We start from the raw sequence: 139,565 nt of genomic DNA on the forward strand, positions 1-139,565 counted from the left end.
TCTGCCCAGAAATAAATTATTAATGAGCCCTGACCCCTGTAATAATCAGATATGTTGGTTTAGCTTGTCAGTTTGAGGGAAATTGTATTATTTACTTGGTATTTTTAACCGGTTTAAAAGTGAAACGAAACCTGACTCCTCCCTTTAATCTCGGTTATTGCAACTAGGGGCGCAATTTTTCTCAGATAATGTAAGTCTATGGGTAATGTAATTTGACATTTAAAAATTAATTAAAAAAAAACTTTAAGTCTGATCAGTCTGAAAAGATATAGCAACCAGCACCGCTCTATCCCACAGGTTTCTGCCAAGTTTGGGGCTTGTGGCTTTAAAGCCCTAGGAGGAGTAGCGTACAGAATTTCTGTCAGAAAAATAATAATAAGAAAAAAAAGAAGAAGTTTAAATAGCATAACAGTATGTTGGCTTGTTGCCAAGCCAACATAACTAGATAGTAAAGTTTGTTTTCAAACTTTAAGTTGGCTTGAAAAAGCCTGGCCAGAAAGTTAGAAAAATGTAGAAAGTTTGAAAAGCTTAAAAAGTTTTAAAAATGTAAAAGTTTGAAAAGTTAAGAAGTTTAAAAAAGAAAGTGATTAACATATTACTAGCATTATAAGCAAGTGACTACCATGTCATTAGCATGATTAGCAAAGTTGTTAACATGTTTCTAGCATGTTGAGAGCATGATTTTAGCATGATTAGCATTTTGCTAGCATGTTTCTAGCATGTGACTAGCATGTTTCTAGCATGATTAGCATGTTGCTAGCATGTCGCTAACATTTTGCTAGCATGATTAGCATGTTGCTAGCATGTTTGTAGCATGATTAGCATGTTGCTAACATGTTTCTAGCATGATTAGCATGTGGCTAGCATGTTGTTAGCATGTTTCGAGCATGATTAGCATGTTGCTAGTATGTCGCTAACATTTTGCTAGCATGATTAGCATGTTGCTAGCATGTTTGTAGCATGATTAGCATGTTGTTAACATTTTAGTAGCATGATTAGCATGTGGCTAACATGTTTCTAGCATGATTTTCATGTTGCTAGCATTTTATTAACATGATTAGCAAATGACTAGCATGTCGTTAGCATGTTTGTAGCATGATTAGCATTTTGCTAGCATTTTGCTAGCATGATTAGCATGTTGCTAGCATTCCACTAGCATGTTTGTAGTATGATTAGCATTTTGCTAGCATTTTGTTAGCATGATTAGCATGTTGCTAATATGTTTGTAGCATGATTAGCATGTTGCTAGCATGTCGCTAGCATGTTTGTAGCATTATTAGCATTTTGCTAACATGTTTCTAGTATGATTAACATGTTGCTAGCATGTTGCTAGCATTTTTGTAGCATGATTAGCATGTTGTTAGCATGTAACTAACATTTTGCTAGCATGATTAGCATGTTGCTAGCATGTTTCTAGCATGATTAGCATGTTGCTAGCATGTTTCTAGCATGATTAGCATGTGACTAGCATGTTGTTAGCATGTTTCTAGCATGATTAACATGTTGCTAGCATGTTTGTAGCATGATTAGCATGTTGCTAACATGTTTCTAGCATGATTAGCATGTGGCTAGCATGTCTCTAGCATGTTGTTAGCATGTTTCTAGCATGATTAGCATGTTGCTAGCATGTCGCTAACATTTTGCTAGCATGATTAGCATGTTGCTAGCATGTTTGTAGCATGATTAGCATGTTGTTAACATTTTAGTAGCATGATTAGCATGTGGCTAGCATGTCTCTAGCATGTTGTTAGCATGTTTCTAGCATGATTAGCATGTTGCTAGCATGTCGCTAACATTTTGCTAGCATGATTAGCATTTTGCTAGCATGTTTGTAGCATGATTAGCATGTTGTTAACATGTTTCTAGCATGATTAGCATGTGGCTAGCATGTCTCTAGCATGTTGTTAGCATGTTTCTAGCATGATTAGCATGTTGCTAGCATGTCGCTAACATTTTGCTAGCATGATTAGCATGTTGCTAGCATGTTTGTAGCATGATTAGCATGTTGCTAGCATGTCTCTAGCATGATTTTCATGTTGCTAGCATTTTATTAACATGATTAGCAAGTGACTAGCATGTCGTTAGCATGTTTGTAGCATGATTAGCATGTTGCTAGTATGTCTTTAGCATATTTTTAGAATGATTAGTATACAACTAGCATGTTGCTAGCATGATTAAAATGTGACTAGCATGTGGCTAGCATGGCTAGCAAGTGACTAACATGTTTCTATGCTAATCCAGGTAAAACCAGTTGATTCAGTTAGAAACCAGCTAAGACCAGCGTGACAGTGGCCAAAACTACTTTAAAACCATGTTAAAAGCATGTTTTTGACATGATTATCAAGTTACTAACATGTTGTTAACATGTTTCTATGATAATCGAGCTAAAACCAGTTGATTCAGTTAGAAACCAGCTAAGACCAGCTTGACAGTGGCCAAAACCACTTTAAACCATGTTAGAAGTATGTTTCTAGTCTGATTAGCAAGTAACTTGCATGTTATTAACATGTTTCTATGATAATCTAGTTAAAACCAGTTGATTCAGTAAAGAAAACCACCTAAAACCAGCTAAGACCAGCTAAAGCCAGCTTGACAGTGGCCAAAACCACTTTAAACCATGTTAGAAGTATGTTTCTAGTCTGATTATCAAGTTACTAACATGTTGTTAACATGTTTCTATGATAATCTAGCTAAAACCAGTTGATTCAGTAAAGAAAACCACCTAAAACCAGCTAAGACCAGCTAAAGCCAGCTTGACAGTGGCCAAAACCACTTTAAACCATGTTAGAAGTATGTTTCTAGACTGATTAGCAAATTACTAACATGTTGTTAATATGTTTTTATGATAATCTAGCTAAAACCAGTTGATTCATTAAAGAAAACCACCTTAAACCAGCTAAGACCAGCTAAAGCCAGCTTGACAGTGGCCAAAACCACTTTAAACCATGTTAGAAGTATGTTTCTAGTCTGATTAGCAAGTTACTAACATGGTATTAACATGTTTATATGATAATCTAGCTAAAACCAGTTGATTCAGTAAAGAAAACCACCTAAAACCAGCTAAGACCAGCTAAGGCCAGCGTGACAGTGGCCAAAACCACTTTAAAACTTGTTAGAAGTATGTTTCTAGTCTGATTAGTGAGTAACTAGCATGTTGTTAGCATGTTTCTATGCGAATCTGGCAAAAACCAGCTAAAAACAGTGGATTCAGTAAAAACCAGCTAAAAACCAGCTAAGACCAGCGTGAGAGTGGTCAAAACCACTTAAAAACCAGTTTGGGAGACTAGCCAAAACAACTGATCAGCTTAGGCTGGTTTTAGCTGTATTCTCAGTAGAGAGTTTTTAAGGTTTGCCCTGGTAGTAGACAGCTTAAATATATTATAAGCCTTATTTTTCAAAAGTTTGTACCCCCGTAATGAAAGTCTATGGGATTTAAGGTGGTTTTGGTAGTCTGGTTTACGAAAACCATAAGCCGAATCAGTTAGAAAAGATATAGCAACCCGAGTCAGACCAGTCTGAAGGTCTGACCCGAGTTTGGTGGTTCTAGCTTGAAAGCTCTAGGAGGAGATAGTGTTTAAAATTTGGCTCAGAAGAATAATAATAACTAGAATTAAAAGTTAGTGAACTAACTTTGATGTTGGCTTGGCCATCTTGGCCATGGGGCAAAAGAGCCACAGTACTTGTGTGCCCAACATTCTTGAGTTGCCCGGCTGCAAAAAAATAAAAATAATAATACCATAAAAAAATACACCTGCAACAGTCTTTTTCCATGGTCCCTTGCTGTTTTCTTTTTTTAATAAAAAGCCTAGGCTATGATAACAGCTACGACAGGGTTGTCTAGCAGAATGCGAAATAAGTCATGCAAAAACCATAATCTCCTAAATACCATTCAATGTAATCTTATTTTAATAGTACTGACAACATATTTTAAGTTATCACACATTACTGAAAAATTAAAGAAGGGACACTATATATAGAATACTTTGGCGAGTCAAGAGCTAAACAAAAAGTCCTGTTTCATTACAAAATACTGTAACTTTTATAAACTTTATACTATCACCACAAAATTTTAATTAATATTTATTATAAAATAAATATTTCATAAAACTGAAACTTAAATATATTATTTCTATAGGCTATACTAAACAGAAAAGAAAAAAGACTAAATAATAAGGCTGAATAAGCTGATCTATAGCATGTTAAATGGTGGTTGCCTGTCTATGAATGGTACACCCTTTCACGTGAAATACATGTTAAATACCCGCTGATTTTTCACGTGTAAACAACACGTATTTAACCGTTAAACAATATTGGATATAATATCGGAGTAATATAGTATTTTAAGAAGCTATTTAAAAAATATATAAATGACTTTACCATGTTGAGCAGCGCCGATAAATAAATAATATTAAATACGTGTTGTCTACGCATGAAATACACGTATTTAACGTGTTGTTGACGCGTTAAAATTCACGTGTATTTGACCCTCTTGGCCTTCCATACACATTAAACGTGAAAAAAGGACATCGCGTTGTTTTGATATGGATTACTTTATCACAGAATATCTGTTTTCGGCGGTTTAGTTTAAAAGTAGACATGTCAAGTTTTCTATAGATATATCTCTCATGTCTCTTCGTTGAGTATTCATGGAGTTACAGTTCATTTTAATGACGTGTTTGTAAATGAAGATCAGTGCAGACCAATGCTGCAGACAGCACACCTTGTTTGTTATCTTTATTTTATAAGTGCCCAAAGTTTTGTTGTTACTATGTTTGTATCCAAAAAAAGTAGACCCTTTACAGAGACACGTTAAAATTCACGTGTATTTGACCCTCTTGGCCTTCCATACACATTAGACGTGAAAAAAGGACATCGCGTTGTTTTGATATGGATTACTTTATCACAGAATATTTGTTCGGCAGCACTTGTTTGGTTTAAAAGTAGACATGTCAAGCTTTCTATAGATATATCTCTCATGTCTCTTCGTTGAGTATTCATGGAGTTACAGTTCATTTTAATGACGTGTTTGTAAATGAAGATCAGCGCAGACCAAGGCTGCACTTTGTTTGTTATCTTTATTTTATAAGTGCACAAAGTTTTGTTTTTATTATGTTTGTATCCAAAAAAAAGTAGACCCTTTACAGATTCGATTGATGTATTGCTCTTATCTGTATGATTAAAACTGAAAGTGTAATTTAAGTAAATTTCGGGGTTATCAGGAGAAAATGACTCAAAACGTGTATATGCGTTAATTGACTCCAGAGTTAAAAGGCTGTCGTGACTTTTTTTCCTTCCAGTATTCATAAGCTGTATCACTCTGTCAAATTACATTTCATTTTGCACACATAAACAGTTCAAAAACACCTGAATTCTGCTCTTGTTGTGTTCACATTAGTGAAATTCGCTGTGATATTATTTTTGGAAGCGCTCATTTCTCTCTTGTCTTTCTCTCTGTTCTTTGGCCAGAGACATAATTTATAAATGAGATCTGACCCGGTAATAATAACATATGTTGGTTTAGCTTGTCAGTGTGAATGAAATGTGTAGCCTATTTATTTGTCCGATCTCGCCCCGAAACGCGGCTGTCATGTGGACTTCAAGTGTTCAGAGAAATCGCGAGCTCGCGGACATTTGGCTGCCGCGAATATATCATGTTATTACTTTAAACAGTTCAGAAACATCTGAATTTAGCTCTTGGTGTGCTCTAACGTGTGGATTGCGTGCAATCGCCGTTTTAAAAGGTCTTAAATAAGAATAAATTCGCTCGTTGTGAGCTCCGTAAGAGACAATGCCTCCAGCAGCTGACCGGCCGTGATTCTTCTCTCGTCTGACTGGTCTCTGCCCAGAAATAAATTATTAATGAGCCCTGACCCCTGTAATAATCAGATATGTTGGTTTAGCTTGTCAGTTTGAGGGAAATTGTATTATTTACTTGTATTTTTAACCAATGTAAAAGTGAAAGTAAACAAAACTCCGGGTATTGCAACCAGTAGGGGCGCGATTTTTCTCAGACAATGGAAGTCTATGGGTAATGACTTTTTACATTTAAAAATTAATTAAAAAAAAACTTTAAGTCTGATCAGTCTGAAAAGATATAGCAACCTGCACCGCTCTATCCCGCAGGTGTCTGCCGAGTTTGGGGCTTGTGGCTTTAAAGCCCTAGGAGGAGTAGCGTTTAGAATTTCTGTGTCAGAAAAATAATAATAAGAAAAAGAAGAAGTTTAAATAGCAGAACAGTATGTTGGCTTGTTGCCAAGCCAACATAACTAGAAGGTACATTTCCTGAAGAAAATGTGAGTGGTGCTTGCAGTGGCAAAACTCGCCCCTCTGTTGCTAGGGTGTTGCAATGAGGTTGCGAGGGTACATGGGGTGGTTGCTAGGGCGGTTGCTAGGGTCCCCATGATGGTTGCTAGGGCCGTTGCTAAGGTACCCAGGGTGGTTGCTAGGGTAATCAGGATGGTTGCCAGGGTGTTGCTATGTGGTTGCTAGGGTACCCGGGGTGGTTGCTAGGGCGGTTGCTAGGGTCCCCATGATGGTTGCTAGGGTACCCAGGGTGGTTGCTAAGGTAATCGGGGCGGTTGCTAGGGTGTTGCTATGTGGTTGCTAGGGTACCCGGGGTGGTTGCTAGGGCGGTTGCTAGGGTCCCCATGATGGTTGCTAGGGCCGTTGCTAGGGTACTCAGGGTGGTTGCTAGGGTAATCGAGGCGGTTGCTAGGGTGTTGCTATGTGGTTGCTAGGGTACCCGGGGTGGTTGCTAGGGCGGTTGCTATGGTCCCCATGATGGTTGCTAGGGCCGTTGCTAGGGTACCCAGGGTGGTTGCTAGGGTAATTGGGGCGGTTGCTAGGGTGTTGCTATGTGGTTGCTAGGGTACCCGGGGTGGTTGCTAGGGCGGTTGCTAGGGTCCCCATGATGGTTGCTAGGGCCGTTGCTAGGGTACCCAGGGTGGTTGCTAGGGTAATTGGGGCGGTTGCTAGGGTGTTGCTATGTGGTTGCTAGGGTACCCGGAGTGGTTGCTAGGCAGTTGCTATGGTAACCAGGGTGGTTGTTATGATGTTACTAGGTGGTTGGTAGTTGTCACAGATGGTCACTATGTAGTTATTATAGAGTTCTTAGCCCATTTGAGCACTTAGCTAATCACTATTAGCATGTAGCTAAACACTGCTAGCATGACTAGCATGTCGGAAGTCCAGTTTGCTAGCACGAGGCAAAAAATCCAACCGCCATGTCTGTACGATGTTCTGATGCAGAGATATAGGTCATGCAAAACGGTTGCTAGGGTACTCCATTTGGTTGCTATGGAGTGGCTTGGCAGCTGCCAATGGTGATACTCCAAAGGCTGCTCGCCAATATAAACCAACCCCCATGCCTCTACGATGATCTGATGCAGAGATATAGATCTTGCAAAACGGTTGCTAGGGTACTGTGTTTGGTTGCTAGGGAGTGGCCTGGCAGCTGCCAATGATGATACTCCAATGGTCGCTTGCTAATATAAACCAACCCCCATGCTTCTATGTCTTTCAGATGTTAAGATATCTCTCTATACTTTGGGTTGCTAGGTAGCTCTTAATGGTTGCTAGGGCGTGGCTAGGTTGTCTTGAAGGAGATACATGATTGGCCGTTTGCTGCCCAAGTCAAACGAGCCCACCCTCATGTTTCTATGACACTTCTATCCAAAGTTATTCATTTGATCTTTTTCAATGGAAGTCTATGGGGCTTGTTGCTATGGTGCTCTATATGGTTGCTAGGGCGTGGCTTGATAGATTCACAGTGATCCTGAGAGACTGATTGGTTGCCTGATTCAAATGAGCCCACCCCCTTGTCTCTATGACACTGTGATGCCAAGTTATGTTCAATACAAAATCCCTATGTAATGTCCCATAGCAGGAAAAGTCCTCCCTATACTTTGTATTAGGGCCAATTTTGGGGGGCTCTTGCGCCCCAGGGGTACAACTTATACCCCACTGCGGGGTATGTTCTCGCACAGCCTGATAGCCTCTCCAAATGTGGAGATTCACGTGTTTCTGCGAAATTCTCTCTCGGAGCTACGATCCGTCAAAGTTGGCCGCAATGCATTGTCTATGCGATTTTTCGCCCGTTTTTTCGCCCGGTGTACGAACATCGTACGCCCGATCGCTTATAAAAGTCATAGCACACCATTCCCGATTAGGCCGCACGATTTGACGCCTGTTTCGTTGGTGTGTGACAAAAACTGCGGGACTAGTTACGCGCCGAAATTTGTACGGATCTAGAAGAAGAAGAATAATAAGTATGTGAGATAATAATAGTGATGCTTTGCCTCCGGCAAGCACCACTAATAATAATAATAAGATTAAATAGTAGATCAGTAAGTTGGCTTTTTCAAGCCAACTTAATAATAATAATAAGATTAAATAGTAGATCAGTAAGTTGGCTTTTTCAAGCCAACTTAATAAGATTAAATAGTAGATCAGTAAGTTGGCTTTTTCAAGCCAACTTAATAATATACCAGTGTCAGATGACTTTGTGCACTGCCTCTAGATTTTACAAAGACACATATTGGAGGAATGAGCCACATTTTTTTTACCCACAGTAGAAAAATGTGTGTATTGAACCGGTTTAAATAACTAAAGATGAAGCATGATTTTACAGTAAAAATATGTTATGCATTGCTTCTCACTACTTCAGGCACTGGTTGTAGTCATAATTTCCATACAAGTGATGTCATAAGGATCTTCCTGTTAACCACGCAACTGTTTTAAATGGACACTTTCAATATTCGTTTCCCATTAAGAATGTACATGACACACTGTCAGTGTCCCCTCATGTGTAACCTGTAGTCCTGTCACAGTCAGCAGATGTAGTTTTGATAGGCAGAAAATGTTGCATCAAACTAAACATTGTGAAAGAGAACATAGAAGGTAGGAAATCACTTTAATTTGATTGAAACTGCGTCCAATTTCAGAGCATTCACGCGTTTACCAAAGCAGAACTTGTATCATCTGTACTAAACTTGAACATATTAGAAATGTATATGGTTACATGTGCAATTATACTAATTTTAAGAGGCAAAAGGTTTGTCAAGAGAAGCCAAACACACTAAAAATATTTTGTTAGGAATTTGTTGTCAAACAAGCTATAAATGAGACTCTCTTCTGTTCCTAATTACCTTTATAGTAAGTTAAAGTGGGAGGCAAACCTACCAGTTTTTCCAGAAATACCAAGCAAGCTGCTTACAAATGAGTTGCACACCCTTCTCATGTAATGCAACTTTTGTTTCTTCCTGTAACATGTATTGAAACTCCCAGCTGCAAGTTAAGACCTGAACCTCATATTTGACCTCTACTGAATGTAGGCATAAAATTAGGTCCATAAAATTGACATGGGCAGGAGTTATTTTTCCCAGCTACCACAGAAAAGGCTTTTTTAACAAAGTGAATGGTCTTATCAGGTTATTCTGTTAATCCAATAAACATGGGATGCACTAAAATCCTGATTGTACTGAATAAGAACAAGCACGTCAGCTGATAGCATTGCATTATAATATACAGTGCAGTGCAGAGCTGTTCATCCAGGGCTGTCATACTGTTGTCAGTTTGATTGACAGTGCTGAATTTTTGGCCTTTCCTTCTAGTCATCAGCCCACATAATGGTGACATCCAGGAGTTTTATTATTTATGTTGTATATCCTACTATTGTCTGTCAGTGGAGGCATCAAAGTACATCTTCCAGACTTGCGTGAGCCCTTGGGTGGGTGTCCATCATGTGACACGCACCTTATAAAGTTTTAAAGCTCTTTGACACATGACTTCTTTCTGACCTCCTCATCTTCCTTCATGTTTCTCCTTTTCCCTTCTGGCCTGACGTCTGACTCTACATGATTTCTAAATCTGAACCAGTCATTCTCACCACTGAGCTAATAGCACTTACATTCAGAATAACAGTTCAACTAAATATAAACTTGATGCTAAAATGTATATCACAAATATATCACATGTATATTGTTTACAGAACTTCTAAAAGGCATCACTAGAAAAAAGTAAATTTCTGTCTCAGAATTAAAAAAATGAATGCGAATTTGTTGCTTTTATACAACTTTTTACTTGTTATTCTAACTTTTTCATCCAACGTTATTTGAGTTTCTGGTAAATAAAACTTTTGTCTCTTAATTGTAATTGTATCTCTCTCCGTGTGATTTTATTTCCCATAATGTGAGACTTCTACTCATGGAGAGGGTGGGTAATATGACATATACTGCAGCCAGCCACCAGGGGGCAATCACAATGTTTTGGGTTTAACTTTCAGGAAGTGTGGTACACTTGGTTCAAGCCTGCAACCTTTTCTTAGACTAGCTATTTTATTGGCTTTCTAAATCAACTTAAAATGTTTTTCACCCCAAGCTTGTGTGTGTTCTTTTAATGTAGGGCCCAAGAGTCCAGACTTCATCCCAGAAGTAGGCGAAGATGCAGTGAATGCAGTGCCCAGTTCGCCCTTCACAGCCCTAACTGAGGAAGAGCAAGCAGAGCTTCACAGTGAGCTAGCAAAGGTCTGCATATTTCAGTCTTGTTATATTTCAGATTCCAGCCAAAAATGCTTCATTCAATGGATGAGATTGTCTTGGAAGCAAATATGGTTTATTCTCAAGGCTGAACTCATTTTGCAGTGCCTTTTTCTTTACTCTTTCAACATATGCCGTATCTTCTGACTGGAGCTCATGGATAAACCCATCAGTCCACTGGATTTTGTTTTTCTTAATGAGTGTCACCACACTCAGCTATTTTTTCCGTGTCAGGTGAATTCTTCTATCCTGTTTCCTTACAGGTGGAAGATGAGATCCAGACTCTTTCTCAGGTGCTGGCGGCCAAAGAGAAGCAGGTGGCAGACATCAAGCGGAAATTGGGCATCACTCCACTCAACGAGTTCAAACAGAACTTGAGCAAAGGCTGGCATGAAGTCACCACCTCTACTGCGTACGTGCCCTCACTCGCCTCGGGCAGCTGCGTGCCGCCCGCTGCCTCTCGTACTGCTGCGGAGGAGCGGCTCCATCTGTCAATGCTTCTGCTGTGCAATTCACACTTGCCATTTGGCTGAATTGCATTAAAGACATGCAGTTGTGAATGTGCTTGATTTAACTAGCTCACTCCAGCTGTTAGAATAACATGATCTTGTGTTTTACGGTTATGTTGTATTCATTTTCTGTACACATCTGTCCCCCGTCTGTGCTGACAGGTATAAGAAGACCTCAGAGACCCTGTCCCAAGTGGGTCAGAAGGCGACGACGGCGTTCTCCAGCGTGGGCTCAGCCATTACTAGAAAGCTAGAGGACGTGAGGTGAGATGGGAAATTGAACCCTTGTCCAAATTCTCATCCTTTGATCAAACTATCCTTTGTACCCTTTTGACCTAGTAACACCTGAATAAGTGAATACTTACTAATACCTATTAATGCTCTCGGTTCCAAACCACTCTGGCTACATTCACACAGAGGCAGATTTGTCCAACCTTTATATTACCAGGAAAATAGAAACTTAATAGACTTAAAATCTATTTTACCAGGGTGGCTGTGCCAAGCAGAGGTAATGACATAATGAAATACATGAATAAAACACAGTTTAACATCACAGTCAACTCAAGCAGCAGCTGTAATTGTTGCTCATAACATTTCTAATCATGTAAACCAGATTGCAGAATTTTAATGAGCCAAAAAGAATGCACGTCACACCTCTGTTTATCAATTTGCACTGAAAACCGATAGATGCTTGCATAAAATTAAGGTGTTAATGTTTGCCTACAGAACCACCACTGGCTCTGCTACCCATTTACCTAAATTCATTACTTCAGACTTGTGTGCCCTCTGGAAGCTTGCGTTCTGCAAGTGAATGTTGCTTGATTGTGCCATCACAAAGAAGCACTAAATCACTTTTATGGACTTAAACTTAAATGAACTGTTCCCTTCTGGTGGAATGACCTGCCCAACTCAATCCCAGCCCTTTAGCAGTCTTCAAGAATTTGAGTCCTAGACCTTAGCTATCTTCAAAACTCTCTAATTCCGTTCTCAAAAAAAAAAAAAAAATAACTTATGTCTGAGGCTTTATTAAAAATATCTTCATTTGTGTTCCAAAGATGAGGATCTTACTGTTTTGGAACAACATTAGGGTGAATAAACATTGAATTTAAAGACACAACTGAACATTTTGATATTTGCCATTATTCTATCACTATGTTGATTATTTGACGCTGATACACAGGACATTTTGAGAGTCAAATAGATTCGTTGATCCCAAACAGACTGTGTGAATGTAGCCTTGTGTGATCACCACTTACACATACGTGTGCCTTTAGCATAACACTACTGGACAAAATGGCAAAGGACTGAATTGTACACCCACGCACAATGGAATTACCAAATTTGAGATAGAATAAAACCATTAACCACAGACACCCACATCATACTCTGAAGTCTAAGCAACTGACATTTGCTCAATTTCACCATCTTACGACACTCTTGCTGCAACGCTGGCAACAGCAGTTAACTGTTTTCGCTAATGACACCTCTGCCATTTACAGATTACAGTCATTTTCCAATTCTTTTGGGTAAGACTGTTTACAGTGGCTTCAAACAAAAGCTGGTTATTTTGGCTGCTACACCTCTCAGTAGTGTGATGAATGGTTTTATAGTGTGGCATGTACTTAGAGGTAGTGCAGTTCTCCCATTTTTTTTTTTTTTTTCAAAGCATGCAAACCTTTCTTTCTTAAACCTCTGCTTTAGTGCGTGAATGTACAAGTTGAATGGGTATTTGCAATTCAGAGTTTTAGATTTTTTTAAAAGATAAATAGCTCACCTGAAAAAAAACAACTGTCATCATTTACTCCAAACTTGTTTTCCATTGAATTTTTTGTCCATACAATAAAAGTCAGTGGAGTCCAAAATGACATTGGATCATATTGACGTAAATGATGACAACTTTTGGGTGAAATATACCTGTAACTTAAAAGCATTGTGCAAATGATTTTGTCATTTTGAGTTAATAAGATAATTTCCCATCAGTCTTATGCTAGGTTTTCTGATTTTCCTCCTGCTTTCTGTCTAAAAAGCAGTATCATTTCTCATCATTTCTCAGCATTCCTCATAGATAGTATGTGTGCTTGTGTCCCACACAAAACTATCGATCTTCTGGCTGTCGCTCTGCTGAACATATCATCCCCTCTGACAGTGATACAGACGTGCTTAAACCCTGTTTATTCCCTGCTAATTCTCTCACACACCCTATTCATCCGAATTGGGCGTCCCAGCTGTGTTGTGAATCCGTGTCAGTGATACCGGTAATAAAGTCTTAAACCCCTGATGGATTAAAGCCTTATACTCTTACTCCGTTTCACACTGCATGAAGAGCTGAGGTGTTATTTCATGCTTATTATGAACTCATAGATGTGTGTAGGTGCATGGCTTTATTTCCCCTCTTATAATTCGTCTGATACTCACGGCTTTGGCTAACTCCTGTCTGCTCCTCTTTACTGCTGACGGATAGTATACGCTCCATACAGCATTCGGCTAGCATGCCGGTGATGAGGTAAGAATTAGTTCTGATAGACCCACATAAGCCTCTATATTTTTCAGGAATACTTGATTTCGATTGGTCAGTTGACTGATGCAAGTTTTTTGTCTCTCTTTTGACTCCTTGTTCTTTTTTTTTCTCATATTTTAAAATAAATACATCTTGCACCAGTATTTAAAGGAATAGTTCATTGTTGATTGTTGATTTATTCAATAAGAGATTCATCAATGTCTACAGTTCATTGTAATAGTCTTGTGTTTAGCATGTTGCTAAGCTAACTATTCAAACAAGCATTTCCATGAAAGTAAAACATTCATTTGACAAATATTTCTAGCTTTAGTAATGATTAAAATATATTTGTAAGTCACTTTGGATGAAAGCATCTGCTAAATGATTAAATATAAATATTTATAAATTAACATTTGCTAGCTTGCTAGGTTTTGGAGCACAGCTATAGCAGATGAATTAGCAAATCATTTGATATACCGACACCCTTTTTAGCACCATATGGATTGTGAGGTGTGAAGATTCAGTCTGTTTTACATCGTTATCATGTCTCTTGCAGAAACACGCCCACTTTCAAGTCATTTGAGGAGAAAGTGGAAACCTTAAAGGTAAAGCGACACTGATTATATCAACACTGCTTGTGAGGTAAATAAAAACTCCAACCTCGTCTCTGACTTTACAGACCAAGATAAGCCCGACGCCATCGACAGGCGATGCTGAAGAGGTTTCAGAATCCACACCTGATGGAGAGCCAGTGGCTGAACACCCCGAGGGAACTTGTCCTCCAGATCAAAAACCACACTGAGGATCCTCCTTCTAACGCTCCCATTCTTTCTCCTCATGACCTCCTATCCCTCTTCTTCTACTCCACAGCAGCACTTCTTCATAGTCACAGTGTGCTTTGTTCTGTGGCTAGTTTTCCACTGGAGTCTGGGTCATTTCCAGACGGGACGTGGTAGTCCTACACTGGAACAGATGTGTCAGAATGTGAGATGCATGTTTGCTCATGCACTGTCAGAGCATGATATCCTCTGACCCCTAACTTCAGGCTGGCCTACATGAGAGGTCCCGGCTGTCCTTTAGAAGTCCCTAAATGTTTCTTTTTACAGAAAATATCCCAAAGTCTTTATATATCATTTAAATGTAATTGAATTTGACTTTTTTTGTTTGTGTACATTCTCTGTAACACATCCCGCTACTTAAAATTGCCAGCCAAATTAACCAAAATTCTCTGTGTATTTAGTTCCTTTTGCCATTTTTAAAACAAATGCCAAAAACTCAGAAAATGAGTTCTGTCTCTAAGTGTATACGTTAAACTAAAAGATTTTTTGCATTTAAAGTATATCGAGTGGATTATTAGCATTAATATCAAATATGATCAAACAGTAGTGATGTTACACTATTACTCTTTTTCTCTATTTTGGATTCTTGATTTAGCTTTAGAGAGTTTGTGTCATATAATGAGCAGATTTGAGTGTATGTGCTTTGTAACTTAATTTCTCTTTATTTTGTAGCGTTAGTATAGTCACACCACTGAGATCCCAGTGCCTTCTGTTGCTAAAACTGGGGAGGTTTAATCTCACTTTAAAGGTGTTTCTGATGGCTTTGTAATTCGACCACTGCTGCATTTTATTGTACACCTATAAAACAGGACAAACTATGAGAGGGACAGCTGTCTTAGTCTTCTAGACTACATGACACTTCTTTCCTGTTGTTTTAAACTCTAACACAGCACAAAAAGCAAAAAGTGTCAATGTTAAACAGTTAGCCTTAGATCCAGTGCAACTCTAAGCACTAATTCTAGTATTGTTTGTCTGGTTCATGGAGCCGCTTGCACTGTAGTACCTGCTGTTGTGGCATCTTCAAGACTGCACAAGTAAAAAATAATATTTTTATTGACAATGTAAAAAAAAAAAAACGTAGATAAAATCTAATAAAATTTCTGATAGGGTAGAGGTTGCTAAAGGCTTTGGAGCGCAGGGGCAATGGTACTTAACTGTTAGATCTGTTCTCATATGGTAATATTTCATTATTGCTTCATAAATTGAGTGTGCTTTTCCTTTTTTTTTTGTGTTTTGCTTTGATATACAGAGATAAGCAAATGTTTTATGCTTGCTGCAAAAAAATAAATAAAAAAATTCAGTATAAAGACATTTTCAGATGTTTAAGTTCAGCATGTCTGATCAGTTGCTCTAGATCTAGTGTTGACATCTAAAATAAAATAATACTAATATGGAATATTGTTAGGAGGTATCTGTTTAAAACAAAGTTTTATGTGTTTTGTGTTGTGACATACTAAATGGAGGGTGGAAATCTCTAGTGGGACCAAAAATGTTTCGGTTTATCCCTGTTCTGCCTCACTCCAGTCATACTGTAGCTAAGGTGTTGTTTCTTCTTTCCTTGCATCATTTTTTGAATATGAATGTTACTTTATACTGAATGTCTCTAGTGGGCTTTTGTCCTGGGTTACTAGTGTAGTAGTCGAATCTGCTGTCATGTTCCTTTATAATTAGCATCCTGAAAGACTGAAACTACTTTGAGCAAAAAATACGAACATTTGTTCCTTTGTATGTCTGATGCCTAATAAAACGCAATACAACCTGTCTTTGTCCATCAGTCGTTATTTGAAATTTTGCAGGAAGTCAATACAACTGTATAACCGCTACAGGACACTAGATGGCACCCTAATATTTACTTTCTCAAGATAACTTTATATGTCAACATAACTGTTTAATGGTGGCATTGTAAAAAGAAAAAAAAAAGAAAAATTGGCTTTAGAAACAGTATGTTAGTTATTTTCAAGCCAATTTCTGGCCCACAGTCCTCAGGAATATATTCAGTTATGGTCATAAGCAGGACGTGTCAATGTATTATGTTTTACAGTATGTGGGGGTTACATTTTTAATAAACGTATGGACAAATAATAACTAAGAGATCTATTATTGTTTCGCGCAAACCGTTTCCCATACGCTATGTCCACAGTTATATTCATACATAATATCCTAAAGGATATTTTAATTAGTCTTTCACTTAAGAGAGAAAAAAAGTCTACCATAGGGTCTGCAAACACTTGAAAGCCTTGTCTGCTTTTCTTTTCTGTGTTACTAAACACAGTATGACCCAAGGCTGCTAATTAGCTCTTAACAATTCAGTCTGCAACCTATTATAATCAAGCCCAGTTTCTGAAATAAGCACATTACCCCATGTTATAATTAAATTAATAAATACACACCAGTAGACACTGTATAGTAAACAGCTGCCGAAAAAATCGTCTTTATTTTTCCATGACCATTAACCAGAAGCTCGTATGAACACGGGCACATTTGAAAGGTCTTTACACCAAAGAAAACAACAACAGCGGCACTGACGAGCACCACAACATTGTCACCGTAGCACAATTACATTGGCAGTTTCTATTTACACACAGCTCAGAGTAAAAACTAGTACAGCCAGCAAGTGAGATAGATAGATAATAATAACAGTCACCAAGTGTTTTCTCCCTCAGGAGAAAGGAGATTAAAATCTATTGAACGTTGGGGAGACGAGGAGGAACAAAACGGTGCAATTAGATAAACAGTATAAGACATTGTACATAAAGCAAGTGCTTTCAGTTAATGTATTGCGATATTTTATATCAAGTCCAGATAATGAAATACCATCAGCTCCCTCTATCCAGACTAGTGCGAGTAAATGCGAGCGATGTAAAAAATAATTTATTTCCGTCTGTTATGAGTTATATTTGTCAGGTGTTGCCGTGTAAACCTGTGCACTATAGCATAAAATTGCATAATTGTATCCGAGTGAACACAGACTAGACACTAACAATGACAAAATATAGTGGCACGAAGCCTTAAAAATATCCTCTAATTAAGGCCCTCTTCTCTGCTGATACGTGACACCGTTAAACAACAGGGCTACATTTGTTTTCATTCCATTAAGTTAATTGTTACAGCCTTCAGCAGCACTCGCCGTCATCAAGAAAACCCTCTGAACCTCTTAATCCTGCACCTCGCATCTTTCTGAAATGCATTATGATGGGTTCACATGGATGAAAAGCTCGAGGAAGCCCGTGAGGTCAAAGCCCCGCTGGGATTATGCACGTGAGCCTGAGGACGAACGGCGGGAAACGTCACTCCGACGCACTCGGCTTGAGCTGGCACGCGACGTCTGTGTTAAACCCGGGATGAATGTAATTAATGTTATTCATGTTGAGAAAGGTCGCTCATTTATCTCATAACCTCAAATACAGGTCCTTGTGTGTCAGGCGACATCTACATCGCATATAGAGGCGGATAAACAACACTTTCGAGTTTTAATAAGGGGATGTTCACAGCGAACGCAGTTCTGCATTTGAAACCGCGCGGGAAGCGGCGGAGGAATAGGGAAGAAATGGAATTTTCAATCTTTATGTGCGCTACTTTTGATTTGCCCGTTACGCAGCGTTTCAAAACTCTGTTCTTTTACATTTCGTTGGGCCTTTTCTTTTCTGTGTGAACGACCCTTAAATGTGCAGTCACTTCGAGCTTTGTAGATGAATTTCTGGAGGCAAAATGCAGCCATGTCACTAGCAATCCAAGCATTTAGGAATATAGTGCGGGGGATTCGTCAGGTGAAAAATGTTCCCTCGCGAATTTTACATCAGATTCTAGTTTGTTGACCCGTTAACACAGAAATTTCATGTGTTTACCAATATAAAGCTGCTTGGTTTGGAAGTGACCTCTGAGATAATGGCACTACTGATAACTGCCTAACATTACTTTGCCCGCAAAAATTCACCAAAGTTTCACATTTGTCATTTTACGTTAATTTTAAGTGACATTTGCACAGAGTATTTGCTATTTGCTGTGATGTATTACGTCTAATTTCAGGAATAATCTTTGGGTTTCTTGAATTTGAACCTTGGTAACAAATGCGACTGTAGGCCTAATCCTCAGTTCGTTAGTGCTAATGTCACAAAGTTATATGCATAATATGGTTTTCTTTCTTCTTTTTAACCTGCCAAATTCAAGGGTGTCCTTCTTCAGGAAAACTATATTATCTTTTATAAGCATATAAATATACCATCCATTTATTCATAGCTACATTCATAGCTATTGCATCTACAATAAAATCTGTCCCCCATCAATAACTTTATCCTTCACATTGGCATAGAGATATCAAGTACCTTCTTCAATGAACATCTTCAGTATACATATAGTCAGTGTGCAATGATGGATAAAACACAGTTATTGAATACAGTCTAGACATTGCTTACTGGTCAAAATAATAATTTTGGTAAATGGCATGGGTCACCCAAACACACCTCTTTTCCTTTATGGCTTTACAACTGCTGCATTTTTTTCTGCTAGCAGCAGCATGAAAGATGAAGACATCCTGAGTTTTCCTCTTTTTTTTCTCTTTACACAGTATACTTCCATCAAGTGCACAAGGCATCAGATGCCCGTTCTTAACATCAAACAATACTTGTAAAATCAGGAATGTCAAAAGAACAGACAATGGGACAGAAATGTGTGAACCAAAAATAAAAAAGCACAGTTTGGGCTGACCAAATTGGTCCTTGAGATGAACTGGTCCTCTCCTTTAGATAATTTCGAAGTGCTTATTTATAGTATCCATCAGGCATTTGTTATTATCGCCTGTGCTACGATGATCAGAAGCTGGTTCTTTTATCATCAGCATCTGTTTGTTTTTATGGCAGCAATATGACCCCCCATATGACTTTCTTTTTACTTGGTACACAATAAGAGATGTTTTCCAAACAAAACAGCTTATAGCAGTGGTTCTTATCATTTAAGGCCCTGTTATCCATATTATTTTTTGGGGGGTTGAACGGTCCCTTTTAAAAATGTGCCCTTTGTTTCAGAACGTAGCATGTAAATGAGCGACTATGAAAAGACACTGAAATCACATAATGAAAATGAGTACATTTTCAGAGGAAGTGGATTTTGCATGTCATTCCTATAGTAACAGCAGCCTGCCTGCCCTGTGCCTGTTTTTACAGATAAAACATCACAAACAACATTCATAAATTCAGATCATATTTTTTGTATGATTTCTTCGGCATGCACATGCAGTATTAAAAAATACAGTTAGATCAGCAAATACTTGAAAAAGTGTAAAAATCCAGTGCGACAGTCTTTGAGTTCTTGAGGTTAGCATGGTTCTTGATTGACGAAGGTCAGCAGTGAGATAATCCATTCAGAGAACTGAGCCTACATTCCCATGGGGTCTTTTGGCATCTTATTTTCAAGATGTAAAGCGACTTGTTTATGATTTTTGGATGGGATATGTTTTTTTTTTTCTCACAACAAAAAGGCTTGAGACAAACATGTTAACATTATGTCCTGCTTATTCTCTGAGATCTTTTGAGATAGGGCTGCATGATTAATCAAAATTAAAACCCAAATCATGAAATGGCTTAATGCAATAATCAAATCACAAAGGCTGCGATTTCATTTAATAAATATATACAAAGCGTGTTTCAGACAGAAGTGCAGCACTGTGTTCGTTTACACATGAGCAGCTCATAATCTGGGGTTGTCAGTGTCACAGTAAACGCTGCTCCACATAAACATCTCTGTATCTACTCGGAGTTTGAGTTGTTTATGATGTGCATTTGTTAAATCAATATGCAGCTAACATCATCTTGTAATGACAGAAATCTTTTCCTCCACATCATGCAGCCCTTCTTGAGAGACATGATGGAAACATAAATCGGTATCTGGATCAAACCAGGCTTGCGATTCATAACGCTAAGATCTTCTGTGCATGGTCCTATCTGATAGGCTGGAGTTTTAGTCTCTGACAATAATGGATGATCTCACTGTTTAAGCATCTTATAAGAAAAACGCACCCCAGTTTTTAAAACACAGCCGTATTTAACTAAACCCTGTCTGAAATGTTGATTAAACATTTCCTGCTGCGTTTTCAAAATGGGAGATGAAAACAACGAGACAAAAACAACTACGATATTGTAGCTAAAAATCATTTACAAAGCACAACCGGGAAAAGACACCCCCCCCCCCACCCCTCAAGCTTCAAATTCATCAAAAGACTCTTTGAGCAGAAAAAAGCAAGAGCTAGTTCTCAAATCACTAGAAAAAGGGCCTCCACTCCCACACTTTAAAATCCAGACAAATTGATGAACTCAGACCAGCCGACACCAGAAACATTCCTTTGCTTTTCTGTGCATCTCCATGCACAATCTCAGACCTCACCAAGGCACAGTCAGACTCCTATATATTCTCATACAAATACATTCCTGAAAGTGGTCAGAGGGACTGGCCCCCTCCACGGAAAACAAAAACGAAACCTCTCAGGGCCCCTCTCCATGCAGGATAGACATGACCTTATCATAAACCATGGAAACCCAGCAGCTATTTATTGGTAGCATGCATTGCAGGATGCCAATATTGTCCAATGATGGCAGAGATTATAAGCCCTCTAAAAGAGAGTAAGTTCCATCCTGATGATGCTGTTTCATAACAAAAAGATTTAAATGTGCAGTCTGGAATGTTCCTCTCGACTACAGCCTCTTTTTTTTTTTTTTTGCAGACTCAGTCCCATCAGCGGTCTCTACTCCTTGTTTGTGGCTCGACACAAACACACAAGTTATGTAAGTAGACTACTTAGTGGCCCATCTGCCATCCGGCTATAGCTGAGTGGCGGTTTGGAGTTACACAAACGATTCAGTCTATGCAAAGACAGTCAGATTGGGTCAGTCTGACATGGGATAAGCACACCCACTCAAAACATCTGCACAGATCCAACACTAATACCAACCAAAGACATATGGGTATTCGATTAACATCGCACTACATCGATGCATGGGAAAAGAGATGGCGAGACTTTTCTGCATCTTTTAAAGCAGCTAAACTAGCGTGTTAAACTCTGGACCTGGTGAAAGTTAAGAACGGGAAGTATCTTAATCTGTTCCCTAGGATCTGCACACCAGTGTGTTAAAAGTAGCTTAGAATATTGATCAAAACAGTTACACATTTTGAGTAATATAATAGCATTATTAGTTATTGTTTTTAATTACCTATATGGTATGTTTACACAGAACCAGAGAAGACTACTTAGGCTAAAGACAGCTAACACCTCAGCATCCTTCTGGATCTGAGCAATAAAAGCTTTGTACTGCATTATTATGAGACATGGACCCAAGTAGGTATTCATGAGCAGCACTAGTCCTAAATACTGTTTACCAGGTAGCTTATATAAGTATTGTAGGTAAATTTATAAACAGTTTAACCTGTGTACGAAGTTGGCGATAAAGTAAATAGTGAAAACACACCATACTCATGTTGCAGCTTGATATGTGTGTTAAATTACATGTTGTACAACAAAACAAAGGCCTGTGCACAAGAACACTAGCACCCCCAATGAACACGAGTAATGCGCCATGGCCTAGCTAACAAAACTGCAGCCAATACATAAGCACCATGGTGACAGGTGTGTGAAACATCATTAGAAACCAAATGCACCCTGATCTTAACTTCATATAACAGCTTATCCGAGGCAAGAGCATATTTTTAGGTAACATTTTCAAATATATTCCCACTTCCTATAAGTCTCATTTGTAGAAACGTGATGGAAAGAGTTTCCCCAATATATACTGAATGTAAACAGCTGTAGACATCAGCTTGCCCTCTTACATAAAATGCCTGTGAGATCTCTTAGACCATTTGGTCTAAAATAGCACCAGGAAGGGAATGGAGGGACAAGCAGCAGCCTCTGAGATGTTCCTCACACCAGCGGAGGGGCCAAAATATGCAGCTATTAATTATTGAAACTCAACTTCATCTCTGGCACAAGATCACAAAAAGTTTCAATAGGCATTTGAGTAGAATTGGAGTGCTAGAGCCCATGGGTGCTTGTGTTGCTTCAGTATAGCTGTGCTTTCACAAACAGGTTGCCTCCAGTCATACAGAAAGACGCAAGGCCCTGTAGACCTTTTCCTTGCAAGATTTGTTGAATTGTGTCAACAGAAAGTGAGAAAAAGGAAGGAAAATTATAGATCAAAATGCAGAAACAGTCATGAACTCATGGTCGTTTCTGGATTTTCTTTTTTTCTATTTAGACACTAAACCAGTACCAGTTTTAAAGTGTTTTCTGTTCGTGTAGTATCTGGCTCTATTCACATATGCAGAAAAATTCAGATTTGCATTTTTTTTTTGGTCAATCTATTGAGTTTTATTTATTTTTTAAGACCACATGGGGAAAAAAAAACAGATCCAAACCACATCCATTTTTGGTGTGAAATTACATTAAATTAAAGGCCATTTTTTGGCATATCAAGTTTTGTATTCTGAACTGCAGAAGACCACATGATATCTGATGTTTATGAACCAGATCCAAACCACATCCATACCAGGTGATAATCAGATCATATTTCTTTAATGCATTTTGGTGTGAATTGGAATCAGATTCCAATAACTGTCCTTTTAGATGTTTATGAGTCTCTTTTAATAACTTGTCAGCATGATGGTTATAGTATATGTAAATAATCCATGTGGAGACATAGGATATTGACTACATTGTACGTACAAATGGATCGAATAATTGAAATCGGATTTGAAACCAAATCTGATTTATGTGCAGTGTGAACAAAGCCATTCTACCAATAAAACCCAAGTGTTACACTAGGCATAAAAAACATTTTGTTTGTGGGGTTTAATACTATATACCTTACCTATATACACATAAACAGTAACTGAAAGGAAAACAGTGTGATGAACAAAACAGATACAGACAATGAGTTGATCACAATAAGCATTGTTTGCAGGTTTATAATGAGTTAACTAGCTTGTGTTGATGTTACGTAGACGATATCATATTGGACTGTATCGGAGCCACCAAAACAGTTCCAGTTTACAAATGCCAACCGAGCTGCCATATTCCTTAAGAGCCAAACCAAGTGTTGACATCTTGGGACAATTTTTCTGGTCATCCTTTTCAAAGAAGACCATCATAAAGAGACGTCCATCCTCCTGTGACCAGTGTTCTGCCGTGTTACACAATACTGTACCAACTACAGAAGAATAACACCACCACACCTGAGTGCTTCCAGCTCCTGTGCTGGGGTAGATGTGGCATTTGCTTTTTATTACTTCCTACTTGAACCTGTGAGGTCAGGAAAAAGGTGAGAGGTAAAGAGCTCCTCACCTTCCAGAGGTAAAATTAACCACTTTGCAGAGTTTTCTTTACTTGGGCATGTTGGTTGAACCTCTCTAGGCAACAGACTGTGGCGTGAAACCACCATGGTTCTCATATGGCTCTAATATGAATGCAGTTCGTTCCTGCAGATGGAGTCCGTTGGGAAGGAGAGGTTGCCTGAATGGCTGGTCCTTGCGATCGCTTATTTTGATACGAGTCTGTGCCATTGGGTTTTAATGATCGCAGTATTTGTACTTCATTCTGTTGAAGTCCGTTACACACAAAGCAAAAAAAAAGAAAAAATGGCACATAAAAAAAACCTTTTTGGTAGCAAGAAGGTATTCCTGTGACAAAAAGCACTGAGTTCTTTGCTGTTAAATCTAACTGCTGGTTTAGCTTTTACTGATCGCATCCCTGAAAGAAATGTCCTATTGGTAAACGCAAATATAAAACCAGAAATATAAAATTCGTCCTTCGTAGGTGCAATTGCTTGTGTCAGCATGACTGAAAGGGGGAGCTGAAAGTCCTTCTCTTCCCATATTTATTTGTATTATTTTCTATTTTTTTGCATTGAGGAATTTCCATTCAGGGGAGCGGTTCAGTCAACATCCCAAAACAAACCCCTGTGGTAGTACATTCTTGAGAAGACAGGGTTTTCTGGCTGTCCAACCCTTAACCTTTAGTAAAATGGGCAGGAGAAGTGTGAAAATGTGCCCATGGAAAAAGAAACACTTTCTCCAGTTGGGTTTTATAGCACTTACACAGTCTGAAAGAGAGCTTTCTTCTCTTTTAAAAAGAGCATGGCCAGAGGCTGGTCCTGCCCTGACTGGTCCTTTAGGAACTGACAAGAATGTTTTTAAGCAGTATACTGAACACAAACAAAAAGATGGATCCCAAGTCTTTTTTTTTTTTTTTTTTGCAGTGTAAAGCAATTCGCCTCAAAGGGTGAGTTGGAAATCTGCAAAGATTGGGAGTGCATCTGTTGGTTTAGGAGGGAATGCATAAGGGTTTGACCCTCAAAGTCCATGTGGGTTTAAGGTGAAACAAGGTGGGGCTGTCGTCAATAAGAAAGAGAAGGGACGTATTTCACTAAGCTATGCATGCAAAGGAAGCCCACCCTGTTTTTGTGTATAAGTTGTCGCAGCGGTTTCAGTCAACAAATCTCTGGCAGGCTTTCTTCCAGCGGCAGGCCGTGCACCACATGTCTCGGTTTTCCATGCCGTACACCTTACGACACTTCTTTCCCTCGCCTCGTGACTTCCTACTGCACAGCATATGACAGAAAACAAAAAATGGTCTCACAAAACAATTTTCAACATACAAAAGTAAACATTTTAGACAAAAAAAATGATACTTCCAGAATTAAAACTGGATTAAATAATTAGTTGATACTGGATCATATTGTGCCTGGAGCTCTAAATCTATATGTAAAAATAGAAATAAATAAGCATTCATAATTAAATATACAATAACAATCAAAAATTATCTAATATCTGATAACCAATATGGTACCTTTCAGTGTCTAAATATGATCCTACAGTATATTATAGGGCATTATGATTTCCACGATGTGGACAACGTGGACAGAATCGTGGAATCCAGTCAAAATATGAAATTTACTGTAAATGCAGGAGTTTACCAAATGTTGGATGGAAAAACATCTAAAGTAGGTCAGTAGTACACTTAAACCAAACACACCAAAATACTATTTAAATATGAATCCTGCCTATTCTTCATAATTCTGATTATTAAAATGTAATGAAAACTTAAAATGGAATCCAGAAAATTAAATGAAAACAGAATGTGGTACAAATGAAATCGAATTTGAAAGAAAAAAAGAACATTTCATAGAGCCTTAAAAAAACTTTTAATACACTGCTGTTAATTATGGTACATTTAAATATTGTAATTTCAATTAAGTATTCTTAAATTTTGATTCATGCAATTTTATTTAACCATTAAAACAGAGTCTATTAAAATAAAAACAGAAAAAATTTAATTCTGGATAATTCAAATGGGAAAAAATTAATCCTGACAAATTAAAAAAAATTTGGTTAAAAAAAAAAACGGATTTCATATAGTGCCCTACTATTAACACAAGACCACATGCTTCTGGCATCATACCAAGCAGAGAGTAGAACTTGCTTAAAGAGTTTATGATGTGCGACTAGATTCTGGACACCCATAAAATGTGTAAAAATGTCCCTCACAGGAGCCACACCTCCAGCTTTGATCAAGTCTAACCATTTTACACAGCCATTGCTTTACTATGCTCATTTCTTCTGATGTGAAACTCTTAAATTAAGACTGAAAGTAAGTGTAGTTAAGACTGTACCTGAGTGAGCCTGCAGCTCTGGGGGGAGACGAGAGCACTGCGATGGTCTGAGAGCGCTGCTCCCCAAAGCCCTGCGTCCGGCTGTGAGTTGGAGAAGCCTGTAGTCAGTCAGACAGAGAGAGAGAGAGAGAGTTAACATCCCTCACACAGGGCCAAAGACATCATTCATCCATCCATTTCCTGTCATAAAAATCTCAACGCACAATTTATAGAGACACTGAGCATAAAATTCAGTCTGCTCAGCTTGTTTTGTGATCATGTGTGTATTCGGTTATGTATCAGTGTTGACTTACTGTTTGCACATTTGAGTTACCTGACATCAAATGAGAGGCCTAACTGTGGTAGAGCAGTAGACGATTATGAAACACAATCGGCCAGGACTCTACTGTGTGTGTGTATATAAAGGGACAGTCTATTGCAAGGCACACTGTGGTTCAGTGTGTGAATGTGTGTGATGGGCAAAGGAATATATGTGTGTGTGTGTGTGTACTCACAGAGGTGCCAGTAAAAGTGACGGGTGGGGACTGCCAGGAGATACTGAAACTGCTGCTGGAGGGGGTGAAGCCAGTGGAGCTGGTGGAGGGGATGGTGACAGGGGCTGTGGCCTGTGAAGTGACAGTCACACTGATATACTGTAGTCTCTACGGGCCTTTGATTATGACCGCGCTGTATGGATATATGTATTAACCAATTTGACAGCATCTAAAAGTACTCAAAAAATAGGCTTTCCTTCATTGGTCACCCTTGCTATTGGCCAATTCAAAGCTATGTGACAGTTCAGTATAGGTTTTACAAACATTGACAGGGTTATTATTATACAAGTGATTTATTTCAGATTTTATTATTTTGTTTTTGTGCTTTATTTCTCAAATATAATAAAGACATTTATAATGTTACAAAAGATTTCCATTTCAAATAAACGCTGTTCTTTTTAAACTTCCTATTCATCAAAGACTCAACGATCATGGCTTCCACAAAAAAGTAAAACAGCTGTTATGGGAATGTTTCTTGGGCAGCAAATCAGAATGATTTCTGAAGGATCATGTGACACTGAAGACTGGAGTAATGATGCTGGAAATTCAGCTTTGACATCCCAGGAATAAATTATATTTTAAAATGTATTAAAATAGAAAACAATTATTTTAAAATGTAATATTATTTCACAGTATTACTATTTCTAATGTATTTTTATTAAATAAATGTAGCCTTGGTAAGCATAAAGACACTTCTTTCAAAAACATAAAAAAATCCTACTGACCAAAAATTTCTGAATGATATTGTATGTGATCCCATTAATAGGAACATAATCTTATCATAATTCTCCTCACGTGTGACCTTTTCATGCTTTATATTGTGACTGAAGGGTGTCTTTATGCACAGCTTGACCTTCATATCGAGATGACTTTCTGATATTAAATGTTCAGCTTGCTTTCTGAAATTACATTGAAATGCTAAGTCATATCCGTATTGTATTTGTCTAGTAGTTGCGTTCTGAAAGCATCAGATTGAAACTCAAAGTCTGAAGTGATGTAATGTTATGTAAATGTATAGCCCATCGTGATTGGTTGGGCTGTACCTGGTAGGCGTGGTCTGTGTGCACTAGGTAGAGTGCACTGGGAGCAGAGCGGCTGAGAGGGGTGTTGGTGCTGTTCTCGCTCTTTGCTCCGTTAGTGCCATCCGGCTGTCTCTGGTCCAAACCCGGCGGGGGGGACAGCACAGACGGGGACACAGGAGACAGACTGCTCAAACCGTCCGCCACAGAGTCAGTGTTCAGCTTGATCTCAGTGTAGTAGAAATCCTCCTCTCCGTCACTGCATTCTGAGTCACAGTTCCTCCTGAAGAGAGACAAACCAAAGAAACATTTTAATACTGACACCGATTTGCTTTCATTTAGTGCACACAACTATTATAATTTATTTACAGTTCTGCACTATACTATACAGTAACAATACAGGACTATACTTTTTTTTATGAGTGTAAAATATGACAGTTAAGTTAAATCACTGTATTTCAACACAATACTGAGAAAACTGACTATTTTCAACATTGAATAATTATTCATTTAATACAATTTAATAAACAGCCAAACCTGCTATAGTCTGAGACTGATTTCATAACTCAATTTGGACACTACCATAGTAAGATTTTGTTCAACATTACACTTCACATACCATGATTGGACATATCATACTTGATAGGTTACTTAATACATAACTGTTAGTTTCTCATGTCCTTCTACTGAACCATGTTTCTGAAAGATGAGATCTTCTCAGAAATCCTCCCATTATCTTCCAGCAGAACTGACACTTGTGCGGTTTAATTAGACATCAGCTGAGAGAAACATAAACCTTCCTTCACAATCGTCTGTCATTACTTTGTGCCCAGCAGTAATAGTGTGAGTGTGGTGATAATCCTGCTGGAATTAGTCTCATGTTTTGACATTGAATCAGGAGCAGGCTTCAGTCTCTTATCTCTCACTATAGGCTATCCAGAGTTCACTGTGATGGATGTCAGCCAAGAGATGGTGTAACACCATACAAATGTGAATGGGTTCCTGTCTGATGAAAAATGTACTTTGGAAAAGGTTTTTTTTTTTTTTTTTTTTTTGTAATAAATGTGAATGTTAAAGAAATCTTTAAGTCTTTTTTTTTTGTTTGCACATGCTGATGTATTGGGTTTATTGGGTGCAAGCATGACTATAAAAATATCTGTGTGGATACACAAAGTAGTACACTAAACATGACAAAAAAACTGCCATACTTTCACTATTTTCACACACTTCATGGAGTTAATTTTATATACTGGTGTACAGTATATATACTACATTTTAACATTTTGGGTTGGTAATATTTTTTAAATATTTCAGGAAAAAAGTCTTTATTTATTTGATCATAAATACAGTAAAAACTAATGTTGTTAAATATTATTAAAATTTAAAGTAACTTGTTTCTATTATATTTTCAAATGTAATTTATTCCTGTGATGCAAAGCAGAAAATTCATCTTCATTACTCCATATTTCAGTGTCACGTGATTCTACAGAAATCATTCTAATAAGCCGATCTGCTGCTCAAGAAACACTATTGACAACAGTTGCGCTACTAAATATTTTTGTGGAAACCAAATTCTTTTTTGCTTTTCAGAATTCTTTGATGAATTGATAGTTCATCAGAAAAAAATAATAATATTATAAATGTCTTTACTGGTACTTTTGATCAAATTAATGCATCTTTGCTGAAAAAGATACTGACCCAAACATGTGAAGGGTACTGTAACAAACACCCCTCTCATCAACAGTTTGTATTAGTGTTAATGTACAAGGCAAAAATAAAATAATAAGGTAAAAATGTATTGTATTGCTAGTGAATAAGTAGTGAATAAAAAAAAAAAAAAGTATTTAGAATTTATTTTTTTATACCACAGGTGCCTTACCCCAGGTGAATGGTTCGAATGTGCCTTTGGATCCCGGCAGCTGTGCTCAAGACCTTCCCACAGTTCTTCCACAGACACTTGAACATCACCTTCATGGAGTTCTGTCAGGGACACAGGTGCGCAGTGAGTACACTAATCCACATCAATCAGCAGACCTCTTGTCCCCTGTATTCAGACACTCACAAAGGCCTGACACGGGGGATGCAAGGGGTGTGAGCAGAGCCCAGAGCCTCAAAAGGACGCTCACCTTAGACGTCTCCCTTGCTTTATTCTGAGGCTGGTAATTGGTCTACATTGAGAGTGACACTATAGCACAATCTTTCAAAGCTCATGTCATCTTTTACGCAGTGTGTCTGCACAAATTACACAATTGTCATTTGAGAACTGCAGCTCCCGTGTCAAAACTGCAGTCGGGTTGAAAGCACAAGTGAACATAAGTGAAGCTGAAAGTCTTAATACTTTCGATCTCTCGACATATTCTATTATGCCAGTGGCATGTGGTACATTTGTTTACCATTGATATGATGCTAATTTAATTTTCTCTAGATGGCCATTGTGTTGGTCTGGCAAACAAAGCAGCTCCTTCCCGCTTAATCGGTTCGTCATGTTCCTGAATGACAATAGCGCCACAATTCCCAGTGCTATAAACCAGCTCCTAATTAATAACATAGTTCGAACTGGCTGGTGTCCTCATGTTGAAGTCGACGCTCTAGAAGGCAGCTGAAGGTCAAAGCAGAAAGCTTTGCCATTTTTCTTCTTTTAGGAAGGGCCCTTTAGAAGACGCTGCCAGGAAAGACACTGAGATATGACTGATTGATGGGTTGGGAGGCAGCTAATGGTTCCACAGCAATTCCTAGAAATTATTCTAAAAGGAACGGCACTTATTCATCAACAGCATTATTAATTATATATATATGCGATATACTGGTAGACACAGTAGAGATTTTGGGTTATTGTCTCTATTTTGGCTACATACGTGATGTTGCTGTGCAACTTGTTAATGAAAAGCGTATCGTTTGCATGTGTTTTTACGCATTTCTGTTTAAAAACAAGTGATTTTAAGCCACTGAAATTCAATGAGCAGTAAAAGTGAATTTTCACTATATGTGCACGCTGTCCATGCTTTATAGGTCTTGATCGGTTAAATACACACACTCGTAGGTTTCAAAATGCCCATCTTGGCAAGTATCCTAATAAACACAGTAATTGAGGTCTTAAGTGAAAGCAAATGGCTGAAGAAGCAGCTCTTAAAGTGACAGCAGTCTAATATTCCTGCTGTCTGTCATTCATGTCAATCAAACAACAAAAGAGAAAATCTCTCACTGCTCTTGACTAAATCACTTTTGTAACTTTAATAAGTAATACATATTTGATTTACACAGTGAAGAATATGCAGTGTTTTTATACATTTGATTACTTTATAGCCTACAATGTACTGTATGTACCGTAGCACTTCTTATTAAACCGTTGTACTGTATTTTTTATTTTTTTTGTCCTGTTGCTTTTAATTCGTTTCTTACACATATTTAATTGATGATTGTTTACTTGTCTTATCTTTTACATATTACCATCACTGTACCATACAACTGTCAGAGTAATTTTTGTAAGGGGTGTAAGTACTATGGTACATGAATATGGTAAATAGTCAGTATACAATGAACTACCAGTTTTGAAAGTTTTTAACGGTAACACCATGGCTTTGTGGTTAATACCACAGAACCGTCATGCTTTTTTTGAAGTAACTTGGAGTGACTATGTACATATTGTACATATATGAAATATATATATATATATATATATATATATATATGAAAACAACAGTTCAGTGCTACAAAAAAAAAAAAAACTGCAGTTTCACCATCTCATAACCATGGTACCATCAAAGTATGTTTTGTTAGGGCTTTGATTTATGGCTGGGCATTATATCTAACGATATGATCATGTGGACCTATTCAGTAAATCCGGTTCCGTGAAATCGCTAAATCATGAGATATCACCCAGCCCTCCTTTGATTACATATTTAGATTTTCCAATTTTTTTATTTTTTTATTAACATAATGAAATTGCTTAATTATTTCTGTATAATATGTCTATACGATGCATATTCTGCATTATAGTAGTGAAAATGAAAACAGGGCACTGACAAACACTGGCACTGTTGTTGTCCTGGAATCCTAAGCTGGAGAGACAATAACAGAGATAAAGGAGGTCTATTCATTCTCACAAATGAGGGAAGACTGACAGAATCTGGGATGCAACTGACAAACTGGAAGATAAAGTAGATTGGTGCCTGTGAGCAGCCTACTGCATTGGTAACTTATCTTCCTAAAGACAAGTAAATTGCCTCTCTACACAGCATCATCATGTCTAGTAACGACACCCCCAAATGAGCCACATCCTAGAGAGGATAGTATGTTATTAAAAGTGAAGAAATATGTGCCCACGGCTTCTCAAATAATTTGTCTGCAAGGCTAATATAAGACCACATATAAATCACTTTTACACATCTTTCTCTAAATTCAGGAAATATTAATGTCACATACAGGAATAAAATACAAATTATAATGGCTGTCAAAAAAAAATTTAATAATCTAATCGTGATTCAGGTCTCAAACTGCATATTTCTTCTACTGCATTGAAACAGGTAAAATGACCTGAACAAAGAGGTTTTTGCACTGGTTTGTGGCTGCAGTTCTTTGATTAGGGTTGGAAGGTCGTTGTATCATGTCTGTTAAATAAATGCATATTTTGAGTCCTGAAGATTCAGTGTATAACTTATATTGTAAATAAATTGGAATTAATCAAATCACTTGAATCATATACATTGACTTTAGCACCCTTAAAAAATACATATATGTACAATTGCCATACATTTCCAGGGTTGAAAGGCCTAGAAGTCAGTGTTGAACATTCTGTCATCAATTACTCACCCTCATGTCATTCCAAAGTTGTAAGACCTTTGTCCATCTTTAGAACACAAATTATGATATTTTTAATGAAATCCAAGAGATTTCTGACCCTGCATAGGTAAAGCCCAGAAAGATAGTAAGGACTAGGGCTTGCATAGACTAGTCGAGTAGTCAAGTGATCGACTACTTCAACCACTAGTCGGCGCTGTCGGAAACAATCGACTACTCAAGCATGCATTAACCATAATGCGTACAAAGAGTTTGCAAGTATGATGTGAATTTTAGGATTACAATATTGCGTGTAGCTGTTACTTTCTATGACCTTATCTATGTTGCATGTAAAATTTATATATGTAAATAGGGGTGTGCCTGAAGCCGAATACCTTATTCCGAATGGCATGGATAATGGCTTCAAAAATTAATAACAGACAAGGAATAATTCTGCCTGAATACTCAGCTGAAGCTGGCACAGTCCGGAGTTTGCTACATAACAGGTGAGCCATGCAATCAGAGCAATATAATACCTTTAAAATCACGAGTGTGAAGTGAATCAATGTAAACTTTATGAGTGAAAAGTGCGCAAATCAAACACAGCATTGCTGTTGTCTCTCCGTGCATCTCTCAGAAATCAGAGCTTGGCAAAAATAATATCACCTATAATAATACATCGTACATGTTTTATTGTATATATTTAAAAGGCAATGCTTTAAACCTTAGGCTACAATATGAAATATTCTTTCAGAAATTAATAATTATTTTAGTTTAACACTGCATACTTGTTCAGTGATAGCTATGAAAAAAAAAGATAGCCATAACGGTCTTATCAAGTACTGTACGACGTTGTATCCGAATGCAGATATGATTTTTTTTTAATTGTTAGACACAAATACCAATACTGGCTGTTTCATGAAAATGTTAATATGTAATGTCATAATAGTTTTGACAATTATATATGTAATTGTTGCATAAGGCTATGAATTAATAAGCGTTTATTGATAAAATAGTTTTTTAATTATTTTCATTTACAGTAGCATGAACCACGAGTAGTCGAGTAACTCGAGTATTTTTTAAATAAAAAATCGACTAGTAGAAATCAGTAGTCGTGCAACCCCTAGTAAGGACATTGATAAAATCAGTGGTTCAACCGTAATATTATGACTTTATGACTACCTTTCTTGGCCTTGAATGTGTCAGTTGTATTTCTGTCTATGCAGAGAGCTCTCAGACTTAATCAAAAATATCTTAATTGTTTTCCAAAGGTCTTACGGGTTTGGAACGACATGAGGGCGAGTAATTAATGACAATTTTCATTTTTGGGTGAACTATCCCTTTAACTCAACTGATGCTAGATTTTGCAGACACCCATAACCTGATACCCATAACCCAAATCTGATTGGTCTCATTTGAATCAGCCAATCATTTTAAAATGAATATACTGAATATATCGAAAAATGTAGAAAGCTGTTTTTAGAGCAGATGCATATGCAAATCAGCCCTCTAGTATTCAGCACTCAAATACAAGTCTTTGTCTCACTTTAAATTACATTTAAATTTCACTTCAAGGATCACAAACCCTGCCAGAAACGTGCTGCAGGATGGCTGCGGATTTGTGTGCCGCTTGTCATAAATATATTATCCCCCTTTATCCATTATTCCTATAGTAACATTTAACTAAGTTACGCCCGATGAAATCTCCATAAGTGAAGGTGAGATGACAGCCGCTCACCTTGCGTTTGCGTGGGATGGGTTCGTCGAACAGCAAGCTGTTCCCATCATGCTCATCGATGTTGTCATCTGGTGGGCCGCTGAGGCTGGGCATCCGAAAGGGTTTGAAGCTGTCAGCAGACAGGGGTGGGGACGGCGTGGATGGGTTGGACTGGTCACTGGGCGCACTCCAACTCCAATATCCACTGCTGTTGTAGCTGGATGGAGTAAAGCCTCCGTCTTTCCATGAGCCGTTCAGACCCTCTGTATGGAGAGACACAGTGAAGGTATAAAGACACATTAAGTGCAGTAATTACCATCATCCTGACATATATATACTGCTTTATAATACACTAAACTTTCAATTAAGTGTAATGAGGAGTGAATAAATGTCTTGTTAGCTTATGAAACTCTCAGTGTGCAGCAGTGCTGTAACACACTGTAATAACAGAAAGTTAAAGTCCTAATTATATTACATAAAAGCCACAATTATAGTACTCTATTAAAGCCATACAGAAGTTATAACACATCCTCATCAAGGTCTCAAAGGGGCCACATGACATACAACATGAATGACAACATTTTACTTCTTTGCCTTGGACTTTTTTGTTTCTTTATGCGATTTTTTTTTTTATTTCATTATGACTCTTGAATCTACTTAAAATAATGATTTTTGCTGTGAAAACATACTGTCATAAATATAGAAGTCTTAGAAAATTGTGGGAAGTCAGATAGAGAATAAGAATGGCCCTTGAAACTAAAAGATGCCTTTACTAACATTTAAAGGTACCTAAGGGAATAAAATGCTACAGGAAGTGTAGAATATGACCCCTTTAAGTTATTAGTAGATGACAAGAGAGCAAAAGTCAGCCTCATGACAGCTGAACTAGTACACTACTGTCTCATGTGATAGTTGTTCATGCACATGTGACTGTGAAAACAGGAAATAGCTGAGTGTAGAGCAAGCCGTTTCTGCAGCTCAAAGCAGACAGTGTGAAAATGATTTTATGAGGGCTGAGATCATGGTGTGGTGTGATCTAAAATGACTTACCACTAACTTTTACAGGAGGGCTGCGCACCAGAGGACTAGTGGACAGGCTGGTCAACACCATGGCAGCTGTCACTTTATCCATGTCCACCTCCTCCTCTGATTTCCTGTAAAAGCAAGAAACGGTACTTAAAATCACCATGAATTAAAAAATTTAAATTCCTGTTCTTATAATCTGTTCCATCGAACACCTGACAATCACGAGACCACAACAACTTGTAAATGATCCAAAGAATCCTGATAGACAAAAATAAGTTTGAGATGACGTTTCACTCATATATACGTCACAATAGGGAGAGACTTTAGATTTTTGCATTTTTTCAAAGCTCTAAATATTTTGCAAGGGATTAAAAAAAAAAAAGTATTAATTGAATATTTGGGCAGGAAATAGGCTAACAAGCTAATCAGCTGTCCGTGTGCTAAGTCGGTGTAAAAAAAAAAAAACGTTCACAATTTTATAATTTACTTTTATACAGAATTAAAAATACACGTTTCTAATCAGTCACTAAATAGAGGATCGATTAGAAGTTCTTTCAACCAGTCAAATCCAATGACAACTGTTAATGCCACCAGGGCTCCTGAGATGAACGCAAATTCTACTGTTAACTCTCCTCAGGTATTACAGACTTCCTTGATTCACATGATTACAAACATGTTGCTCTGAGCTTCCATGCCAGCTGCTGCGTTCTTTGTTGTGGGATCTCCAAAGCTGCACCGCACAGCATTCCTGTGATGGACAGAACAGGAACATCTGTGCTGACAGATGACTCCCATCACTCACCGATGAAGTGTACACATCTCTTTATGATAGCATGATGGCGTATGATGATATCTCAACGCCACCCGTTTCAGCAATGGGAACGAAGCGGCTGATCTTGGAGCGTTTACAGTTTTGTAAACAACAAAAGAAGGCTGTGTGAAAGACACAGTGTTTTTATATAGCAAAGGACATCTGTAAAATCTCAAACGGGTATTTTGTGCCTGTGATTGAAGGATGGACGATGAATGCGTTGATGTGTGGAAGGAGTAATAAATCTTCTCATCTGTCAGCTCATTCTCTCCTGGGAGAACCTGAGCCGCCCTGCCAAAGGCGCGGCATGAAATCTCATAAGAGAGAGAGAGAGATGGAGAAAGCGAGAGACCTCTGGCTGACAGAGAAACCTGGGACCTCCATTAGAGATAGGCCTAATTTATGTTTCTCATGCGGTGAGAATGATGTAATTACGGCTTTTGGTTAAATCAAGTTAGGCTGCCATTCTCTTCTGATGCAGCTTTTCCCAAGACCCTACTTTTATAGGTACTTTCTGGTCACCTTGGGAGAGCACATTGGGCTTGACAGAGTTTTCCAGATAATGCCATGCTGGTGCTCCTGGACGGCGGCTAATTAAGAGCTTTAATATCTCTCATTCAATGGAATATTGTACATTTCAAGAAACCCATTAGATCCTATGTAATTAAAATGTAATATATTGCCACTCTTGAACGAAAAGGACTTCTGAAGTCCCAAATCACATGAGTTATTACTGTCCTTATCAAGCCATGGGAGTGAAACTAGGTGCACATTTATGAATGGTAATTAAACGAGAAGGTAAGCGATACATACAACTGCAAAACTCCAATTTGACCGGAGACAAAGTGGTGTCTTTAGTAATTTTCCCACTATGAACTGTTCTACATACACTCTTAATGAGGGTTGCTTCATATTTCAGAAGTAAGATTTTTGACAAATGACAAAATAACATATGCATTGTTGCTTGGGATGGGTTAGGATGATCAACCGGTCATCCATCAGCTAATTACTAGATTAGCCACTGGGGGCAGAGGACCGTTGAGAGGCCACAAGGGGGTGCTTGGTGGTCCACCCAAAATGTGGGCCACCAAGCAGAGAAAAAAAAAACACTACAGGTTGCATCTTTTGTCTTATAAATGCAAAAATACTACTTTGACGTGTAAATTATTTTAAATAATATTTGATTATTTGTTAATTTTGCTTTCTAAAGACCATAAGATTTATCACAATGATTTTATACCATTGACAGTGCAGGCATTCAAATAACAATATAATAAAATATTACTTGACAAATTTTGTTGCATTTTGTAGGTTAATACATGCATAATTAATAATTGGTAGAAAGAGATACACTGTCAACTCCATATAAATTAATATTTATTCACAACAGCATTTATAATTATTAATATTTTAATAACTTTTTAATATTAAAAGTAAAAAAAAAGCCTTAGTACAGTGACTACAATAAAGCAGATTATTATGTATTTTTAGATTAATTTTGCAGCATGTCCTATATGTGAACGCCCTTAAGAAATATGTCTGATCAGTCTGTGGTGGTCAGGACCATAAACCAGCTTAATTACACAGGGCTTCAGACTAGTCGATTATGAAAAGATGTAATTTTGCACATCTCTAATCATGGCCTCTTCCCATCATCACTGGAATATCTCCAATTGTGAAGCTGGAAAAACACATTATGCGAGTTACTGTTCTCAAATAGAGAAGAACAGAACTAACAGATGCTCAGCTGTGACCCAAGCCAGTTCTGCATCTCATTAGCTGTTGGCTCACTCTCATCTCTCATCTCATTTGACATCTTTGGTTTTCTCAATGGGAGCGGGACAATATAATCATGGTCTTTCTGCACATTTACAATCAGGCAGGTATAAATAAATGACCATGTTACAGAATGGAGCTTGGGTATGAATTACAGAGATCTAAGAGCCATTAATGCCTAGTAATTCTCCCCATGGCCACCCTCATTTCCAGAAAGCCAAACATCATTGGGGTTTTTTTTATCATGGGGGGTAAAATGGGTGAGATGGCCGCCAGCCAGAAGGGGGAGGCAGTTCACAGACATCTGTTGTGATTCAACGGACAGATGTGCCCACTTTTTGTAGCCATCCAATCTCGCAAGACAAATGAGAGAGCGGGTGGCTTGAGGAAGGCTACCCTACGTACCTTCAGACATCTGGACCTTTTTGTTTAATGGGTCCATCGAGGAGGCCTGCGCCCACATTGGCAGAAAACTGAAAAGATGTTTCCAGTTTCTAAAAGAACAGTGGTTTGGGGGGGTAAAATGGCAACTAATTGGATTACAGTCTTTTTCCAAACCCAATGTCAGTTTAATGTGGGCTCATTCTGACCTTGCAACCGTGGCACAAATACCGTTTGGAAAAATAAAAGTGTCACTTTAACTTACCGAAACGATCGAAAACCAGTTGTACTCCATTCAGAATTCAGAGAGCATTTCAGTGTCAGTAAACACTGATAACTCTGAAATAACACAGGGGAAGTCAGGGGAATTCCCCGAAAAACCCGAGCACGCAGCTCCTCCCCTGCTGCCCTCCCCTTCCCGTTTGGTTTTGAATGAGAGCAGTAGGGAGTGGAGAAATGCCTTTGAAGTTGGTTCGAGCTGGGCCGTCCATCGTTTATTACAGTCACTAGTGTATGACGCTCATTTCCTTCTGAATTACGGGCGATAAATCAGATGCCTCAAGTCTCCCGGCATGAGCTCCTGTGTTCAGTTATCACTGCCATCCACGTAAAAATCTGTATGCAACACGGGACAGATATGCATGAGAGACGCAGAGCCATTATAAACTTTAACCTGCTGTAAACATGTAGCATTGTGACTGCGACCTCTGACTGTCAGATACTAATCGGATGCGGTCACAGACCAAGCCCTCCGCGTTTATCTACAGCCTTGAGCAGATCCAATCAGCGTAACATACTGTTAAAAGATAAAATAGTGGCAGCATATATGGACTGCTTTCTTTCAATTTCCTGTGTAATATCATTACAGTGCAGAGTTGGGTGTTTTGAATGTATATATCGACGGTACAAATGTGATGTGCTGTACAGTTTATACTTGCAGAGTGATTTAAAAAAAAATACACCAAGCAGAAAACTGTAGCTTGCAAACTGTGTTCCTAATGGCATCCAATGTAGACAGCTTCATTGACTATAATAGTGCGATTTAGGTTTCGTTCATGGTTACTTAGCAATGATGCAACTTGGTGCATCAAAATAGAACTGATGTGTGTGTGTAGCCACATAGTCACAAGTACATCTACGTATTAACGTATAACTGCCTCTGTCCTCCTATGTAATGTATTACTGCCTCCTTTTTACTTGTGCAATGTGAAGCTGTTTTTATACTAATGTGTTATTAATAATCTTACTGTTTGGGATACCTTTATTAAAAATGTACAGGTGCATCCAAAAAAATCAGAATATAAAAAAAAAAATCATGAGATATTTCAGTTTGTGTACAATGACTCTAGAATATAAGAAAGTTTGCTTTTTTCAATTAAATTACAGAAATATATATATATATATATATATATATATATATATATAAAAAAGACCTTTTCTATGATATTTTCATTTTTTTAGATGCACCTGTATGTTTTAAATCACTAGATTGCAGAAAAATAGATATTTCATGCTTCTAATATATAAAGTTTATAGATCCAGCAAAGAAATAAAATGTGATGTATTCCTGTGATGGCGAAGCTTAATTTTCAGCATCATTACATTCCAGTTTTCAGTGTCACGTGATCCTTTAGGTCACTGTAAACCATTCTGATCATTCTCAATGTTGAAAACAGTTGTGCTACCGGTACTTAAATGCTGTACTTTTGAAATTTATATACAAAGAAAAATATTATTTTATTAACAGCATATTTTGTATGTCTTTACTGCCACTTTTGACCATTCTTATGTCAATCTACATAACTAAATAAGAGTCACTGTGCTTCTGAGGAGGAAATATCTTCAAAAACGAATTTGAGTTGACTATTTCAAAGATAGTAAGTAAATAAAGTGAATAAAGTATTTGCTTATGTATCGTTTTTTTTCTTACATACTAGAAGAAAAAAAAGTTATTTAAGAACTATTCACAAAATTAACCTCCTTTTGGACTCCTACTTGTCAATCCTAGAAACTTCAGAAAAGCTCTCGTTTCTGCCTTGCCCAGAAGACCAGGCCAGAAATGTTTCCAGTTTTGACAATAACCGTTTCTACTGCACACTCTACCATTCAACTCTTCTGGAAATCTTTCTCTCTCATTGGAAGGGCAAACTTGCAAAGCGCTCTGGAGAGCGAGACATTAACCTTGGCAACCTGAGACAGCTACACACACATTATCTCTTTTTAATTTGATTAAAGCAAAGATGAATCCATTCATCATCTATTACTTTATATCATTACAGGTCGAGCGTGCCGTCGACACAGAGGCTCGCACGTTCTTTGTTCTCGATGCCACGCTCATTTCATCTCGCCCCCTCCACCTCAGCTCTCCTCAAGCCTGCAGGCTGAGCGCTAGCGTGGGATACGCTGAATGTGTGGGCTGCGCCGGGGCTCAGGGGCCCGAGGGGGGTACTGTCGGTCAACACAGGGATGCTCGAGGCACTCCAGAAATCACAGTGGTTGGCATCGAACCAAAGCCAGCCTCCTCTTACCTCACACACATGACCCAGCTCCCTGTAGTATGGATAAACACTGTGCCTGTGAAGACCAGAAGCAAAGCTTGAGTTGTACAATGATTTCCCTTAATACTGGACAGCCTTGTTTACTGCAAACAGGCAAAATACAGCACAGTGTTTCGGTTACACTGGCCACTCTTATGCCATTTATAGCCTCCCCTGCCCCCACCTCATGCTCATGGGTCGAGTTTTTACAGTTCCCCGCAGTGTTCACGAGCGTTCCTCGATGTGAGGAGGGTAAACACACTCACAAAGACAGAGATTTCCACATTCCTGGTAAACATGGGCTGTGTAAGAGCTGAGGCATTTATGGTCAACATCGACCTCAGGATAGCGTTGTTTCCACCAGTAGGACCAGATCATGTTTGTCAAGGAAAAGAGAAAAGAAAAAAGAAGGCTTTATCTGACTCCGTCAAACAGTGCCACTGTAAGAGAGCCCACATGAAAGAAAGAATAGGAGAAAAATCCCAGTCATTTATGCTGTCGGGTAAAAATATGACAAGTATGCTTGACATGACAAGCTTCTTAGAAGCATTTCAATGAAAAATGCCAGACTGCAGCTGCAGGTGTACATCTTTGTTCTGAACTGTGTCCCAACCTTTTTGTCTTATGTGCCCTCACAGCCCAAATACCCAATTCAGACATTAACTGCTAAGGTTTAATAAAATATAATTTAGCATTATCATTAGTTATGGCTGTCACAATCAGGAAACTTTCCAATGTAATTTAAACACATATATATATTTTCACATTACACACACACACACACACACACACACACACACACTCTCTCTCTCTCTTTCTCTATCATTGCACAGGGGTTAAAGAAGGGTAGTGGTTAGGCATAATGTTTTATATATATATTTTACATTTATTAGTCTTGCATTTTATAATTATAAGCAACAAATATTACTAATAATAATAATACATTTTAATAATTAAATTACAACAAATAATAATTACAAATCAAAAAATGTTTTTGATATAAATAAAAAATATTGTCAATGACATTTAAAGATGGTGCAACCTGTAATCGCCAAAAACATATGCTATTATGCGATTTTATAACATTTTATTCAAAATATTAGAATACTTAATCATAATAATGATAATAATAAATTCATTTTCATTCCTCATTTAAAATGGTCCAACATGTAGGCTAATACCCAAACATTCAAACTATTAAAACATTTACAATTCGCCTATTGTTTATAAAATATTATTATTATTATTATTTTTATATATTATTATTATTAGATAAAAATATTTGCTATTATGCATAAAAATACTAAACAGGAATGTTAAATTTCAAAGCAAAATCCAAGCAAAATGTATTCACAGCGCACATAAGCTTTGCTTATATACAAACTGCAAACGGTGCACACACACTTCAGAGATGTTCACACTTTCATCATGAAATTATAATAGTGATTAGATCAAATTGTAATTAGGAGATTATGTAATAATCATATCAGGCCTATCATTAATAACATAAGTCACTTGAATTCAATATTGAAGTATGGATCACAATATCACAAGTACTTTTTTTTAATCACTTAAATTTTCCTGTTATTATAGTTTAAACAAAACAAAAGCTAAACTGTTCCAAGTACCCCCTGGAAACTCCTTAGTTGAGGAATCAGTGATGTTTATTAACCTATATACTTCAAGTCTCAAACATCGTCCCACCTCAGGAGAAATGAATGTGAAATATGGTCGTGTACATCAATGAGATGTGGCATCGGCGCCCTACTTTTCAGTCTACATCCCACAGTATAGTTCATGCAAAGATATGACCCACAAAAGCAACTGGCAAAAGACCCACTGTAGACTTTGCGTCACCTCCCCCAGCTGAGAGGCGCCATGACGGAGTACCTGCTGCATTCACAAAGCCAGCGCTGGGATGTTTAAGAGCCGCGTCGTGCGGCAGGCATAGCAACTGCTTTGATGGACTCAAGAGAATTGATGTCTCTGTCTGACCTAATGAGCGATGAGAATACAGAGCTTGTTGCTGCTGCAAGCAATTCATTTAGCCACCCCTTTTGTCAAGAAAAAAGCAAGAAGGTGAAAGGAGGCGGCATCCATGTGAGAAAAAAAAAAAAAAAAACAGTCTTTATAAAGTCTACGGTGGCAACAATGACTTGTTCTAAACCCTGAATACTGAACTCACAACAATGCCTGTGTGTTCCTGCTGGCTACCTGCCAGATTCAGATGTTGTCTTAAAGTCACGTCGGAATGCTTATATTTATGAGATGGGACACTATTAACCATCTGGAACCTCAGGGGTTTTTTTTTTTCTTTTTTTTAAAGGATAAAAATTCTGCCATCATTTACTCACCTTCATGTCATGTTTTTGTTCCTTTAATGAAAGTCAAAGGAGTCAAACCTTCTTCAAAATATCTGGCTTTGTTCTTCAGGAAAGAAAAGTCATAGAGGGTTGAGGTGACCGGATGGAGAGTAAATGATGACAACTGTTTTAGGTGAACTGTCCCTTTAGTTATCTTTTGGGTTGAGGGGGTGTCAATTAGAGAATCATGATGGGAAGTAATTGGCATGATGGGAGGTAATTAGTATTGATTATGGATGCACCCTTTCACAATACATACAGAATCATTTCAAAACAGATTTACAGAAAACTGTGCCTTAGTCCCCCTAGTGATAGAGACATAATGATATAATAAGCCATAATAACTGTGAGGGCCAAACTCACTAAACCGTTACACCACTTTAGTCCAACTTCTGTTGATTTTCCACCAAGATAATCTAATCTAGCTAGCTAAAATAGTAACCATTTTTTAAACAATTACTTCTTTTAGTGTTGGAAACATCAGTAAGAACGTGTTGAAAGCTGCAAACCTTTCATTTTCTGCATTGCACAAGATTGTTTATGAATATGAAGTTGCATTATAGCTATCTATTTATGCAGATAACATGGAAAAACAATGTTTTATAGAAAAACTTGACATTTAATGAAAAGCAAGTATGAGAAAATCTCAAATCCATACTCTACTATTTAAAATAATTTTTTCGAAAGAAGTCTCAATTTCTCACCAAGGCCGCATTTATTTGATTGAAAATACTGTTAAAATATGTAAAATAGTTTTCATTTAAACTGTTCCTACTTTAATATTTGTGACCCTAGACCACAAAACCAGTTTTAAGTCGCTGGGGTATATTTTTATCAATAGCCAAAAAAAACATTGTATGGACCAAAATTATTGATTTTTCTTTTATGCCAAAAATCATTAGGATATTAAGTAAAGATCATGTTCCATGAAGATAAGAAGAAAAGAAAAGAAAAAGAAAAAAAACTTGCTGACCATAAACCCTTAAATGGTACTGCAGCTAAAAATAAATATGGATTTTTTTTAATTGTTTTATTTTTTTTGGTGAACAGTAGTAGTAATAGACCGGCCATCAGGAAAAAAAAAAATAATTATAATAAAAAATTGTTTTTATTAAAAACCTTACTAAAAACAGATACTAAATATGAAAGAGTAAAATAGAAACTGCTCAAACTCATCCACTGTGTTTACCAAAATCCTAAACCTTATGAGCAACATCTAAATTCATAAGTAGTAACTTCCCTGGAGGAAGGCAGCTGTCTTTGCTAACAATAGTGCTACGCACAAAGCTGAGGTCAATAGTACAAATGTCACAATAGGAATTCACTAGTGAATATGTGATTATTATTGAGTGCAAGCCCTCAAAGCACCGGTGAGAGGCATACTTTGTTCCTTCCACATTATGTTGATTTAAAACAACAGAATGGATGCCGGCTGCCAAGAAAACTTTGATTAATGGCTAATAATGTATGTTTTAAGTCTATGTGTCAAAGCCACAGTGTCTCTGTCTCTCGTAGATCGCCATGCCCACCATCCCTCACACCGGCACGTGACCCCGTCCATCCCCCCCGCCAACGTCACCCGTGTTCCCCAGGGAGCCATCACTACGACAGAGACGCTCCCAATTACACAGTGTGGGGGGTATTGGAGTGCCTCATAAAACTCCATACTTCATGAGATAGGGTTGATGGGTAAGAGTGCGTGTGGGGTGAGGGTGAGGTGGGGGCAGTCGTCTTCCCCTGAACATCATGTCCTAACTGCCTCAGGCCAGGACAAAGACCCTGTCACTTGCGAGCGGGTTATGGGCACTTATTAGGCGAGTTATGGTGGTTTCCACTGGTTTAATACCTTGGTGGACTCCACACAAAGCTGCCTAAGGGCCGTAATAAAAATGGCAGGTGTGTGGTTAAGAGAAAGAAGTTGACTGGTTAGAAGCTCAAAGGAACACCGCTTCCATTAATATGTGATCCGTTTACCAACATCATGCATAGAGAGATAAGAAACCCTCAACCTTCTGCTGCCTGTAGAACAATATATGAACAACACAAAGGCATGCTTGAAATATATTAAATGAGACATTATGCCCCCCTTTGTTATAATATGTAAAATTAGTTTTAGGTGTCCCCAGAATATGTCTGTGAATTTTCAGCTCAAAGTGCCCCACAGATCATTTATTGTATCATTTTGAAAACGCCTATTTTGAGTGGAATCAGAAACACACTGTTTTTCAGGCCTGTCTCTTTAAATGCAAAATGTGCAAAGTGGAATCTTACAGATTGAGGGGCGGTAGTATTATAATGAGATCCCTTCACAGTCAGACGATTGCAGAAGTTCTTTTTAAAATGTCCTTGTTTGGTAGAAGCACCGGGGGACCTGATTATGGCACTTAAAACCTGGAAAAGTCTGATTTTCATGATATGTCACCTTTGAGTGATGTTTGCCAAGGCAGCATCAATATTACCATTGCTCATATGTGTAGTTAGATTAGAGATTTGAACAAAGCTGTAGCAATAAGTATTAAACAGTGAGAACATTTTATATTAGTATTGTTATTATTATCTTGTTTATGAATATTTTAAATAAGCTTTTGTTTTTATATTTTGTATATTTTTGTTATTTTATTAAGTGTTGGCTAAAATATTTTTTACTTTTTATTTCAGTTAAGGTTCAGTTAACATTTTATTTAATCTGTTAATTAACCAAGAATATTTTTTATATTTTTAGTGAACAATAACTTCCTTGTGAAAAGATAACAATATTTATTAATAATGATAATAATAATCAGCAATTCAACTTAACAATTTTTTGTGATTGCATTTAACAGTGTTGTTAAAATATTTGTGTTTAATTTTGAGTGATGATAGAACAAATAGAAGTAATTAATAAACACAAATATCCAATTTTAAATAAACAAACAAACATAAAATCTCTAATATGGGCCAATATTTGATGTGGTACAAAAATATTGTGTGTCCCTGAAATCATTCTGAAGACTGCATAAGCCATGGCAACTTCTTCATTTACATTCTTCAATGTAAAAATCTGTCGCTCTGTATATTGCTTATTTTTTCTTGATTTATACATGACAGTCACGTTGTGATTTAGTGCGTAATTGAAACAGGTGCATCTCCAAAACGGTAAACAAGAGTGTAACAGCATGTAAACTAATTGTCCTTTGTTTTGGCGGTGGCTGCTGATTCTGTGCACGCACTCTTGGTAAACAGCAGCAGATGCCCTGGTTAAGGTAGAGCCGGCGCCAGGCTACTGTTCTTTATGTAAATGTGAAAGCAAGAGGAGGTGTAACTCAATGCCCTGCACAGCGGTGGACGAGCGCAGAACAACACGAGCCACAGAGACAAAGGGGGAGAGCGAGGAGTGAGAGAGCAAGAGTACAGACTGAAAAGAGAAGGTGAGAGAGCAAGAGAGCAAGACAGCGTCACAGCGAGATGGAGGGTTCTTGACCACTCAGCACCTGAGAGTGAGGGAAGAACGCAGGGAGGAAGGGGACGAGAGGGACGCTGCTGTATTTATGATACGTGACGTAGCTCACTAACCTCGCCGGGAATGACAGCGAGCCGCTGAAAGGGGGGTTAAGTTAACCACTGGCGTCTCAAGAGGGCTTCAGCCTCATTTTATCACCGGTGAAACGCATTACAGCGGCTTTTTATGCCAGTGGGCTTTTTAGAGTTAATATTCAGTGAAAATCTAGAAAATACAACAAGAAAGAGAAAAAGAAATGGTGAAAAACAAAGGTGATATCGAGGTCAATGAAAAAAAAATTTGTAGCCAAAGCAGTGATTACTTCACAGACTATTGTTAGTTTTGTAATAAAGTTTACTGGTATTGAATTTTGGCAATACCAATATTAAAGTATATTGTTTATTATATTATAAATATAATATTAATCCGATATTCATGAACATGTCATTATTGTTAGTTTTGTAACAAAGTTCAACACAATTTTACATTTGAGTGGGTAGTTTTTATTCTTTATTTTATAAAGAATTTATATTATAAAATCTTCCCACTCAAATGTAAAATAGTGCAGAACTGTATTACAAAACCAACAATAATGACATGTTTATGAAAATCTTGTAATTATAAAACATGTAATAATGAAATAACAGTTTCATCACTACTAAGACACTGATACTTAAGAAATAAGTTATATATATATATATATATATATATATATATATATATATATATATATATATCATGCATTGTACAGTACATATTAATTATTTTAATAAAAATGAAATTGAAAACATCATATTGGAATATACCTCAATAATAGCTTTTAGAGAGGCATAGTGAAATATTTTAATTGTATATTTTGCTTATAAATAAAAAGCAACTGTAATTTAACTTATTTTATATATTACAGAGAAATAAACTACTCAAAGACTAGCTGATTTAAAAAGCTAATTTAAATATGCAGACAGCTGTGAATTAAACAAGCAACAGGGTACAGTATTGTTCAAAATAATAGCAGTACAATGTGACTAACCAGAATAATCAAGGTTTTTAGTATATTTTTTATTGCTACGTGGCAAACAAGTTACCAGTAGGTTCAGTAGATTCTCAGAAAACAAATGAGACCCAGCATTCATGATATGCACGCTCTTAAGGCTGTGCAAGTGGGCAATTAGTTGAAAGGGGTGTGTTCAAAAAAATAGCAGTGTCTACCTTTGACTGTACAAACTCAAAACTATTTTGTACAAACATTTTTTTTTTCTGGGATTTAGCAATCCTGTGAATCACTAAACTAATATTTAGTTGTATGACCACAGTTTTTTAAAACTGCTTGACATCTGTGTGGCATGGAGTCAACCAACTTGTGGCACCTCTCAGCTGTTATTCCACTCCATGATTCTTTAACAACATTCCACAATTCATTCACATTTCTTGGTTTTGCTTCAGAAACAGCATTTTTGATATCACCCCACAAGTTCTCAATTGGATTAAGGTCTGGAGATTGGGCTGGCCACTCCATAACATTAATTTTGTTGGTTTGGAACCAAGACTTTGCCCGTTTACTAGTGTGTTTTGGGTCATTGTCTTGTTGAAACAACCATTTCAAGGGCATGTCCTCTTCAGCATAGGGCAACATGACCTCTTCAAGTATTTTAACATATGCAAACTGATCCATGATCCCTGGTATGCGATAAATAGGCCCAACACCATAGTAGGAGAAACATGCCCATATCATGATGCTTGCACCTCCATGCTTCACTGTCTTCACTGTGTACTGTGGCTTGAATTCAGAGTTTGGGGGTCGTCTCACAAACTGCCTGTGGCCCTTGGACCCAAAAAGAACAATTTTACTCTCATCAGTCCACAAAATGTTCCTCCATTTCTCTTTAGGCCAGTTGATGTGTTCTTTGGCAAATTGTAACCTCTTCTGCACATGCCTTTTTTTTAACAGAGGGACTTTGCGGGGGATTCTTGAAAATAGATTAGCTTCACACAGACGTCTTCTAACTGTCACAGTACTTACAGGTAACTCCAGACTGTCTTTGATCATCCTGGAGGTGATCATTGGCTGAGCCTTTGCCATTCTGGTTATTCTTCTATCCATTTTGATGGTTGTCTTCCGTTTTCTTCCACGTCTCTCTGGTTTTGCTCTCCATTTTAAGGCATTGGAGATCATTTTAGCTGAACAGCCTATCATTTTTTGCACCTCTTTATAGGTTTTCCCCTCTCTAATCAACTTTTTAATCAAAGTACGCTGTTCTTCTGAACAATGTCTTGAACGACCCATTTTCCTGAGCTTTCAAATGCATGTTCAACAAGTGTTGGCTTCATCCTTAAATAGGGGCCACCTGATTCACACCTGTTTCTTCACAAAATTGATGACCTCAGTGATTGAATGCCACACTGCTATTTTTTTTGAACACACCCCTTTCAACTAATTCAACTAATTGCCCAATTGCACAGCCTTAAGAGCGTGCATATCATGAATGCTGGGTCTCATTTGTTTTCTGAGAATCTACTGAACCTACTGGTAACTTGTTTGCCACGTAGCAATAAAAAATATACTAAAAACCTTGATTATTCTGGTTAGTCACATTGTACTGCTATTATTTTGAACAATACTGTATGTGTAAATATCGACTGAGACAAAGTGAGAAAGAGATAGGGGCACTTGGCCGAGTCATTTGTGCAGTGTTTCCTGTCATACGTGCTGTGAGGTAGTGCCAAAACCCAAACCCCTCACTTTCACAGTTCCTCGAGTTACACAAGAGATTTCAACACACACACACACACACACACACAGGCCCCCGAGCACAGAGAGGAGGAGCAGCCTCGTGGGTTCCAAACAGAGCAAAGTTCAGCGCCTGTAAGAGGAGCGCAGCCGCTTCCACAGACGCTGCAGAGCCACCGCTGCTGCCCCTCACGTGACCGCCTCATTGTTTACTCCAGCCACAGGCATTCAGAGGAGACCGGGAAGAAAAACACAACGTGGCCCACATGTGCCTTGAAGTGGGGGTTGAGGGGAGACTTTACCTGTTGTCACAGCCACAAAGAGAAAAAAGGGCTCCAAGCTGTTCTGCTCACATGCTTCTCAGAGCACAAAAAGAAGAGCTCAGAATCATAATATTTCACTCATATGGAAGTACTGCTTGCAGAGCATTGTTTTAAGGCCTGGCAAATGTACTTTGGCAACAAGTCGATACTAAAACTTAAAAAATGTTACTGAGATACCGATTTGCTACCCTGACTGACAGACTTCTGCTTTGAGTGCTCATAACTGGATGTGTGCACAAACTCTGTGAAGATCTCTTTATCATTTGAGTAATGAGGCTGTGCATGCCAATTATGTCTTAAGTGAATGTAAACAGATTGGAAAACAAATCTATGTATTAGGTCTTGTGGTTTAAACATAGCTTAATTAAACCTGCTTTTATCTACTCTCATTAGTTAATCTACAATTTCAAGAAAAATAGAAAAACACTGACTGCTCTTATTTCATTGTCCATTTTATTGAACCGTTTACCTGATTAATTGTATGAAAACTTGGAATGATTTGATTGACTTAGAAATACTTGAAAGCACATGTTTTTTTATTATTATTAATATTTACACTACTGTTGACAAGTCTGGGGCCAGTACGATAAAAAAAAAAAAAAAAAAAAAAAAATACTTTTATCCAGCAAGGATGCGTTAAAAAGATCAAGATTGACAGTAAAGTCATTTATGTTATAAAAGATTGAGATTTCCAATAAATGCTTTAAATGACAGAATAATAATATTAAAGTTCCAAATACATTCTTTAGAATTTTTATAATCATATTTTGTTTCCACAAAATTATTAAGCAGCGCAACTGTTTTTAACATTGTTAATAATCAGAAATGTTTCTCGAGCAGCAAATCAGTATGTTGTAATGATTTCTGGAGGATCATGTGACACTAAAGATTGAATTGATGCATAAAATTTAGCTTTACTGTCACAGAAATAAAGTACATTTTTAAATATTAAAATGGAAAACCGTCATTTTAAATTGTAATAATATTACACAATATTATTTTATTTACTGTATTTTTGATCAAACAATTGCAGCATTTGGAAAGCGTAAAATATTTATTAAAAAAATTCTTACAGACCTCAAACAATTATTGTGTACATTCATTTATCTAATAGAAATGTGTTTATTTATTTATTTTTGGTGTGGTACAAAATTAGTATTGATATTGGTATCAACTGTCATCCTTATTTGAAAACAATCACATCAAGAGCAGAAGTGGATAAAGAGCAAAACGTGAGAACAACAGTATAGTACTCTAAAAATTATGAGCTTCAAATTATGCATAATAACAGGAAGAGTTTGACAGTAATTGTCTTGAAATGTATTGTTGAAGCTGAATAATTTGTCAAAAAGTGCTGCTGTGATAAATGCGGCGGCGGTGGGGGAGATGAATTTAGAGATGCTTCTCAGAGAGGGTTTTAACAAGCTGACAGTCAACAGTTATTGTTAGTATTTTAAAGCACCTCTCGGAGAAGTTCTACATTTATTTACTTTTTAAGCTTAAAAATATGTAGATAACCTCAGTAACTGATAATCCTAAAACATCCCTACAAAAACTGACTTCAGTTGCTCTTGGAAGTCATAACACAAAATGTAATAAATGAATTTTCATAATGTTGATCAGGGGAAAAGTTTATATTAACTAGTGCACATGGAAAGTTGCAGTGCCACTGTGCAACAGGCATGTTATGAAGCTACCGAGTCTGAATGATGAATCTAAGAGCTGGCAATAACAATGATACTCCACCCCTTGGGCAATATAACGAAACCTCAGTGCAAAGGCTCTGCAACATCTAATACATGTGGTGTTTCAGCAGACATTGTTTAAACATCTGGAACATTCCCTCTCTAGTGCACTGCACTGTTGAAAGATCAGCAAGAGACCAAGAATAGTATGAGCTAACCTCAAGTGGTTAGTCTTTGCCCAATCTGATGTCTGTGGTCACTAAAGACCTTCCATATGAAAACGTGTTATGTAAGGGTGAGAATTAGGAAACGGTATCACAGCATGCAGGAACAAATCAAAGTTACAGTCATAACATCTAATCCATACAGTGTTGTTTTGGTTTACACTAATATAATATTGGCTTTATAACCTGAACCTGTGGGAGAGGGGTATAGATTTTGCAAACAACCTTTGTAAATCACATTAATCATATACAGTATAATTACAAAGCAGCAGTTATGTTTTTTTCTTTCTCTGTTGTACGAAAAGGATCAATTCATTCCCTTTCCTTTTATATACAAAATAAATAAACAATATTATATATATATATATATATATATATATATATATATATATATATACATACATACATACACACACACACACATATATATATATACATATATACTGTATATCTATCTCTGGGTATAAATGTAAAAATCAAACCTTAGAGGACACATTAATGTTTACAGTGTTAAAAACAACAACAACAACTCTAGTTGTTATTTTAAGATTATTTATATACTATTATTTATTAATATTTTGAATAAGTCTTTATTTCAATATTTTGATTAGAAATTTTATAGTAATTTTAGTTCAAATTAAAATTTTCTTTCTCCATCTAATAATTATATTTTATTTTAATTCTGCTTTATTTCAATTACTTCAAATATATATTGTTATATCAAAAAAAAAATTTTAAGGGTAAATTTAAGTGAACTCTAAGGTCTGTCATCATGGCCCGGTCACACACCGTTTAGTAAAACAGGAAGCACCGTCTCAAACCCATGCCATTAGTTGTGCTAAAATTGAAAAGTCAAACCTTAAAACCAGAGCAATGATTTGAAATCACCACAGAGCCACATTGTTTATGCTCTTCCAGGAAGTCAACCTAAGAATGGCTTACTGTCTGCACATTCAACTTGAATCAGAGAAAGTCATGTATTTTAACAGTGGAAAAAATAATCTGTCCTTCTGCTCTGTTCTATTACTCCTTGCTCATCGTCACATTGGTGAGTACCACCTAAATTAGATTGGGGACAATTATGACACCCCCATGCAGAGAGCTTAATTAGTACATTTCCATTTTAATTAATAAAGTCTTTCAGCTCGACAGAGATCAATAATTTACGTTACCAACTACACTGTCAAAACTGATAGGTATAATTAGAAATGCATAATATGTTACGCAGGTTTATTTTAATAGGACACACGTGAGTAACTCGACATCATGATGCCTCCTGCCAGAGAATCTTTGCCCAAACCACAGCTCAAACTGAATGAGTTCCTCTCAGCAGCCATAAGAGGAGACGCATTAAAGACTAGACCACATTTACCTTCCCAAACAGAGCAAGAGACAGTTATATCCGGATTCTAACCAACGCTTTTTGTCAGATTAACTAATATCGTTTACTTGTAGTGAAGCATTGTGCTTTATTAATAAATAAAATTAGTATTTTCACCAAGTAAAATATTTCCATTATTATGTATTTTCTTAATACAATGTAATTATAAAATTAGAATTATTCTTTTCAGTCTTTAAAAATGTGGTAACTTCAAAAATACATAATATAATTAGAATTAAAAAGTTGTTTATGATCTTTAATAATACTTCACAATAAAAGATTCAACTGTTAAGATAATCAACAATGGAAAAATACTAACAATTAAAAAATTTATTAGTTAAATGTTAAGCTCAACTTGTAAAGTCAACATTTACGAATACATTATTAAAATAAACAAAATAATTAACTAATAACAAATATATTGCCAATTTTTGGCACTTCTTTTAAAATCTCACAAACCTCTTTGTAATGTCATTGTGAATCCCTGTTTATGAATAAACAATAAACACCATATCTGGGTAGTTTAAAATCAAATCTTAGAGAAGTCGCAGTATTAAAAAAAATAGTATTTTAGTACTATTTATATACGGTTATATTATTTACTAATATTTTGAATTTGATAAAAAAAAAAATATTTGTAGAATCTCTGTTTGTGAACACTGAATTAGTCAATTTTCAAAAGAAAAAAAAACTAAACTGTGATGTTGAAGTCATTTTGATAATTGCCTCTACAGCACATAATATATCAATTCACGCATGCGATCGATTCATCCTTTCACGCTCATCAGCGTTGCAGCCTCTTAAAATAATGAGACAACCCATTCCAGAGCCTCCGACGATGATTCAAGCACAGAAGCACTGCATATGATCTCAGTATTGATGTGATATTTTTTCTTGATCATACTGCTGAGAATGCCACAGGCACTCTTAACACACCTGCAAATTGGCGGCACGCAATGAGAAGCTATGCTGCAATTACATTTAAAGTAGTCCCTTCACTGCTGACTGATTTACATTGTCATTTAAAGTAAAGTGACTGTCAGAGTAACACAGCCGGAACATTTGTTTCTACTCCCATGACTGCAGTATAGAAGTGTTAAACTCATAAAACGAGGCAATACTTCATTATTTACAACATTAATAAATGTAAATAGACTTGTTTTGACAGCTTTAAATTGACGGGCTGGCAACACGTCAGGGATTGTCAAAACTGAATGCTTTGATCTTTTAAACAAATGACTCTCTTCAGACAGGCATCTTCAGGGAGGATGGATGTTAATGGGAAGCCATTTCTGATCTGGTGTGTTTGGTATCGAGCTGCGGCAAACATAAGAGCTCTTCTTGTTGGTAACTTCAATCATCTTTTGGAGGACAACCCAAGCCGCTTGTATTATTGCTTTGAAAAGACATAATCCACTCTTGGCCACTCCCCCTTTCTGATATTCAGGGGTTTTTAATGAAACAACTAAATAGCATAAAAATTCCAGCACATTTCATTCCAAACCATCACAGGTGGTCCAATTTCCAAAGCCTTGACATGCAAGCGGCCAGTGATTTAAAGCTTCTAATGGAAAATGCTATTATTGCTTAGCAATGAAAGAGAAACTAGATGACTGTTTTTAGAGTTTGGGCTTAACAACATAGCCCCAACATAAAATTTTTTTTTTAATTAATTAATTAATTTAGACACAATTCTTTCATTTTTAAACAGAAAACAAAATAATAATGTAGTTTTAGTGGCTTGAGCGACTAGGGGTGAAATTGTTGCACTATATTCACAAAGGTTTTTGAGGTAAAAAAAAACAAAACAAACTGTGCTACTCATTGACCACCTGCTACTGCGTTTAACTAGGTGCATTTAAAGAGGGTAGTCATTGTCACTTTTTGAGCATAATAAACAGCCTTTTATACAGTATGTAAATTATGCAAACTGTAACAAAAACTGATTGCATCATCACAACCAGATCAAACTTGCAAGATAGAGGACTGGAAACAGCATCATCAATTTTGTGTTGCTGCTTTATTAATGTCTAAAACAATGAAATAAAGTACTTCAAAACTGAACAGTTCCCGCAAAAAAAATGTTTAACGCTGTAAAGCCTGATTTATGGAATTATTTTTTTTCTTCTTTATTTTAAATAAAAAATAAAAAAGGTTTGCATGTTTTTGTTCATTAGTTTTAACGCATATAGGAGAATATGGAGCTAAAAAAAAATGCCCTTTCTGTCTACATGTTATGTCATTCTATTTTTATTGCATGCTTCTAGGAACAGCGAGTTTATACCCTTCTTTCACTGACTCCTAAAACAACCACATCCCATTTTAACACAGTGGATTCTTTCATTCTTTTGGGATGGCACACATTCAGGCATTTATTTTGTAGTTTACTGCAGGTCGAGCCAATCAAGTAGGAATGGAACTATTGTTTGAATCATCCTGAAGTTCATGGAAGTCTGAAAAAAGGAAAACAACACTCTGTCCAGACTGATAAGACAGTCAGGACCAACACCAGGCGTGGTGTTGTTTGCTGTGAGAGTGCTGGAAAAAATCCAGCATTGCAGAACTCCAGCTTTTGCAAAGAGTGGCGCTTTTCAGATGGTAATCACATGCTCTCTAAAGTTGCAGGCCAACCACCATCCGCTTCTGAGGGAACTTGTTTTCTTTGGCAGCCAGTAAAGCTGCTCTACTGAGAAAGCATACTGTTTAACCAGATCAGCCCCCTCCTCGGTTTATCCACCCACCACTTTGATACAGCACACCGCGACACTGAATCAACAGGGGGGGGGGACTTGTTAAAGAAAAAAAAAGCTATAACAAAGGTTACACCCATATTTCAAGCAATATGGCTATATGAGATGTTATAAGAAACTTAGTAATTTGGTTGCATTCATCAGGGGATTGAGCTCTCAGAGCAATAGGTTTATTTGGAGAATCCTCCAATGTGGTTTCCTGACCACTGTCTCTCTTGCAGTCTCCCACAGGTGAATATAACCTATATTTCAAGATTCATAAACAATGATTCACGATTACAAATCTCTTATTTTCAATGTTCAAACATGTAACCTTGATAACACACTTAAAAAAACACCAAAAATTAAAATTAACCCATGATTTACTCACTCTAAAGCCACCCTAGGTGTGTATCACTTTCTTCTTTCAGATGAATACAATCAGAGTTATGTTAAAAAAATGTCCTTGCTCTTCCAAGCTTTATAATTGCAGTGAATTGTGCTCGAGATTTTGAAGCCAGAAAAAGTGCATCCAGCCATCAGAAAAAGTGCACCAAGTGGCTCTGGGTGGTTTTCTGAAGAGAATCAATGTGTTTGTGTAAGAAACGTGTAGGAAAGTCTAATTTTAAATAATTATTTTGTTGTTTTCCAGCCCAGCGTGTCCAAAATTTTCATTTTGGTGCATGACTACTGGAAAATAGTGATTATTAGTGATAATTAAGTAATATTGTCTATAATCTTTCTCTTTTTTTTTTTTTGGCTGAACTATTATTCTAAAGCAACTAATGTTGCTTTTACACAATTCTACACACACACACATACTTGCATTTGTGGTTTACAGGCCCTTTCCATAGGCATAATGCTTTTTAAACTGGACAAACTGTATTTTCTATCGCCCCACACCAACCCTAAACCTAAACCTACCCCTCACAGAAAACTACTGCCAATTTTCTAATTCCATAAGACACAGTTTTGTATGTTTTTTAAGCCTTGTGTTTTATGGGGACACAGGAAGTTTCCTCATAAACCATGTTTACATTGTAGTACCCATGTAATTATACACATTTGTGTCCTCATAAACCAAATATACCAGTACACACACCATTATTCATTTCCTGCTCACAATTAGTCTGATGGAGGCCTGCAACATTAAAAGTCAAACTGTTCTTGTTCAAATAGGTTATTTCCTGCCATAGAAAAAATATAAAGCTGCTGTAGATTTATGTTGTAAACTAATAGAAAGAGGAACCAAAATGGTTTCCACATACAGCATTTCTCAATCTTTTAATAAACCACTCTTTCAGCAAAGCTGGTGGGGGAAAGAGAGGTCAGTAATCATGTTGGGTCAACTAATATACAAGTCACAGAATGCTTGTGGTGGAACTCTGTAAACAAATATGATGAACTAAGCTATTCACCATCCAATAATGAATGCTGAAACAGCTGACGTGAGATGGGAAACGTGTGGCCCCCTTCACCCCCCCTGGACCTGCAGGTCACCAAACAAACCCCAGCACACACTCTATTGTACACTGATTGAACACAAACCAAGTGGCTACTTACAAGCTCCAGTCCTGTGATATTAAAGTGTTACTGCATCTAGGTCACTGCTGTTTGCAATCACAACTTCAAGAGCATGCAACCTGGTCTCCAATCACAATCAAGTATCTGGATCACCTTCCTCACAACAGTTTAGTCTTAATTGTTCCATTCTCTTCCTTATGTGTCACCATTTCCCATTTAGGCAGACCAGTGACAATCAATCACAATTTCAGAGTAAGGACGCCCATACTTCCTCCTGAATTTAAACACAAGGTAGTCGAACCTATATCTAACCTTTTTTTGGTCTAAGTGTCTTCTTTTTGTTAATGTGATTAAGTGCATGGCGCTCATGTGATTTCATACAATAGACTCTTGGCCTATGGAATCTAATGGTCTTCTCTGGCGCTTTCTAAAAATCATTCATCGCAAGACTCTATATATTGATTTTGACATGTTGGAAACACTATACACAATAACAGTGAAGCTAATTCTCCAGCTAGTTTGCCACAATGGATTGATCAACTATCCTGGAGCTGAGAAATGCAGAAGAAACTAAAGCACACGATCCAGAACTTTGTCTGTGTTTGTCTAAACTGACTGGCCCTGCCAACAGAAAGGCACCATAATTATTTTGAGATATTTAAACTTGTGGCTGCTTCATGTCCAGAATCGTGATTAATAATATACCTCAGAGCTCAGCGTACACGTTTTGAGGTTTGAGTTGTCCAAAAGAAACACAGAAAAGAAAATATATGAGCAAACATGGTTACACGCACTGTGAGATTGAATTAACTCATGCACACAAATCTAAAAATGGGTTCAATCATGATGAATTGCTCTGCCTAGAGCAATTCATAAATTTACTAAATTCACTAAATTCACTAAATTTATGTAAAAACAATAATACTATGAAATTTGTATTACATTTACAATAACTTACATGGTAATATATTTTAAAGTGTAATTTATTCCTGTGATGCAAAGCTGAATTTTCAGCAGCCCTTTATCTAGTCTTTAGTGTGACATGATCCAAGAATATGAAATTTTTCTTTTTATATATAAATTGGAAGTTGATGTTATTTTGTGTCATGTTAATATTAATAATCTGTTCCAAAAACTAATTGTATAGCACCACAGCACAGCCAGCAGTGCAATCTCTCAATATGTAGAGGTAGAGGGACAAACATAATTTGTTGTACATGTAGGATTAATCGCCTTTTTCTATTAGCATTAAAAATAATGAGCTTCATAAATGGAGCACCACTGAGGGGATCAATACAACACCTAGGGACATCGGTAGTCAACCTATAGCAAATCAAACGTGCAAGGCCAATTAACGCAGACGGAAATCACAAACATCTTTCTCAGCCATAAAATAAATTCATTGCTCAATGAGATTTTTTTTCCCCCTGATGGATGAATAGAATAGAAATTGAGATCAATAATTCATCAACAAATAAATATTGAGTCGATATCAGGCCTCAGTGTTGTAATAGAGCTATCAGACAGCAGATGCTTCATGTCAATTGAATTGCCAATTGATTTTTAGGATCTAAAAAGTCACACTAAAAAGACTATGTTTGTGTATCAAAACATGCCTCAAATTACTTTGGACAAACAAAGGAAAACAGCTTTCTCAATGTTTTTGTAGTTCTGCATGATAGAGGTGTCAGAAAAAAAAGTGCAAATGCTATAAAGCGTTTAGACCACAGGATTCACAAACCACAAACAAGCTTGTGTCAATATACTGGTGGTCTTCGTTTCACTTAAGTGCATTATGTAATGAATATATAACAGTAAATTACAATAACATTTTCAAATTAAAATAACAAATACAATTAAAGTATAATTAATGCTGAAAATTCAGCTTGGTCATCACAATAATTAATTGCATTTTAAAATATATAAAAACAGAGAACATTTATTTTAAATTGTAATAATATTCCACATTATAATAATATTTTTGATCAACTAAATGCATCCTTGGTGAGCATAAGAAACTTATTTAAAAAAACATTACAATTTTACTGACCCCAAACATTTAAACAGTGGAATATATACTACAATTAGTTTCACATAACCAGACCTTCAGACTAACGGCAGAAGGTTTGGGAACCTTGACCGCCATATGACTCACAGTTAATCTTTTTTATACTTTTAATATGCATAGGGGAAAATATTTCATTCAATTCTGAAAAAGCAAACATAATCAAAACCAACATCTTACCTGCACTACAGTCTAGTTCTTATTTATTAAAATAATGAAAAATGAAATAAACAATAACACATCATTCCTTCAGTTCTCATCTGTGCCTGTAGGGGGCGCTCATCCTTACCTGGCTTGTGGTACGTCGATGCTGGAAGAGACCACCTTGCGTTTTTGTTCCAGCAGAGAAACCGAGCGGGTGTGATCTTTCTCTGGCTCTAGCACTCGGCCCGATCGCTTGTGCTCCAGCACCCTTGGCTCCTCTGTGCTCTCCGGGCTGAGGGAGGGCAACTCTCCTCTTTGCACGCCCCCATTCTGGCCCTGTGTGGGCCCATCCCGCTGGCCACCATTACAGGTGCTCTGCAGAAAAAAAAAACCAGTTTCTTCAGTCTTAACTGTGTTAATAGTCTCTCCACGTGGCTCCTGTCAATGCAGCCCTATTTACACCTACGGGCCTTTAATGTTATAGACCCCTGTCGTGAGGCTTGTTTGCTTGCATTCATGGAACATTAGGCTGTATTTAAGCTGTTGGTAATTAATGCACCGGTCAATACAAACACCTGAACAATGTTTTGGATAGAGAAATACTATTCGCTCATCTGCAGGCTCGTTTGTTTATAAGATATCTGTGTTGCTGACAAAAGAAAAATAAATCCCCCTCGCTCTGCCATTTCCCCCCTTAGCGCAACAAGCCACCATCCGTGACCACACTAATGCAAAGACGAGCAGCTTTTCCTCTTGCACGTCTCATCTGCACAGCAGCCGTAGACTTTTCTATTGCACTGTGACTAAAGCTGCGGTACACTAAACCGCATGCTACAGAAAGGGCAAACAGGGGCCAAGACGACGTACATCACTGTATGCACCAACGGAGAGCGTGATCTAACAGTGAGCGGCGTGCAATCCAGATCATTATCTTACCGTAACACGATTAGTTGGACTGAGGAGAGAGTAAACACCCATCATGCTGGGCTTTGAGTAGCTGTGACTTTACAAGCTATAATGAAGTTAAAATAAAAATGGATGGCTACCTAGATACCTGCCTCAATACTGGTCCAAGAAACTCAGCTGATAACTGCTAAAATGGTAAATAAAACAACATCCTAAACTGAATTTTACCTCACTAGTAGTGAAGTGTGGTATTTTAATAGAGTTTATTTTTATTTATGTGCATACTGTCATTATTTACTAATTTTCATGTTATTCCAAACCCGTATGACTTTCTTTCTTCTGTGGATGCAAAAGAAGAAATTTTGGAAAATGTGCTCGCTGCTCTTTTCCATGCAATAACAATAAATGATGATTATGCTTTTAAGCTTTAAAATTAATACTAAAATGTATCCCAAACATGGTCTATATTACTTGTGCATGATATTCCTCTGCAGCCAAACAATAAGCTCTGGGTGAAAAGCTAGGAACGCACAATAGGTTTTCAGCCAATATTAGAGATTTTTTTATATGTATTAGATATTCATATTATTGATTATAACATTGGATATGTAATTATGAATATATTTTTTCTTGGTTTTCAAGTTGGTGTTATCTAACACTCACTTAAAACTTTACATTTAATAAAACTGTAAAATTAAATATAGCAAATCTCAAAATAAATATCCATTATAATGTAGTGATGTCTAAATTCACTTCAGGCATTTAAAATGTATGATTTAAGTGTGCTTTTTTTAATTTATTTTTTTATGCGTAATGTAGAAATGCAATATCTGAAATTCATCACCTTAGTATCTGTATCAGGCACAGTTTTACTAATGGTGCTTCATTGAAAAACAGAATAAAAGAGTGAATGCTGCTGACAGAATATTCATTTTTTGGGGTTAACTCTTTCTTTAAACCTCCCTTATGGCAGGAATAATGCTATTTCCTGAACAAGGTGAATGCCAGGCTTTGGCATATTTTCATGAGATGAACAGATTTGTTAAAGCGGTATCATGTTGTGCAAGACTTTCAAGCGTCAAATCAAAACTGCACAGCTGACAAGTTCAAATTTAAATTTCACACACTATTAAGTCTTTCTCTCTCAAGATAAAAACACACACCCTTGCTTTGTGTGCTTGTTTTTTTTTAACGACCACAGCTTTCTCACCTCATGTGGAGCACACTCCAAACTGATCAAATATGGGTCACAATTCATGTGCCAGTCAAACTATTCAAATGAGATCTTATTTTTGCTAAGAGGAGTAAGAGGATTTTAATCGATTTAAACAGATCTTGACTGATCTAATAACAGCATTAATTAGATTTGAGAGCCGGATGCACACAGATGAGCACTCGAAATTAATTATCTACAAATTATTTATTTATTTTTGAATATTCACGAGAAAAACCAACACACAATGTTCACATGTGAGATGCAGCACTTTAAGGTTTGAGAGATCCCCTGTTAAAAGAATTATGATGCATTTCGTTAAATCATAACAAAAATGTTTAAAGCTTGCATCTATTATGACCAAATAATCAACCATTTCATGTGAATAAAATGTAAACCAGCAACAAAGCCTTGGTGCATAAAGAGTTAAACTGTTAGACAGTCCTTGTGTGTTAATTAAATTTTGATATTAAGCAGTGGAAACAACAGGGGAACAAAAACAATCCAGTCCGCCTTTGTCTGGAAATGCCACACTGTAACGCACTTAACGCAAGCCCCTCCTTACTACGAAGTCAACAAGTGGCATTCCCCCAAGCCGAATGGCACTCGTTTGGGAATCCAGGCGCCTTGCCAAAGCCCCAGATTCTATGAGCATGACCCTCTGTAGAGCTCCGTTTTGCTTGCCTTTATGGAGCAGCTGCTCCGGGACCATTAGCCCTCACTTTAGTTTCACATCCCTCCTTGCTTGCATTGCTTACATCTTAACTTTTTCCCCATCATATGTTAACATAGAACATGACGTATATAATAGCTGCTCGAATAAATAGTGGCACTGAATAAAAATTAAATGGATGTCTGATTGGTAGTGCAGATTACAAAAACACTGAAGCATATCAGTTGCCATACTTGCCAAAAACAAGCACATACAAACACTGAATGTAGACCAGTAAACAAATAAAACGTGTATGCAAATAAAGCATGCAGATTTTAGGTATTATGTATTAGGTTATTTATTCTAATTAATTTTAATTATTTCCATGCAAAACCTACAAATCAAAGTCTTGCAGCTCTTACTGTAAAATAATGAAATAGAGCTGGTGCCGTTCTTGTCATTTTGACCCTCTTTGTTTTGATATGGCACCTCAGGCTGTTTAACTTGATGACTGCAATTAGGTCATTATATAAAACCCTTTGTATTTTGCAATTACGTGCAAGCAACGCACTCAACCTTGTGTGCAATCATGCGGAGTCCAGTGAATAAAATGAGCTTGAGCTGAGCATTAACTAAAAATCAAACAAGACATAGTCATACAAACACGATGAATGTACTAGCAATGAATGTCGAAAACACACTAAAACAGCACTGAGAATGAGCCGGTTGCAGAGGAGAGATGGAGGCTGTTGTACGCGCGCGCGCACAGATGCTTCTGTTGGCGCGTGAATGCTGCAGAGCGTGTTTGTTTGCCACGGTTATCCACCCACTGAACTCAGATAAACAGTGGCTTACACAGCCCTGCATAGCTACAGACCTCGACTAAAACGGCCACAAATGAAACAAAACAAGTCTTATTTACGACAATAATTTTAATCTACTAGGTCGGGGAAACTTTGTTTGTCTATATGTGGTTTAGACACATTTCATCACGCGATTGTGCGATAGTTTAATTACATCAGTTTACAGTGTTTCCAGCACCGCTATTTTGCATCTTTCTGTTCGCTGAATGCAATGAACACCGCGCGAGATGACCGACTCTCGAAAAAGTGACTCCTATGAACCGGTTCTTTTTAGCAAAAAGATTCACGAAGCAGAAGAGTTGAGCTCACGAGCGATTTGAGTAATATAGTGAATCATTCAGAGCCGTCACTGGGTTCACAAATGACTCCCTCGAACGCGAGTCATTAATAAATAAAAAATCAGTATGTTACAAGAAAAATAAGATTTAAGGCTAAGGTTAAGGTAAATCTGATGACACCCCACACACACACACCTAAATATTTCCAAAAAAAATACCGTGATATTTATATTACATAAATACAGATAGAAGTGACATTTCAAACATGGTTATACTAAATAAACCTAATATATATATATATATATATATATATATATATATATATATATATATATATATATATATATATATACATACACACACACACAAATCATTTTAGCATTTTTTGGGACCAAAGCACCATTTTCTTTTTGTTAGACCCTTCACCACAGCACAGTAAACGTTAGAAAGTTAAAAAGTATAGATATGCAAAGTACATTTTAAATTCATATGCACTTCACAGTCTTTTGCACATTTGTTCCAGCCCAACAATGGAGAGACCAAAAGTGTAAGGGTTTAATGCACTAGATGGTGAGCATGGAAACCGGCGATTCTGAACGAACATTTGTATCAAGCAAGTGTAGAATTTTGCAACTAAAAAATAAATTTGACCCCAAAATGATTCATTTGAGGTGCCAACGGCTCCCCAGTAGCATCAGCATCATTACTGCAATATAGAGCCAATTCTCACACGTTCAAAACAAACAATCTCTCGATGCACTGTAAACAAAACTGTAAACAACAACAAGCCCAGCTGACCACACACACACACCTTCAAGCTCGACTTCAGCGGCGCTTTCGCAGTCATCTGTGCGATTTCTTCCTCGGAGTAGTCTTTCAGGCTCCCGTCTTGCATGAGCACCGTGTACACGTTGCGCCGATGGCCGGTCGAAGCATCTCTGTTGTCTTGTTTGACAGCCTGGATCACTCCCGTGAGCGGAGCCGCGTCTCCCGTTAAACCCGGTGCGTACACGCGGCTGCCAATGACCGAGCGCTTCACCAGCCGCCGCGTATGCATAGTTGATTATAGCAATGAAACGCGCAAATAAAAAATACTTATATCTTTGCACGACAATGTCGCTTTAACAACTAGAAATGTCACACTGACAAAACCCAAACGGACTGACCGTCATAACGGGCCGAACATGCGAATAATACGACAACATTACCACAGATCTGCACCGCATCCACATATTTCACCGGCGCGAGCAGTGAACCGTCACAAAATGCAAATGAGCTACGCTTGATAAGCTCTCTGTCCGTCTGACCGAAACACCGACCGGCAACCGATATCTTTCTTCTGTCGACCTGTTTGTTTTGCTTGCCGTTCCCTTAAAGCTGACGGGTTGTGGTAAAACACGGCGCGGCACGTATTTTTGGATCGATAAACACGATGTATTTTTCACAATACACACAGCGGGAATTTATGTGATAAATCGCCGAGGAACAGACTAACATAAATTTAATTGATATTATAGTATAAATGAGCGTCTTCAGTGCCGAGGGTGCTGTTTTAATATCTAGTTTTGACCCCGTATCGCCGTAAATCCGGTTTTGTGTGAGAAAGACTCCATTCCGAGAAATCCATCCGGGTTTTTTAGAGCCACTGGCTCTACCGGCGGAATGTCGCCTGTAAACATGTGCGCTCGCGCAGCCAGTGTGCGTTCTGATTGGCTGGCGGCACACACTCCTCCAGTCGCTCGAGCTCGTTCTCTCCTGCAGATTCCCTCCAAACACAAGCGACGGGCGCTGCTGCGATTAAAACAGTGACGCACGGATGGCAAGAGGAAAGTCTTTGAGTAGTTATTAATTAGGAAGGCCGGTCAATGTTCATAATATTAATAAGTAATAACAGTGATGATAATATCCCGGGAAAGCAGGGTCACAGGCGTCTGTGTGTGACCCGTCTAGAATGATTGACAGGCGGCAGGGATTCCCCCCAAGGGACCTCTGTGGAGGGACCTGTCAGTAACGTTAGTAGAATAACTTTAGGGAAAATCACTCAAATACTCGTCACATATCAAAACATAATCTTGTCCGACTCTGACCTTAATGCAAATATTTAAACGTTATTTGTTATTTTGAGGAAGGAAGTGCTGTTGACATGTTTCTATTTTTGACGTCTTAAAGGGGTAGTTCACCCAAATAGGATCTTATCATCTGTTAGTCATCCTCGTGTTGTTCCAAACCTGTCTTTCTTCCTTCCATAGAACACAAGATAACAGCCTGTCTCACTACTAACATATTGATTATTTCTGGCTGCACTATACATTCAAAGCATGCTTAAATGATTTTAAATGTACTAGCGGCCTTTTTAGAAAATTATACTTTATATATACCTTATTCTTCAATACGTACGTAAGCCGTTTTTTGTTAGTTTGCGAGATTTACGGTTCATTAGCTGCCGTTGGGAAATAACGAGAAGAATATCAAAGTTCAGTAAACAGTAAACTGTTTGGACTACAAATTTGTTCATAATTAAGATTATACATTTAAATAAAATGAAGAGACAAACCAATTTGCAACATAAAGCAGCAAAAAGAGCTGTTTTGCACAGCTAAAAATAGCTGGATGTAGTTGAGACTGGAAGTCAGACAAATGGTCTTACGGTAAAAATAAATAAAGTGTATAGTGTAAATGTGTGTATTATGTTATCTATACTTTCTACATGTTGTCACCGCTTCACTGCCTTTCACAACTCCTCTCCACTGAAAATTTGTGTTGCTGTTGCTTTGACCACAGATTCAATCAATACCTGGCTGGACAGTGAAATATGTTCTTAATTCCCCTAAAATTTATCATCACATGATAAAATTATGAAATTACTAGTAATAAATACGTAGATTTTGTTTTTCATTTAAAACATGCAGTAATAAATATATTTTTTCTGTTGCTGATAAAAGTTTAGTTTTTTAGTCAAAGTAGTAGAAATAATAGCAGTAGATGAAGCATAGTGATTTAGAGATTATGTTATTACAGTTTTAAGTGTGTAATTTGCATCAATTACATTTTAAAGTAATCCACATACTTGTGTGCATTATATAAAATATTTACCTCTGTGAATGGTTAAGCACAAACATGTGCATGTTGTATATGCTTGTCAGGGTGAGTTCTGAATTGATTGTAGCATTGATTAAAGAACCGCACTTCTCGCAGCCTCTTAAAGTATAATATAATTACTGTGTGCTTGTGGGCATGATTTGCTTGTAACAAACTGTCTATAGGAATAACCCCTCAAGGCATGGCTGAAAATATTTAATCTTTTAACAAACATATGATCTTTATAAAGTAAAAAAAAAAAAATAAATAATAATAAATTCAATGTCCTTGATTGCTGCCGCTCCCTTATGGAGTACTTGCATTGAAAATTTGTGTTGCAATCAATAAAGTGAAAGTGAAAGTGAAGTGACATTCAGCCAAGTATGGTGACCCATACTCAGAATTTGTGCTCTGCATTTAACCCATCCGAAATGCACACACACAGAGCAGTGAACACACACACACACACTGTGAGCACACACCCGGAGCAGTGGGCAGCCATTTATTCTGCGGCGCAATACCTGGCTGGACAGTGAAATATGTTCTTAAGTCCCCTAATACCAGTGCACTGACATGATAATAAAACCGCCTTATCAAAGGTTGTTTTTCTACACTTCAGAACTTAGTTTATCAGGATTTATTTGGCAGATTAAATATCAAGAGACTATTGTGCTTTTGTGCACTAAGCCTGTAGAAATGTAATTCCTTGTTTTAAGATTGCCCTGATGCAATGATGCTATTACCGGTGTGTGTGTGTATATATATATATATATATAAAATAAATAAACATGTACACACATTATATCATTAGTCCAGCATGACTATATTGTTTATTTAAGCAAATACCACAATATGATTATGATGAAATAAATGTCAAATTCAATCTTATTTACAACTTAATACACAAAATTTGGTTAGAGGGAGAAACCAAATGTTCAATGTTTCACCATGATATTAAATAAAACAAGAATATTCTTGCAAGTATGTGGAACCTGTACCAACACGACGTACCATTACAAGCAAACACAGACAACATTTTGACTCCATCCACAGTCCTTAATTAAACCTCAGATTTTAAATAGTGCTAAAGAACTCCAAAGAAATACAAATTCCTGTTATTACCCTTTTAAATGTTAATAAACCTCCATTAAACTTTCTTTACTTAAAAATGTATCTAGAAAACAGCATATATTCCAATGACTCTTAAAGTTTAATTAGTTCCTCAATACAAACAAACTATAAAAGTCCAACGTGCTGTCATTTGAGAGCTGCTGCCAATTATTACAGAACTATTCTTAAACATTGACATAATTTAATAGATCATAATAGTTTTTTAATATTTACAAGTGTCTCTTGGCATGAAGTTGCCCCATGCAGCGTCTGGATGTGCTATGCTTTTTTGATTATACTGCTACATGTTTGTAAAAGCAGCTAAATGCATACCTGATAATAAAGCACATAAGCTGCCAGGCAAAGCTGCAGTGTGGCAGTACCATGTCTCTTTTCTCCTGTGCTTTTCAGTCTTTTGAAATGTTGCGTACCTATTACATGTAAAAACCAAACAATATCTGAAATATATAATATATCTGATACTCAATCAATACATCTGTGTAAATAAAAAAAACACACACACATACATATTGATAACATAGCTCAATTACATCACAAATGGCAATAAGTGAACAACTGAAAGGATGTGAATTCACACCAGCAATAAATAGCCAACTTTTCATTAAAACCCTTTTAGTACACTCATAAATGAGTGTGCTTAACTTTGCGTACCTAAAAGGTCACTTCCTCACCAGAGCCTGCGATTTGACACTAAATATAAAACATTTTAAATGGCTCAGAATGATGGCAACATTTAAACGATCTTCTTTTATATTTTGATATGCCTTATGTGAACATCGCTTGCTTACTACTTGTGAAAGTAAATGCGCCAGCTGTTCTGAATGATTAAAATGAGTGTAGTTCCTTAATAGACTGAGCTGAGAGGTCTACTGTTGACTCGATCTGATTGGTTCTCTTCTTGGGGTTATATAAGGACACAGCTCTGTCAGTTGCTCTACTAGTATCACGTGAAAACAGGCAGGCAGAGTGGAGGTCACAGCAGGTGCAGCGTGCAAACACAAGGAAACTACTAGTACACATTATGAATAAAATATTTCTCATAAGAGCACAGCCATTGGCGTCACTTTGTTTTAAAAAGTGGGGAAAACTTGGGAAGGGGGTTACACAGCTGCTTATTATGTCACAAAACGGCGAAGGCTTCGCTCGTGTATATTAATTAGGATATGCAAACATAATTAAACATGATCTTTTGCTATTCTGATAAGTGATGTACAGTTCCCGTGTGAAGTAGCATATTTTATATAAAATCTGAAATAACATTAGCATTATACGTTATCATTTAAACTAATTTCAGTCACATTTGTGTTGCTATGTTCGCAATGCAGCAGTTATTCTTGCTTAATATTTATACATGTGTAAATGTTTAATCTTTGGTCTAGCAAAAAGTATTCCTTTGTGTATAAGTGGTTTCAGGCTCCAATTCGCCCTAATGTAACTCTTTATTTTAATAAACCTTAATTACAGCTGTACATTAGTGGATATCAGTAGTGGGGACACATTTGTTAGCATTTTGTTTTGTGGTTTCACTAGAACGGGAACAAGCCGTGGAAAGTGATTAGAGCCGGCGTGTGTATTAGAGAGCAACAGTCATCGTTGCCCACATCAACTGCCCAGAAAACATTAAAAATAACAAATGCACTGAAAACTCCAGCTCAACAAATCTATTAGATGCATCCCTACTGCAAGCTATTTCATAATGTGTGTGGACAAAATTGGCAAAGTGGTGGGAACATATCCATCATAAATAATGCCTAATGAGGGACACCTAAGGGCCAACTTGGGTTTGTGGCACCCAAATATAGATGAATAGCACAACAAACCCTCTTCTGAGAAACTCTAGAGTGTTTCATTTCCTGTGCTGGCTCACGGGTCTGAATGAACTCTTTCATTTGTAATATTCGAAAACAATGCGCTGCATAAATGCTATGTTCAAAAACATTCAAGGTTAAGTGCATTATACACACGATACCACCCCAACTTCCACTTCTGAACCTCAGAGAAGTCATCTCTCAGTGTCCACAGTCCATTAGTTGAGTGGTCAGAGACGGGAGATCTCCCCATTGAGACCCAGTTCCCCCACACTCTCGTAGTCAGGTTCCACTATCCCATTGCCCTGATGAGCCTCTTCAGATGCTTTGGAGATCTTGATGGTCTCGTACCCAGGGTCTGTATTCTCTGTAAGGCCCTCTGGAGGCTGGGAGCAAAAAGCTATTGGGTATTCATCCCCAACCGTGGCGTAAAGATCACTGGAAGTCGACTCCGGCACCATTCCCTTGATGTCTCCAATGCTGCTGTAGTCATTTTCAGCTTCCTTTATAGAATTCTTCACTACCTTGGAGTACATATCTGATAACTGGAATTGGAAATGCATCAGAGAATAAGACATCTTTACTCCACAGACTTGGTTCAGCGCAATATTAATATGCAAATATGATTAATTATATCAAAAAGACTCCAAGTTGGTCTTTACAAGATGCTTATGCTGAGCCTACCTCACTGTCCGGAGACACGCTGTCCTGAAGCTCTGGAGTTGTCAGTGGTGATTGTAACTGTTGGAAAATGATTAAAACAAGACCATTAGTTTAAAACGCTTCATATAGGAAATGGCTCACTTTAGCTGACACATGCTAGTGTCAAAAACTGATTGATGCAATCAGAAGCCGCTCATTCATTACTTAAAGAGTTACTGATTGAAAATCAAATGTACAGTTCCTCTCCTAGCAAGAGAGGTTATATATTTACAAAGAGAATCAATAACTGAGGCATTAATTAACAAAGTAAATCCTACAGAAGATCAATAGCAGACACCTTGGCTGTTGGAGAAGAATATCAATCCCTGTCACAGTCACCTCACTGACAGACAGATTACAGTTAAGCAGGAAATACGCTATAAGCCATTCAAGATTAATCCTTAGATGTTTTTATGCCAAAATTTCAAGCCTGTTTTGATGAAGTCATCTCACCCTGTGAACTTGAGGTGTGCTTTGCTTTGATATGATTGCGCAGAATGTGCATCAGGGACTCGCCAGATGTGCTTTGATATTGGTTTAATTAGCAAAGCAATTAATTTAATAGCCCATACGTGTGGCTCCGCGAAAACACCCCTGACCTCATCACAACTAACAAATGTCTCTTACAATAGGGCTCATCTGCTAATTCACTCTTGCCTTTGTCTCTATCCAGCCCTCTATATTAATTAAAGTGTCTCGTCCATTGATTTGCCCATATAAGAAATGAATAATCATCGGAAGCATTTAAAACACACTGCAATGTCACACAGACTCAGGTTTTTGTGTGATGACATCATTACAGACACATACACTACATACACTATATATATATATATATATATTAAATAACATTTATTCTTAGTGAAATAAATTACAATTTATTGATAATATTTCATATGAAAATAAATGTATACAATTTAACATTTACTTAACTGTTACATTACAGTTGCATCTCATGCCCTGTCAAAACTTCAAAAAAAAAAATAAAGTCATTGCATCATAGCAATTATTGTTAGAAGCTCCAGTTCCCATAAAAACAATCTGCACAGGACTGCACATGCACATTTGCTATATATTGCTTTGTAACACTATTTGAGCATAAGAAACAAAACTTATGGGACAGTTCATGTCAGTTTTTATTGCTGATTTGAAATCGCAAGCTTAGAATTTGATCTTGCATTTCCAAAATAGCTTCCTAGAGGCATTGCAAATTTGGCCGAAGAGTGAACTGACTTTCCTTAAAAGGGACTTTGACTACACCCAAAAAGAAATGTCATTTATTTTCGCCAAATTTTGCGTAGTACTAAGGTGGAATGCAATGACTGGTGGGTCCGTTTGCAGTGCCCTTCTTACTGAACACATACATTCCCCAAAGGCTGAACACCCATTAGTTCACATTAGATCATACTCTGACACTGACAGGATGCTGACAGCATGGCCCGGGTGTGAAGCGACGGCCTGTAGCGCTGCTCTCAGTGGCGTCGATTAGTATTTGCCTTTACACAGCTGTCAGCATGTGCCCACGCATCTTGTGACAAGGCATCAGTGCTAACAATAAAAGTCCTTCCCTTCAGCAGGAGACTTCTGAGTGTTGATGTGCTGAAATCACAGTTTATCAAAGACAGCTGCCCTCAGTCCATCACGCTAGCATAGTGACAGTGGCACCAATGCATAATGACACACATGGCACTCTGCGCAAGCCAGGCTTGCATCCTTCATCAAATAACCAAACATACAGTGCAGTCCACACAGTCCCAACTAATGAGGCAATGTGTCCAATGTGCGTGCATGTGTTACAACATGCGCTTGTCAGTTAGGGCATCCCAGCTTTAAGTGAATGATTCTCTTGATCAAACACAGACTGATTTACCTGTAAACACATGCTCTGCCATCTCATTCATCATGAGTGTGAGCTGTCAGACAGCTGGAACGCTCTGATCCTTATGCGCACATGTGACCGATAAGATGAATCACTGCAGCCCCATTACACGTCTACATCAGGCCACAGCGAATGGGATTTGGATTGATTGAGGTGTCAAGTTTAAACCAATGGTGTTGTAGGAGACACTTTAACCCAAAGGGTGCCACCCTTAAGCGCCAACACGGCCAGTGCCAAATCCAGTGGACGATCTGGAAACACATTTACAGAAATGTCGGGCAAAATTGTCTCTAAATTGGCCTCTAAACTCTGCTGGTTTTGAATTAGTAACTACTGACATCAGAACAAGGGTTGGCAAGTTTTTAAAACTCACTTTAGGCAAATATGATGCGAAACAAAACTTGATTGCTTACTAGTAGCATTCAGATTGGTTTAGTTAGTGAACATCCAATTCCCATGTACTTACTATGTATGTTGTGTCCCATCAGACACTTTGTTTCTCAATCCGTCTAAAATTATTTTGTTTACAAATATCCAATGCGGATACTAATTGCCTGATTGCAATTGTATTACTTTGATGCGTTTTCAGTGTTGAGAAGGTTACTTTGGAAATCGAATTGGTTACAGACTACAGGTTACCCTATTTGAAATGCAATAAGTAGTGCAGCTATTTCAATTATTTTATTAAAGTAATGCAACTAATTACATTTGATTGCCTTTCTAAATATTCTCAGGTCAACCTCTCAGACCAACAGAAGCATGGGTCAGTTTTGGGTAGATATCTGGCTGAGCATGAAATCTAGTGCTGTTTTTGTCTGAAAAGACATATAATTGATTTTTGAGTACAAGGACAAAGGAAACAGAAATACAGGGCAAAAACACTAAATGAGAACAACAAAAGGAGAGAGAGTGAACATTAGAGCAAAAGAGAGAGATTGACAGAGCAAGAGTGCAAGAGGGAAGTGATGAACAAAGGAGGTGCAGGGCGTCCTCGACTGGTGACAGTAGTGTGTAGCTGTAGTGAATGCTTACACCGTGTGCAGACATTTACTGTGGGTGCAACAGCAGCTTGTCTGCTGTCCTCTACAGATGGCTTCATTTGTATGCTACAGGCGCACGTATGTATATCACCATCAACCTAAAACATTGTAATTAAACTGGAAACACACTGTTCTCTACTATTTTCTTGCGGTTTCTACGTTTAGCTGGCACTGGAGAATGCTAGTGCAGCTCCTTTTTGGTTTGTTTCTGAGATTACCTTGTTCTCGATTATACACGTTAAAGGGTCTCATCACTCTGCAGGAGATGGAGTTGCTCCTGCTTAAGAAAATGATTACTGAAGAAAATTAAGAAAACACAAATTAAGATATTTCTAATGAAATCCGAGAGCTTTCTGACCCTGCATAAACAGTAGCACAACTGACAGGTTCACTGTCCAGAAACATAGTAAGAACATCGTTAAAATAGTCCATGCGACATAAGTGGGCCTACGGTAATTTTACGAAGCTACGAAAATACTTTTTTTTGCTCAAAGAAAATATCTCGCATCCTGTGACAAATCTGCTGCATCTGTGCACGGAAGTTATCAGTCTAAATGTTCTAAATGTTCGGGGAAAATCAATAGTAGTCCAGCAGTTTAACACTAATATTGGGCATAAATGAACATGTTAAATATAAAGTATTTAAAACAGGTAAGTTCATAATTTTGGAGTACGTTTAATTGAACTGATGCATCAGTCATACAGCGCTCCGGACCGCGTGCCTCATGACGAGACCGACGCACCGCCACAGAAACAAGAATGAGCAGTCGTCTAACATAACGGTGGCATTAAACTCAGTTAGTGAGGGCTCGTTTAAAATATTGCACATATATGGGCCGTTCAGATAACTTGTTAAAGTGCAATGAAATACCTTATATCTGGAGACAATGTACGTCTGTTTGTGGATGGAGACTTTGTAACGGCTGAAACGATGCATCACATTATAGTTTGGAGTGCATGAAAATAATAACAAGGCGGCAGAGCGAACTTATCATCAATAGTGGTCCACTATGGATGATAAATTCGCTCTGCCGCCTTGTTAATATTTCGTCTTTACTTTATTTGTAACGCCAAGAAAGAGTTAATCTCTCATGTTTGAGAAGAGCGCGATGCCGTGTAGCAGCCTTTTCTATCTCTATCAATTCATGGATTTAACGAGTTATCCGAGTCAAAGCGGACAACTTCAGTGACTATAGGCTCTAATCCTCCTGCGCTCGCGGTGTATGTGTGTGCGTGTGAAATGAGGGGATAAAGTGAAATAGCTGGGCAGTTTGATAGCTGAATTATAATAAGCAGCCTAATAAAAATAATGGTTATTATTATAATGTAATACATTAATAGGAGAATGAGCCTAATTTCGTCTTGATTATCGACAGAGAAATCTACAATCGTCTATCAGCACAACCCTATACTGGACTGCCTTTTTCGAGGACAAAAGTAGCTCCTGCTCTGGAGCAGGGTCTTACCAGTACAACTGGTACTTACCGTGATGTCAGTAGACACTGACGCCTAGCCAGACGCATTCGACAACGCACTCACATCCCATGATTTAAAATGCCTTGTATACATACTGTAAACACCTGTGTCAGTTTATTTTGCAAGTACTGTATGAAGAAAGGTGATAAATAGTTGGATGCTGAAGTGCAGGCACTTGTAGGAAATCTAGCAATGCCAGTTGTCGTTGGAGATTCCCTCTTTATGTTCTTTCAATCACTTTACATATATGTCGACATTCCATGTCCATTATCGTGAAACCCACGACACACAACAAAAACACAGCCCTAGTCCTTCTAAAGCAGTGGTTCTCAACCACGTTCCTGGAGGCCCCCCCAACAACGCAGGTTTTCCATGTCTGCTTAATCAAACACACCTGATTCAGATCATCAGCTCATTCGTTGAGACTCCAAGATCTGAAAAGGGTGTGTCAGACAAAGGAGAGATGTAAAATATGCAGTGTTTGGGAGGCCTCCAGGAGCTTGGGAACCACTGTTCTAAAGTATCGGTAGCACTGACCATCAAAACAATCCAGTGCCTGTACAGCATCTGCCAGGCGATACAAGTGCAGGTATGTTATGCCTTGCGATAATGTGGATTCATGCAAAGAAGTTAACTCAACAACAATGGTACTTTCATAAGAAAGAGAGTTTGGTAGCCCCACCTGTCCATTCGGAATCTGCTGATTCTCATTCTCATCCAGAGCTTTGTCTGGTACAGGAGGTGGTTTTTCATCCTCAGGCTCTTCGAAATTCACAATGGCAGCCGAGCGCCTGGCCTCCATGTCGGTGCTGTAGCGGCTCTTCTTGCTGAGGTTGACAGAGGCATACTCCACACCATTGGGCAGCATGGTGTGGTCTGGTGTAGCGGGGCTTGGGTGGCCATTAAAAAGAGGTGCAGATGGTTCCTCTGGGCTTAGTGTACCGTTGGAAAGGCCAATGTCCTTGAGTTCTTTCACCGTCTCGTATAGACAGTCCTCGACACTGACATCACGGGAGGCGCTGTCCTTCACCACCTCATACGTGCCTTCTCCTGCGGGAGCTTGCGTATCGATGGCTCCTTTGAGGGTATCGGTGGGTGGAATGCTGGGTAATTCCCGATCCTGGTGATACTTAGAGGATCTGATCTCTGATTGGCTGGACAGCATGTCTTCTGAAGGCTGGGGACTTGTGTCCATTGTGTCCGTTAGTACTGAGGACAAAGGTAAGTTGAAAGAGTGTGAGTTGCCTGCTGTAGTTGTTTACAGACAGTGTCAATGAGACCGTAGAACTGTTACCTGTACCACTGGTGAGAGGCCCATTATGAGAGCTGCTGATCGCCAAGTCAGTCCCATGGCTCTCTACTGACTGGCTACATACTTCCTTTTCTGACACCTGCAGAGAAATAGGATGTAATTTGTTACCTATGCACTATAAATGAAATAAAAACCATTCAATGATGCAATCGGTCTTCAGACTGCAAGCTAAAGCAGGGGATCTCAAACTTTGGGTCATGAAAACAGAGATGAGATACATGCTAGACTTTTGATTCTGTCTTATAATTTCAGGGTCAATGATAAAACTGATTGAATGTGAAATGTAATGGGTCATTTGTGAGATGGTAGCATGCATAGCTTAATTCTCTGACACCAGTCAGAGAGCAAGAATTTAAATAAAAAAATGGGTCAAGGACCAAAAAAGGTTGAGAACCTGCTATAAGGAGACCAGAGACAAAGACACTTGGACTGAGCTCTTTGTTTGCATCTTTAAACCGTAGCAAAACACCCTGCTGTGGCACTCTGAGAACACCTAGTGGCAGGTCTTTGAAATGCCTGTTGCCAGGGTGATTAAGTCCTTCAGAAGCAGGAGGTTAAAAGCTGAGAGCCACTCAGATTGTCACTGAAAGACAAAGACCCCATTTAACCTGTCAGGCTGTGACAGACACCGCCATTTAAACAAAGCCCCCCTCAATATATTGACAGGGAAGATGTATATTATCGTGCAAAGATTTGCCTTCAGATATCCATCAAAACTATAGAGGTTTACTGCGGTTAACAGAGCGATTTGCTTAATCATGTCACAATCATTACTACTCACTTTATATAATACAGATGGTCTCAACCTTGAGGTCACAGCCCTGTGTTTGTCTCCAAAGTGGTTATCTGCCCAGTTTTCATATAAAGCAAGACTACACCTATATATAAATATTAATCTTAAGCTGTAATGTAACAAATATCTGCTACAATGAGACCTAGAAGATTATTATTATTATTATATATATATATATATTAGGGGTGTAACGGTTCACAAAATTCACGGTTCGGTTCGATACGATACACTGATGTCACGGTTCGGTTCGGTTCGGTTCGATACGTTTTAGATACAGCAAAATGTAAAAACATCTCAACTTTTCAGAATGCCGCAAGCGCACCGCGGGTCATGTGACAAGAACCAACCAATCAGCTTCATCCTTTCCCGTAACAACGTTGAGAGCTCAGCCAAGATGAAGGAACAGCTGATCATAGTTGTATATGGATTGCAATTTTGAAATAAATTCAGTAGCAGAGCTACTGCAAGCGATTTTTAGAGCTGCAAATCCATTTATCCTTCGCTGAAATTTCCGCGTCTCATGGAGAGAGCACGTCATTGTTGCTTAGCAAAGACAGACGCCTCAGGAGAAAGACGCGCTTAGCGTTTTCCATGCGTTTTTAGGCACGATATGTGAACGGCCCCTAAGGCGCTCGCTCACTCAGCACGCGCTGAAGGCTCGTTGCAAAATGTCTAATGCATTTAACAGACCAGAAATATAAGATCCTAAAATAACCAACAGGTCTGGTGTTTGGGTTGGATTCCCTGTAAGCTATAGTTTCTAAATGCTGCAGGGATAGTTTGCTGCGTGCATGTTTCTCCTTTTTTTCGTCTTTTCCCAGATAGTACTGACGCATATATCCCAGATATTCCCGCTGGTTTTTTTTTTTTTTTTTTGTAATCCCGCTGGTGTACCCTGTCATGTTGCAAATGCGACATACCGTTGTTTATTTATCCACCACTCTCTTGCCATCACCATTATAGCTTAAATGGAATCCAAAGTGCACCCAAACACCAGACCTGTTGGTTATTGGAGGATCTTCTCATTTCTAGTCTGTTAAACGCATTGGCTATTTTGCAACGAGCCTTCAGCGCGTACTGAGTGAGCGAGCGCCTGCTGAGTAGCCTAACATAAACATATAAGATGGTGTTTTTTTCTTCTTCGGGAGTGTCAGGGGCGTTGCCTGTTACGTTGTTTGGGTTATTGGGCTACCTTGTTGAACGCATATCATTATATTTCTTTCTCTCTCTTTTTTTTTTTTTCAAATATAATTAATTACTCCAACGAACCGTTCGGTATACATAATGCGTACCGCGTACCGAACCGAAAGCGTCGTACCGAACGGTTCAATACGAATACGCGTATCGTTACACCCCTAATATATATATATTTACAGTAGATTAAATTCTGAATTGCTCCAATTTAAATTCTAATCAATTAATTACTATTATTTAAATGACTTTTTTCCCACTTAAAGTTTAGAGACGATAAGATTTCTGTTTTTTGAAAATAAGTCTCTTTTGCTCACCAAGGCTGTATTTTGTAAAAGCAAAACAGTAATATTGTGAAATTTGACAATTCCAAGGAAAATTTATATTTTAATACATTTTAAAATGTAATTTATTCCCGTGATGCAAAGCTGAATTTTCAGCATAATTTTTTCCAGTCTTTGAAGTCCCATGATCCTTCAGACATTTCTTGATGAATGGTAGCACATATTGAGAATTTGAACTGAGAAATTCGATTCAGTTGATTAAAAATAAGTAAAATTTATTTTTAGTTGGAGGAAGTGCAATCGTTTGCAGCTCAGCTGTTTGACAAAATATCTAAAGGCCTATATGGTTTGGTTTTATGCAAGTGATGGTTTATCTCTTTGCTCATACGTGGCAAGATTCCGGCTGAGTTTTAGAGTGGTACCCACCTCTTTTTCACCATGCAAAAATGATTTGATAAAGTCCTAGTGCAGTCAATAACACTCTTAAGTAGAAATGTGTTGTTATTCTTAATGTAATCTACAAGTCATTTAACTACTCTTGTGAAATTCAAAATAAGTCGCAAACCTCAAAATGCAGAGAGCCCAGTTTCTGTAGTAATGTAAGCATAACCAGTAAGTGTTATTAACAGCATTTGCATAAAGGCCACAGTTTAGACATTTTTACAGCTTTCATGTTGCTGTTAGTGTAGTGCACAGCATGCAAATGCAGAAAGCATAGCTAACGATACATCTGAGGTAAACGCATCCCAATGAATATAATAAACATAAAATCAACATCTGGCTGTGTGGGGGCCTGATGATCTTTGTACTGTACATGTGTGCTCCACAAGCCTTCATAATCAGTCAACAAGCCACAGACATGCTGGCAGGCCCCCTCATTTAATGACAGTTACAATGAACGATTCATGCATAAAACATTCCCACAGATCCTGCCTATACAGCTGCTTGTGTGTATGCATGTGTGTGTTTAGCACTCAATTATGCCCTCAGTAGGTCACACTAATCTCCTGACTGCTAAACATCTCCTGAACTCTTGAACTCTGTCCTTGGATGATAATTTCACAGAAAACACCCACTCAGATGCAACAGACCCAGAGAGAAAGGCAACTCATGCATGAAGTTTCTCATCTCCCTGCAGCCAAACAAAAATGTTAATCTGTCTGCTTCATGCTTTCCTCCCACAAACCCCGGGTCGCACAATGACCGTCCATTCTCTTCTCTGTTCTCCCAGCTTTACCAGGCCCCCCGAGCACAGCGGTCACACATTCTCATGACTAAAACACTCTAAAGATGGTTCATGTAATCTAGGGTCTTTCTGTGATTAAAAATGCATTTTGAAATGAAAAACGAGGAATGGCCACAATGAGGCAGCACAGGGTTCAAACTCTCAGATGGAAAGCATCACTGAAGCACATGCTTACCCCATTCATCAGGTTTTCATGGTCTCCTGGCGGCCCCCCTTTTTTCTGCCTGTGGAGTCAGAGGGAGAGAATTACTGAGAAATTTTGATTAAGTCTGTAGATTTGGTTGTGTGCTCTAAATCTATTGTCTGTTGCTTTGTCTTTGTGTTGCAACATTCAATATCATATTCTAAGATGCAAACTAAGCCTTGTTCTAGACAGCAAAGCATTTCAAATCACATTTAATATAGAACTGAATCAAGGATTACGCTTTATCTGCAGGAATCTGAAGGAAACTGCCCTTGGAAGTTTTATCCTGGTTATATTTTGGAAATAAAAATATTTAGTACAAAAATATAATTTCTTCTTAATAAAATAAATAAATAAATATACTGTATAAATTAATTCCATGACATGTAGGCCTACTAAATATTGGTGACATCAGTGACAGACTAATATGTTTGTTTTTTCTTGAGATAATAACTGAAAATTAAGAACTGAAATCCTAAATATTGCAATGCCTTCTTAATATTAACAATTATTAGTATTCAAAGTGCGCTGTTCAAATGATTTAGTATATTTTGAGTAAATACTGTGTAAAATAAAGGTTCATTTCATTTGAATATTTTTTCATATCTAATATACAGGTCTAGCTGGACTTTTTCTTTTCCATGCCAGTTTGGGGAGAGAAAAATCTGTGGAATTATGCATAATGGATTGATGGTAAAATTAGGTAAACTGTGTTAAATGAAGATTGGAGCATAACTCTCATATTAGTAAATGAAAGCATAATAAAATTAGGCCAAATATGTAATAACAGGAATGAGGTATGTCTTAAATTGTGTGACTGATGCCAGATTCCACAGATTCCACATGTGTTGACAAAAGTGTATTTTATATTAGTATTAGCTATTAAATATTATCAGCTACTATAGTCTGCTCAATAGTATTAAAATATTAGAGGTATCAAAGATTAGGAGTGTTTTACTGATACTCACCCCTGGCAGCTCGCACACAGCAGCAGCAGGACAGATAGCAGCAGGAAAGCCGTGAGCGCCGTGAGCGTGCCTACAAGTGCCAGCTCCCCTTTAGCCAGCGCCGCCGCCCCCGCGACCTCTGACCCCAACATAGCACTCAGCGCAGGAGCCATTATACATCACAATGATGAGTCGCCTTCATCGACCAAATGCACCTCACTGCAGAGGCTGCACACAAAAAATGGATAGTGCCAAAGAGAAAGAATGGGGGAGGAGAGAAGAATAACATTGATGTTTGATGGTTATCCAAAAGACCTTTGCACTTCACAGAGTCAGCAAACCAAATCAGAAAAATGTGAAACCTCATTCTTTTTTGTTCCAGATCCTGAGTCAGTTTAATTATATATTTAAGTGTGAAATATAATTGAATTGATAGTCTCAGATCCAAATGACGTGATGGAACAACCTTGCAAACATCCCTTACTATGTTAGAGCTCTTTGTCCACAAGAGTTTTGTGAATCCTCAGCCACAAGGTGGCAGACATGTGCAGATGCACAATCCTGTCACACAGTACCGCAGTGAGCTCAGCCTGAGGCTCCTTCAGAATAAATGGCTCGTGGACGTTTCACTCAGTAACCCAAACATGTAGGCTGGTTTCTTTTGACAGCGAGCCAGATTAAACAGAGTCCTGGTCCAGGATGGTGTGTATATGGTGGGCCCCACCTCCACAAGCTGAATAGACAGATAACAATCAAATGGCTGGCATCCCAGTGGAGACTGAGGCCCGGGCAGCGCTTCTGATCTTTTGTGTGAGGGGAGATGGACAGCACTGCTGCCTCTCTAAAGGGTGAGTCTTTCCTCTCCACTCGCTCAAACTCTCCGATAAGAAACAGCAGAACGAAAGCCACCCAAAGCCACGGAGAACATGAAGTCTGCATTCGATCTGAACAAAGACTTTATTTTCAATGCAAATAATATCGTCCTACTCCTTAAAATGCTTAGTTAATGCATACCAGAAGAAGTACTGTAGATTTTTACGAGATGAAAAAGCCAATTGTGCTACTCGAGAAACTATATGCAAATATTACTAAAGCGTAGGCATTACCATATTAACTGATTCTAATTAATAAATAATGCCTGTTAAACAGTGCAGACTGTCTCCTTAGCACTAGTTTCAGTAATGGAGGTTTCATTTGAACACTGAGAGGTACACCTATAATCATTTCAACAAATATTAATACATATATATATTTTTCCATATTAAAATCTATAAAAAGGATTCACAGATTCTTTTGTCATCAGAACCCTTTTGACTTTAAATATTTACCTATGAGAATTTAAATTAAATTCAATATTCCATTCTTATATATAAATAAGCATAAATAAATAAGCTTTCCATTGATGTATGGTTTGTTAGGGTAGGACTAAATTTGGCTGAGATACAACAATCTAGAATCTGAGTGTGCAAAAAATCTAAATACTTGGAAAATATCCTTTAAAGTTGTCCAAATGAAGTTCTTAGCAATGCATATTACTAATCAAAATTAAGTTGTGATATATTTACAGTAGGAAATTTACAAAATATCTTGATAGAACATGATCTTTACTTGATATCCTAATGATTTTTGACATAAAGATCATTTTGACCCATACAGTGGATTGTTGGCTATTGCTACAGTATACCACAAATAATAATAACAACAACACATGCACATGTTCACAGTTCACTGAAGCTGGCTTATAGTCACATGGCATGCAAGTAAATAAATACAACTTTTTGTTGTTTTTAGTAAGCGTTTCATTTAATAATAATTTGTTTTATTATTCATTTTCTTTTATTAATATCAGAAAGAATCAATTAAAGCGTAGCATTATGTGCATGCTATTTTAGGAATCCTATTGTGGTCAAATCTTCATTTACCTTCATTTAGCATGCTAAATTATTCTCTTCCAAATCATTATCTACACCCTTGATAGCATGCTAGTCAAATACTAGTTCTATGCTTTCTGTACGTTATGGAGTAAGATTAAGAAGAAGAAGAAGAATTGGATATCATAAGAAAACTTTCCTAACATCATGTATCTTTTAAACTGGATTCAACTGGTAAAGACCGACCACAAAAACCTCAAATATGTCAATATACTAGGAGGAAAATCCCCCAAAAAGCTGTAAAAACACAAGCAGATTATTCAAAATCAAATCTTGTACAGTTCTCAGTACCAAAAATGAAAAACGAGTCCTACCTGAACACTTGTTTGGCTCTGGTGATTGTTGCCTGCAGGGAAACAAAGAGAGCAAGCGATTAGATGGAGGAAGGGAGCTCTGCACATACTGCAGTACCAGACAGCACATTGTGCACAACATCTTGACATTTTCAGATACTTTTAGTCAAACTTACATATTACTGAATATAAATCACAACTGGTTAAATAAGAATTATAATATAGAGAAAAAAAACTACACAGAATCCACAGCAAGCAGAAGCAACTCTTGTATGCGATGATCAATTCTGCATTCATGGTCTAATGAAGACAATGGATCATTGGTTCCCAGTAGCAGACTGCTTATGAGGTCTCTCAGCATGAACACATCTCAAGCATCTGCTAAAATGCATGTGAGCACCAGCATCCATTTCCTTCTGAGGAACAAGCACCAAGAACTTTGTCTAGATCCTCCCAAATGTGCTACAGAGTAACTATAGCAACTGTGATCTGAAGTTAGTTTGTGCAATGATTTCCTCTAAAGATTGTATTTCAGGGAGTATAACATGCAGATGACGAGATATATAAACCACAAAACTGGATGTTTACTGCCAAGGGTTGCCATGCATTTGCTATGGTGATCAGAGGTGTCCACACTGTTTTGGTTTGTTCCTCATCCTGAAGTCTCTACAACTGTCGATGATTTTGGTAATATATAATATACTGTACCTAAATCAAGCACTGCTTATGAAAACTATAGTCTAAGAAATATGGGACCCATTTTTACTGAAATGTTAGAATGAAAATTTTAAAAAGGAAGCGATTCCTTCACAAGGAATGCTAGGATTGTGTGTTTCTTGCCATATAAAATAAGGCACTGGAAAAGCCATTTGATGGGGGAATGTGTTTGGAAAGGCTGTAGTCCCAGATCGAGATGAGCAACTGTGGTCCTTGGAAACACTTTGGGCAAGCCATTGGTCACTTCTTTGCCAGAGTCATTACGGATGAAGATCCAGATCACCGGATCATGTGTAAGAACTGTGTCCATCTGGATCCTTTAGTATATCTGTCCCTATTAATTCACAGTATCTCGCTGCCAAGAAAAAAAAAAAAAAAAAGAGAGAGAGTGGAAAAAATACCATACCTACAGATATTTGGCTTAAAGTTACTTTATAGTTACAGACGACTATATCGCAAAGACTTTCCTCCCCAGGGGTCACAGCGAGGGTGGGATTTTGTGGAAAAGCACAGCTGGGCTGCTGCTGAGAACGCATCCGGTAAAAGATTCTCATGCGATCGCCAGCGGCATCTCCTGAATAAATAATTGCACTGGAGCAGGAGTAATGCAATAAGGAATTTTGTGGATGCTCTGTTATTATATGTTTTTCTGCTGACAGAAGCTTTGATAATAACTCATCTCCAGGAGCGCGCTCTAAAAAAAGAACATTGTAATACTTATGTATTTTGTAACCCCTTATGGAAATCGTCAGCATTCTTTGTAGCATAAATGCTGAAATATTTGCAGCAGGAGACAGTTAGAATCATAAAGCTTTTATAGATGTCAATCAAATGGCCATTAGCTTCTAAAAGACCAATGGTTTTACAGCTTCTCTTTGGCCACTTTAGAGGAGAATGGCATATTCGACATATGCTGTGTTCTGGCTCTTGGCTGGACACAGGGGTGCGTGTCGTCTGTTGTTACATTGCACTCACTGTGACAGGAAGCTCAGTCTGCTTCGGGGCACTTACAAAGTGATTTAAAGGAATAGTTCAATCTCAAAATAAGTGTCATTATTACTCACATGCATGTCGTTTCAGACCTATTGAGTTCTTTGGAACACAAATGGTCATTTTTTTCTTCTTCTTCTAGTTTATAGTAAACACGAATGGTTTAGAATTATGAAAAAGCTCCAAAATGGCAAAAAGACCAAAAAAGTCATGCACTACATTTCAAGTCCCCCATCTGAAATTATGTGAAATAGTACTGTTCATTGAAAATCTTACCATTTGCCAAAGATCATCATGAGTTTTTGAGAAAAGTAGCAATTTTAGATTCATGGATGAATTTTTCTTTTGAGTCACATCTTTTCAATGAATCATGTGATCCAGTTTACAAATGAAGTCTGAATGATTCCTCAGTCAAACAATGAGTTTTTTTTTTTTTTAAAAGAGATTATTACTTTTATTCAGCAGGGACATTAAATTAATCAAAAGTGGCAGCAGGGACATTCATAATGTTACATAAGATTTCTGTATTTGAAATGTTATTCTTATAAACTTGCTATTCATCAAAGAATCCTGTAAAAAAAAATGTTATCACAATTTTGAAGAAAAACATTAATCAACTGATTTTAACATTAATAATTTTTGTTTTTTTATTTAGTACTACTAAATCAGCGTATTTGAATGAAGTATCATGTGATATGTTATGATTATTTTCTTAAACCAGACTCATGACTGTAAATCACAACCGGTTACATAAAGCTGACATTGAACACTGACAGGAATAAATATTACAGAGATATTTTAAATTGTAATAATATTTTACAATATTACAGATTTTTCATCAACAAATGCATCCTTGGTGAACTTAACAGACTTCTTTCAAAAACATTGTGACCCCAAACTTTTGAACAGTACTTGGACTGGGCGATATGTCCAATATCTTATATCATGATACGAGTCATTTTATCTCACGGTAACAATATATACAATTACAGTACAGTTATTTTTGCTTTATGATATCAAAATCTTTGCTACCATAGACATTTCATGATTTTTTCCATTTGTGTTAGTATCACCAAAAAACAAAAAACTAAATTCAAGTCCACTGAAGATAAGTAAACAGTCAGTGATTAAATAATAAGAAATTAATTACAAGCAAAAGAACAAAACTACAGTAGAACAAATAAATAAGAAATGCAACATACATTGTATAAAGTAATTTATTTCTATTAAAGTAAATGTTTCTTCTTTTTAAAGTTACAAGAGTGATTTAGTCAAGAGCAATGAGAGGTTATCTCTTTTGTAGTTTGATTAACATGAATGACAGACAGCAGGAATATTAGACTGCTGTCACTTTAAGAGCTGCCCAGATCCAATATACTGTTACATGTTTTCTTTCTCAGCTGTTTGCTTTCGTTTAAGACCTACTGTGTTTACAAGGATACTTGCAAAGACAGCCATTTTGATACATACAAGTGTGTGAGTTTAAGGCCTATAAAGTGGCCAAAATAACCAGCTCTATGAGCACCTTCTTCACATGCACGAACCTCTAACAGAAGCAGTCTCTCTGACAGCGCGTGCATATAGTGAAATGAGTTCTCTTTTGCTGTAGATTGCATTTAAATGGCTTAAAATGACCTGTTTTCAAACCACAATGCTTAAAAACACACGCAAAGATACGTTTTCATGACCATGTAGCACAGCCGGTATATGGCCCACCCTTAAACAGTACTTTACATACAATAAATTTGTGATGCTTTTGCATACTTTTTGAAGCTTGAAAGCTCTGGTCCCCATTGATTATAATTGAACAGAAAAAAATCAATCCATGATTAAAAAAAAAAAAATTCTTGAATGATATGGTTAGTCAATTACCATATTGTCTAAACTAGCTACATTCCAACATTATAATCCTGACAAGCAACTCTTCAGCTTATGTGCAACAACATTCTTCAGTTTAACAAACTGACCAATATAACAACAATCAGGGCACAGTCTTCTACCCAACCCCCTCCTCACCATCAGACTAAAGCCAATTCATAGTGAGAGAAGAAGAGAAAGCTGGCCATCTTGAGCCTGGATGCTACAAGGCCATGTGTCTGGGTGAAAACAGAAGGATGAGTGAAGAGACCAGCCTGTTGTGAAGACAGAAACTGATCCTCACTGTATCCACATATTCCTATGAGATGAAGACACCCCCCAGGATCAAATAATACCCTTTACAGACAGTTAATGAACTGTGTGGGGTTTCATTATGACCGGTCTTGGGGGCAGACGAGCAGGAAGCAATTTCCCTGGGTCAATGGTTTGTCATCTATGCCTTACAGCAACCGACTAACCAATCAGCAAGCTCCTACCCGAGCGCAAGCCAGAGGGTTCTGCCAATTAAAATGGCCACATTTGATCAACTGACTTCGTGTCTCTATGGAAACTGCACTCATTCTATGGGTTAATCAGCTGGCATGGAAATCAATCCCCAGATGGTGTGCATATAAAGAGAACTTGCAGCGGCATGAACTGATGCCACACTAATAACAACCAGTGCGAAGGTCAGACGCCAAGAACTGCTGCATCACCACAGACAGACAGACGCATCAGAGGAAGTGAATATTTACTGAAGACTTCTACAATCACACATAGAGTGCAAATGTCTGCTTGGATTGATGTACTTATCTAAAATGTGACAGATGTTTAAAGAGGACACATTCCTCTCCAAAAGGCCATGAGTTATGAAACCACTGTCTCAGCTTCCTGTGCAGTGTGTTGGAGTGTGTATGCAACAGCTGTGCTCCCACAGACAAGAGTGATGTCCCATTAAAGCTGGTCTCCAGAGACACTGTCATTTCCTACTGCACGTACCACAGGCCTGCCTTGACCACCCTCAAATCTACACTCAATAACCACACACAGAGATGGGAATGGAATTCTGTTTATTGACTTATTGAGTATCCACTATATACTGCTTGCTCAAAAAACTAAATGCTAGTTTGCTAGTTAAGATGCTCATGTCTGACCATCTGAAAACTGACTAAACTCCTTCTAAATCCAGCCAAAAGACCAGATTGACCAGGTTGGGAGACCATCATGCAATAGTTCATTTTTGTACTCGATGCATTTACATTTAGTGCAAATGAAGTACAATTTAGAATACTTTTAAAGTCCAAACTGAATGTCAATTAATCTTATTTTTTTTTACAACTAAATGAAATTATATTATAGTTTACATTTATGCTAAATGCAAATAGTTGAAAGCTTTTTTGAACCACTTAAATAGGACTTAAGTACATCTTTATGTGTAATTGTATTATTATTTCTAATATCTTTAAAATATGTTTAAAGTTTACTGTCGCATGTACTGACAAGTAGTTATTGCGAGCTTTGTCATTTCTATTGAAGATTGTGTTTCATGTATTTAAATATATTTGTAATGACGCATTTATAATTATTAAGTTGTAATTTAGCACATTTTAATATTATTGACTATAAAATTAATATCCAATAACATATTACAGTTAAAACTATAACAAGGTACTTCACATGTGCTTTAGTATGTTAGTAAATGCATCAAAAATAAATGTATATTTTTCAAGCACAAAAAAAAAAAAAACTATTAATAAAATAATAATGATTTAAGTCACAAGGGCTTAGTACAATTCAAATGATGAACAATCTAAGCAACTGACCCTTCGCAAAAACTTGCCCCCATAAGTTACTATTGCTATGTCCGACAAGCCGCGCTCACGCAGTGAAAAATACATTGCGGAGTAAAAAGAAAACTGACAACATGCCAACAGACAAGACAGAGCAGGTAACTTTTGGTATGAAACAAAGTCTCAGCCTTCAAATTCTGTCATTTCTAAAGAAATTCAAACAGTAAATACCATTTTGTGGCTCTATTATGTGTAGTGACAGATTGCTGAAGCACTTCAGTTCAAGCAGCACATGAACCGATTATATCTTCCTTTTAACTAGTTATTGGACAAAATAAACATGAATGAACATCAGAAGGTATCTTGTTTCAGTGGCGAAAAGTACATGGAAATACTCACCATTTTTCAAGTTTAAATTCACCAAACTTAATCTACTCTCCTGTCTGGTTTGTTCATTTGACAAAACGGCAGATTCTGAGTTACGATTGGTCAGATCGCCTGTCAATCTATGGCCCAGCATAGGGTGAATTTATCATAAAAGCTGCAATATTTACTGCACACAGTTGCCAAGTGTAAGCTGTTATACACAGGCTAAAGCGGGAACAAGTGCATACAAGCTTGTACACCTGAACACTGACACATATACAACTTAGATTAATCATTTTCTAATACTATAAATCTATTTAAGCAATATTAATGCTCAACTGTATAACTGTTAAAGCATGCATGACATTTATTTTATGATAAACAGCCTAGACTAAGTGTTAACGTTTCACTAAAAGATGTGAATATTATATAAGCACCAAAAAAAAAAAAAAAAATCCACAACCACAGTAAAAACAAGTTAAACCTGTAAAAAATGTGTTTTTGCTGAAAAATGAAGCACTAATAATAAAACCCAATCCAGAAAGTGGTTAAAAGCACAGCAAATGACGCAAATGTGGGGAACTCGTGAGGGAGGAAGGTGTGTGTGAGTAAACATGAAACCCCCCCCCCCAAGTCTCCACTGTTTTGATCAAATTAAATGAGCAAAGTTTTGGTTTGCTTGGGTGTCGGGCCAAATCAGCCTGAGTAAAGCTATTCCGTTCACTTTCTGCTTTCTCTCACACACAAATACACACACTTTAGTCAACACAGGAGAAAATGAATTTGACACTGCTTATTTAGTGGAGAAAGAAATCAGCTGAAAGCAAAGCACTCTAGGGCAAATTCAGAACAGTTGTGCTATTTTTGAACAAACTGTCAGTGCAAATTGCATTCAGCACAGATTGTGTGGGTGCATTTGCACATTACCTGATTTGCTTATTCCTTTAGTGAACTGGACACTAAAGCGTGTGCAAATAAATGACCCTATCAGTGTTCACAATTCATTCTTATTGAATTTCCCTTCTTTTTATTCAGCATAAACAGAGTGAAATCAAATTTCCCTGTTATTGTGGTGGAGATAACAAATGCTCAGGTGCTAATCAAGCAGAGCCAGAAAATGATCACTGTGCCGCATAAAGATGCAGAGATTTGGCTCATTATTTTAAAATGCTAAGCACATTCAGCACTGACAGATGAACACTGACGTGTTGCCACAGTTACAGGGAGCGTCCCAGATTGGTCTTGACCTTTATCTCATTCCTTAACACATTTAGACCAGAACTGAACCACTGAACTGTGTTGGCAACATGGAGCTAAACAAAGCCAACACTCTGCAAAAAGAGGCCCACATTACTGTAAATATGTGTGTGATTGTCAGAACCCAGTCAAGTGCATTTCCTCACACGTTAGTAAGACTGTAAGAGATTTCAAGCAAACATGTCTGCAAAAAAAGCATGTTAAACAATGCCTGAGGGACTTTATCAACACAAGTTATTCATGTATGTATCTATATCTATGATATTTTGACAGAACTGGTGGAAACATGTTATTAATTATTGTGAAGGATATTAAACTCATCCAAAGAAAGTTACAATAGATGCCAGAAATATTTTTTAACTATATATGTTCTGTCAGAAAATTTAACCGATGACCTTGATGTTGAAGCACCAAACTCTTAACATTTGAGCTTCAAAAACAGAGAATATATTTATATCTTTATTTTTTTGTGTGTGAGTGATCTATATATGCAGAATACCACAAGTACTGGCATTTGGTCTTATTTTGCAACCTCTAATTCCAATAACTCTTACTTTATATTATTTTTGTTAAATTTACAAATAAAAATTAATACAAACTTAATTAATTAATAATAAAATCAACTGAAATGTAAAAAATTAAAAATGAATCAATATACAATCATGTAATTACATTTCTAAAATGTTTTAATTATTTTAATTTGATTGTTTTTTTTTAAACTGCGAACAATAGAAATGTAGAAAGACAGTGAATGTGCTGACTGATCATTTCTAACTATTAAAATACAAATAACTGTAATTAAAAATCATTTTATTAAATCAATTAACATATTTAAAATATTTAAATAAACTAAAATACAAGTAAATCAAATTAGAAAATAATACTAAAGGCTTTCTAAAATATAATTAATTATTTTAATTTAATTTAAATTTAATTTAAAACTATTCAAACTATACAATATAATAGAAATCTGTACAACAATACAATAGAAATGTATTTTTTCCATGCCAATAAAGCATGCCTAAATTGAAACCGAGAGAGAGGGAAGGGGAGGAGGAGGAAAGGCTGGTAAGACAATGTTTATTAGATTAACAGGCTGAACGTGCCTCTCAATGAGAGACCACATAACTTAGATTGATAGAGATGCCGATAACTTTGCTGTCTGACACTGAGCTCCAGTGAGAGACATTTTTGTGCAGATAAAGGGATTAGCACACAGCATGAGAATAACTCCTGCCCTGCTCTCCGTCTGCTCTGCAGGGAAAGTACAAGTGTAGCACCTTTGAAGAGATTAATCCCAATACAGAGCATCAGTGCTGCCACCAGTGAATATCCCATCATAGTCACATACTGTATTAAACGCTCTGAACCGAGCACACGACCACACCCAGTCCACATCACCAGTCCAGCTTCCACACATCTCAGCCTATCAGAGGAGTTACTGCAGGGTAATGAGCTTTTAATGCAGCAAACAAGGAACACACTGGACACATGACATGGGAGTATCAGATTTTTCCTTAGGGGTTCTCAAGTTCAGGAACAACAAGTTGATTTATTAAAAGCTGACTGTAAACGCCTAGATTAAACCCCAACCCAGCCCTTGAACATGCGCTCTTGTCACCACAACTGACGACTTGTGTCTGCTGTTTTGTAGAAAGTGAGATATGAAACCAGTTCCACCCTTATAGCACCAACTAACTATACCTTCAGTAACCGAATACTCTATGTATCTTATGGTTAATTACTCCGCAAGCACTGTATCATGCTAAATGTTAAGAAGGGATATTTCACCCAAAATTACAATTATGTCATCATCATCATCATGTCATCATCAAAACTCATACAGGTTGGAACAAGTGGACGGTAAGTAAATGGTCAATTATGACAGAATTTTCATTTTTGGGCGAACTATCCCTTTAACCTATCTATATATAGAGCCAAATATATATTTTTCAGTGGATAAAAGCTAATTATTTATTTTTCAGAAACCTCTTCAATATTGTCTTCATATTTTATATTACAAAGCCTTTATGATGTAGTAAGGGGTCCTTTGCATCATATTTGAGGGTTATTTATATCAAAATCTGAAATCCTTGGGCATTTAACACTGTTTAAAATTAATCTTGGCTTCATACTGTGGGTTCATATACTAATAAACAACATTTGAGCATCAGGTCATCAAAGTAACTGAAGAAATGCCGTCCACCCTCCACCCTTCCTTGTGGTTTTCTTGAAACATGAGCAGAGAGGACAGAGAGGGTGTTTGCAGCATTGGGCTGCACCTCCGTGTGATTTATTTGGTGGTGGGGGAAGGGGAGCTCCTCAGAACACCGTTACCCCCTCCGCCTTATTTATTTTATTTAGTGCACATGGAGTGGGGGTGCTGGTCAAACAAGTGTGTGTCTGTTGCGTGTTTGTGTATGTATGTGTGTGTAGATGGGAGGTTAGCACGTTGCTCTGCTGACCTTTCCAGCACACCGTTTATCAGCAGAGCCACAATAGGGGAATGAATCCATATTGCTTTTGTTAGGATGTCTCTTTCTCTCTATCTCTTCCTCAGATTCCACTTTATGAATCATCAAGCAATGTAATTTTCATCAGCATGTAAAGATGGGATATATGGAAGGTGTCTGATCGCAGAGTGAAATGAAGGGTCATTTTAATGACAATAAAGGTTATGACGGGGAAAATGTACCAACGAGGCCTGGTTAGTATCACACTGCATACAGTTTTCATAACGTACTATTTTGAGTCACATCAGATTTAAGAAATTGCCATTTAATTTCAGTAGGTCTCATTTTTAGGGCTGTCCTTTGAACACATTTGCATAGTACATAGTGCAGTTTGCACAAAAATTAAAATTCTGTTATCATTTACTCTTCATGGTGTTACAAACCTGTTTCTTCTGCTGAACAAAAAATATGATATTTTTAAAAATTATGTTTTGTTTGTATGCAATAAAAGTCAATGGAGTCCAATGTTGCTTTTGGGTGCCAATTATGAAAAATATATATTTTTTTTATTTTTTATTTTAGCAAATATGCATTCATTTTATCAAAACAATCAGCGTTTTGTGTAATTAATTCCATTAAATGTTGTATTTGATTGACAACCCTAGTATTGTTTCCTCTTATTGGGCTCATAATTCTAATTTTTTTAATAAAGTATCTGTTTAAAAGCAGGATTTTATCCCAGTAAATGAATCAAAACCGGTTTGAATCCGCAATACTGAGCGACTCAGCTGAGATGTCTGCTAACAGAATAGAAATGAACCAATTAAAGCGGCTGCCCGCCCAACAGAGCTCAGTCTGAGCAGGAGAATACATTAGCAGACTGTGAAGCTGTATCTGCAGACATGTTTGACACTTTTAGGTGCTCAGTTGGCTGTAGTCAATGCCACAGATTTGAAAGCAGCCGATTATCTAGCAGAACTTCACTAACCGTCTCTGCCCTTCTCTAGTGCTACAGATTGTAAATGCATGCTGATTCAGACTGGTACTATTAGCTACATAAAGCCTGTCTGGAGGCCTTCAGTTTAATTAGGTGTTTGTACAACCTGGTGTGCTTGTTAAAATATACATTTAAATATGAAATATTGATAAAAAATTAATAAAGGCATTTATTCTCATCCTCAAGGCATGTTTAATTTTATTTCCTGTCATGAAAGTAATTAATAAATATGCATGCGAAGTGTAATTGCATCTTCTTAGGAGCTTCTGCTGCTTTCACACCATGTCAGAATTACCATAATTACACTTTCCGACTTGTAAAAACCATTCATGTTATAATTACAAGTTTAAAACTCTGAATTTATAAAAAGCTCTTTCCTCTCTTGTTTGACCGTTGTAATGTAAAAACCACCAAAATTGCTTTACAAATTAGCACCATCTACACTGTACATATTGTCTTGATAAGTCAATTTATTACAGCCTAGTTTGTTCTTTTATTTTTAGCAAGAATGTATAGTGTTGAAATGTTTAGCTGTCATCAACAATAAAGCTGCACTTCCTCATTGCCATAAGCCGCGTTTCCACCGCAGGAACTTTACCCAGGAACTGGGGACTTGGTCCGGTACTTGGTGTGTTTCCACCGCAGGAACCAGAAACTAAATAAAGTTCCGGGTAAAAAAATACCCCTCAGAAAGTCCCTGCTGGCAAGGTGGTACTTTTTCAGAGTTCCGGAACTTTCGGGGGCGGGACTTTGGCGCTAAACATTCTGATTGGTTGATTTCACGCAGCACTGGTTGAGTTCAAACACCATTTATTTGGATGAACATGTTCAAAATTTTACTGTTATTGTGTCATGAAATGTAATTTTAAAAGTATTTCAGGCGAGAATGTAGTTGTTTAAAATTCAAATCTGATGTTTATTTATGAAGACAATGTGTTTCGCCGATCTCAGAGATGGTGAGCTCCACGCAATCAGCGGGAGCTCAGTCCTCATGTATCCGCCGAGAAGCAGCCTCAGCTTGGATAGACCTTCTGATATGTGCCGCTGGCTCTGATGTGTCTTTAGTGGTTAAACATAAAATATAATTCAGCTGCGGGGTAAATCTAACAGGTGTTCTTAGGTCTGTATTCAATTTATCTATATGTTAAAATGAAAATAAAAAAGGCAAATTTATATAATATTTCGTTTCATTGTAATGGCTGTATATACACATATCCCTGAACTAAGTACATTTCTGCAGCTGTTATTATGTTTAAATGAAGACGAAAGGAGGCAGTGGTATTTTATATCCTATTTCGTGTTATTGTATATATACTGAGGGGAAAATTGCTTTAGCCAAAGCCATCTGAGTTCACGCAGCATTGGTTGAGTTCAACCACCATTTATTTGGATCATTTTCAAATATTACTGTTATTGTGTCATGAAATGTAATTTTAAAAGTATTTCAGGCGAGAATGTAGTTGTTTAAAACTCAAATCTGTGGTTTATTTATAAAGACAGCGCCTATTTAAAAATGTGTTTCGTTGATCTCTGAGAGACTTGATCAGCGGGAGCTCAGTCCTCATTTATCCGCAGAGAGCAGCCTCTCCTGGGATAGACCTTCTGATATGTGCCGCTGGCTCTGATGTGTCTTTAGTGGTTAAACATAACATATAATTCAGCTGCGGGGTAAATCTAACAGGTTTTCTTTGGTCTGTATTCAATTTATCTATATGTTAAAATGAAAATAAAAAAGGCGAATTTATATAATATTTCGTTTCATTGTAATGGCTGCATATACACATATCTCTGAACTAAGTACATTTCTGCAGCTGTTATTATGCTTAAATGAAAACCAAAGGAGGCAGTGGTATTTGATATCCTATTTCGTTTTATTGTAAATATACAGTAGGGAAAATTGCAGTAGCCAAGACGAGCTGACTGAAGTTATCAAGTATAATATATATATATATATATAGTTACGTTACGCTATATATATATATATATATATATATATATATATATATATATATATATATATATATATATAGTTACGCTGCTGTTTATAGATTTACCGGACTTGCGTAGTTGCAGACATCACACTCCCCAGTCAAATGCACAAAGTCTGAACTAACTGCCGATGATGCACGTCCAAAATCATCATACTTTTTTTTTTTATTTTTTTATCAGCGGTACTTTGTATTGAGAAACGCGCGCGGACCTACGTCACCAGTCATTTGCCTAATCTTCCCGGTACTTTACACCGCGGTGGAAACGCAGAAAGCAACAGGTCTGGGGGGGAAAAAGTTCCTGGTAAAAAAAAGTTCCTGGTAAAAATGTTCCGGGTAATTTCGGTGGAAACGCGGCAATAGAAACAAAAGAATTCTGAGTTCAAGGATGTGAACAGCTTTCAGTAGAATCTCAGATTTGCCATTTCATAATTACAGTAATTCTGCAAACATGAACACAGCTTTATTACAGTGTTCATAAGGCAGCGTTGCATTGATTTTGCTCAAACAGTCTGGTTAGGGTTTGTTCTAATTCCTAACTATAAATATTACACTTCTGAAATTAATTTAGTCTGAACGGCCTTTTGAGTCTTAAGTGTAAGGTCCTTCCTTGTTTTTTGTAAATATTATACTTTATTAAACTTTATAAAAATTTAAGCAAAAGAAAGTTCAGAAATCTCTGTCACAAACAGAATATGTTTCAAATTCAAAATATGATGTTGCAGCTTTTAATTTACTCACATGATATCATATTTTTAAATGGTAAAACTGTGTTATTAAAGGGATATCTCACCAAAAATTACAATTTCTAACATTTTTGGTTTTAAAGATAATATATATTTTTCTTGTTAGTTAGAAATTTATTCTAAAATAGAATATTTTGAATTCCTAATTGTACTGACAGCAATGACATCCGAATTGTCTTTTGCTTTGCAAGCGCTGGTGCTTTGTTCAGAAAATGCAAATGTCCAGTAGTTTGTTTTTGTTGGTACATTAGTAATCAGTTACTCTTCTCCACACCTGCGGCTCCAAAGCCCCATGGCTCCTCACATCCTCTTTCAGTGTTTGTACTGAAAGCTGGCCTGAAAGGTTTTGAAAAACCACCTTCCATTAACGACAATTACATCTTAATTCCGCCTATCAGAGCATTAATTCCCTCGATGCTTAATGCTGAGCAAATTAAAGCTCACATACACACAGGTCCATACACACCAACGCCCTCCCTCTCCATTCTTCAGCACTGACACATTGCCCATCATGTCTGTCTGGCTTTCTGCCTGATCACTCTATCAGGAAGTAATTTGAGCAGCCGTTCAAAGCCCAAGTCGTTAGCATGAAATATGATGAAGAACCCGAATCCCAGAGCACTGTCCGGCAGCTCGCTTTTCAAATTTCCCTCAATCCTACGGGGTCATTAATAATTCTGCTCAAATGGTTCTATAACGGCTATCAAATTTTTTTCCTCACAAGCTGGAAAATCTCATATCCACTGCTGGGCCCTGACCTCAATCCGGTATGAACAATAACCATCTGAGTGACAGACTGGGTTAAAGCTGGGCTGATGAGAAATCTAGGAAAAATTCAATTAGACTTGAGCCTGGTTAAAGGTGAAGGATGTCATTTATAATCCACTGGAGTCGCCAAACAGTACTAAAAATCAAAACAAAACAAAAGCAAGACAAGAATTAGATTGTAATAAAAATATAAATAGAATCATGATTTAAAAAAGTGGGAAAATTACAAGGATAGTTTACCCAATTAAAAATTATATCATTTTTGGGTCAAGGGATCAAATACCACTAACCCCCCACCCCACCCCCCAGCAAAAACAAAAAAACAACAACTATAAATCAGTTAAATAGTTTCTAGAGTCACGCTATAATATGATAATGCAATTTAAAGAAATTGGATTTCTTTCCTACGCCTGAACTGCTACAAAAGGAATATTTGGCAATCCTCTGAGAGCCAATGCAGTATTTCTAGCAGTGACAGAAGGCTTTGCCCTCATTGCCTGGAGTTCACATACTCGGGACTATATTCTCAGAAAGCTCTCTCCACATTTCAGGCTGTTTGAGACTCCCGCTGGAGTTGACAAACAGGATGATGGATTAGTTCCTCTCTGAGCCTTTGCAGTAAACAGAGTTCGTACAGCCCCTCATTATTAAAGAGAGAGTAAATCTAGTCCTAATGCCACACCACCAGGAGGGCTTTCTAGGGACTCCTTCAAGGCTAGTGACTTGGCCCTGAGACCCTCAAGGACCTTAAATAAATCAGGCAGAGCACAAGGCCACAGGAAACATAAGTTCAGCGGCACAGAAAGAACTCCGTCTAAAAATACACAAGCATGAGCAATAACAGAGGAACACGAACCGGTGTTCCCCATGGCATTAGAGGAATGCAGCCTTATGGAGACTCCAGAAAGATGTCTCAGATGATGAAATGAGGTTTACGACCTCAGCTGTATATATGTGAGCCAAACGCAAATCTGTAGTGGATTAACACATAGTTGCATGTGCTTGAACACAGAAAAAAGCAATTGTACAAGTGACATGAATAAAAATAGACAACCCCGCTGCTTCCGCTTTCCTTCAAAGGCCTTGATATACATCTGTGGCACTCGGGATTGCGGGATGGGTGACGGCATTGTACTTGTGCTTGACATTCCGCTTGGGACAATGAATTTGTAGGTCAATAGGAGATTAGGACAGTGTCTCAGAGCAGGGATGAATGAGGTCTCAAACGGGTCAAACTCTTAGAGCCGCTGTCACCAAAGAAAAGAAACAAGGGACTCTGGTATGAGCTAAAGTTAAAAAGAGAGAACTACAACTTCCTCTTTTCTTATATGTTCTAAAACTGTTTTTGTGGTTGGATTTAAAAGTTTCTCATATTGTCCCTTGCAGTCATGAGTAAGAACATTTGTGTTTAAAGCAAACAACTCTATATCTATTATAAACAAAAACTTGGTTCATCAGAGACTTTAATGTGCTTTTTCACAATTACATAGATTACGAGCCTGTTAAATAAGGCAATTATGGCGACCATCGAGTGAACGAAATGGAGTGTTGCAATTCAGAAAAGTGATTCATTCCTTGAAACAGCAACTGAAACAGGAGCTGCTCATCAGGTTCTCAGTGTAGAAGCCGTCAGTATTTTTTACAAAGTCACTCTGATGCACTGTTATTTCTCCTTTCGTTAACACCATACCAGAATTATAAATTGCATTTCTGAAGAAACAAACCATTTGGGTGTACATTTAAAAAACAACAGATGTTAAAGGCTGATGAATAACTTGAAGATTTGCATTTAGTGCAAATGGTCAGACACCATGAAATCCAGAATTTCTGTCAAAAGTTATGCATTAACCTTCTCTTCATTTAAGATTTAATTTAACAAAAAGTGAAGCCCCAAAGGTACACCCCACTGCTTTATGAGTGCACAAATCAAGACCATGTGAGGGGTGTTTTTGACAGGAAATCATTATGCAGTCATAAAAAGCCTACACCTGCCAACCAGCACTAAACGGGTGCTTTGATGTGGGCTTCTTAAAGATGAGAGCGAGAGTGCAAGGAGAAAAAATTAGGGAGGGAGAACGAGTGAAACTCCCTTCTGCTGAGCATGTCGTCTTTAGACCTTCGGAAGTGGGCTTAAAACAGACATGAAACTGTCAATGACACCAACCACACCTTTACTCAGCTCAAAAGTGTGCTGCATTTACAGAGACACAAAGGAAAATGATATTTTTCTCAAGTTGTTCTTTCATTGCTTAGGAGACTAAATTTCCCTAGGATACATAAAAACAATCAAGTGAAACAGATGTTGACACAATAAGAGTGTAAATATATCTTTTGAAACTCGTGAGGAGAAGAAGGAGAAATATACAAGAAACAGGAGACTGAGTCACGACATGATGTAGTGTGTCTGATCATTCGCAAAAAATATATATATATTTTTTCTCATGAACTTCATAATTATCAAAGAATCCAAAAACATGCATCACAGTTTCCAGAAAACTATTAAGCAGCACAACTGTTTTTAACACAGATAATAAAATGTTTCTTGAGCAGTAAATCAGCATATTAAGAATGATTTCTGAAAGATCATGTGACACTGAAGAGTGAATGATGCTGAAAATTCAGCTTTGCCATCACAGGAATAAATAGCATTTTAAAATATCTTAAAATAGAAAACAGTTGTTTTACATTGTAATCAAATTTCACAATATTACAACTTTACTGTATTTTTGATTAAACAAATGCAGCCTTAAAAAAAAGTAAGTGAGCTTCTTTCAAAAACATTAAAACATATTTGAACAGTAGCGTACATATGCATGCACACAGTAACTTGACATTAAACCCAATAAAACAACAGCTAATATTAAACCTCACACTACTTGTGGCACATTTCAAGGCTTTGCATCATCTTTGAGTTTGTGTTACATTCTTGAGACTAAGATTCTATTTTAAAACCTAGCAAGCTGTCTTGCTATCTCACTGAATTCATAAACAGCTGTCATCTTAGGCAATATGGATATCCTAACGGAAATGAACCTCTGAAACAATCTCTTGAGAATTGCACAAGACCCGACTCACAACTGATTCCAGTAGAGTTTGATGCTGCAGCAATTTGCTTAACAAACACAGTGTTTTAATATGCATAAAAATACTTGCTAAATTCATCAGTTTTCAATTTGATTTGACTTTAATTGATACTTTTGCGTTTTCAATTAATGTTGCTTTTTTCTAATTTGGCTAAAACAAGTTATCTTAGAAGGCAGCGTAATTGTTGCCAAATAGAACAGCTTCTGTTTAATGTGTTCCATTCTTTGGACAATCTCGTACTTGTCACAGCTGTTCAGACAATCCATCTCTTTCTCTCTCAGTGAGGAGTTGGTTTGTAAAGATGACAGCACACAAAGGACGTTTAATGGAGTTACAACACAGGGCATCAAAGCCGTGATACTATAATCACTAGTGATGGACTCCGGCTGCCGATGTAATTCTCTCTCCCGTCTGTTCTGTCCTCAGAGGGACGTACTGTTCCATATGACAACCACTTTACCTCTTAGACACACTACATGCTAAATTAAGCTTCAAGTAAAACAGTTTGACTGAGCATTGAATGGGGAATGCAACACAATGCACCGTGTTGGACTTGACAAGTGGGAAAATGCTACCATTCAAAAGTTTGGGGTCATTTTTTAAATAATTCTATTTCAAATAAATGCTATTCTTTTGAAGTAGCAATTCAGCATATAAGAATGGTTTCTGAAGGATCGTGTGACACTGAAGACTGTTGTAATGATGCTGAAAATGAATCTTTGTCATCACAGTAATAAATGACAACATTAAAAAATCTTACCGACCCCAAAACTTATGATGTTAGTGTATGTAATTACCTTTTCCAAAAATTGTAGTAGGCGTGTGGAAATATACTGTATAGTCACAGTCCATTTCCACTGCAATAGCACTGATTCAGACAAACGTAGCACGCTAAGGGTGGGCACCTAAACTAATTTCTTATTATTCTCCCATAACCCTTAGCTTTACAGCCATTACAGCTGCCAGCTTTATCCTTAGTGGCAGTAAAAAGAAAACCTCAAACAGACCAAATCAACACATGTGGCCTGATCATTCCCATGCACATCACTGTTTCAAATATGTTAATGCACACTTGTCTTCTCAACTAAATGCTGAAGTGGATATGGAAAATTCCTCTAGCCACAAAAAAAGAGAAGATTGCTTTACAGTGCTTGCCAAATATTCTCAAATATATAATATTTCCAGCCTACAATAACATAATATTTCAAATGACAGTTTATTTAGGTAAAAATTTCCCAAAACCCTCCCGCCTTTGGCTGAAATTCTACACTTGGGCAAGTTTTCTGGGAGACGAGTACTGTCGGGAATGCTAACTGTGGGATTTAAAGCCAACGGAGACTCTAAGTGCCCATCTGGCAGACGGCAAGCACCTCTCTGCCCACTCCATTGCTCTGCATTAAAATACAGAATACCCGGGTCATGGCACCAAAAATGCTGCATCCTCCCAAATTCCCAGCACAGACAGGCTAAGTAATTAGAGAGATCAAAAGAAAGAGCCATAAATAAAAAGACAATGGAACAAGCATGCTAGTGTAAGACATTTGCAGTCGATGAATCACACTAAAGTATTCTCAAATTGCAAGTAAAAAAACTTTAAAGCATCTGAGTCACCTTGAAGCAGCGCATATTTATTTTACCACCCATATTGACAGCTTTAAAACGTGGTGACTACCAACTATTTGTCCATTCTGACCATGGTTGCTCACTTCCAGTTAACGTTAGGAAAAACACCTCCTTTTCTCTAAGTTTGTTTCTTTCTTTATTTAATGCATTGATTATATAAATGTATATAATGTATACCACTAAGTTTCTGAAAACGTAAGTGATGCATGAATAGCTTTCTCTCATTTAAGGTTCAGTAAAATCAGTAATGACTATTTTGTTAGCTAAACATTAGTTAATGTTGGACTAGTGCACACTTTACAATAAGGTTCACAAATTCCCTAAGTAAATGTTTTCTTAATGGTAAGTCATGTTAATAAACAGTCTACAAACACAAGAAACATTATCAGATGATATTTAGATGGTTTCCAAGTTTACCAATAGCCCAAATCAATTCCCAAATGGGGAATTAGTATTGTTTATCCATTATGTGTTAGCTGCTAAAAAAACTTAATTAAATAAAGCTATTTACAGGCATGTTTCATAATGCATTAACCAACCAAAGTTGTTAATGTGAAGAGAAGCATTATTATATGAATAAATAAATGTGAACAAGGAATAATTAATGCTGAAAAGATGTATTGTACATTGTTAGTTCATGTTAACTAATAACATGTAAACCTGACAGAATTCAGATTATTTGAGAAGTTTGTAGCCACATTTTGGGGTTTGGGTTCTATTTAAGCAATATTAATTATCATTTGGATGTAATTATAGGTTTGTTAATAGCAAGGATTGGACCTTAAAATAAAGTGTGACCAAATAAATAAATAAATAATATTACTTAAAAAAAATTGATATAAAGCTGCAGTTCAGTTATTTACCTGAAAGGTCGTCAGTGTGAAAGCACAAGGCCTAGCTTCTGTTGCAGTCACCAAGTTGCTTCACTTTCGCGCTGCTCGAGTATGTGTGAAATGGCTTTAGTCTTGATTATTTCATGTGAAGATGGAGAGCTGTGTGTGAAGTGAGGAGACAGAGCACGTGTAATATGAGAGATCTTAGCACCAGACCAAATCATAAAGGCTCATTGACAGTTTTGGAGGGAAAATGAAGCATCTGTTTTGATGGTCGTGCCTCTTTCTGGCCTCTCAGCACTCGCTGAGATTCAGTCGCAAAGTCATTCTCTGGAACATTCTGCAGCAATTATTTCTGCTCAGCGCCGGTTAAACGGCAGGAACAGCTGGGGTGGAAGTTTGATGTCTTGGGGTATGTACATGTGTGTGATTTAGGGTTCTGTTGGCTCACAGTCCCTTCCAATGACAAATGAGGGTCGGGATGGAAAAAATGACATTTACAGCTTTTACAGGTCTTGCAGAAACCATGACAGACAGGTTAGCTGAAGATTTACTTGCCTGTGTTCTTTAAGTAATTCTTCTTTACTTACAAACCACAAATCTGCTTCTTATAGTACTGGCATCCTGTCTAGAAGGTGCTGGAGCGATGAAAAGAGATGCTTTCAAATGGCTGGTCACATATTTGGAGGAATGGGATTGAAAATGAGGGGGAATGAAGGAGAAACTCTTTAAAGGAAAACGCCACCGTTCCTCCTGTTCAGAAATATGGACAAACTGTGTCGTTTTCGTTTAAGCCCCATTATCAGGAATAGGGATATTCCGGTGCACACATTTCATTTTTTTTTACACAGATTAAAGTAGGCCTACAAAAGAATTATAAAGACCAATAGGTATCACTGTAAAATAAGATCTCATTAGTTTACCTTATCAATGCATTAAAGGTTGTTTTGCGTGTTTTATGAAGCTTTGATTGTGTTAACAGTGTGCAATATAACGTGTTCATTTTTCGCGTTAAAAAAACACAGTATTTTTCACACAATTCACCTATCTGTATACCACTGTTTTCACTGTCATAAAAACGGGCTGATGACTTCCTTGTTCTATAAAGCCTCTCCTTCAGAAATACGTGACGAGTTCTGATTGGGCCAGCGGTTCCTGTGTTGTGATTCGACACCAGCTGAGTGCGCGCTGCCCTCCTGGAAATGCGATTGGCCAGTTTTGGACTAGTTTTGAGAAGCAAGTGGGCAGGATTTGTTTAGAAAAAATGGCAAATCCTGATCTGAACGCATGTGCTGGAGATGTACTTCTAATCACAAGAGCACATTTACTGACGAGATGTGCATGAAAATCAATTTTTTTGCACAGCCCTAACATCTAGTTAACACCCTTTGTGTAATAAATTACAGAAACTGTTAAACGCACCTTAAATAATAAAATAGACTTACCGGTTGTGGTCCATAAACAACGCCTTCTCTTCAAGAATAATCTTTGTGCGAATTCAGCATTAAACTGATTGAGATTGAGGAAGCTGTCCTCAGAAAAATGTGGTGCACGTAGTTTTACATGTGCATTATAATTTTTGGGAACCGAGTTAAACATAAATTGTAACCATTAATCTCAAAGTACAGCATTCCTGGGAAGCCCAGACAAAGATGATTGGACTCCGAGATGAAAATAACAGCGTTTCGACAACATGGCGACAAACACAAACACAAATGCAGCTCTTCCTCTTCTCTGTTGGAGCGCAACAAGGCCATGCCCCCCTTTTTTGCGAATTCATGTGGGAGGAGGTTAGTCAACAAACTGTTTTAGTGACGTCATTACTGCAGGAACTAGAGGGATGTAGTCCAAACTGGTCTTTCGATGTAGGCGAATTCTGTTAAATAAAATATCTCACTTGGCATTGAACTTTGAGCTTTATAACTTTACAGATATTATTTATACTCTAACAACAACATTACACACTAACTAAAGTTTGAAACATGGGATCATGAAGAACGAGACATTTAACATTCACAATGAGCATTAGATACATTTGTTATCTGTTTACTAATAAATTAACTAATGTCAACTAATGAAGCCCCTATTGAACAATAAAGAATCAAAACACTTTCAAACAACTAGGGCATGTTGTAGTCCAGATTAAAATGTAAAAAAATTATTTACTCAAAAAATTTAAGTATTTTGGTGCTGTGATGAACACCACACAAATCTGAATGGCTATTTATATAATTTCACCTTTCAGAAACAGGAACAGCTGTATTTGTATGGGGTGCGGTATTTACAGTATTTACAGTATTTACACTGCTGCAGACGCGCTGACGGACCACAACCGTGTGTGCACTGTGAAATCTTTCCATTAACAATCTGTTAACATGAGTGTGGGAAAAATACGCACTGTATACGCACTGCAAATGAGTAATGTGAACCTGGCATACGTGCTCCGCGTGTGCATGAGTGCACGGTCTCCAGGAGAGCGTGCGAGCGCTGAATGGTTAAACACGAGAAAGAATTAAAAAGTAATGCAATTTATAAACTTTAGTGACGATGTGGCACTGCCTCGATTGTGCAAGTGACAATTCCTGTGTCACATGTGCAGGTTGCTTATAGAGGGATCCGATGTGTGGTGATTTGAAACCATTTGCGTATTCTGAGAGAGAAAAATAGAGCGTGCGTGGTGATTCACTCCCGCTGTTTGTGAAGTTAATTTTCACGCAAGGTTTTCAAATTACTTTGAAAGTAAGTACAAGTTATTTAATGAAGAAATATAGCATTATAGTTATTTCACCTGTGCCAGACAGAGACTAAGACATTGCCGCTGCATGTCGTGCCAAACCTCTTACTGTAGGCACGTCATTTACATTTACATTTACATTTAATCATTTAGCAGACGCTTTTATCCAAAGCGACTTTCAAATGAGAACAATAGAAGCAGTCAGGTCAACAAGAGAACAACAACAGTATACAAGTGCCATGACAAGTCTCAGTTAGTCTAGTACACAACACATTGCCATGTTTTTTTTTGTTTGTTTTTGTTTTTTAATGTCACCAACTTGAGATCGTTTTTTTTTTTTTTAGATAAGCCTTTTCAGAAACCACCGATCAATCATCCCCAAGCGATTATTGGCGTCTGTAATCAGCAGCCGTATATTCGGAGCACCCCTAGTCTCATGAATCTATTATTTATTCAACATAAATTCAAACCAAAGTTTTATTGTGAATATGAGATAATTTGAGCTGAAGGAATTCTGTATCAGATTTCAGGAAATCTTACTCTCATAATTATTTCCTCTACATAAAACAGTTAGCTTTTAATACAGTAATACAATAAGCTTTCAATTAATCAACTTGCTCCTTCGTTACATGTTCTAAAGTGACGTTTTTGAACAAGTAACGGAGGCTTTTTGTTTTTTCTTATGTATTTACACACTTGTGCTGCTGTTGTATAAATGCAATATCACACTCATTGCTGTGCAATATGGCTGTATATCATCACGGCTGTGATTACTGTAATTACCTTTTTCTTATTTCAAGGATTTTTAGATTTGTTTAAATGGAAAATAAAAAAATTTCTTTATTTATTTATTTTTCAGTAGGCATTGTTTTAGGATGCTATTTTAGGCAGTGTAGTCTTTATAAAATCTTGTTAGTAGTTAAGACAAATTACTTAAGAATTGAAAAAAGTTTGTTAAAGGGTCAAAAAGGGAGTCCAGCTGTTGTCCAGCACACTCACATTTAGAACGACTCCATTCTGACATGCTACTTTCAAAATCCAATCAATTCCTGTTTCACTCTGAGATGTGATAGCATGTAAGGAAAATATGTTGTGTTGTCTTAAATTGTGCTCAGTCCTATTGCTTAAAAAACATAGTCAACACTATGCTGGTCAGCATTATGCAAGACAACCAGCAGTGATGTTGTTGAGGGCAGTAATAAACGCCATCAAAATCATTTAAAGCAGGCATCAGATAAAAGTTGTGAAAGACACAGCGTGTCTCTGGCTAAATAACTTTCAAGTCTCTTTCAATCATCTCCTGGTGTGTGATTATCGTTGGGATTTCCCCTCCGTCCATCCTGAATCACCATCAGCACAACAGTCCGCTCTTTTTTTACTTGCTCTTTATTTCTTCCTGCCACCACCATTTGTTTTCCATTTGCTGCTACATATTCAAAAAAAGCCCTGAGTCACACACTTCCCCCTCCCTGCATTCCTCCTTTCTCTGCCTCTAACTGTCTCTTTTAAATTACCTGTCAAATATCAAACTTGACATGGTATTGTGAATTTTATAAAGTCCAGCTACATCCTGATTTGAAGTTCAAATTTTTTTAGGACAAACAGTTCTCAGGTTTTCTTCTGCTTTTTTGGTTGCAGTGAATTTTATTGTGGTTTGGTCATAGGATGTCACTAGTAAAAGAGTTTATGGAGTCTGGTGTGGAAGATCTTGACTATACTACTTCAGTCTTTTACTTTAAAAGAATTTCATGTTTACTTACATTTATGCATTTAGCATTATCCAAACTGAATTACAGAGCATTCAGGATATACTTTTTTTTTTTTTTACCAGTATGTGTATTCCCTGGGAATCAAACCCACAACCTTTTGTGTTGCTAATGTAATGCTCTACCACTGTGTCACAGGAACAAGATGTTTCAACATGTTTCATGCTGTTTCTCTGCAATTATCTGTGAACTTTACTAGCAATTTTTGAGTGGAAATTGTTTCACAAGGGAATTAAAAAATAAAAACAATTAAAACGTTAAATCAAATAAAATAAAAAAATCAAATTCTGGTTTATCTTTCTAATACATTTCCTCTGGGAACAACTGCTAAATTTTGATATCAGAATCTGGAGAATCTGGATGATATTGTATGTTTTCAAGCATTAATGAACAAACAAAGATTTATCTATTTATACATTTACACATTCATACATATTTTACTTGAAGTAAATTTATATTGTTTCAAGAAGGTGTAAATGTTTTAATGCAAAACAAGACAAAAACACTGAATTTGATGAAAGGATGCTATTCAAGTTTTATTAAACCATTCTGTATCTAAACATTGGCTTCTTCAAAATGATCACCTTCAAGCTTAAAACAGTAAAGTATGAGAAATCGGTTGAATCAAAAAATTCAGTGCTAGAGTTTTCCTGCAGTGAAACTCTCAAACTGCATTTTATAGCAGCTCTGACACAATGATAAAAGATAACAGCCAGACAGACCCCAGCAACTAGTCTTAAAAGAGTCTGGTCTGATAAAAGATGCCTTATTATTTCAAATCTGGCAACATGAGCGGGGCAACTGCAGCTCTATGCGTTTAAGAGAGAGGGCTGCTCCATTAAGCCAATCGCTGACAAACACTGGTATCATTTGGACAGATTATCCTGCCATACAAGCATAAGGGACCCAGAGAGAGATTAATTCAAGAGCGTCATAGAGTATTACTCATTCAAATAATCACATTGGTATGAATTAGCGTAATCCTCAGCACTAGTCCTTTAGCATGACAAGTAATTATTTTGGTGCACAGAAACTATGAAGGCATCAAAAGCGGAGGCCATTATCATTGTAATAATGTCTGTAGACCAAAGCCTGTCACACTAATCAGCACTCGCACAAAAAAACACAATGAAGGACCCTTTTCCCTGGAGGGCAGCCCTCGGTTCACAAAACATGGACATTCCTAGAAACCCCAAGACTGAAAAGTGGGTCTGGGAACATGCTTCAGATGATAATAAAACTCTTTAAGAACGCATTCCATCAGTTCGTAGCCAAACCAATGCATGCCAGTGCTGTCACTCACATGATCTTTCAAAAGGGGGTCTTATGCCAAAGCCTGATTCACAATAGAGCCCCAACCTATTGTCCGACACGAAACACAGCACATTTCCATATTGTCTCAGCCTGGCAAGCCACCAGCCGCTGTTTTTTCCAATGCTTACAAACACTTTCGTTGAATAGAGTTAATGTCCTACTTGCTTTGACGGAAAACAACCCCAGAGATGGGCACAGTGGCAAGAAATAATGGAATAACATGGGTAATGGCCCCTAATCGCATCATTTTACCATGCTGTTGTGCTCCCATTACTGATTTGCTTTGACATACACTGCTGAAAGCAAAGAGATGAGGGAAATGCAATGATGTGGCCTATTCATATTACAGGACCATTATCAGGGAAAGTGACGTTGCTATCCAGTTTCAATACATCCTGGCAAGGATTCAGGCTAAACAGAAATTTCAGGCATCATTGACACATTACCAATCCATCAATAGCATGATTATGCCTCATTATGTCTAAATTATAAACTGGCATAATGTGCATCCTTTCTTAAAAAGGGAATTCCAGAATGCACTGCTATGGTGGACAGATAGTAAAGATACTCGTGTGATTGTTTTGTGCTTATTAGCATATTGTTAAAGTCTACCAAAGTCAGTTCACTTTGTGGCCATCTTGGTGACACTCTCAGACTGATCATTTCTATGTAGATAACAGACATTGACCTGCAGTGTTGTTAAAAAGTTTAGGGTTGGCAAAATGTTTTAATGTTTCTGGAAGAATCTCTTATGCTCACCAAGACTGCATCAAAAATACATTAAAAATGGTGATATTGTGTCTCATGATCCTTCAGAAATCATTGTAATATCTTGATTTGATGCTCAAGAAATATTTCTTTTTTTTATTATCAATGCTGAAAACGGTTAATATTTATGTGAAAACCGTGCTACAGTTTTTCAGGGTAAAAGAAGTTTTTTTTTGTAAAAGAAAAGCATTTAATTAAATTCCTAAACTGTCACTTTTAAAGAATTTAATACATACTTTTTTAATCAAATTTAATTTAATCAAAGACAAAGTTGATTTAAATAAAAAAAATTATTTTATATTTTTCTAATACTTTTACTCTGGGAACAGCTGCTCAATTTTGAGATCAGAATCTGGACAACCTGGATGATATTGTAAGACTTTTAACACTATTCAACAGACAAAGAAGCAAACAAACGTCTTTTTATATTTGTACACATTTAGGCATATACATTTTACAAGTAAATTTATATTGTTTTGAGAAGGTGTAGATTTTTTATTTTTTTTTACTGCAAAGCAAGACCAAAAATACTGAATTTTCATAGGATGCTATTAAAATTACTGGAGATTTTCCACCTTAGGGTTAGGGTTAACCCTAACCCTAGTAGGGCTGAGCATTATATCGAGTTTGTACGATAAATCAATATTTTCTTTATAAGCGATTTGATATGAGGCAATACCGCTTATATTGATATACAGTAGTTTTATATGAGCACATCTGAAAATATAGGACACAGGACACAGACTGAGCTGCTGTGAAGAAAGTGCTTAATCCATTTGTTTTTAACATGTGACAAGCTTCATATTAATGCCTTTTTTCGTTTTGCAGTAGTTTAAGTGGCTGGGCCTATCATATGCCCTGACTGAAAGGCTGTGTGTGCCTCTGACTAAGAGACAGGTAACTCGCGCTGTTTAGTGCGTTTGAGATGTGCTGTCTTCCTAAATGCATAACTTACATATCACAGGTATATCCTCCATCTGTAAATGTTAGAAAGCCATGGAAATATAAAAACATTTCTGTCAGAAGAGCATGAGACTTCTGTCCTGGGATTCTCCGCTAAACTTCAGTGAACGAGCACCGCCTTACGCATGCGCACCAAACAGACAGAGCTCAATTAAATAGCAGCGCTATAATTATAATCACATAAGTAAATCTATTTTTATGATTGCACTTACTGTAAAGGGACTGCAATGGAACAATCAAAATAGCCTAACACAAACGCTTGAAATTTTGTTCTCATTTATTTTCATTTTTAGTTTTGTGTATTTAACTTCTGCTTTGAAAGACTTATTTTTGTTTTTAGATTGTAATGTTACAGTTTTAGAATGAAATGTGATTTTTAACCCTTTTTGCACATAATATAAAGGCTTACATGGCTACACTAACTTTATTTGTTTCCATAGCTTTTAATATGTACTGTTTTGCTGGACAACATTGGGTGGTAAGTGAAATAAATAGATATTAAATACCAATACAAAAACGAAAATACCGAGATATATATTGGATATCGCAAATACCCTATACCAAGATGTGATTTTTTTGCCCATATCGCCCAGCCCTTAACCCTAGTCAACTATGAGGTTGTGTTTCGGATAGGAAGCTGCAAAAGTAGACAGAATGTAGTGTGCACGATAGGCTTCAGAACAGAGCTACTGTCTATGACAACCAGTAAAACAAAACTGATGTGGATACAGTTTTCACACTTATGACCACTATCTTCTGTAATTAACCACGGCTCTAATTCATCTATTCTAACACTTCTATTCTTACCCATTCATCTAACCCATCTGTTCTATTTTGTTCATCGTGTTTTGATCGCACATGTAAGCAAACATCTCACAGTCTCACAGACCACTGGAGAGTACTTCTAGTTTCACTTCACTTTCAGGTCATTTAAGAAATACTAAACAGCTCAACTACTCATTGTGCCCAAGTCCAATCTTGATACATCAATTCCAGCAAAGGTATTCGCCCAGACGACCGCACTATTGCCAAACTCTCATTCACTTCCTGTTCTCGAAACTACTGTTGATCCAATGTTACTCCCAGCTAAAGTACCCATTCATAAAAACACATGGTAGTTCTTTGAAGTTGTTTTGGCACAGGGGTGGTAGAGCAGCTCTCTGTTATGGCCATTGTTTTTTAAGGCCTTTTATTAATATGCCCTCTGTTGATAACGGCTCATTTCCGAAAGGAAGAGAAAAGGGGAGGGCCAGTCAATAAGAAAAGTCTAGTCTGCAAGGAGGTTATTACAATATAACATTTAAGATATGGTCTCCCCCATTCCCTCCACCCATGCAGGATGGCGGCCACCAGATCACAGCGATAGGAAGTTTACATCCCCTGTGACAAAGTGAACCGAGCACAAATCTTACAAATCAGGTTATCATCTGTCAAGCATGATACAAAACGTACAGTGTTTAAAAATAACTGTTATAGCGATACAGTTTGTCCCATATTTTGGCATCTTATGCCCAAATATATGAGGGAGCTTCAGTATTTATCGCACTTGATTTGGTTTTTCTCACGATACTGGAATTTGTAACTTTGATACAATATCTTGAAAAAAATCGCTATTCAGTATTATTTTCGATACCACAGAAAAAAAAATCACCTTCAACTTTTACCTTTTAGAGCATAACATTTTCTTTTGACCATATTTATAGTAATTTCTTACTATTAACTAATACTCTGCTGTCTGTGGTTCCTCAGGCCTGGTAGCTCTGAAGGGAAAATAATAATGTTATAATAATACATATTTCATCATTTCTTTGTTGTAAAATGACTTTTAAAAGTACTTTCTTGACTTGCAAGAGTTGAACTCTTGAGATTTTATTTTGGTGGAAAACTACAAGGAGACCTTTAAGTTTCTCACAAGTTTAAAAATGCTTTTCATTACAAATCACATGAAATGTAATAATCATCTGTCCAAAAAATTATGAAATTATTTGTGAAAAAAAGTGTAACTGGTGCAAGCTGCACATGTTGGATCTCATGTTGAATCTAGTGGAGTTTGCAGAATTCACTATGAACCAAGTTTAAGTTTAGTTTAGTTTAGTTTAGTTCAGTTGCACAAAAATAAACTTTGCAATAAATAAATACAATCCATATACTATTTAGGGAGAGATGGAAATCCCAAAATGGCTTATTTAGAGCCTCCACCTAAACAGTAATGAAAACACAAACAACCTTTGAAATTAATAAAAGAGCTAAATTACAAGAACAAATACATAAATCTAAATGTAAAACCAAGCTGCTCCGAAACACTGAAAACATTGGATCAAGAGCTGCTTGTGTATAAATGATCGCATTGCCACTCTTCACTGTGTGTATCAACAGAAAGTGTAAAAGAGAGCAAGAAAGTGTAGCTGCTACCGGTGTATCAACACTTCCGAAAATTACTAACAGTTTCAAATATTCATCAATTTTCATAGAAAAATGACAATACTACAACTGTCAGAGTCATATATTAGAGTTGATGTTAGGAAAACTCAGAGTAGAGGTGCTCCGACTGATTGGCTACCGATCACAATCGGCCGATAATCGCTTTGGGATGATTGATTGGCGGTCTCTAAAAAGGCAGATATCATACAACCGATCTCAAGCTGATGACGCGCCTGCAGTGAGAGGTTTGCCAAGACATGCAAAGCGGCACCATCAGTGTCTGTCCGGATTGGGTAAAATAATTATAATGCTTTAGGTGAGGTACAATTCATATTTCTTCATTAAATAACTGATAAAGTAATTCGTAAAAGTTTCTGTGTGACATAATTTCACAAACAGCATGAATGAATCACAGCGCACTTTGCGAATGGCTTCAAAACACATCGCGTCTGCACTACAAGCGAGCTGCATGCTGCACAGTTAACACGGGAATTGTCACTTGCACTATCGAGGCAGTGACACATTGTCACTAATGTTTATAAATTGTATTTTCTCTTTTTAATTATTGCCAGTGTTAAAACCATTCAGCACTTACGTGCTTTAAGGAAGACGGTGCGCTAATGCACACTTGCTGCAAAATCAGGCTTATGCTGTGTAATCTATTGTGATTAAAATAAGCAATCGGCAATCGGTTTGTATGTTTGTATTGAATGTAGGCTAATTACTGTGCAGATACTGCCGTTAATTTCAGATGGTTACGGTTATTGTTTTCAATAGCCAAAAGCCAGTTTGGCCTATTAAATACCAAATAAGCATCTTGTTTATGCACACTTTCCTTCTTTCTTGTTTTTTGCTTAAAGATAATAAAAAAAAATCGGAAATCAGTATCGGAATCGGCCAGTTTGCTTGTAAAAAAATCGGTATCGGAATCGGCCATGAAAAATCATGATCGTGCATCCCTACTGCTTTCTGAGATTGGTGATCAGTGATCGGCCTCAAAAATCCTGATCGGAGCACCCCTAACTTACAGCAAAGTAATTGAATTATAATTTGTATAAGATAGGCCATAAATGGTTTACATAATTCTCAAATGGCGTACATAGCATAATACATTTTTTCTCTGCTGATGCTAGCAACCCTTCTCACAAACCTCGCTCAATAAATGAGCGTGAATGGCTTGTCATTGCAGTTTTGCTTCATTCACATTCCTGCCATTTCAGCAGAACATCAGAAACCTGACTTCACACATTTCTCTTCAACAACACAAACATTGTTTGCTTTGGCCAGTGAGTAAATATGCCTCCCCTCATTTCTTCTGAAGATGACTAAACAGAGAAGCATTTGTATGGCTTGGTCATAAGCCACAGCCTGCAGGAGAGACGCTGTAATCTTTTGATCACAGTGTCCACATGACCTTCACACACCTGAAGTGAAATCATAAGCAGAAGGGGGAGAAAAACATTCACAACATCATTTTTAATTTTTCATAAACAGATCGGCTTCATTTTGAGGCTGCAGTGTTCGGCTCGCTCTATATGGCTGAATGGATAGAGGCAGAGAGGCTAAAACCCCTCTGTGTGCCATATAAACCCATGGGCAGCATGCCAAACTAGCCCCGCTCTACAGCTCTTCAGATGTCCCCACAGACCCAACATTCAGTCGAAAACTCTCTCCGTGAAATCAATCATAAACAGGAAGGTAGACACTGCCTAAAACCATTGCTAGAACATAATTGAATGACAATCTATAAACATTAGTACTACATGAGCATCAGTGGGCTGATCCTTTATTACAACAGAAAAAAAAAACATCAGCTGCAAATGTGCAATTTTTAACTAAAGGATGCCATATCAACAAGTAGTCAGTAAAACTACTGATTGAAATATAACAAACCTTACGTAAACAAAGCTTGCTTAATTTTAAGGTGATAATGTAGGTTACAGCTCAGTAGACTTGAGAAGTTTGAGCCTTTTTTAACTATTTATTATAAGAACAAGTCTTCTGAATCAGAAATGTGTCGCAGTTTTTCTGAAGTAAACAGAAGTATGTGATTTCTTTCCATTATTTTGAAGTAAATGCTCTTTTTTTAATCTCCTGCACTTGCATTCACAGCTTCTGTAAACTGGTTTTATTTAGACATGATATTGTACATTAAGCAGTGATACATTTTTGCCGTGCTACAGTTAAGATTATAGTCCTTAAATCCAGAAGACAATTAGCATTTTCTGTTTTACAGTGCAACATTATAATCATTACCAAATCATTATGTACCCTATACATACTCTAATTGTTATTTTCTACAGAAGGACTACAACTACTACAAGTTTATGAATTGATATATTTGATGAAACAGACAACCGCTGTGGTTCTTTTGTAGAAACTTGTCAGCAACTTACATTTTAAAGCACACAATGGTTTCGAAACAAAATGTGTAACATTAACCACAACTCCTATGTTTTACATATGAACCCAAGAACACTATTCTAAAAAACCCATAAGAAATTCACCAGTCTTACAAATTGATTATCAAACAAGTATATAATCCATGATTGCCTGTGGCTTTGTAATACAGCTGACTGAAGTCATGAGTGGATGTGACATTATTCTAACAGTCCAGTTATCTGCAGCATGACCACCCATTTGGGGACCGAAGCAAATGACACGCAGGGTGAACTTGATGTGACACATTATGCACACTCTCCAGAAGCCCTTGATTTCCCAGCACCACTCTGATAATTTGGTTTAATTAAATTTGCTCTGTTTACGTGAACGAGTCAGACACTTCCTCAACAGGAAGCAAATTCTATTTGAGCAGCATGGAGCGAGTGAGTGCAGTCAACAAAACAACAATCAAATGTACCTCCCTGTTATCCTGAGAAAATTGCAATTACCCCCTTGTTCGATAACAGAGTGCGACAAGATCAGACAAGCCCTGTTGTGTCTGAGACTGGCCAAACATGTCTGATGACAGTTAACGCTGTCAGCTTCACGTAAAAAAACGATCGAAGTGGAGAATCGACATTCCAGAGTTACAACTTATCGACACAGCATTCAAGAGAAATTGGCCAAATCCATTTGGTGATTCAGGAGTGAAACAACTGACTAGAGCGGCTTCTCTTAATTGAATGTGTTTTGTGTCATTAATGAGTTTTAAATTGGTGTGTCATGCAGACACTGCAGTTCTTCTCATGGAAAAACATGCTAGGCTCTCTAGTAGTAATGTGTGTTACAATGGAATGTTTGTACAAAAAGTCACAATGGCCTTAAAGTTCGAGAATCAAAAATGTTACCATTTCACAATCTAGAAAATAGAATGATATCTAGACAACATTGCACATGATAAACAGCAATAAATATCACTTATCCCACTTGAGTTTTGGGTAAATTAAAACATGTTCAATAAATGTTTCACTATATTAAGCCAGTTAGGTTTGCTTTGCAAGGTGATTCTTCAGTTAGAAGCACTTTTGATTTTAAATATAGAAAAAGCAAACAAATTTCATTTTAAATGTGCATAATTAAAAGGAATTTGAAGTAAAACACTTATAGTTTTGGTAATATAATAAAGCTACTCTGAGATCTGATGATATTTCCCACACTCGAACTGTCACACTGCTGTCCTCATCACTTCTCATTTCCTATAAGAACTAAATGTAAGTGTTTTGGAGAAACTCAATAGTTCTCTAAAATGCTTGCCATGATGGTACGCAAAAGCAGTTTTTGGTATTATGATTATTCACAATAAAAAAAAGTTAAGAAAATTAAAATACAAAAATCTCATTTACACTTTTTATAAATATAAAATAGAAAACAGTTTGAATAGTGATTAAAACAAAACACAAAATAGTTTAAATCCATTTTTAAACTAGAATGACTTTTTTTAATCCTCACAGTGCAAAAGAAAGTTCCCCTTAGTGAAGAATAATCCAGTTAATGTAAAACTATGAATATACTTTTGTTTATTTAGTGCTTGAATACTCATCCTTCTGTGTTTCAGCATTACTATGGGATAATGTAGGATGCAAAACTGTTTCATCAAAACATCTCATCAAGGATATCTCGAGGAATCATTTCAGCTCTTGTTGGTATGCTGTTCTCAAAAATATTATCATCAGGAAGCTGATGATAGCTTTTGAATAAGTCCTTTTAATTTGCATACTCATGTGTTCAGTTGAGTCAAAACAATTTTAGCATTACATTTTACATTACCACAACATTAACCAACAGTTCTCCCATGATATATTAATGAACAAAACATCCATTAGTTTGAGAGAAGTGTCTGCATTTTCTCAATATGATAGCTCTTCCAGTTTCCTTGACTACAAATAAACTTGGTTCACTGACATTTCCATGACTGACCTACCTGCACAAGTATGTTCTCTACAGTCACTGAATCAAAGCAGCTCAGATGTTTGCATCCTGGATGTTTGTTCCTTAATGAGCATTAGCAGAACAACTGGTTTGATTCAATTTACCCACACTGAACATCAGATCTCATCTCTTGTGTATCTTAGCAACCAGCACTGAACAATATCATTAAAGCAATAGTTCACTCAAAAATGAACATTTGCTGAAAGTTTACTCATCTTCAGGTCATCCAAGATGTAGATGAGTTTGTTTCTTCATCAGAACAGATTTGCAGTACATCACTTGCTCACTAAAGGCCCCTCTGCAGTGAATGGGTGCCGTCAGAATGAGTGACCAAACAGCTAATAAGAACATCACAATAATCCCCAAGTAATCCACAAAACTCCAGTCCATTAAATTAATATCTTGTGAAGTGAAAAGCTAATTTTTTTTGGGTTTTTTTTGTATTCATCATTAAGGCGTTTAACTTAAAAAATTCTTATTTCTGGCCAAAATACTACTCCTTAATCCACAATAACGCTTCCTCCAGTGAAAATGTTAATCCCCTGATGTCTTCTCACATCAAAATCCACCCACATATTTTTTTTAGAGCTGTTTTGGACTGTTTTCATTGTATTATTTATCTTCTGATTAAAATAAGACAACTTTCTCACTGGAGAAAGCAATATTCTATACTCTATGGATAGAGGATTCATATTATAGATTTATAAATTTGGAAATGTTTTAAGGATGGATTTGTTTCTAACACACATTAATTGGACTGGAGTTGTGTGGATTACTTGTGAATTATTGTGATGTTTTAATCAGATGTTTTGACTCTCATTCTGACGGCACCCATTCACTGCAGAGGATCCATTGGTGATGCTACATTTCTCCAAATCTGTTCAGATGAAGAAACAAACTCATCTACATGTGGGAGAGAGAGAGTACATTTTTTAGCAAATATATTTTTTTTGGTGAACAATTCCTTTAATCCCAATAAAAATGTACAGAATATCCAATTACGCATTGGGGATTATATTCCATTAGGTCACGGCAACCCCATTGTAACCCAAAAGCCCCATTTGACAGGATTTAGCACAACCCCCGGCCCCTACAGAACAGAACCACAGCTGTAGAAACATCCATGAATCCAATCAAATGTTTCTCAATAGTAAAAACAGCTTCAGACTTCACAGCTCAAACTAGTTCTGTTCCATTAAAGATTCAAACCCTTTGAGGGAAACTTCACACTCTTTTACTCCCACCTTTTCTTTTGACATTTATGAGCTAAACTCCATGAAGCGCCAGAGCCATGCTAACCGACATATCCTGAATTCAAAAGCCCCTTTTCCACTTGTGCTCATTTGCATTGGTTTTGAGAAACAGCTCCAAGGCCAGAACAGAGTCCAAAGTTCCAACAATAAAAAAATTTCTGACATTGCTTTGTTGTGCCAAGGCATGAAATCTGAATTCTGCTATACAATAATCCGTCTGGGGAAACTCCAGTGTATAGGACAGGTGCAAACAGAGTAAAACCTGCCACTGCTGCAGAGCTGAGAGTGCCAGCAGTGGAACGGAGCCTGAAGCTACGCTCAGCCAACCAGGAAAACACTATCTGTCTAATAAACATGTGAGGCAGGGCTTCTGTCCCGAGTGTTTGACCTCAATCCAACTGTTTTTCTGTCTAGATGCCTCTTAGATGCTGGGAAACCGAAGGATTTAAACAATACATTGTGATTCTATACTTAAACCTGCTACGCTGTCTGCATTCATAGCTGTCATGCCACTTTATGTCGCAATGGGCTTTATTTTGTGCTGAGAGGGTACATTTACAGTGCACTGATATTTACAGACTTGCTGACTTTCAGATAACCATCTGCCAGATAATCTATGTAATGATGAGTTATGTGTGATATGTTTTTAGACTTTGTCTTCTCGTGGGCATTACCTTTAGCACTTTTCTGACCAGGAAATGTAAAGTTTATAGATCAGTTGTATAAAGTGAGCATGCGGAAAAAAGATCTCTCTATTTGTTTAAGATAAAGTGGAAGAACCCTAAAATGTCCAGTGCTTGTTACTTTAGCAAAGGTATTCATATATGTCTGACATTTAATTTAAACAAGTTACTTATTACTTATTACACAAATCAAAGTCCCTCATCTGCCTTTTGATCAAATCATAAAAGTATGAATACAGTATGACGTGATGCTCATTCGTTTTGACCAGACTTTTGATGAACAATGAACATGTTCAAAGTCATTTTGACACTTTGTGGGGCTTGTGTTGTGTGTGTATATATATATATATATATATATATATATATATATATATATATATATATATATATATATATATAAATCCCACAAAGTGTCAAAATTACTATATATAAAAATAATAATAATAAACAAAAAAAAAAATATATATATATATATATATATATATATATATATATATATATATATATATATATATATAAATATTTATATATATATATATAATATATATATCTAAGTATTTATATATAAATATTTATATATATATGTTTGTAATTTTCTTCAAGTCTTTTTAAGTGTAGTATATTCTTTTAGAATTGTTTAAAAATATATTTTAATATCATGAAAATATAAATACGATTTTTATATTAAAAAAATATACATATATTTTAAAGTGTAAACTCCTCAGTGTAAATATTGTGTTTGATTTGTAATTCCATATTTTATTACCTTTTTTAAATGCCACATTCTGGTCACATAAAACTAGCAACGCTACAGGATTAATAATACTAATACTAATACTACTAATACTAATAATAAAAAAAATAGAATGACAATGATTAAATAAGGTTATAAAAATGATTTTCCAATTATTTAAAAAATTGCAGTTTAAAAAAAATTACATTATAAACGTTTTTTATAATTACCTTGGAAAATTTGACAACTTACACAAATGTGAAACATATCATGTATTGAACGGTAGCTATTTAGTACCTTGCTTTTCAGAGCCATTACATCAAAATGATAATAAAAAGTATGTTGATGCAGTATCTCAAATATGGACAAATTATTTTATATGCATAGGTAAGAGAAGATTTCATGTATGGAACTGTGGCTCTTACTGTCTTTAGATTATGGTTTACATGTTGGATTAGTTCTTGTTTAAGGTAAATCACATGTTAGTTGTGTTTAAATATTCCATGTCTCATATACAGGAGCACAACTGAGAGATCAACAGATGACTCGCGTCTGTGTAATGACATATTTAAACTGTTTATCCAGACTCATACCATCAATACCATTCCGTTACATTCCTCTTTTCCCTCAGTCGGTATGCAGGGAATTTGTCGTATAAATAAGCAGCACGTCTGTCCTCTCTCACGCGCGCCACACAGAATACACGAGAGAAGTTCACAGTCCTAACGGGCTCATTCTCAATACAGACATTTCTCTCTCTTCACAACTTTTCCAGTCATGTAGGCTAATGTCCGGGTGGGCTGTTATTCAAGGACCACTTACCTCAGACGACCATCCGTGGATCAGCTGTTCCTCCGCTCTCGATGTTTATGTGATCAGCGCAGGTTCGGTGGACTCACATCAGCTCTCAAACAGCATGCCGTGTTTACAAACGATCGCAGAGGACACAGTGTCAGTGAGGCTGAGCTGCAGTGCGCACTGCGATGTGTACCACACACACACCGTACCGGTCCGGTGCTGCTGTGACTCTGTGGCCGCGATCCTCCGCTACTCTTCTCAGATGCAGATGCAGAGGGGTGGAGAGACAGATCCCAGCAGCGCAGTGTGTCACGGGAGCTGTAGTTCTGCGCGTGTGGCTACCGCAACAAAGCAGCGCGAGTGGGTGTGTTCAGGGCTGCTTTCAGTTTGTGCTGTGTGGATGGCATGTGAAAATAAATCAACAGGGCTATGTAAAAAAAAATAAAAAAAAATAAACTATATATATATAATATGGTGTTTTAGAGCAAGGATCTTCAACCCTTGTTGCCATTTTTATTTTTTCAAATTAAGGGGTGCATTTTATAGGAATATTTGAAAAATTCCTAAACAGTTATACTCAATCTTTGGCGTTCCAGAGTGAATTTGGAGACATTTTGCATCACATAATAACTCATTCAACAATGGATTCATTATGGGTGCCATCAGGATGAGAGTCCAAACAGCTGATAAAAACACATCACAATAATCCATTAAAACTTGCTTCTGGCTAAAATATGAGTTCATAATCCATAATAACACTTCCTCCAGTGAGAAAGTTATCATTTAGAATCTGTTTAGTGCATTTTTTCTCTCCTGATTCAGATGAAACTTTATAGAGGGTTCATATTTTGGTATTTTGAAACTGTTAAAACATCTTGATAGATTTGTTGCTTTCAAACAGATGGTAATCGTTGGACTGGAGTCTCATTCTGACGGCACCCATTCACTGCAGAGGATCAATTTCTGAGCAAATTAATGTAATGTTTATTAGAATAACCTGAGGGTGATCTCCTGCATTTTCAGCAAATTTAGATTTTTTTTGTGAACTATTTCTTTAATAATGCGTATAGTTTCATATTAATATATTTTCACCTTTAATTATGATGCTTACGCTGAAAGGCCATTAAAGTAATCTTTATTGATATATAGTCTACAAAGTCATTTATTTGTACGTTACATTTTATCTTGACTTAAAATATGTTACTGTGAAAAGGACAGAGAAACATTTTCCTGAAAATTATCTTTAATTTTAGTTTTAAAACTAACTTTAGTTTTACAATAACGTTATATTGTAACTTAAAATTGTAGTTTATTTCATATTGTGTATATGCTAAATAAAATATATTTAGACAATTTAAAATTAATATGGATAGAATTGCAGGATAGTATTGGATTATAGATTAACAATAACAACAACAATCATAGTAAAATGAATAATACATTCTTTAATCAGTGCCTGCTTTCTAAACACAGTACCCAATGCTTGGTGTCTGAATTCCTGGGAAGCGTCCAAGTTTATACTTAGAACAAGAAACAATGACAGCAATACCAAAATAACCTTTAGCATGCATTATAAAATGCTGACCCCTCCCTTGAGCGTTCTGCCTTATTGTTTGTGCCTCTGTGCTTGTAGCTTTCTTTATTTTGGATGAAATGGTGGCAGGAGTATTCATTGTCATTGTTTCAGTAAGGAAAGATAAACTTGTTTTTAGAAAGGGCTTGATAGGAAGTTCACCCTTCAAGCTCATGTCTAAATATAGATCTAATGTACGATCACAACTGTGTGCTTAGTTGTTCATCAGAAGCATGAGAGTATGTGAGTGACAAAACATTTTTGACACCATCAGAAATATTTGTCTTATGTTAGGTCTATACTTCAGAAATTTAGCTCAGCTCAGATGTTCTTCAGCGTGATACAGCTATAACTACCCATCTGTGTCAGAAATAGCTACAACTATGTTTTTGTGCTTGTCAGATAGGCAGGGCATTCGATTTCAACTCTTCCATGTTTCTTACAACATATCAAATTAAGGGAGTGTACAAAATGTCACAATAAGAGTATGTTTTTAAAAGGCAATGATTAATATCACATAGTTGCCAAAGGCTGTAGTGTATATATATACAGTTCATTTATTTCAGTAATTCAACTGAAAGTGTGAAACTTGTGTATTAAATAAATTCAGTGCACACAGACTAAAGTCGTTTAATTTTTTGGTTCTTTGAATTGTGATGATTTTGGCTCACATTTAACAAAAACCCACCAGTTCACTATCTCAACAAATTAGAATGCTTCATAAGACCAATAATAATAATAATAATAAACATTTTTAGTGAATTGTTGGCCTTCTGGAAAGTATGTTCATTTACTGTACATGTACTTAGTGCTTGGTAGGTGCTCCTTTTGCTTTACTGCTTCAATTCAGCGTGGCATGGAGGTGATCAGTTTGTGGCACCGCTGAGGTGGTCTGGAAGCCCAGGTTCTTTTGACAGTGGCCTTCAGCTCATCTGAATTTTTTGGTCTCTTGTTTCTCATTTTCCTCTTGACAATAGCCCATAGATTCTCTCTGGGGTTCAGGTCTGGTGAGTTTGCTGGCCCTTCAAGCACACCAACACCATGGTCATTTAACCAACTTTTGTAGTGTGGGCAGGTGCCAAATCCTGCTGGAAAATGAAATCAGCTTCTTTAAAAAGCTGGTCAGCAGAAGGAAGGATGAAATGCTCCAAGATTTCTTGGTAAACAGGTGCAGTGACTTTGGTTTTTAAAAAACACAATGGACCAACCCCAGCAGATGACTTTGCACCCCAAATCATCACAGATGTGGAAACTGAACAATGGACTTCAAGCAACTAGGGCTATGAGCTTCTCCACCCTTCTTCCAGACTCTAGGACCTTGGTTTCCAAATGAAATGCAAAACTTGCTCTCATCTGAAAAAAGGACTTTGGACAAATGGCAACAGTCCAGTTCTTCTTTTCCATAGCCCAGGTAAGATGCCTCTGACATTGTCTGTGGTTCAGGAGTGGCTTAACAAGAGGAATATGACAACTGTAGCCAAATTCCTTGACACGTCTGTATGCCTTGACCCCAGCCTCAGTCCATTCCTTGTGAAATTCACTCAAATTATTATTATTTTGCTTGAAAATCCTCATAAAGCTGCGGTTCTCTCGTTTGGTTGTGCATCTTTTTCTACCACACTTTTCCCTTCCACTCAACTTTCTGTTAACATGCTTGGATACAGCACTCTGTGAACAGCCAGCTTCTTTGGCAATCAATGTTTGTGGCTTACCCTCCTTGTGTAGGGTGACTATGATTGTCTTCTGGACATCTGTCAGATCAGTCTTCCTCATGATTGTGTAGCCTAGTGAACCAAACTGAGAGAACATTTTGAAGGTACAGGAAACTATTGCAGGTGTTTTGAATTTATTAGCTGATTGACATGTCACCATATTCTTATTTGTTGAGATAGTAAATTGGTGGTTTTTTTTTCTTAAATGTGAACCAAAATTATCACAATTTAAAGAGCCAAAGACTTAAGCTACTTCAGTCTGTGTGCACTGAATTTATTTAATACATGAGTTTCACAATTTTAGTTGAATTACTGAAATAAAATAACTTTTCCATGATATCCTAATTTATTGAGATGCACCTGTATGTATGTATATATCAAGATGATTTTCATATATATATATATATATATATATATATATATATATATATATATATATATATATATATATATATATATATATGAAAATCATCTTGATAACATGGGCAGTTTGTTTGATATTTGACATAATGACTTGATTTACATGATTTCTTCTTGAAAGTGCATTTGAACAAATTAACATTAATGACTGTGCACAGATTATGCTTGGGTGTGTGAAGGAAGATATAGCAAGATGCGTCTATGGCAATAAACTGAAAATGATGTGAAAGGTTACCTTGGAGTGGCTTACTAAATAATACAGTATCCACTTGCGCCATCTACTGGATGAGTTTCATGATTTGTCAATGTACGCAGATTCATGATTTTGTTTTGTACGCAGATCTCAAAGAGAAAAAAAAATACACATAACGTGTAATATATTCATAACTTTAAATAGTTACTTTTTCTTTTTTTGTGATATTTATTTGCAACAATTTATTTATTTTATTTCAGTACACTAATGACAATGACTCCCAGAGGTTCAGATAATTTAATTAAACCAATTTAAAGCATTTGACGTAACAGGCAAAGCTGATTTTAAAAAGAAAGTGCAGATACCTAATTACAATTACATTTTAAATTATATTTTATCAATTAATTATTTGTATAAATATTGACATAAAAGGAGAATGAACGAATATATAAATAAAATTAATTAATTAATTAAAGCATGGGCTTATATTTCAGAGCTTAAATTGTATGTATGTTCTGCTTGGGAAAAACAATTGCTTCGACGAAAATGATGTGTTTTTTTTATATAAATATTGACAATTAAAAATGAACAAATTAATGAATAAAAGAAAGTGTGTGATCAAAATCTGTTTCAGCTTAAAAATGTTGCTTGGGAAAAATCAATTTCTTTGGTAACAGTGAATATATGAAATATTAAATTACTGAATTTTTATAAAGATTGCATTATGTAAGATTTTTAAATAAATACATGTGAAAGAGCATGGACTAAAAGTCTTTTTAATCTTAAAATTGTATGTTCTGTTTTGGTGGGGGATCAGTTGCTTCGGTGAAAACTACTCCCCTTTAAAACAATGCTTTTTTCATAGTTTTTCATAGTTTTAATTGCACATTTTATTCATTTTGATATCGCACTTTTTTTACGCTTTCGTATTTTACGCTGACAACCCGGCTGCATACGTCATCAGCAGGTGAAAGGTCATGTAGGAAAAGATGGCGGCGTCCAGGGGAGCAGTAGTGTTAAAGACGGTTAAGAAAATTATTGTACAGTTTTGCCCATTTGAATCAAATGTTCGCGCCACAAGGTAAGAATACTGTACATACCTCGATTTACTTGTGGAAGACGTCTGTCTGGTAACATTCGCGCATGAGCATGACTTCAGGGTCGTTGTCCTCTTGTAACAGCGGTCAGAGAAACGGAGTATATGATGCAAATTAAACTTATTTAACGTTAGATGTGTTTTGAATGTGTTTCTCAGTTCATAGACAATTCATGTTTTCAGCGTTCACAGCAGCACTCGCCACTGTTGGTCTGTTCTCCACCCCACATTTAACAGCTGCAAATTCAAAAATGACATTAGAGAGATACAATTTAGCATATATATCATAAAATGTATTAACAATACAAACAAAGTCACGCAGATTGACTGTTTAATGTTCTATGGATATGCTTATGACCCTGCGAATAAATGACGGATCGTAATGCTTAGCCTCACTATTTTCACTATTTTCTTCAGTATTTTCTACTGTGAAATCTCTGGCACCACTCTCAGTCTAAACGCGGTAATTGCAGCAGGGTGTCACACTGTTTTGAACTAGTAGAACTACCAAGATCGGACTAGTATTTTCGTACTAGTCTTGCAGAATATGTTGTTCACACTTGGCAAATTGTATTGGTATGAAGTCCCGTAGCATACTAATGTTTGATATGCTTATCATGGGAAATGTTTTATTTGCTATATTATGTAAAAATATATGGCATGCAGTTTATATTATACTTATTTTTCCTTTCCTCTCTTTTTTTTCTTTTTCTTTTGTAAATAGCAAGCTAGTAGGCTATTCTAAACATGCATAATATCTGAAGCAGGATCCATAGCAATTCAAAATGTACTTTTCAGGAGATTTAGTTTGCAGATTAGTCAATAAAACCATCGGTCAATAAATAATTGTTTAAGTTTAGGAAAAGCTATCCTAAATGACTCTTTAATCCATTTTTGATGACAAACTGCCCACTTTGTTTCAATGACATTTATTATGGGCTGTCACAACTTTTACACATTTTTTCATCTTATCCCTCATTACTCGTGTTTTTATTGCATAAATGAAATGTGAATTTATGAAGGCATAATTAAAAGCATAAATAAATCTCATCTCTTGCATTACTTTTGTCTTCTTCCTTCCTGCAGAGAGTTTCTCATTGTGGTTGGGTCTGAAAAAGCCAGAGCCACAAATATGAACTGTGAAGTTATCACAGAAATAAAGCATGACCGATCCGAGCCTACGATTGACATCACATTTTGTGAGTGACTGAACTGTAACTCCATTATTGCAAAAGAGCGTACGGCATAGTGTCATTGTATAATGCATGTCATTGTGGTCTTTTGTAGTGGATGGAGAGAGGCTGCTGATGAAGGGATCCAAACTAACCACACAAGAATTGCTCTCAGCCTTACAGACCCGATGCACAGCTAAAGACCCTCAAGCTAAAGCAGGGGACAAAAAATAGTCTAGTTCTTTTGTATTTATATGTCCGTGGATGTGTAATAAAATTGTTATTTGTCATGTCTTTGAGTTGACTCTCACTTTGTCCTCTAGACTTTTGGTTGGACTTTTGAAGTAAATTAACAGGCCTCTGTATACAGACTCAGTAAAGTCTCTACTTATGCATTATCCCACTATGACATAAGTGGAAAAGATTACTTTTACATCACATCCATGTAATTAATGCATGACATTTAGTGCAAGAATTTCTGAGAGGTATAGGTATGTTATTCAACACATATTAGACATTTTAAATAATAGTATGCAGTATACAGTGTACCAAATATGTGTAGTGGTTGAAGCAGTAAGGATGATGGGTTTCGTGTTCTATATCCAAATGAAAATATGCCTGTGAATTAGCATATGTTAACATATTGCCTACAAAATGTCCTTTGTCTACATGAGATTATAAGCACGTTATTACGTAGTTATTAAAGTTCAAATAGACATCATTGTGTGTGTGCAGTCGGCCTCTGTGAGGAAAGGTCATCCCTTTAGTCGGGTCTCTTATTTGGTCAAACACGTCATTCTAAAAAAAAAAAAAAAATACATGATAAGTTTATCCATGTGCATGATCTTTCTGATTGCTGTCCTCTAACCCAGTAAATGTTATTTGACCGTTTTTGTGGTCTGAAAAACGCGACCCCTTCCCCAGTTCTGAGTTGCGTTTGAGGAACTCCGCACACACAGTGACGCTGGCTCCTCTGATTGGCTCGTGTCAAAACGCACGTGCTGGAGGAGCTGTTGAAAAAGCCTGCAGTCAGTCATTCGATCAGTTCAGATCAGAATAAATCTGAGCTTTGCGCTGTTGCTTGAGTGACAGGGAACATCATCATCATCCGGAAACATGGTTGAAACATTCGTGGGAACATGGAAGATGACCAGCAGCGAAAACTTTGACGAGTACATGAAGGCTATAGGTATGATTCATTATTTAGTATCCATAGCGAATATTTCCATTTTGCTAAATGCAAAAGAAAAGTTAAGCCAATTTTTACAGTTTTAACATATGCATTAAATATCATACTGTTGATTGTCAGTAATATAAATCTGTTTCGTGAATGAAAGAAGTGCATTTCTTTTTTCAGGTGTAGGATTCGCCACTCGTCAGGTGGGAAACCGGACCAAGCCCAACTTGGTCGTGTGTGTGGATGATCAGGGGCTCATATGCATGAAGTCGCAGAGCACCTTCAAAACCACCGAGATCAAATTTAAACTCAATGAGTCATTCGAGGAGATCACCGCGGATGATAGAAAGACTACGGTTTGTAATGGAATAGGCGGAATATTTGCGTTGGTGTGAAGATGTTAATCGTATGCATTTAACAGGCTTTTCTCTCTCTTTGTCTGCAGACTGTCGTGACTCTTGAGAACGGCAAACTTGTGCAGAAACAGACCTGGGATGGCAAAGAGTCGAGGATAGAGAGGGAGGTGACGGATGGGAAATTAGTAGCTGTAAGGATTCTCCTTTATTTATTGAAAACGCGTTATAATATTGATGATCACACAAGTGGCATTACATAATGCAATATAATATAATGTATTTGCTAATGCGGTTACAAAATTGTTGTTGAGCTATGTGTACATTGACAAAATTCACAATAATTTAAAATGTGACCAATAATTCATAGAGATTACAGTTTGCAATTTTATTTAAAAAAGTTAATAAAATTCAACATTATTATTTAATAATAGTATATATAGTATTATATTTGATAATAATGAATAATTATTATTATTTGCTTTGGTTATCATATTTCCACATATTATTATTCAGAGAAAACTGAAAATATTAGTAAACTTTTAAATGGAGATATTCGGGCTCAGAAAGCCAATGGAAGCCACTATATTGGAAGATACTCTTTTTTTTTTTTTTTTTCTTTTCTTTTTTCTCAATTCTAAAATATTTCTCCTGCTAGAATTTGCTTTTTGTGAGTGTAATAGCCTATCTAATGGAAAAACACTGTTGCAAAAAAAAAAAAAAAAAAAAAGTTTAACATTGTGATTCTGACGTATTTTTTAATTGAAACATTTTTCAAATATAATCATTTTAAAGCTGATGGGGTAGTCTGATATAAATGAATAGTTTTAACTGTGTTCTGAATTCTGGTTAAATGTACAGAATAGTTTGTTTTTCTCATTATTTGAGTGCTTTCTCCATTCATTTTATAACCATATTTCTCTTTTCAGAAATGCATAATGGGTGATGTGGTGGCTGTGAGAACATATGTAAAGGAGGCATGAAGTTATCCAATCTGGATTTGAAGATGCCAGGCTCAGTTCAATGAGCAAAAAGCCAAAGTGAAACGTTATTTCTCTACTGAAAATCTCTTATTTTTGACACCAAAGCAAATGCGTGCTGACCATTTTAAAATGCATTTATTATCAGTCTTTATGGTGCTTTGAATAAAGTTGTTTTTATTTGCCTTCAGCTGAGTTGTGGTTTGTTGATCCCTGCTGTTTTCACATAGGCTTAGTCAAAATGCATGTGTCAACAGTTTAAAAAAAATCTAGGCCAGAGATTTAACGTTCACAGTAAGGTGTGTATACTATGAATGATATCACATAGGCCATGCCATCTAACGAATAATATGATTAGGTCGGTACAGACACATATGTCACACCTATAAAAACATCCCAGAAATCCCAAAATTAACCACTTTCCCTTCATTTTAACAGCCAACACAGTCTTCCATATTTTGGAAGCCTTACATATTAGTTAACATGTCTCAAAACCTGATAAAATGTTAATAATGGTTTATTTATTCACATTTCTTAAGATTTTGCCTATTAATCAAAAAGATAAAACACTCCTTAAGGAACAACAACGAAAATATTTTCTCATAGCATTAAATTATGTGGTCTGTTACTACATGATTTGTTGTTCAGATGTTTCTGGCCATTGTTAATCTCTGGAGATTAATAAACAAGATTGTGATATTTAACTGTATACTGTACTGTCTATTTTTAAAAGCTTCTCTCTGAAACATTCTTCTCTAAAAATGAGAGCTAACATCTTGGTGAACTGATCATGTGATTTATCTTCACTAAGCTACTCAAAATAGTTCTTGCATGCCCATGTCTTTATAACCTTTCACCTCAGAAGAATGAGGGAGTTAAACTACTGTTACAGTGGACTTTATTCAAGGGTACAGAGAAGATGTATTTCTTTCCTCCTTTTAGTAGAACATTTCTCTTTCTGAACATAGTTTTAACATGCGTAACGAATCTGGAACACAGCGAGTCCCCAGAGTCATTCCTTTTGACCTACACAAATAGCAGAGAATGTTCCACCAGTGGCTACTTTCCCAGGACAGGAAAGTGTAGAGATCCACTGATTGTAATTGACTGCAAAAACAGCTGAAACAGGTGGGTTATGGGCCAGCTCTCTTTGTACAGCCTATTCAATAAAAACAATGCTTTTACCTGTACAAAGTTTAAAAGGAGGAAGGTGGTACTGGAAATGTGTTTTGTATGCATTTAGGTTTTATCATGATTCATTTTTATCACATTTTAATTCTAACACAGCGTTAGCTTATTAGATTTGGGTTTGGCCTGATGCGCTCTCATTGACATGCTGAGATCTGAAGAGCTGAGTGTATGGAATTTACTTCATATGAAGATGTTTATTATCATATAAAGGAGCCAAAAACTCAGGGAGGTTAGACTACAAGCAATAGGTTTCATGTTTGTTATTACAGAGTTAAGGGAAAAGTGCCGTTGCCCCAGTTTTATGTAAGATCAAGACAAGACAATATACAAATAAATATGAAAAGATGATAAATTCATGCAGAGGTGCTGCTATGTGTCAATGTATAAACATGTATAAACATTGTGTCAACTTATATCGCAAGTATGATAACCAGCGATAGATGGACGGACGTTTGTAGCAAATGTAGCACTGCGAGTTGTCGTTGGAGATTCTTAGTTCTCCTTTCCATTCTTTCAATTGCTTTAAATATTAGTCGACATTCCATGTCCATTATTGTGAAACCCATGAGATGCAACAAAAACACAGCTCCAGTCACAGCATCCTCTATCCTTCTGTTATTAACGTTATTCTTCTTTGTAAATGCTGTTGAACGCCGTGCACAAATGTCATTGCTATTGAACGTCCCAGTAATTTAGTACTGTGCATTTAGTTCTGGAACTAAAGCAGTGTGAAAGGCCCTATAGATATTTATACATAGATGGGCCGTGGGAATCTACTTATCTCTTATAGTCTTTAAGCCAGTCATTATCAACTGGCTAGAGGCGCAGATCTTGTGCGATTCTGTGTATTGCATTATGGGTGTGGACTGCTTGCGGGATGTCTCAGTATTTTGTGTCGGATTCACAGGGGTCCTGTCTTAGTATCTTGACCCCCAGACTGTTTTGCTTGTGCAGATAACACTGCAGAAATGAAATCATATCCTTTGAGTAACATCTGGAAAGCTGCACCGCAGGACAGGGATCGCACCCTTCCGCTCACTTTCCTTACGCTGGAACAGACAATGCTGTTGTACAAGCGTATCGGCGGTGTCTGAGACCAGGGCCAAGGTTACAGTCCCTAAAAATGCAATAGAGTCTCTTTTACATGCAGTCAAGGTTATAAAACCTAAAGAGACCTGCACGCTTATCCGATTATAGCCATTGCATGTCTGGCATGTTTGTAATGTTCTATAATTTATCAATGTTACTCTCCCTGAGGCTTATCATGACCTCTGTGTTTTAATTGGTCAATTCATGCCTGCACAACAGCAGATATGTTGTTGCAAAATGCTTTTATTTGCAAATCAATCTGTCGACATAGCCACTGAAAGGGTTTTGGGTTCACTTCAGTTGACTGGTTGGAATCAGCTATGTGTCAGTTGAGTTAGGGCTGATATCAGCAGGGGCTTCTGGGAAGCCTGTTGCTATGCAACTAGCTGATTGGGCTCCAGCTCAGAGCTTAAAGAGCTACAATGGTCACTAAAGGAAGGACATCTGTGGCCAAAGAATCCATTTATTATTACATACTTGCAAGGAACTGGGCTGGAATATTGGAGTGCACAGTTGACCTCATGCTTTAACAGTCTTGAGAAATGGCTGCAAATGCAAGGAATCCTTTAATAAATAAATGAATGATGGGGAATAAAATGGGGAAAGAGTGAATAGTAATAGTGAGACATAAAATGTATGAAATTATTCTGTTTGATGAAAAAAGTTGATTAAGAATTTAAGGCTTAAAGAGACAAAATAAATCTATAATTATTGTGTTACCCTTTTGTGTGTGTGTGTGTATAATATATGGAAAACAAAATTATATATTTTGCACAACGTATGCAATATAAACTAAAATAAAAATAGATTGTAATTCACTCTCCTTTTGCATCCCATGGGAAAAAAATGTGTTGCAATAGAACATGGTTGAGAATACTAAACAAAACTAAATGAGAGTATGTGTTATTAGCGAGATATACAGGTGCTTCTCAATTAATTAGAATGTGGAGGAAAAGTTTATTTATTTCAGTAATTCAACTCAAGTTGTTAAACTCATGTATTAAATAAATTCAATGCACAGACTGAAGTAGTTTAAGTCTTTTGTTCTTTTAATTGTGATGATTTTGGCTCACATTTAACCAAAACCCACCAATTTCAACAAATTAGGATATGATGACATGCCAGTCAGCTAATCAACTCAAAACACCTGCAAAGATTTCTTGAGCCTTCAAAATGGTCTCTGACAAACATTGACACTCTTCGCAAGGAGCGTAAGTCACAAAAATGAATTGCCAATAAGCTGTCTATTCACAGAGTACTGTATACAAGCATGTTAACAGAAAGTTGAGTGGAAGGGAAAAGTGTGGTAGAAAAAGATGCACAACCAACCGAGAGAACCACAGCCTTATGAAGATTGTCAAGCAAACTGTATTCAAGAATTTTAGTGAACTTCACAAGGAATGGACTGAGGCTGGGGTCAAGGCATCAAGAGTTACCACACCAGATGTGTCAATGAATTTGGCTACAGTTGTCATATTCCTCTTGTTAAGCCACTCCTGAACCACAGACAACGTCCTCCAAAGTCCTCTTTTCAGATGAGAGCAAGTTTTGTATTTCATTTGTAGACCAAGGTCCTAGAGTCTGGAGGAAGGGTGGAGAAGCTCATAGCCCAAGTTGCTTGAAGTCCAGTGTTAAGTTTCCACAGTCTGTGATGATTTGGGGGCGCAATGTCATCTGCTGGGGTTGGTCCATTGTGTTTTTTGAAAACCAAATCACTACACCAGTTAACGAAGTAATCTTGGAGCACTTCATGCTTCCTTCTACTGACCAGCTTTTTGAAGATGCTGATTTCATTTTCCAGCAGTATTTGGCACCTGCCCACTCTACAAAAGTTGGTTAAATGACCATGGTGTTGGGGTGCTTGACTGGCCAGCAAACTCACCAGACCTTCCTATCGTCAAGAGGAAAATGATAAACAAGAGACCAAGAAATGCAGATGAGCTGAAGGTCACTGTCAAAGGAACCTGGGCTTCCATACCACCTCAGCAGTGCCATAAACCGATCATCTCCATGTCACGCCGAATTCAGGCAGTAATTAAAGCAAAAGCGGCCCCTACCAAGTACTGGTGGAGTATTCTAATTTGTTGAGCTAGTGAATTGGTAGGTTTTTGTTAAATGTGAGCCAAAATCATCACAAAAAAAAAAAAAAAAAAAGACTTAAACTACTTCAGTTTGTGTGCATTGAATTTATTTAATACATGCGTTTCACAATTTGAGTTGAATTACTGAAATAAATGAAATTTTCCTCAACCTTTTAAAATTGTTTGAGAAGTTAGATTAGATATTTTGAACAAAATATGAACTGTGAAATATGAAAAAAAAAATTATGGTATTTCACTATGAAAAACGTCTCAGGTTACAGTATGTAACCATGGTTCCCTGAGTAGGGAACGAGACACTGCGTCCTCTAGGGGTCGCTATGGGGAACGCCTCGATGTGACCCATGTCTGAAGCATACCAACTCTACCAAAAAACATTAAGGGAGTTTCCCCTGGGACAATAGATCGGTCAGTGACACTCTCCCCTATGGACGAAGGCCTAAGCTACATACCCGAAAAAACCTACCTATTAGGGCCAGAACTCCTGGGCCCAGGGTAGAGCTCAAGGCTTAGAATCAGGAATAGATTCCTTTAAGGGGATATGACCAAGTGCCTAGAATCATACTAGGTCTTGGCCTGTCACCAGGGGGCTACCGCTTGCTCTGTATGAGCTTGCTGAAGGAACTGTCTCAACAGACCCCTAGTAGCAACATCCTGTTAAAGTAGCGTAGCCATACAGGATTTTAGAAAGAACACAAAATGCTTAATATGCGAACTTACCATAGTGTGGATTTTAGAAAGTGCACGAGAACTTCGACTGCACACTACCTTAACATGGATTTTAAAGATACCACTCTGAGGGACCCTTATGGCACTCTGAAGGAGTAGTCTATAGATGGAAATTGTGCATCCCAAGAACAATATGTTTGAGAAGTCATCAACTCAATCTTTGCTATAATGCTGGAATGGCTAGCTGTAAGTTACCTAGCTGAAGGAGCATAACACCCAGCTTTCAGCCAAGAGGGAGGCTCGACCTACATCCTTCCAGGTGCTCTGGGAAACAGAGAACTCAACTCTCCACGTGAAAGAAGAACTCCGAATTCAGAAAAGAGGTAGCATGCTCATAGGCTACCCTCTGACAGATTGGAGCACTGCTAACCATGAGAGTAGCCCACGAAGTGGGGATTTCCACTCCTCAGAAGGGAGAAAATTCTAACTCTGGGAAGAAAGCACCATGCTCAAATATATAACCTTCTACAGTGAGGTGAGTGATGCTTCAAGAAATGTATCAACAGAGACACGCTAGTTGAGTGGAGCCCAAGGCGCAAAAACACCACTCATAATTCCTGCTGGACGTCTCAGTTAGAGGGGGTATCCTGATTCATAGGAAGCCCCTCAGGGCGAACCTGGATATGGCATCCCAATCAAGGCAGCCTGAAAAGGATAAGCCCAGCCTGGACATTGAGGAGAGTTGCTGTGCCGGGGACCTGATGACCAAGAAGGCTCCCACAGAAGCCTGTGATCTGTCCACATGATCCAGGAAGCATGAAGCCAGAAAAAGGGCTATCATACAGTCTTGATCCAGCATTGACGAGTGAGGCCATCACTGCAAAAGTCGAGAACCTTGTTCTTAGTCCAGCAGATGGGGTGCTCACCGAGGACCTACCCTAGAAAAGAACAGAAACACACAGGTCCCAAAACACTGCAAAGAAGGCTAGCAGATGGATTCACACAACCACCAGCGCATATGATACATTTTTTTTTTCAAAATAGATTGTACTCATCCACCATGGATCCCGCGCAGGAGCCCCATTCAAGAAGCGAAGCCTGAGGAAGCCTCTATTCCAGACCATCAGGTGGTTACTATGTAATACACAGAACCAACCAAAAACATCATAGGTTCAGCATAAGAGACTGCAATGCAGTCAGGTGGAGATGATGGTGGTTACAGGGGAATTAGGAAGGGTAAAATGAGGGCAGATGTTAAACCCCCGAAGGAGATGAGTAGGTGTTCAGGTATCACTCTGGCCCACACGAGAGCATTGGGAAAGCCTCGTCTGGATCACCTCCCTCAGGTCTTGCCTACCTTAAGGAATTAAGGTTTTGAAGGCCGCTAAGCATGCCTTTGCCTCCCTGAACTTCTCAACCACTGTCTCGACGAAGGTTGCATCCCCTTGATGTTGGCATAACTCATATGCTGGAACTGCTGGATGCGTTATGAAAATGGCCTCCTCCATTCCTTCTTGACCTCTGTATGGAGATCAGGAAGAAAAGGAAGGCTCACTTGAGCTCGGGGGCTACAAAAACTGAATCAAAAAAAGGAAAACTAGTCACTATCATAATGAAATGCTGTTTTTAATTTAAAAAAGAACCTGAAGAAGGATTAAAAAATCCTCTAAGTAATATTTTATACTTATCTGTTGATATCTTGATATTGTCGTCTATTTTAAATTTCCTTTTGGACTCAAAGAGCATGTTTTCTTGCTTTTGCCTTCATTCCTCAAGACTGATAAAGCATGAGGTCAGCTGTGTTTAAGAACACACCAACCTATCCAAACTATCCCCTTAACCTTGATAAGGTGGGATGCGCCAGGAAGAGTGTTTCAGCTGAGTTCCTTCCTCCTCCTCTGGATTCATTGAGGACATGTGATCTGTAATCCCAGGCAGAGCCCTGCTCAGTATGGAGCCTCTATAGTACAACATCAAAAAAGGGGCCAGTCAAAACAGTCACAGATGTTCATCCTACATGACTGTAGAGAGGTTTTTCAAGGGCATAATGGTAACAGAGCACATTTTTGAGCTTAAACTCGTGATTATTGAATTAATGAATTAATAATCTATGTGTTGATTTAAAATTAGGCTTCCTCGTCAAGATTTCTGTCCATCAGATCTATGACTGTCTTTTGTGTTGAATGGAAACTTGAGCACTGTGTGTGTGTATGTGTGTGTGTGTGTGTTTCTGGAACACTGTGAATTTTCCCATTTAGGACCAGATAAAGCATGACAGGAAGATCTTTGGAATTCTGTTTAGCATTCCAGTTAGATACAGTTTGAGGAACATCGGCTCAGATAAAAGAATGTGCACGTAGGCGTTAAATCTCACTCCCATAATTCATCTCATGTTAAGGCTGTTAATATGGTATGGCACACATATAGAACAGGCCTTAAAATTCTTTAAAATTCAAAATTATTTTTCAAAAAGGTCTGTGAAAAAATGGACTTCAGAAAATGTTGATTATCACCAGCGTGAGCAGGTCCATACCAGGTTGGTGGGGTTTGGCCCATTAGGGCTGCAGCATAGATCCTCTGCTCCTGCTGCTCGGGCCAGTGGGGGTGTGGACCAGGCTGCTGCTCTGATGTTGGAACTGCTCTGGGTCTTTTGTGGTTGTGCAGATGTTGCTCCCAGGGTCTCAGTTGTTGCTGTGTAGGCTGATGGTAGTAGAGAGCAGGCTGTGGAGGTTGAGGTCGAATACAAATCCAGGTCGAGGCTGAGGACGAGCTACAGGTCCAGGTTGAGGTCCAAGACGAGGTACAGGTCCAGGGCGGTTGGGTGGGGTCATAGTGGCTTGGCTATAGGGTGCAGACCTGTGGGTATAGTACTGCTCCGCCAATCCTGGAGAGATGATGTTCGGTGGAGCCGTTGGGGAAAAGTGTCTCACTGGCTGAAGGGCAGTGGCTGCTCTGGTGCTCTCTTGGGGGCTGCCAGGGGTCCAGCCCAGGGCCACGTGTATAAGAGTTTTGGCAAACATACAAACACTGTCATTACAGAGGTGTACAGGGTCTTAGAGGTGGTGGAGGTCCAGTGTAGGATGATGTGGCAGGTTAACATTTGGCTTCCACGTGAGATGTCTGCATTCGACCTGCGTCACTGTGTGTTTATGGCGCCTGCAACGCGTCCTGCCGAAAGACTCTACAACCCATAGTGAGAGCAGCTGAGAAGATCATTGATGTCATTCTACCACCTCATCGGTCAGTACCTCTCTTGAGAGCCCTTTGCCACTTTAATCAGACTAAATAAGCTTTTTTTTCACTAAAAATCTTTTTATCTGCACTGTTTGTTCACTTCACTGGTTTGCACTCTATCTGTCATGTGCCTTGCACTGCTTTATTTAACTTTATTTTAAATTTTATTACATGTGTTTTTTACATCCCCTTATTGTATAGTTTTATGTTATAATTTATATTTGATCACTGTCGGTGTTAACAGTATGCACCAGGGGTCTGAGAATAAAATTGCGATTCTCTATATGTATGTACTGTACATGTGGAAGAATTGACAATAAAGCAGACTTGACTTGACTTGACTTTACTCTTTGAATGGTGCGAGGATGGAAGTCTGATCTGGGCAGGATAGTGGAGATAACTACTTTTGAAGTAGGGAAGGTGTTGCTTTCATGGTCACCTGTGTCACTGAATCTGCCACTCGCTCTTGTTGGCCCGCAGTTCATTCGTGCCCACATTCGTGCCTCTCTGTTCAGTTGTTGTAGGGCAATATCTGTTTTTGGGCACCAGAGTTTTAATGTTTTGTGGCCAGGAAAGAGCTATTTTTCATTGATGAATTTTCCATTTGAATCAATTAAGATAATAACTTCTGCTTACAGATATGGCTGAGGCTCTCTGTCTGTTCTCTCTCTCTCTCTAAATAACACACATTTTAAAAAAAGTTCTCCAAACCCTTTCCTTTCCAGCTGATCATTTTCAATACATGTCAAGCAATGAAAAGGTACTTTTTCCTGCTGGAGAGGAGCAAGGGGATTTGACGTCATAAGTAATATCTTGTGTCTAATCCTAGTTTATATGAAAAGGGATATGTCTATGTGTTTTTATTTTTAAGAGCATGAGTCTGGAGAACAATGGATCTGTGAACACTGTTTAATTACTTTCAAACACGTACTTCCATGCTCTGCAGGGGGGAGATAACAGAGTTCTGTGATAGCTCTGAGGAAAAGGAAACAAGAAGTCATTCACTGACCTTTCTTCTTACTGCTTGTAAACAATCCACTTACAAATGTATTTGTATTTAACCCCTGAAACCTCAAGGATTGAGATTTATTTGAAACACCAAACAGGATTTGGGTTAATTTAGCTGAAGTTCACCAAGATATCACCACCAAGTTACAACTCAGATCAATGCTATTTCAAGAATGACAAATTTAACCCATTGTCATTGTTGCTCAGTGCTCAATACACTGTCTAAATGTGGAATACAAAGCAACTTTGAAGTGACGGCCGCATATAGGCTTTGTCTTCACACAGCTGCAAGTGTGGCAAACAAACATTTTCAATGGGTCAGATGTTCTGGAATGCTTTATGTCTTTTCCCACAGCGAACTTTTGATCTAGAAAAGTTGAGGTGGAAGTGGCTCATGTGATCAAACAGACAGGGCCACATATAGGGCTGAGAGGTGCTCTGAATGGGTCACAGAAAGAGAGGAGGGTGGGAGGTATATGAGCTCTGACCGCATGACACCAGACCCCTCACCCAGTCACCTTTGAGATGTTGGGAAGCTGACATAATTAACTTAATGGTGTCTCTGTGTCAACAAAAGGCCACAAATCGTTTGAAAAAAGGATTTGCATGCTCTTAGTTTTCAGTTAAGATACAAAAGTACATAAGCAGTTAACATAAAAGGAAGTAAAGGAACCTTTTTCCTTTTTAGATTCGTTTTCCTTTTATATATATATATATATATATATGGTAAGATTTCATAAATCACTTTTGAGTCATAATAATTGAGAGACTGTGGAACAAATCAATGCAAAACAAATCAAACAATAACAAGCAAATAAAAAATACATGGAGTTTTTGTACTTTTAAACAAAACTAAAGAAAAAAACTAAATGGGGGCAAACAGAAAATAAATACAAATAATAATAATAATAATAGTAAGATAGATAGATGTTATGGGTCATTCCTTCGATTCAGTAACATTTCAACTTGGAATGTACATTTGATTAATTTACTAAATACCCCATATCATCAGGCACATATCAAACATCCAAAAAAATATATTTTCCCACCTAAGGCATTAAAGACCTTTTATTATTTTCAGTTTTTGTTTTTGTTTTGTTTTGTTTTGTTTTTCATAACGAGATTGCTTTAAAATTGCTTTAAAAGGATTTTACACAGAACTTATTATAAAACAAAAATCTACATACTGCTCATGTGTCCCTCATAACAATGTAATGATAACAATTGTATAACTTTTTATTATTTTTACATTTTTATAGGACAGGAGCTAAAACAGATAAATTGTGTCTGTTCTCTTCATTTTTGTTAAAGTAATAATAATAATTTAGAAGTTTAACTAAAACCATTATTTTATTGTTTTAGTCCATGTCAAATGGTAATAAGCAAGAAATGCTTAAATACTTAATTGTCTTCCCCATTCCCCCAAAAATATTAATGTCACAATGTGTGATGGGGTTGAAGATTTGAACGGATACATTGCTTTCAATTTAAATTTTCTGGTTTGTTTCTCTCTCGTATTGTCCCTTTGTTTCTGGTTCAAAATATCTGCATGGCCAACATTGTCTTTTTCCTGCAAATGTGGATGCAATTTCTAATGTGTGGTATAGTCAAAGTTTAAGTGAATATATTACATCAAGTATTCTATTTATAATAAAAATATGAGTTGTTGAAGACTCATGAAGAGTCATGATTTTTACTATTTAGATAATATTTACTGAAACCATGACTCTTTATTTTTTTTTTATTAAAATGATTAATAAATGAAGTAAATAACTCAACCCTGTCACAATTTTACAGCAACATATATTTGTGACGAGGTCGAGTGTGACGGGGTTGAGGTTTTTTATTCAAAATAGGGTTGAGTTCAA

General features: G+C 37.2%; 5 protein-coding genes across 7 annotated transcripts; 3 read left to right on the forward strand and 2 right to left on the reverse strand.

Moving 5' to 3' along the window:
* Positions 1 to 10,349: 10,349 nt before the first annotated feature.
* On the forward strand, positions 10,350 to 16,141 carry LOC113120185 (tumor protein D52-like; the record flags this gene model as incomplete). The annotated part of the gene is made up of 7 exons (XM_026290127.1): positions 10,350 to 10,523; positions 10,799 to 10,947; positions 11,207 to 11,308; positions 12,544 to 12,570; positions 13,506 to 13,547; positions 14,098 to 14,146; positions 14,221 to 16,141. Coding segments are annotated over 7 exons (666 nt in total), but the record flags the coding sequence as incomplete, so codon positions are not given.
* A 643-nt stretch (positions 16,142 to 16,784) lies between these two features.
* Positions 16,785 to 64,553, reverse strand: znf704 (zinc finger protein 704). Of its 3 annotated transcripts, none has more exons than XM_026288993.1 (9): positions 63,975 to 64,552; positions 59,397 to 59,626; positions 35,127 to 35,230; positions 34,098 to 34,339; positions 29,463 to 29,563; positions 27,608 to 27,866; positions 26,526 to 26,636; positions 26,032 to 26,129; positions 16,785 to 24,957 (listed from the first exon to the last, which is right to left on the reverse strand). In XM_026288993.1, exons 1-9 carry the CDS (start codon positions 64,218 to 64,220, stop codon positions 24,846 to 24,848), a joined length of 1,503 nt encoding a protein of 500 aa, XP_026144778.1. In that variant the 5' UTR covers positions 64,221 to 64,552; the 3' UTR covers positions 16,785 to 24,845. The 3 variants fall into 3 exon arrangements, with proteins under 3 accessions (XP_026144778.1, XP_026144777.1, XP_026144779.1); XM_026288992.1 differs by having other exon boundaries at positions 16,785 to 24,960; XM_026288994.1 differs by lacking the exon at positions 26,526 to 26,636 and having other exon boundaries at positions 16,785 to 24,960; positions 63,975 to 64,553.
* Positions 64,554 to 67,043: 2,490 nt separating this feature from the next.
* On the reverse strand, positions 67,044 to 120,086 carry pag1 (phosphoprotein membrane anchor with glycosphingolipid microdomains 1). The gene is made up of 8 exons (XM_026288996.1): positions 119,756 to 120,086; positions 82,480 to 82,511; positions 80,256 to 80,462; positions 79,279 to 79,327; positions 75,572 to 75,668; positions 74,960 to 75,486; positions 69,865 to 69,921; positions 67,044 to 69,725 (listed from the first exon to the last, which is right to left on the reverse strand). Exons 3-8 carry the CDS (start codon positions 80,405 to 80,407, stop codon positions 69,411 to 69,413), a joined length of 1,197 nt encoding a protein of 398 aa, XP_026144781.1. The 5' UTR covers positions 80,408 to 80,462; positions 82,480 to 82,511; positions 119,756 to 120,086; the 3' UTR covers positions 67,044 to 69,410.
* A 4,476-nt stretch (positions 120,087 to 124,562) lies between these two features.
* Positions 124,563 to 126,191, forward strand: mrpl53 (mitochondrial ribosomal protein L53). The gene is made up of 3 exons (XM_026288998.1): positions 124,563 to 124,710; positions 125,812 to 125,924; positions 126,013 to 126,191. The coding sequence occupies exons 1-3, from the start codon at positions 124,619 to 124,621 to the stop codon at positions 126,129 to 126,131; spliced, it is 324 nt and encodes a 107-aa protein (XP_026144783.1). The 5' UTR covers positions 124,563 to 124,618; the 3' UTR covers positions 126,132 to 126,191.
* Positions 126,192 to 126,923: 732 nt separating this feature from the next.
* On the forward strand, positions 126,924 to 128,597 carry LOC113119470 (fatty acid-binding protein, adipocyte-like). Its single transcript, XM_026288997.1, has 4 exons — positions 126,924 to 127,086; positions 127,255 to 127,430; positions 127,520 to 127,621; positions 128,357 to 128,597. The coding sequence occupies exons 1-4, from the start codon at positions 127,014 to 127,016 to the stop codon at positions 128,408 to 128,410; spliced, it is 405 nt and encodes a 134-aa protein (XP_026144782.1). The 5' UTR covers positions 126,924 to 127,013; the 3' UTR covers positions 128,411 to 128,597.
* Positions 128,598 to 139,565: the final 10,968 nt, after the last annotated feature.

This window comes from Carassius auratus, chromosome 19, assembly GCF_003368295.1.
Source record: "Carassius auratus strain Wakin chromosome 19, ASM336829v1, whole genome shotgun sequence".
NCBI classification, from domain to species: domain Eukaryota; kingdom Metazoa; phylum Chordata; class Actinopteri; order Cypriniformes; family Cyprinidae; genus Carassius; species Carassius auratus.

What these genes read in the sequence shown, in the direction of transcription:
- pag1 (XM_026288996.1), bottom strand. Translation starts at nt 80,407, where the DNA reads ATGGCTCCTGCGCTGAGTGCTATGTTGGGGTCAGAGGTCGCGGGGGCG. An exon ending in GCCTCTCACCAGTGGTACAG is followed by an intron (nt 75,487 to 75,571) that starts GTAACAGTTCTA and finishes CTTTGTCCTCAG; the next exon opens with TACTAACGGACACAATGGAC. An exon ending in GCGTGTCTCCGGACAGTGAG is followed by an intron (nt 69,726 to 69,864) that starts GTAGGCTCAGCA and finishes TTCCAATTCCAG; the next exon opens with TTATCAGATATGTACTCCAA.
- znf704 (XM_026288992.1), bottom strand. Translation starts at nt 64,220, where the DNA reads ATGCATACGCGGCGGCTGGTGAAGCGCTCGGTCATTGGCAGCCGCGTG. An exon ending in CCATCCCACGCAAACGCAAG is followed by an intron (nt 29,564 to 34,097) that starts GTGAGCGGCTGT and finishes TGTCCCTGACAG; the next exon opens with AACTCCATGAAGGTGATGTT. An exon ending in ATTCGAACCATTCACCTGGG is followed by an intron (nt 27,867 to 29,462) that starts GTAAGGCACCTG and finishes GTCTCTCTTCAG; the next exon opens with GAGGAACTGTGACTCAGAAT.
- mrpl53 (XM_026288998.1), top strand. Translation starts at nt 124,619, where the DNA reads ATGGCGGCGTCCAGGGGAGCAGTAGTGTTAAAGACGGTTAAGAAAATT. An exon ending in TCAAATGTTCGCGCCACAAG is followed by an intron (nt 124,711 to 125,811) that starts GTAAGAATACTG and finishes TCCTTCCTGCAG; the next exon opens with AGAGTTTCTCATTGTGGTTG. An exon ending in TACGATTGACATCACATTTT is followed by an intron (nt 125,925 to 126,012) that starts GTGAGTGACTGA and finishes GGTCTTTTGTAG; the next exon opens with TGGATGGAGAGAGGCTGCTG.
- LOC113119470 (XM_026288997.1), top strand. Translation starts at nt 127,014, where the DNA reads ATGGTTGAAACATTCGTGGGAACATGGAAGATGACCAGCAGCGAAAAC. An exon ending in CGAGTACATGAAGGCTATAG is followed by an intron (nt 127,087 to 127,254) that starts GTATGATTCATT and finishes TTCTTTTTTCAG; the next exon opens with GTGTAGGATTCGCCACTCGT. An exon ending in CGGATGGGAAATTAGTAGCT is followed by an intron (nt 127,622 to 128,356) that starts GTAAGGATTCTC and finishes TTCTCTTTTCAG; the next exon opens with AAATGCATAATGGGTGATGT.